Below are 144,179 nucleotides of genomic sequence, written 5' to 3'. Positions count from 1 at the left end.
CCTATAAGGTATCACTTACTCTTATCTTACAAAGCTCTAAATGTAAAGACCTTATCTTTACCATGTAAACCCAGTGAAGGCAGGGAAGAATTAATAAACCTTCACCTCTGACTTATGCTGCTGCTTTTCTATTAGCAAAGGCACAGCTCCAGCTCAGAGCTAATAGCTAGTCTGAATTTTGCAGCCTCAATAGCCTTGAGACTTAAAGTCTACTTGTCTCCTATCTTGTCTCCTATAAGTCCATAAAATATGCAAGTGCAGACAAAGCATTACATAATAAAGGACTGCCCTCATAAAAAAACCTGAAATAACATCTGTCCATATTCAAATGTCATGCAATGGATTCTAATCCCCTTCCACAATACCTGATTTGATTGTCCTTTGATCTAAACCAAAATGCACAGAACCATTTTCAACTACTACAAGCACAGCTGGAGTAGTTGTAACAACTGCTTTTGCTCTGGGGCAGCTCTAGAACAGTGGAAAGGAAGGCTTTGTTCAGCGGTGAAAACAAAACATTACTTAAGCTTGGACAGTTTTTACCAGTCCAAATAACTGTTAGGAGTTCACAAGATAGAACTAGAAGTACTTTTTAAATTCATTTTTCTTAAATCCTAGAAAGCAAAATATTTCAAGAAAAACTGTTAAAAGTAAATATTCTAAATTTTCCAATTTCCCTGAATACGTAATGTGATGAAGCCAAGTTAAATTCAAAACATGTTTCAGAGTCACTGATTGTATTTTCTTCCAAAAAAAAACCCCACAAACAAAGAAAAAAAAAAACAAAAACAAACAAACAAACAAACAAAAACCAACAAAAAAAAATAGTCAATGCTTTGGTCAAAATATTTTATTTCAATTTATTTACAGTCTTCTTTAACTCTGATTAATTACTCTATCACATGATATATGTGTGGAAAACATCTTTTCCAGGATGTAAGCCTCCTACATAGGTTCATAAATTTTATTTGAGAATATTATAAGTGATATCTTTAATGTTTGAGAACATCTGTGACCTTCTACTTAAACCACTAGCTTAGGACTTCAAGTTATTTACAAAAGTACAGAGTATTCCAGCTAAAATTTATTCTAGTATTATTCCCTTTTCCTGGATGGTTTCTAACATCCTCATCAATCTTGCTATGATGTATTCTTTATCCAGACAGCAAATCTATGACTCATTATAGCAATAATAATTTTTTAAGAGTAAACCTAAAATATAATATTAATTTTTTTCAAGTATATTTACTCTAATTATTTTATGAAAAAAAAGATCTTTTATCCTAAAACCCTGTATTTTACTTATAGAACCATTATGCATCATTTAAATAACAAGGAAAATAACCCAAATTTTGAATATTTGTACTTTAAGACATGAAGTAACTCAACTGACACTTCCTTAACTCCTTATTGATCTGACATTTAGGTCCTTTTTTGTTACATATTTTTATTCTGGTTCATTGTCTTTTGTTTATTTGGTAAGGTTTTGATAGCACTGAGGCTGCAAGGGCAGCTCTATGAGAAAATCCCAGTTTTTCCCATGTCTGACAGAACCAGTCCAGTCAGCCCCAAAAGGGACCCACGACCAGCCAAAGCTGGGCCCATCAGACAGGCATAGAGTTGTGAGAACAGGTTTATGAAGGGGTAAAAATACACTGTGCAAAGCAGCATAGGGAGAGGAGTGAATGTAAGAAAGAAACAACTCTGCAGACACCAAGATCAGTGCAAAAGGATGAGGAGAGGATGCTCCAGGTGCCAGAGCAGATGTTTCTCAGCAGCCCATGGAAGAGCCCACACTGCAGAAAGTGACTATGCAGAGAAGGAAGCTGTGACCCTGTAGGAGATCCTGTTCTGGAGTAGGACAGTCCCTGACAGGACCCTGAAGAGAAGTCAGGAGTGAAGCTGAGCCCAAGAAGAAAAGAGGTGATTTTAGACTTGTTGTTATTTCTCATTCTCCTAGTCTGAATATGATTTGCAATAAATTAAATTAATTCCTCAAACAGAGTTTTTTTGGCCCACAAAGGTAATTAGTGAGCCATGTCTCCTTGCTCTTAACTTGACCTATGAGTTTTTCATTGTATTTTTCTCCCCTCTGTTTTTGATAGAGAAGGGAGTGATAGAGTGATTTGGTAGGCACCTGACAACCAGAGGTCAATCCAGCACACTCATTCTCTGCCTTTCTATCTATTGGAACTTCAGAACTCCTTCCTACATGGTCCAAATACACCAAGACAAGAGAAGAGTACAGCCTTCTTTTAGTCAGCATAGATCACTGCTTGAAGGCTTTTTTGATTCCAGTATAAATCCCAACACGGTAAGTAAAAACAAAACTTAATTATTTAATTATTGCGACTTCCTGGCAATAAATACGAAGTTGCAGAAAAAAATGTTATATAAGAAACACAATAATATTGGTGTTTCCTAAATTTTATTTTCACTTGAATTATCTTGGCTATTGTGCTGAATCATGTGAGTGCAAGATATAGTTTAAAATACATGTTTATAAAGTTTAGTCTCACTGACACCACAGAGAATTTATGAGGTATGTTAACCTCTCGATGTCAGTAGAGCTGAGGCAGACACTTTGGCACTAGGGGTATTAAAAAGCTTTGCTCAAAATTAAATTTTAATATGTAGACTATTTGCAGTTATCAGGATTGAGTGCTTCTGGATTATAGCTCTGAACAGAGTACCTAGATTGGACATTGTCCTCTTCAGGCATGTAATTCTTCATTTACATTAGCTCTGAGGTGACTGAAAGTAACTTGTAGCTGTATGTGTCCACAAAGCCCAACTCCACTTACCCACATTAACTAGTAACAACCACAGACACCGACTGGTGCCACTTCTGTGGCTGCCTTCAAAGCCTTCCTGAGAACAATTGAGATTGTCTCATTGTTCTGATACTGTCATATGTGCAAAACTCCTATGTTTCCAGTTCAAGAAAGTTCAAAAGGAACATTCACATCACAAGGAAAAAAACAAACCATGTATGTTTTTCCTTGGCATGTTCACTACTTTGACCTGAACCCATGTCACAGAACCTTCAGAACAGTCGATCTTACACTGAGATATTTGTTAAAATATTGTTTAGGAATAGCATAAAACATTTCTTTAGCTCTCTCACCAATAGTTCAACTCCAGGGTTTACAATTCTAGAACATAGACTAAAACACTGAAGTTCTTAAGCACAGCTGTGCTTTTCCTTTAAGAAGATTGAGTAAAAGAATTGTGTCCCTTTAAGAAGAAACAACCAACACAGGAAGACTTGCCATAATAAATGAGAGCACACATCTTTTTGCTGTTATCTAGTGTTCTGACACTAAAATTGTTCGAATGCATTAGAAGTTTGAAGGGAAGAAAAAATCCTATTGTCCATGAAGGAAAATTACCTATAATTCCTTCTCTCTGTAGACAGTTTTCTTAGATCCTAAAACATCACTACAATTAACATTTGACTATTATTATTTTTGTGATGCTCCAAAAGTATTGGAAAACTGGTAGAAAAATACATAAGCAGATATAAAAAGAACAAATAATTTTTATTAGATTAAATTTTTCATTTCCTTATTCTATAAATCACTTCCTGAGATGAAAAGATGATCCTGCTTGGTTAACCATGCCTGAAGTAGGTTATGGGATTATGGAAGCCATATGGGATTAGAATTAGAATTAGCATATAATTGTTCAAAAAGCATGAAATCCTTTCCATAGTTGTGGTTTAGAAAAGCCTTGTATGACCTATTATTGTCTATGTTCTTTTGTGCATTTTCCTAAAGTGGAATTTGGAATCCAAGAAACAATAGTATTAAGTGTTTTTTTTCATTGCTTTTTCCCATTAACACCATTTTGGGCAACAAATAACAAAGAATTTCAGAAGGGATTAAGAAGTGATCTCTAAAGAATGAACAGCTCAAAGTAAAGAAACATCCTGGAAGGGAGGAAACAGATGATGTTGGTTTCTTAGACAACTTTGACCTTGGTGGCACTGAACACACTCCTTTCCAAAGCCAGAGGATCCTATTGTGTTTGTTCTATTTGATTCTGTTGCATAGGTTGTCCAAAAGAGAGGAAAACAGCTTATAAGATCTATAACATCTGCAAATCTCAGTTGCCTAAGTCTTCATCCTGTTGCCCCAATCCAAACCCTAGCTCAAGAACATAGTGGGATGGTGATGGGTTTTCCTCCTATAGAAATAATGTAATTAGGCCCAGTGAGAAAAAATGACGAGAGTATGTGATGTCAGTTTAATGACCTTTATTGACAAAGGAGAGTGCAATCTGCTCTATAGCATTTCAAATTATTTTCTAACTTTATAAGATTTGTTTATGCCATTATTTGACACACCAAAAGCAAGGTTTCTAACAGTTTTATGGTTGTTGGCATTAGAATTGTTAGGAACACTAATACAAGCTCATTAAAGCCTAAATCAAGGCATGTACATAAGTTAAAATGTGTAATTGTCCTTTCATTAGTTAGCATTCAGAGTCAAAGTGCTAGCTAGTCCCACAGAGATCTTTTTATTTCTGAATGCAAGTATAAGGTGTATGCAGGTATAAGATGAATGCAGAGTCACTCACATTATAAAGTATTTTGAATATCTTCACAGGGATAAACCCATAGTTGCTTTGTGTGCATGACTACTTTTCCTCTAGCCCAGTAGGATACTAATAGAACTAGTACTCTAAAATGCAGAAAAAAAAAAAAGGAACAAAAAATTATTTATTAAATCAGCTGTTTCTAAAGTGAAAAACAGAAGACTACTCTTTTTCTTTCTACTATTTTACACTTAGTATGCTCATTCATTGTTTTAGTTTCCATCACTTTTAGATTTCTGGAGATATTTTTTCCTTTCAGCCAAAAAATTTAATTGCACCACTGTAGCAGCAACAAGCCACTAGCTGTCTGAAATTATTGAATGACTAGATTTGTTTATATAAAAGAAAGCAAAAGAATTTAATCTTGTTAATAATTACACTGCTCTTAATATTTATTGACTTTTTAACTCTAACAAAATTCACAAGCACATCATCTCTCATCCATCATTAAACATTTTAAGAGATGATGGTGCCTACACTACAATATCACACTCAAGCATCTGCAGTGGACAACCACTGCATTCAGCAGAAGTCTACTTTTCAGAATATACACATGCTACTCTAATTGATCTACAGTGGTGACCTACAAAGCAATCTTCAGGTTCTGATTTTGGTTACCAGAAATTTTGTCGTTGTTTTAGATATTGCTAACCATTTTTTAATTTGCATACACTACTTATGTCATATTTTTATTCTCGTTCCCCAGTGTGTGTTTTGCGTACTTTGGGACAGAGAACTACTTTTACTCTTTAGAGTTAGAACAGAGGTCTCCAACGCTGATTGAAGGAGCAGATGAAACATAGTGTAGGTGTCTGCCCTACAGTTAGCCATGCAAAGTGACAGCCTTTGCTAGCACTAGGTCACACACGACACACAGGGCAGGGAAAGCAGCCCCAGGTGTATTTTTGGAGACTAGTGCCTTGCTGTACAGCAGCAACACTGTTAAAAAGCCTGTTTTGTTCTGCTACAAAAGCCCCTGTACCTTACAGGCATGGTTATCATGATGATCAGCTGGAAGTACATCTGAAAAGCTGGAGAGTAGCAGTGACACCAGGCTGACTTAATACGTTTGAGAAATTTTTACTGTGGCTAGCCTAGTATGGGTTCGAACTAAGAGATCCAAGAAAATGCAAGAGAAGAAAAGTAACCCATTTAACAGTACTATGAAATGCCTCTAGTATTTTCCAGCCTCTCAAAACCACATCATTCTACCTAAAAAATGTAGAGCAAAAAATTAATGTCCTCCTATCTCTTCTCAACGGTGTAGTTGATATGTTCAATTCTGTCTGAAAATATTAAATACAACAAACTGCAACTGTATTCTTTATAATTCTCTAAAATTTAGCTTTAGTTCTTTCTGCATAGCCTTTAGTTTTCTTCTAGATCTGAAGAGAAATGACAGTAGTTTCCAGCCAAAAATATAACAGGGGTTATAACTTTTGGGAAATCTTGTTTTTGAAAAACTAAGAGAAAAATATTTAGTCACTAGAAGACATCTTCTCTTTAGAATTTATAATCCATTTTTCTTTTGCCTGACCCAGCTTGTGATTGAGGTACATGATGAGAAAGTATTAGCAGAATTAATACAGTCTACTGTATCAATGCAGTAGACTCTTTTTATTCCCTCAGTTTCCCCACTCCCACACACACTTTCATTGTAAGCAGTGTTTTGCAAACATCTTGATGGCAAAGACTGTCAGCTCAGACACAGCTGGTGGTATTGAGAGGAGGATGCTGAAACTTCATTCTTCTGATAAATTACTATAGCTAAGACAGTTCCTTATAATGTTGTCATTTGCAGCTGACTCCCTCTTCTCCTTTCAAGTTTAGTTGCTCTTACTCCTTTGCTGTCCTGTGACCAATAAAGATTTGAAACACGGAAGTAAGATGCAGGTGGCTCAGATATTACCCCTGTGGGCAAAGTATCAGGTATCTACAAAGGGTTCTGTCCCAGTCTGATATATAAGATATTCCAAGTCTTTCATCTGAAACATGCAATGAGAACACTTGATCCTTGGATGTTGCTTTGCTGTCTACATTAATATTGAAAGCCTGGTTTACTGTGCTTAGTTTGTTGATTGTTGTAGTTGAATGTCTACCTGTATGCAAGGAAAGTAAATTAAAGAAATACATTCATAGCTAAGGAAAGATTATACTGAGACTCAATATAATTTGTAAGTTTATTGTGCTATCCCAAGACTGTTGGTTTGAAATTCTGCCTGATATGGACTTGCACACATAGAGTTGCACATATATCCTGTACATGTAATTCTACTAAAGAATTACATTTTTCTTTCAACTGGAAAGGAGCTAGACAACCTCAACTATTTAATCTTGTTTTATGATAAATGTCACATAAAAAGAAAAGAGTGTGTGTACTCTCTTCTTCATTAATTAACTAAAACTGCTTTATATGTCCAGGGATGCAACCATATTGCAATATATTTACTGAATAGTGAAAAATGGATATCCCTGCAACTATATAAATCAATATTCTAGGTCAAGTTTTTAGCAGTTTAGCAAAAACTAATTCTATATATCATCCTTTTTCTCAGGCATTATGATTAATCTTCATGTGAAAATAAAGCCAGCACAGGTATTGCTTTCTTCTTTTTAAGGGGGAAAAAGTCCTTGATCATATTCTTGATTCTTGCCAGCATTTTCCATATTTTCTGTGGGAGAATAGAAGCCCTTCTCTTCAGATAGACAAAAAGTCTAAGCACCAGCATGCTGTTCTCATGCTGAGGTAAAGGATACAGAGGATCACTTCCATACTATGTGAGAAAACAACTCTACTTCCCTATATTCCTTTCAAAGAAGAAGTATAGCACAGCCATCCCTAAACTAGTTGAAGTCTTTCTTTTGTGGAGGAGACAAACATGCTAAGCACTGCATCCAGTTCCCCCTGCCCAGCTGCATTCTCCAGAGTGAACACTGCCATCTGATTTTTCCTACCCTGACCATCTTCTTTGGCATTCGAGAGATCCACCTGCTCTGTCTGACCCAGTTCTGGACTAGACCTGACCCCCCTGGTCCTTGCTCAGGCACTCCAGTGATCAACAGTGCCTTACCAGGGCATGCCCCCTTGAGAGCCTTTGCTGTTCTCTGTTGGTTTACAGCAGCAGAATGTAAATCACACACAGGTTGGAACAGCTTCTAGTATTTATGTTCACCCAGCCTTGTGTACCAGAGCTTTAGGAGTGCCTTTAAAGTCTGGAGTCAAGTCATTCCATGATATGCAGCTGGTAGGTGGAGGAGCCATAATTAAAAAGTAGGTAGCATGATTTCAGACCAGTTATTGCATGCTTTTACCATGCAACCTGGAATTCCTCTTTCTATCAGATAAGATATCTCCTTGTGGCTCTAGTACACAAGCTGTGGTGTCTGATGTCCCCTAGACATGTGACAGAGACATGTTTTTATTAACCAGTACATATAGCATAGATAAAATTGACTTAAAAGTGGAAAAAAAAAAAAAAAAAAAGAAAAACCCACTGTAGTGTTTGTGTGGATCTGAGAAAAAAAAATTAATATTGTGAAAGACTAATCCTACTTGAGCATTTTCTAATTTTTCAGAGAACATGGATTAAAAAATGCATTATTTAATTAGTATTAATACTAAAAATTCTGAACTGAAATCCATATATAAAAGTATTCCTACAGATTATTAAGACTGTATTTGGATTAAAAAATGAGATTATTTAAAATTTGGGGAAAGAAAAATAAGAGTCTTTCTTGTTTCTGACAAGAGTATTTTTTCTTCACAGGCATTTTGGTGGTTTTTTTTTTTTTCTCTTCAGTCAGTTGCTTCCCTATCATCTTATCAATGCTCTAATCCACACATTTATTTGGATGCATATTACTTTTTCATGCTATTATTGTATTTTGTTTGTCTTTTTATTAAACAGGAATTCTGACTAATATATGAGCATATCTGGTTTGTTACTTTCCCAAGTGTCTGGAAGTTCAGATTCAATCTGAGCTTCAAAAGTTTAAACAGATTTTCAGTATCAAGAAGTTAAATGAATGCACTAGATATCACTTGCAGAATTTGTAAATGTCCAGTAGAATTATTTTTTCCTCATAATTAGCCACATATTTTTCTGATGTGAGTTTCAGAAAGCAAATAGATGTGATGCTAAAAGCATCAACTTTGTGATGCTTACTGATTATTTTTCATAAGTTATGATAAAAAAAGCAATCGTACCAAATGCAAATGACTGCAACTTTTCCAACACTTAGCATAGCTAGAGAGTCTTTGCATAGAACAAGCTTCTTAAGCTCTCAAAATCAATTGATACCTCTAAGATGTTATAATCCACCTGATGAAGACTTAGTTTAATAATATTTATGATACTGAGTTCTGTGAGACATATTAAACAATTTAAGTGAGTCACAAAGTAAATATGTCTTCATTGGTGATATATTTGTAAATATTCTACTCTAGCCATATTTGATAATTCCTTTTCTGACTGCCAGTATTTAACTATTTACTATAACTTTCCACCAAATTCCTGCATTTTCTGTTCAACTTGCAGGTAGATAAAGAGCAAAGCACATACATGAAGAATTTGTAAGAAATTACACAGCAGAACATGCTGGAATTAAAAATGGATATGCTCAGCTATCAACATTTTCTAACAGTGCTTGAGTTTGGCAAAGTTACCATTTCTCACACCTCTAACAGGCAGCAATAAAATTGTGAACTCTGGCTCTAGACAAATATTTATAATATTCCTACTTCCTAATGACTTCCCTGGGATTGCTTCTTTTATGCAAAGAATAATCTATGGAACATAAATTGACAAGAGACAAAGATGACGTGCAACACTGAGATTTTTTGTGAAGAAGAAAATCTCCCTCAGAATAAAGGTTTTGTTCATCTTGTTAGATTGACAATTTGTACAGGCTTTCAAGATATAAATGTTAATATAGCTATGTTAATTCTTACATTACAAGTTTAATGCTAGTGACTTCTGCGGAAGTTTTCTTCAAGCAAAGACAGCCTGAACCTTAGATACAAAAGGATTATCAAGCATTAAACTGGATCTCTCCCAGGAGAGAAATATACTCCAGGCAAATAACATTCTTCCCCAGTTACTTGTTAGATTTGTAGTTCAGATACCAGCTGAGATTGCTGCATGTCATTTAATAAGGACTATGGAATATGACTAGAGAGCAATGCTAATCTGATAGGCTTGGGGTCTGACCCTGCATTTTTTAATCTGTCAGAGCTCTCTCAGAAAGAAGAGCTGTCCATCCTGTGGTAGGTCTGAGCACTTTGCTTTTTAATATTAAATTAGTAATGAAGCTCAAATTACTTTTATATATATATATATATATATATATATACATATATATGTATACATATATATACAGATATATATATATATATATATGTATGTATGTATGTATGTATTACATTTTACTTTTTAATAATCTGATCCTTAAGGTGGTGTTAAAGAACAAAGTTCCAGTTAAAATAATATATTTTGCCTTTAGATTGCAGTATTAAACAGTTTCCTGGAGAGCCTCTTGGCACACAGGCCCTTCCAAACAAATGGGACAGTCTCAGTAAAAGGCATTTTTGCATTCCACATTGCAGGGTTGGTATACCATAATAGTCATTCTCATGATGAGACTTGATGGCTAACCTGCCAGAAAATAGCTGACTTTTTTTGGCTTTCTTCCTCCATTTTTCACCCGCCCCCCTCTGCTCTTTATAATATATTTAAATAGAGAAAAAAATCACACATTTTTGACAAGTAGGAACTGGGGTCAGAACCAACCCCCATCTCCTTCCCAGCTTTCATCTGCCTGAAGCAACATGGCTTGTTTCATCTCTTACCTAGGAAACAAGCCAAATGGAACATGCCCTTTGTAAGAGCTGCCTCTCATATGAAGAGCCTGTCTTTTCTGAAGGACAGGCTGCTCCTCCCCTTCTCCTTAACTCAAAATTACTTCCTATGAGGTTCTCAAAGAAACTAAAAAAAATTTAATACTCCACTAAATATCAGTATTTCAGTCAAAGTACATAAAATTTGGACTCTTGCAGACAAAAAGATGGGGAAACAAAAATCTTTATTTCCTCCAGAACAGAAAGATGCCATAAGTGCAGTGCTAGTATGAAATGAGCAACTTCGTGAAAAGTTTGCCTGTACTATGAACAGAAGCACATAAAACCTCAAAACCACTAAGCGATTCATAAGGAAGTCAAAATGGCAAGTGTAATTTTGGTTTAAAAGTCAAAGAGGTGTGGGTGGGGTTTGGTTTAGGTTCTGGGTTTTTTTCAGGTTGAAATTGTTTCGCTGTCTTCACAAAAGTGCAAAAGATAACATAATTCATACCTTGTGTATACATTTCAGCCAGTCACCTATTGCACTTACCTGTATTTCAGGTGTGCAGTGAAATTAAAGATCTCATTATTCTATGAAGGATCTCAGCATTGCTCACAAATGGTAGATTATAGGTAAAAAAGGGTGGAATGGACTATTTTGACAATGACTTTGGCACCTCTGGACAAAAAAGAGCTGCCTAAGCAAAAACATGTGAACAATATTCTTGTAACAGCAGTGTAGAGCTTCCTGTCTGATCATTTCTTAGCTGTTTAAATTGGTCCTGAGGAATTTAACTGATGTAAGCACACTTCAGCATGCGTGTGCAAAATACTAAGGGAAAAGAAACATATTTTGCATATATTCCAAATATTCCACTGTTTTGGTTAAGATTTGGAGGGTTTTGGTGTTTTGTCCATTTCGTTTTGTTTCTGGAGATATGCTTCTATTGCGTTCCATATGCTACTTTTTATGACAGAGATAATAGATAAATTTCCAGGTAGGAAGGGTTCACAGCAGCCACAAAGAGTGACACAGAGATGTCTCATTTATAGTGTGGCCCATGAGTTTTAGGAGGGAAACTGTTGTTTTCAGATGGTTCCAATTCTAGTAACTGGTCTAACAAAAGACAACTGATGAAGCAGAGTTGCAAGCAAGAAACTGGGTTTACTTAACACAATCAACAAAATAAAATACATGGCAAAAGTAGTAACAAACACTTCTTAAAGTGTGATCGATCTCTTTAGTATTGTATTAACAAGGCTCTTTCACAGGGAACTTCCACTATACAGGCTGACAAAGGGATGACATAAGAAAACTGAAATATGACATCCTACACTACTTCCATACTTCTGTAGGCTATTAGGCTAAAGGTCTAGATGCTGAGAGACCTCTTTCAACTGTTTGCCTATGTCAAAGAATTTACAGTCTACCCTACTTACCATTTTGATTTCTGGAAAACTAATATTAGTAGGATGAAATTGAGAAGAAAGCAAAAGAAACACGTCCTAATTGCTTCAACTAGAATATAGAATAGTTTTTGGAGAAAAGTTGCCTAATCTCTCTTTACTAAGACTCTTAGAAGCAGACCGGAAAAAAAGCAAACAAACTTCAAATATTTTGCTTGAAAAAAATCTTGTTCAATCTGGAAGATGTTTATAGTTTCTTTAGTTCCAGTACTGCTTAGTGAACAATGAAAAATAAAGTGGTTTGAATAATACATTTGAGAGAGGAAAATCATACCATTCATTAAAATTTGTCATCTTCATTGCATCTCAAATTAACAAAGACATCATTATTTAGGAATGCATTTACATTTGTATTTAAATTTATACTTTTGCTGAGACAGAGGAATTACAAACTCTGTGGTTTTGCTTAGCTTCCTGCATTTAGATATAATTCTAACATATTATTACCCAAAGGCCACTGTGAATTACATTTCAAAAGTGGGCAAAATTCTGTCTTCCAATTCCTGTAAGTAGCACTGAAAAGTAATTGGATCATCAGTGTTGATGGAGTGATTAATCAAATTCATTCCTGTAGCAGATGCTCATGAATCCATTACCTAAATCATGGTAAAGTATGGAATGAGAGTCAGGTGATAAACTGGTTTTGAGCTGGCCCTTTCTAGTGGCATCAGAATTTTAATCTATAACACTTTAGTTTAGTGGAGGGTTTTTGCCAAGGTAAGTGGTGATCTTTGGATATTTTCCCTAAGCTATCTGTATAAGAAAAGTCAATACCAGAAATACTCCAAAGAATGAAAATCAGACTTTCCCATTACTTTGTACTCCATTGATTCCGTTAAATAGTATTACCTATATGTTATCTATTCCTTAAAAGAAATTATTTCCGTTTCAAAGACCTCAATAAACACTGACGTTTTTAATCAGTACTAAAACACACTCACCTATTTAGAACACACATGCCCTGTAGTGTGTACAAAGATGATCCAAATATCTGTTGTCACAGAAATACAATAGTGTCTCAAAAACTTCAAAAACATAATTTATTGAACACTGATATTAGAAATGGTCCCCTTCAATAATGTCTTTACACCTTTCTATGTGATTTAATATAACTGAAGGTACCTAACACCTGAAAAGCATCATTTAAAATTATCCCAAATCTATTTTACAGCTCAAGGTGAAATTAGGGAAATAAATGCTGCTCTTCCACAGGTGTAAGGTATGGGAAACAGGTTTACACTGTCTTTACTTTCCTTACTCTTTTAATGTACCCTATTACAAACTGAACTGTCAACTTGTTACTTGAGTTTTCATGTTTTCCCAAATGCTTTTTTTTGCCCTTTTCCACCTTTATCTAGACAAATTAATCAATCACATTGGTGCTGTGCAATAAGTTCTTATTGAGAATCAAAAGTTTCTTCATTTTCAAAAAGACTAGGGGTAAGGGTGGGCTCAACACTAACCTCCACAAGGAAGGAATCAGCAGGAATTCTTCTGTTAGAAAAAAAGAGGATGAAGAGGAAGAACATGGGGGATGAAGTTATTGTTCCTTATTTATTTTGAAGTGGCATATAAAAGTATTGATTTTTGACACCTGTTTGTCCTGTGTCCTGTTCCCATTCAGAGCCACCTTCTGAATTTCTTACTAACAACAAGTTTTGAAGAAAATGTTGTCTCCTTATCCCCTCTGAAAATGTGTTTTGGAAAACTTATTGTGTTTTTGAAACGTGTTTTGTATTAATGATTTAACAAACAGTGTGTTCATGAGATTGCAAAGGTACTCTTTGAGCTCCACTGAAATGAAAAAGACCCTACTGGAAAGAAAAATACATGGAAACTACTGTAAAGAGAGTCGAAAACATGATTTCCTGCAGTCGTGTCAAAACCTGATTTAACATATGCATAATTAATATGTTATGAAAAAAACCCTTAGTCTTCAGAAAACATTGGACTGAGCCAGTTTTGCGGGCAGAAGATGCATCTAGAGGTAATCTAAAAGAGAGACATTACTTATCTGATTCTTTTAATTCAAGCCTTTGCATGGAAATTCTAAGTGTAAATAAAGAAGCAGAAATACAATTTCTGAAATGTCTAGTCCATATATAATGTGTAAGTAGAAGAGGGTGGCTCTCATACTGGACCTATGATATATAGTAACCTTCACAGGCTATACTTGACAAAAAAGGCATATACCAGCTTTTAAGAAAACACTATCTTAGCTAAGGATTGCGAGCTGAAGACAAGAGAATTCTGGTTAGAAATTAAGTACACAATTCTTGGAGAGAAAGTGAAAAAGCACTGGAAGAAATTTGGAGGTAAGCAACTAAAGGAAGCTATGTGATTCTTCAGTTTCAGGCCCAATTTTTTTTCCATCCAGGTTCAAGACTTTTAATCATGGAATCACCATAAAAACCTTCATTCTTCCAGTAGCCAGCTGAGAGGAGAAGGCATCTTGCAAGGGTGATTCTGGATCTCGGTGTCTTTAGGGATGTCACTTACACAAGATACTAAGTTCAGTTCAGGGGAAACTTGGTGAATTTAAGTTTTCATATGGAATATCAGAACAGAGAGTTCACTTGTCTCAGACGGTTTTAAATTTCTCTGTTCTACCTTTTCCATATTGCACTGTAGCATCTCATTTCTGCTTTGAAAGAACTGCTTCTAGGGCTGATAGAGCAGCTCTATCCTCCATTCCAGTCAGGTCTCTGCTCCTACTGCCGCAATGAGCAGATATGCCAAAGGCAGGCTGCCATGTAAGTTATTTTAAGTAGTCCATTCAGTAAAACAAATATAGAATAAGAATTCAGAGACCACAGAAGAGTCATCAGCTAGTGATGATTTACCAGAATAAAGTTCAGTATATACAAACTGTTGACCTAGAAATGATTGTATAAGCCATTACTAATTTTCTGAGTCACCTAGTCAGATCTCCATTGGGTCTTAGATAATATCTTGTAGCTGAACTCAGAACTGCTAACACAAAGCTATAGCAACTTCTCACCTAACAATTACTCATCCTCACTCTGTTGGGTGTAAATTTGATACGAAACATTCCTTGGTAGTTTCTGCCCCCATGCAGCCTACAGAACTTCTGTTCTGAGCGAACACTTAACGTCTTCAACATTTCTGTAGCCTTGAGGGAATAAACTTATTCAGATGGGCAGAACAAAAAGGCTGGTTCATGCCCCAGTTCTTACTTCCCTTGAATTCTAAGCAGTCATCCATACAAATGTTGATTGTGATATGGATGTAAAGCAAACCATCGTTTTAGTGTGCTGCTTCTCACAGTGTAAATGACTACATAACGTGAGTGCTGAAAGGGGCCCCACCAGCTACAAAGAGCAATCTAATATTGAGGTACAAAGTTCATATTTTGCTTCAGATAAGTGAATTATTTTCAGATATATCAAACACTTGACTAGTCAGTGAGAGGTTATTTATGAAATTAAATTGAATCTTTTGTTTAGAATAGAGTAGGCATAGAGATCTAAAAAATCTGAGTCTCAATTCCCTGTTTACTATAGTTGTCTTTCCTATCAAAAATATATCAATTTTTTTTCTCTCTAAGATTTTGAGCATCAGATTTTCTTTGCCTTTCTGGCCTCAAGCACATGTTCAGCTGATTGGGTACAAGAAATTTTTTTTACAGCCTCTGGCTAGGTGCCACCTTCCAGCTTGCTTTTCCACATTCTTGAAATGATCAGTCTGTTCCCCGTTTTGGGGGGGATGAGACCTCGTGGTTCAATCACCTTTTTAACTGAGTTTCCAGGAGCACAGGGAGTTTCCTTTTACCTGCCTACTGTTGCACATACACATGCATAGTACCTTTCTTAAATATGCTTTGTTATTTTTTCACTAACGAAAAAGCAATACTATTTTGGAATTGAAGTTTCTTTTGTTTCTGCTACACTAAGCAATACATGTATATGTATATGTATATGTATATGTATATGTATATGTATATGTATATGTCCTGTAATATTTTTTTTCTTCATATATTAGCATTAGTTCAAGACAAAATAGGTTTGACAGAGTTTGTTATTTTCTGCATTCTTAATGACAAAATTACAGCATGCTGAATGTAGATCCTGTCTCAGCCCATGCCAGTATGCAAGAGTCTGGAATTTCCATTTTCAGTCTTCCTGTTGTAAATTAGCAAATCAATGATTTCTGATCTATTCCATTACCTTTGGCAAAAAGTTTTCCATACATAAGGTGGACAATAAGAAATTACTATTATTAATATATTCTTATTACACATCAAGGTCACTGTTTTGCCATACTTGTCTGGTTTTTTTAACAAATTCTTTTGATTTATCTCCAGGTATTCAAGGAAGCTATCACACACATACCTTGTAAGCTATAGAAAGTTTTACTGAAGTATAAGTATTTTCCATTCTGCAAAGACTTGAGCAATTTTTTCCATAAAAGATTATGAATTCTGAAAACATAATCTGATTCTTTTGTTCCTGTAAGAAGGATCCTACATCCTGCAACTCTATAATGTTTTTTCAGTATATAAGTCATCAGATCAAGACTGTGTCACAGACCTATGCTTTTATTATAACCTTTACATTATTTATCACTACATATGTTTTGACATTCTCTTCACCAAATAGGATTAAAGTTTATTTTCTAATTCAGTGAAAAAAGCGTTTAATAGGTTAGGCTAACATACTCTCAATCAAGGCCAGAAAGATAAATCATCATATCAATTAACATAGCTTTATTATCCCTATGTATATTTACGTCTAAAATATATTATTAGCTATTTTATCATTGTGGCCTTCCAGTTCATCAGTCAAAATGTACCATGAAAATGATTTAAATAACTTACAACACTACTCTTAAAAATGTGCAGTAGACTGAAAGCCACAGTTACATGAGGAGTGTATTACTCAAGATGTAATCTAAAGCCATAAAATGACAAGAGGGAGCTTACAGTTGAGAATGTAGATGAAAGACAACTATATATACAATTTATATTCATATAAACTCACTTACATGGTTATATACATGCTTCACTATATATAATGATGTCTGAATTCATCTTAGATAAATACATTGGTTATGATACTGAAATAGCTTTGTGGATGAGTTTATAATGAAGTCAGTCACAGGACTATATGAATGAATGAAAGAAGGATCACCAATCACCAACCTAGGGTAATAAAACATTCTCTGTCAAAAAAATTGTCACTTAGGCATGTATTTCCAATATTCAGTACTAGGCTTTCTCAAGACTGTCTACAATAAAACTGAAAGTTAGAACTGAAATCACAACAGATAAGAAACTTAAGAAAAATAGTGAGAACAGTAAATTAGAGACTAACTGCAAGCTATTTCCAAGTTGGGCTCAAAAAAAAATCTCCACATTAAATAATATTTTCAATAAGGAAACATAAAACACTAAGATATCATCTGAAATACAAGATTGCAGTCACCAGTTTTCAGAAAGACTAACTAAATGTCTGAGATGATTGAAAGAATGAAAAAAATATAGAAAAATAAAAGAATTTGATAAATACAAAACTAAAAGTGTTTTCAGGAAACTATTTTTGATATATATAAGTAGAGCAAACAAGTTAAATGTTATGCAGGTTTAAGAGTTATTCAAATAAAAAATTTAGCTCGTAGAGAAAGCAGTGGTTTATTAACAGAACTAATTTTTTATGTGACTAAAAGATCACAGAATATTCAGAGTTCAAAGGGACCCACCAGGACCATTGAGTCCAACTCTTAAGTGAATTCCCTGTACAGGGATAAAACCCAGAACCTGGGTATTATTAGCACTATACTGTAACCACCTGAGCTGATCTCAGGGACAAAAAACCCTGCATCATGATCTCCCTGTCCAATTAGTCTTCAATAATAGTGCCTCTTTAGTTGATAAAAAAAAAAAAAAAAAAGGAATTTCATTTGTTTAAAAAATAAATATTAAAACACAAATTATCTACAGAAATATGAGATTGGGGTAATGAGCCAGGAGGTCCTAAGATGCAGGGTCTAAAAAACCTCACCAGTTGTTACCCCTGTCCACTCACTGGGAATGTATTTAATTGAAAGGCAGCAATTAATGTCCTGCAAAGTAGTTACATAATTACCACTGCATGATATGATGGCCAGTTACAAAGGACATAGACTGAATTTCATCCAGCAATTTTCAAGCAAAACATCCCCCATTCTGTTAAGAATTCCATCAGCTTTTTTACAGCCCAGTGTCAGCCGTTGTTCCCATTGTGGTTAAAGTCCTAAAACTTCCCAAGAGCTGCACATTGCCATGTTAGTGGAGCAATTAGCAACTCATCATTGTGTTTTCCTTGTTAATTTGTGTTTGAATTCTTTTTAACCTCAGAGCTTTAGATATCTTTAAAATAATTGTGGCTTAACATTTGCTGTGTCTATTGCAGTTCCAGTTTTCTAATATTTGAGCTAGAACTGTTTCACAATTCCAGAGCTACAGGGATTTACTTGTGCTTCCCACCATTTTAGATTCTTTAATTCAATCAAGCATATGCTAACTAAAACTTAGGGCTGTGAATAATAGACAGATATTTTATGATTTTGATTCTATCTCACTTTTTGAGAGCCAAGACCTGTTTGGTTTTTTTGATTGCTCATACAGAATGCAAAATAAAATGAAGTTCAGGAAAGCCCAGCTGGAAAGCAAATGTTAGTTGTTTTATTTCCTCCTCAAGAAAAATTCTACCATTGCCTGGGTGATAGACCTTTTTTCCATAAGTCCAAACAACTTTGAACAATATGGAGCATGCCCACCAAGATCATGACAAGGTGAAAATCAAACCTATTTTAAAGAGAGTTCAGGAGACTCAGCCTTTTATGGAACCACATCCCTGACACTTTTGTGCTTATTACTCAATCTGTTAAATTAGTTTTAATCCAATGACTCAAACTTGTAAGATAATACCAATGTTTCATGCATTTTGAATTTCTTAACTAAAGTTTAAATATTGACTTATTTAGAAATATCTGTAAATTTCTGTAATGCTTGTCAGAAATACATTAGGCCATATACATCTATGGAACTATTCAGGCTTGAGAATCCATAAAATCCATAATCTTTCTGTGACATCCTTCAGACATATTTTAGAACACAAAAATCTTTTTTGGGCCTTAGCATCTCTGTATATAACACACATGATCACAGAAAAGGCTTATTAATTGTATAAAAACAAAATTCAAATATTTGAATCATTAGTCTTCTAGAAAGCTGGAATAAAAATGTTCATGCTAATTTCATCAGGAAATATAATTTTCACCTAGACTACATTGGTGTCAAATATCACAGAATTTGTTGAGACAAAGGACAAAAGTCAAATATGATGCCCAATTTTAACTGATATAGGAAATCAGTTACAAAAAAATACAAAAAAATTCCCACCTTCTTTTTGGACTATTTCACTCTGTATTTTTAAGGATCATCATGGTATTATAAAGTCTTCAACTTTGACACATCAGTGAAAAGAACACTTTTTAAAAAAATTCTCTACAAGATGTATTTTGCCTCTAAATCCTACTGCACAGGGGAGTTTATAACACTAATGAAAATGTAAATGCAATAATAGCCTACAGCTATGATTACTACATGTAGGATTTTGTGACTAAGCAACACCTACTAGCTAGTCAGTCTGGGTTTTTAACGTCTTTGAAGGACACAGACAGCTACCTGAATCACAAACATTTTTATATGTCTCCCAAAATACTTTTAGCTCCAGAAATTTTCTGTAATATAGTTTGTAATTTTCAACTGCTTAATAATGATGAAAAGGGTTTTTCTAACTTCTTGCTTGTGTCAAAAGTCCAGTGAACAAAAAAACACCTAAGAAAGCAGATTATAACTTCAATACGTGGTACCTGGTTGGGATTGGAAACAAAGGCAGAATGGCTGTTTAAAGAAATAAAGCTTGACAATTTTTAAAAATGTATTAAAAAGACCTTTAAGAGACACAGAAAGGGCTCATTAAGTGGAAAATTACCAAACAAAAGCTTGTTACTTTTTTTGCAAGGTTGCAGATTTTGGAAGACTTACTAAGCATTATTTTTATTACAGCAACATTCATAAACACAGTCCTAATCTTTTCCAGCTCTGTACATGACTCAATTTCTTATGGTATGATTCTTCTGCTTTCCACACAGCTGTCTAGACAAGTAAATGATGTAGATACATGTCTCAAATCATCATACTGCTACTAAAAGATGCAAAGAAATCCTGGAAAATGAAAGTAGAACAGTCAAAGGAAGTTAGACTGAACATTTTTCCCCCAGTAATGGAATTAGTGAGGCTGATTTTAAACTACAATAAGATCTACTATTTAAACAAGACTTTGAGAAAGAAGAGGCTAAAAAAATGCAATAAGGGGATGCATAGAGAAGTTCATCTCTTTTCCTTATCAAAAAGAATGTGTCTTATATGTGTTTAAGGACTTTGAGATAAAAATACTAAATTACTAATCACTGACAAGCAAAAGCAAATTACTAACTGAAACTTGAAGATACACACTGAAAGTAGTAATAAGATACAGGGTTTTTTTGAGTTTTTTTTGTTTGGAACGGGTGCTGCAGTGAGCTACCTTTATTTTTTTTTTAGATATGTTCTAATTAAATACAAGTTAGTATGATCACTGTTGATTATAGTTTCATGACTAAAAGGCAGCTATTAACTTTAAGTATCTATTAATTTATTATAGTACTTCACCATAGGACTGAGATTCTTATAACAATTAAAGAAAAATATCAACAAGAGCAGCAAATAAAAAATCAGTCCTTCAAAGGGACTGAAAGAAAAGATGCTTTTATATTTAGAAGATGTTCAGGAAGGATGATCTGAAAAGGATGACAGTGTTATGGTGTAATGAATGTAGTCTCCACTGAAGGGAGTTATTGAGATAACAACAACAACTTTACAATTCAGGACCTAAATTATCTATTTTTATCTTACATGGTTGGAGAATAGTATAGCCCTTTGCTAGTAATTGGTTCAGAGCCATATAATAGGCCAGAAAAAATAGAGCCAGGGAAAATCTATTTTTGCAATCAGTGGGGAAGACATGATCAGACCTCGACGCACTGAAATTGCCTTGTTTCTGATATAGGGAAGATTTTCTGATTGTTGGTGAAACTTGAGTCAGGCACTCCCAATTCCTCCTACTATGCACACAAGGCATATACAAAACAAACATTGGTTGTATGATTTGCACCTTTGTTGCATCAACAGTAGCAAGCGATTGTTTCCCATCTACATGTGTCTGGGCAAAAACATGGTGCTCACTGAAAGAGGAGGTGGGGAGACCCCATTTATGTGTACCAGCTGAGACTGGCTTATTTGGCGAGTCTATAAAGACTGGGGGGGGAATTTCCTGAGCAATGAAACAGAGGTCTAGTCAAACTACTCCTCCCGGAAGCATTGAAATGTGAAGTCCAAATTTGTACAACTAAATACAGCCACATATCTGAGGAAGAAGTCCCAGCTCACTTGCACTACTGTAAGGAATAGGATTGCTCTACAGTAAAATTTGTCAATGGACATCAGGAGTGTCATCCAATGACAAAAACCTACCTATTGATAGGAATTAACCAGCCTGAACAATTCCCTTGCCAAACAAGCTCAGCTGCAGCATCAGAGTCATATGAGGCCATCAGAGCTGCTCTGGATAAGCATCTGTGCAAGACTATTTTTAAATAAGATAGAGATAACAACAGCTAGAGAAAATAATCTAAATAGGATTTCTAACGTGATTAGGAGACAGCCATTTCTGCAATATTATGAAGATAGATCTGTCTTCCTCTAAGCTTCAAAATTTCTCTTCAGTACTCAGTCGTATGAGAGGATCTTTCAGGCATGGTACAAGCCTTAAGAGAAATCTCTTCTTCGTTTCAACTCTAAGAAGCAGAATATATTGAAATTGAACTGAGACAAGGTGTTAAGGCTGGTGCTGCAACTTTTTGTAATTGCTTCTGGTCTCTCCCACTTTATTTTTTTCTCTTGTGTCACAAAAGGTATTTGTTTCATAAAGTCATTCCTGAGAAAATTTAAAGCAGCAAAAACATAATGAAACCTCTACAATAGATGCCAGCATGAGTACAATATATAATTAAACTGTTGAATTCACAGTACCAAAACATTACTAGGGTGCATTCTTGAAATGGACTATGTATTTGTTAATATAAAAACCAACTTCTACAGATATTTATAGGAATGAACCTACAGGGCTTGTCAGTAAATAATTCAGTATTACAGGATCTTTCATAGACTTGACAATTTAGTGCTAATTTTATACAAAAAGAAATTAAATACTACATAAAAAGGTAAGTTTCATAATCAAAATTATAGTCATCATAAAAAGAATGATATAAATCTAAAACATACTCTTACTGACAAATGGTATATCCTAGACTGACAATTTAACCATTTGTGATTTTCTCACATACAGCTCCTCAGTCTATAGCCTGTATGTCATCCTGCTGCTCTTACTTAGGAATTCCAAATAGGAAGCACCTCGCTGTAAATATTAATTGTGTATTTCTTAAGGTTCTGAAGTGGGGTTTCTTTTATCAAAAACAATACATTTTTTAGTGTATTTATTTGCCCTGTGAAATTAACTGAATGTATTTCAACTGGAAATAACACTGTTAGACTTCCTACTTTAATTCCATAGATTTCCTTATCACTTTAAGAACCTCCCAAAAAACACTGATAGTCCTGTCTGTCCATGTCTAAGACTGCCACTGACGAGTCAGTCATCTGCTGAGGGTTGTAGTCTTTTATATTGAATAAAGTTTACAAACACAGGCTTTTTAATCCATTATTCTACTGAATGAAGTTTACCAGATAGATGACGTCGAAAGACACTTGTAAAATGCTTTCCAGGAAGCTAGGCTACAATGACTGTTTTGTGATAAAAAGTGATCAAGCAATATCTTGAAGTATGGGATTTGATTATTCTCAAACACAGAAGTAAACCAATATAACATATCTAATAAAATTTATGCAGTACACTACATTGTCTATGCTTTGATTTATACATAACCCTGATGCAGAAAGAGAACAAAGGAACAAAAAATTTAATCTAGGATCAGTCTGATCACTGGCACATTGTAAAAATAAAGATTCAGAACTTGACCTTGGGAGACATTTGGAACATTAACTGCATTGTGAATCAGGCCTTTCTTTGAACAGAAGTCGAGTATGTTTTTCCTATATTTATTATATGCAATTTATGTTATTTTCCTCATTTAAAAGAAGCATCTTTTTTTTTCCAAGTATCTTAGTGACCAAAAATTCATATCAAGTGTCTCAAGCACATGACATTTATGTGTAGCAAGAGTCTCCAGATACCATTTCCAAACCTTCCCTTGAACAAAAAATACTGAGTACACTCAGTAGTTCTGTGCTATACCTATTTAATAATGACATGCCAGAAAAAAACACAAATGAAACACAGGCCCAGAAATGTTTTGCTGTGGGAAATTTCTTCTTGTTCTAATTCAGGACTAAATTACTGGATGTTTTAATAATAAAAATATACTCCTTATTGAGCAGAATATTTGTAAATAAAGACTATCTTGTACATTTTATTATTTACTATAAATTAAGAAATATTGTATCAAAGTACCAAGGTACCAAAGTATTGTAGATTTCTCTTCTTAAATGAAGGAGAGAATTTTTCCTGCGAACATAACATAGAAAACCAACAATAGCTTCATCACTTCTCAAAGTCTCTGAGCTGGATCTCGACTTAGAAGCCTTCATCCTCTTCCTGTGAGGTCATCACTGAACAGTCCTGAAATTCTGCTTCTCTGAATCTATTTGAGTCCTCTGATTTCTCCCACAAATATATTAACCTCTCTTCTCAAAATATTGTCTTTCAAAGCTCCCAGACCACATAGTTTCAATACCCCAGGAGGTTTTCTTGTTGCCATTTTAGTGGTCCTGTGCTATGTTTGGATGGGTTGTTTGTTGTTGGGGTTTTGAGGTACTTTTTTGTTGTTTTGGGTTTTGTTTGTGTTATTTGTTTGTTTGTTTTAATTAGCCCCCTTGTTTTCTCAAATTTATCTAACAGAAGATTTGCATTTGCATTTTATATAGCTTAGAGTATTTTTAGTACTATATCATCATGGACAAAAGGGGCTAACAGAGACCTGAGGAGGAATTTCTTTGTGCAGTTCAAATGCATTACTTCTTGCTTCACCCACCATGTAAACAAATAACAGATTACACCCTCCTTCTTATTCCAGTTTTGTAGGTTATGTCCTGAACTGTTTCCTTGGCTCTCTTCCGTTGGGCTAGCAATCACTCCAGCAATGAGCTCATAGGCACTAATGGCTGAAAGCCTAATCCTTGCAGTTTACCCTTGCAGCTACCAAACTACAGCTTTGTTCATATGTTGGATTGGATGCTTGTTTTTTAATAACAGCATGCCTGCTTTTTACTCAGTTTGTGATCTCTATTAATTACTTTTTCCACTGACCTTGCACATGCCCAAAGGTTTTCAATCATATTTAGCAGCTGATTGTTTTCACCTAGATTTTTCCATGTAAAACAGTTAAAAAAAAAAAAAAAAAGTTTCAGACATTGTCAGAGAAAGCCTACTTTCTAAACCCAAGTATTTTTCAGAAGAAAACTGAAAATTGCTGTTTTTCATACAATTCCTAAAATTAAATCCATCACTTATAAGTAAGCATAAATTAGTTGATTTATTGGGAAAAAAAATAAGAAGAAAGTATTAAGGAATCCATGATATATATGGCTGGTCCAACCAGACTGAACGGACAAAATGCTAATCTGAGTCCCAGTTTCTTATTAGGGACCCGGTCTTGGTCACTACAGATATCATATTAGACACCCAAAGTGTCCACTCCTTGGTCAGAGCAAGTACCATGTGACAGTGACATCCACCTTGCCCTTACATTAAGCCACTTTCAGCAGTAATAAACAGTGTCAGTTGTTGCAGAATTTTTTATTGCCCAGGCAGTTATTCTCTACCTTCCCTGTCATAAAAGCACAGCTCAGATGAAGCATCCCTTGTGTCTATTCTGGCTTAGAGACTGCCTTTAGGACTAAATTGTGTTGATGAACTAGATTTTAATCTTAATTGCAGCCCTCAAACTCAAAACAACCTCATGAGATTTCAGGGATGTCAGCATTCACAGCAGCAACAACATAGAAACCAAATCACTCCTCCCCTCCCCCAGGTGCAATCTGGTTATGGCACTCTCAATTCTATTATCACTTCTGTTCTTGCCAAAAAAATGCCAAAAATCTTTTAAAAAAATCACAGACATTAATTCTCAGACACTTCCAGATGGAGTTTTGGCTCAACATCTGAAATATTTATTAACTGACCAAAAATATTCTCCTTTAAGACAAACATTTTTATTTTTCTATTATAAAATCAAGTATTGAGGAATTCAGGTTTTAATGCTATATGCTGTCACATGTTAATGGAGCAGACAACGTTTGAAATCAATCAACCTTAATGTGAAAATATATTCATTAGTACAGCTAAAGAAAGCACATCATCTTTAATTCAGAAGTCAATTTAAGATTAAATTGGCATAATAGTTAGATAAAATATTTTAGGCCTTAGAGGACACTTCTTAGTGGTAAGGGTAGTAAAGAAGGAATTTTTATAGCAATGGAACATTCCCTATAGTTTCTGGATTTGCGGCATGGAAAAAGTTAAAATGATGCAATCAGTTTTGACAGGGTGCTTGCTGCACATGCTCAAACTCCACTTTACTAATCCTGATCTTCAGGTTGACCCAATATCAGCCACCCTGGGAACTGGAGAAGGCAATTCTGTTGACTTTTTTCTCAGGAAACAGACTACCTGCTGAAAGGTCCGGAGATAGCCTATTCTATTATCAAACAAGTTCAACTTTGCTTGCAATGAATGAAATTAGAGTAAGAAAAGGCACAGAAAGTATCAAGGCCAAACTGGAGAAACAGGCAGTTACTCCAGGATCCCAAAGAACCCACAACCACATTAGCTGGGTTTATGTTTTTAGTGCAGAAAGGTCATAATCAGCTTTGTAGTTCTTTTTTGTAGAAAGATGGTGTGTAAGGAAAGGAACTGTTCAGCAAAACCTGTTAGAAAGAATGCTCACATGGCCCTGCCAGGTTCACTTTGATTCACAATCACATCACTCTCATTTCTTGGGAAGGAGGAATTATTGCCCAGTGAAATGCAACACAAAATGAGGCTTCTTACTGGTTACAAACTATTAAACCATAACAATTTATAAACTATAAGACTCTAACAAGTCCTTTTGGCAAAGCATCCTATCTACTTCACAGGTGACAACTCATGTGAAGAGGAAATCCAGGAGAAATCTATCAACCCATAGATTAATCTCTGTGACCCTGTAGCACATTCCCAATAATTCTTCTAAAAACTGATCCTTCTTATCCCTGATTAACCACATTTCTCATAAATAGAGATAAAATAAGGGTGAAAGCTTGCATTTCTGTTGACTTTGAGGGAATTCCAGGAAGTCAGAATAGATTTCTTTTAGGATGTGAAAACACTGATAAAATACATACTTTTTTCAAGAAACATTTTTTAAAGAATATTAAACCAGCAAGCCACACTTTGATCCTTTAAAAGACAATAAATAGCCCAATTGAGTAAAAGGAGAAAAAATCCCCAATTTTAATTACTCAGACAAGACATGATAAACATGACTAGAAATGAAAACAATCTTTAATTGAAACCTTTTTCCAAAGTAACTCCAGTGGCGGATTTTTTTAAAGAACAAGCACTACTTGAACATCTCTTAAATAGATGTCAGGAAAATCATTCTGGGAAAGAATTTTAAATTCTGCAAGTGATTCTGTAATGACATTAGATTATCCTTCTATTTATGCTTAATAACCTGTAAGACGGTGGATAATTTATGCCAGTGAAACCTCAACTTGCCATAATTTCACTTGTAGTCCTTAGTGAGCCAATTTCACAAATTCATTCTTACTTTTTTTTAAACTGACAGTCTTTAATGCATATTGATCTAATGGTATACAGTCTATAAATCTGTCTCTCTTCTGTGGGGAGAGAATGAAACAAAGTTTACAATTGACAAGACAAACTTCAGTAGTTTAACCTAATCAATCTATGTAATCAAATGCCACTCACACTTACTGTAACTGTTGAAGTATCTCCTGCATTTAATTAATGAGCAATATTAACAGTCACCCCAAAATGTCTGAGGATGAAAGGTAGGCCTCAGGTTCAGACTAAAAATCCAAAGGACATAAAACAACATAAATGTAAGTGTAGAATCAAAGAAAAATTATCACTCTGTTTCTTATGAGGAAAAACCTTTCAGATAATACAAATTAAAATGAACAAGTATTATACGAGTTTGTGCATAACAGAGCTATGGGATTAATACAATTAATGCTTCTTTCCTGATCCAAGCTGATTAAGACTAAAGATAATTATTCTCTCATGAATAGTTGACAACTTGCAGGAGTACACTATATTTTGCTTAGATTTCATCCTATTCACCTACCTACAATAGGCTGCAATTTACTGTCAGTGTCAGACTTGTGATCAAGGAATCAATGGGCAGGGAAAGTCAATTCCATTTTGTCAAACTATTAAGTCTGGGATAAAAAACTGTGAAGATACATGTGCTACTTAATATGATTGTCCTGTTCTTTTTAAAACATTTCTTAGAAACCAACATTTTTCATATGCATTTAGGAAACCTATTTGAAAGGAAATGTTCTCTACATTTTCTTTATGTCTCTGCTAGGATGGATCACAAGTAGAAAGAGTGTATTCAGTAAGTATTTGAATCAATTGTGAACTAAATTACTCAATTCTTGACATTATTCAAGTAGTGTTAAGTCTGAGTAATGACAGAGACCGGAAAGGACCTTGTTTTTAGTTGTCATGACCCATTACTACAGAATGTGTCTTTCCAAGATGTTTAAGATTATGAACATCTTCTCTACAGCAGCTGCACTGGGCTTGGTTTGAGCCATTAGATATTTCCTGGATGTGTGTTAACACAGCCAAAAGCCATTTCAGGCTCTCTCCAAAAAGTTCTAGGAAATAATCTGAAAATATTTGAGCTGTTTGAATAAAAGAGGGGATTAGATTAGCTTTCAGGGAAAGTCAACAGCCTCAAAGCAAAAGTTAACTAAAATACCTTAAAAAGCAGATCCACATATAGCAAAACAATCAATAATTTAGGACTCTTTAATTTCATTTGAGATTACATTTTCTCCAGCATGTTCAGAGTTTCAGGAGAAATTCCTAACACACAAGTGTTTTTATTAGTAGCTTTTGTCCCAAGGCATCTCTGAACTTGTGGTCTCTTCTTACTGTTCATACATTCCTCTTAGTGCCTTAATTTTCCCAATCTCTTTCACTATAGATAAAAAGTAGCTTATTAAAAAGCATTGTACCTCCATAAACATGGGCCATGATCTCCGGCAGCCTCAATAGGTACTGCTTTATTTATAGGGGTCATGACTCCCCATCAGACAAGACAGGTCAAATCAAAGGACCCAGTTCTGTCTTCAAATTTGTAATCTGTCACTGAAGTCAGCTTCAAGCATTTTGCTGAGAGGAATTCAAAGCATTACACACCTTGTAATAATTACAGAATGACTCTACCAAATAATGAAATAGCAAAATCTCAAAATAAACAACTAAACCACCATAAGGAATAATATCAGCTCAGCTGCAGATATTTTTTCTGCCCCATCCGGAGCTAGAGGAAGTAGGTTTCCTTTTCATGCTGAGTATATAGAGTTTTGACTCATATTACCAGGAAGGCTGAAAGGAGAGGCCTCCCCCAAGCTTCTGAACTCATCTGGTATCTACTCGCACAAAGGCATCAATGTTCTGAGAGAAATTAGCCCCTGGAATGTTTTTGTTTTCAAAACTGTGTTCTGAAAAGGCAGCATTTGCCACACATCTGGAAAAAGTGCTCATAGGTTAAGGATGAAAATGGGAAAGTCTTGAGAAAATAAAACATGAAAAGGGGCAGACTGGGTGGGAAAACTGCTGCAGACTAAGTGAGAGGATGAAAGGGAGCTATCCTATCAGGAGGATGTCTTGCAGAGAAGCTTACAAAGATAGCATTTTCTTCTGGGGCTTAGAAATGCTTCACTTGACACACTTCACTCCCCAGCAGAGTGGGAGGACAGCTAACTTGAGATTTTATAGGAAAGTGAAGTCTTTGAGATATAAATACATAGAAAGGATCACAGAAATTTTGCACAGGGTTGGTTGGGTGTTTTGGGGTTTTTTTAAGACATCCTATTTTGCTGGAGAAATGCCTTACTACATTCTGATTGTAGGGTATAATGGGTGGGAGAAAAGAAAGAAGATACAGAGACCTTAAGTGCCATTTTCTTCTGGCCTGCTTTTTTGTCTGTGGTCTTCCTAACTACACTTAGTAGTAAAAGGTACATATAAACAATATTTGAGGTGTACTGTAGTACATAATATTCCCATAATAAGCAATGCACTGCCCGCTGCAGCCTTTTCTCCTGCCTATCACCAGACCTCAGGTCTGTACCTGAAGTTCAGCTGATAGTTATGAATGCCTTTACAGTTCTTGCAGCCCTTCCAAACAGTCAAATACACTTTACTAAGGGTGAAGTTGAAGTTCATTTCTAATAAGCAAAATATTGCCATTGCTAGAAGAATCATCTGACTTAGATTTCCAATATGGTCTTCACAATTGATTTCATATGATCTGACCATTCCCATCTGTAAAGACCTACGCAGATCTTTCTGTTATTTCTGCACATACAGAAAAATAAGACTAGGCAGCCAACCAGCATTTGTATAAATATAATCTGTAATGAAGTGGAAGGAAAGGAACATGCTAATACTATATAAATACAAAAACAATAAGCTGTCTGGTAAGGCATTAGTTAATAACCAGTAAGCTCAAGGATATTTTCTAGCTTGCAGATATTACTGTGATGCAGGAAGAAAAAATTATCCATGAACAGGACTGAAAAGAAAGAAAAGGTCAGAAAAACAATCTCCTTCCATCACAATTATGCCAAACAAGTTATCAATATATGAAAAGGATTCCAAGTGAAATGGTAAGTCTCAAGAACAGTTCTATCCATTCTTTGAAATAATAAATTTCACAAAGAGGAAAATAATTTAAAGCATGTATCAATTTAATGTGTACAGAGAGAGAACAAAACCCAATGAAAGTGAAATCAAATGAATAAAGATTAGCAGTTGACCTACAAGTCAAAGACTCTTGACAACAGATTTTAAGGCCAGAGGCCAGTATCTCCATGCTATAATCTAAGGATTTTAATTACTTATCATTGACAAAGAGCCTATGTCAATTATATTATTTCAGTAAAGCATGCACTTGATCTGAAAGCACAAGATACAATCTACAACTTTTCTAAACAATTTGTTCTCTTAGTAGGTTGGAAAGTGCTGATCGGGATATCCATAGACTGACAAAAACTTGGATTTCAGTCTACCATTTCAGAGTGTCAGTCAGACTATCTCTCCATAATGATCAATAAATATAAAGAAGTTCATTTCTGTCCCACACCCAAAGCACCATTTGAAAGGAAAAGATTGAAAAAAACATGGAAAAGTCTCAAGACCTCAGCCTAGAAGTGAAAAGAAAAAGGCAGAGGGGCAGAATCAAACAAAAACCTTCTCTCTGTTTTTCTTATGTGCTAAATAAGGTACCTAATCAATTTTTTCTATCCTGTGCCTACCCAAATTAGAGTCTTGACTGTTGAGAAGCCTGGTCCTGCTGTCTATCTCTCCAGGACACTGCACAAGAAATTAGTTTGTTTAATGTTTCAAAACTCAAGACATTTGCCATACAAAGAAGAGGCACAGCAATATTACACTCTTAGAGTTTTCACTTTCAGCATTTTGTGTTCAATTTTTGCCTTTGCAGAGTACAGAAAAGTGTCTGTTGGTATGGATGCCATAATGCCTGGTGTCCCTTTTAATCTTGTCATTTATAAATATATACTAACACCTGATAAGCCCCTGTTAGTGATCATGACCATGGTAACAGTCCATGACAGATATTTCCAGATAATTTTGTTGTATGCACATTTTTAGCTTATCAAATCAAGTACATGTTCTTCTATATACTTCTTGAAACTTAGAAAAGAACACACCAGAAGTGTAAATTTTCTGGAAACTGATCAACACTTACATGTTCTCTTTACATTACATTTCACATCGTGTTTTCTACCAGTTATGTGCTTACCTAATAGTTTTTAATCCAAAATTTCTCATGTAATGCAGTGTTCAAAATAAGTGGTAATATCAGTTTATTTAACCTTGTTTTGGAAACAACATTTTTAAAAGAGGGGAGAAAAAATCTAAGCACAGATGAATGAAGGATAGGGTGATGCACAATATACATGGGGAGGTGAGGGATGAATGAGAATCAAAGGTGATATTAACTAATATTGTATTCAGCCATATGTGCACTTTAAAAATCAAGGAGCTGTGAAAAATGCTTGAACTGCATTGCATATATGTCACATGTATGTGTTCATGTTAAGGCTCCTTCAAACACAAATCTCTTACTTTACCTAAGGGAAATGTAACTGAGCCATTTTACAGAGAGGAATTCTGTTTTGAGCTGTTTCCCCCTGATAATTTTATTTGTTTTACAGACTTAGTCAAAACCCAGATGGCAGATAAGGACAATGTACAAAAAATCTTTCCTTGTAAACATTGCTAGCAGAGATTGAACAGCTGATAATCCAGAGAAAAAGACCATTTCCTTTGCTCTAATTCCAGTCTGAACAAGTGGTTCACTGTGAACTATGAAAACCTGAGATATTCCTTCTTTCACATGCAGAATAACTTTTGCAAAATGAAAACTAGCATCTGTTAGTGGTTTTAAACCTGCACTAATAAGTAAACCTCAAATATTTTCCTCATCTGTGTTGGACTAGTATAGCATATTTCACTTCAACCAAGTGTATTAAGTGGACAAATTAATCTCTTTTTCAAGCTACCACAGAAAAATGTCAAGGACTTAAATCTATCCCTAGCTTTATCTGCACTAAGATGCAATGTATTCTGGTGATTGACTCAAATGCTCATTCAGTATTAGGAGAGATTTAGACACAACAGGACTGACACAAACAAGGTTAGCCTGTTCTGAGGCATACATATTCATTCCACCCCCTTTTCACTGTTGTGGAGGCAGAAATTGGATTAAAGTCAATCCATCCTGCACCTCCAGCAAAAATATTTGTCCCCTGGCTGGCATAAATGGAACATAACTCTTAATCATCTGTTTCTTGTCTCTGTTATAGGAACTGGTTAAGAGCACAACCCAAAGCTTTAATTACCTCCTAAATGTACAAATCATTTTAGAGAGCAACAGAAAAAACTGGAATTATTGAAACTTTTCCATGTGGTAGGCCAGGGCCTTAACATATATGGGGTTGAGTTGCAGAAGAGCTGAACCCCATCTGCCCCTGAAACTGGTAGAAACAGCTTTTGGTGTCTTGAGAATTAGGTTACGGCACTGTAAGTTATCATGTAATCCTTGATTATTTAAGAAAAATGATTCTTCCTTTCCTGCTCAAGACTAAAGTGATGCACTAAACAGTGGTCTGAAGGAAAACATTTCCCAGAACATATCCCTGTCTTCCAGAGCACTGCATGGGGATCAAATGACATATATGCACTGCATCTCAGGGAACAGCAAGGACCACTGTCCTCTTAGCAGCTGAGTGCAAAGGGGAGCAGGAGCTCAACACAACAGACAGAACCAGTGCTGGCAACAGGAACCACCAGTATGACAAGGAGAAAACCCAGCCAGTGACAAAAAACACTTGGGACAGAGGGAGTGCTAGAGACAACACAACACACTTAAACAAGGGGTCGAACAGGACTGACATGTTCACATCAAAAAAAGACTAAATTCACAAACCTGAGCTTAAATGAGACCATTTCAGGGGTGAATGCCTCAGGGGGCCATTAAAACCTATTAACATGTTCTGGGCTCTAAGATATTGTTGCTGCCTTTTGCTGCAATGAGAAGGGAAGGATTTTGGAAAAAAAAAATCAACAACAAATAAATCAAAAAACCTCATTTCTGTGTCTGTTTCCTCTTAAGCTTAAAGCTCTGTATTGTTCATCTTCTCTCTGCTGAGGACACAAGGTCTACAGCTCTTAGAGAAATTAAAATAAAAACATAGACTTAGTCATTTAAAAAAGCAAAACTCAAATGAAAATAGTCCTGCAGGTCATCTCCCTAATGCCTAAATTATTTGAAGAGCTGTATATCAAAGCTAACAGAATTGTCTCCTTTAGTTAGCTGTGAATTGTTTTAGGCAGAAGTCTGAAAATGTCAAAACATCTTATATTTAGTCAATACAAGTGTAGATTCAATGGTATGTATGGGGAAAATATTTCTTAATTTCTCTCTACAGCAACTGCATGCACAGCAGTTTTTCCTCTACTTGGATTTTTTGACAATTAATTCCCAGTGGGAATAGTTTAACTGGTGATAACATCAATGAGAATGGCATTGTTGTCAAGGGTTCAGGAGCTTACAGTCTCATATTTTATGTCTGACTGGGTATGAGTAGTCTCAGGTTACAGTTTAACTGTAGTTATGGACTGTATAGCTTCAGCTTTAAGCATGAGTTCAGGCCATCACTAATTTTTCCAGCACCATCATTGCTACATGGGATTCTTGGAAGAACATATAGAACATGAGACAGTTCACCATACTGTAAAGATGACAAATATTATCAAAGGTGCTAAGATTTAAAAGACGTTTCAGGTGTGTTTTGGTTTTGATGTGTTTTCCTCTTCTAACATTCCATTTATAGCCCAGATCAAATTAGAAATACTGGCCACAACCCTTGCTTGAAATCAAAGAAACAAATACGATGATTATGCCTTTTAAAGGAGGGATCTTGGTGTAGTACTGTGTTCTCCTTTCATGAAAAACAGCCAAATGATGCCAGCTCCCCAGTAATGGATCTGTAAGAGAGATTGATTGCCAGGGAGAGATGATAAAAGTGTCTGCCACTTTCCATGAGGTGGCAGGCACCTCTGCCACCTCTTCATAACTAGTTTATTGGGTAGTACTGAAGCAGAAAAAAGCAAAATTATATTTGCCATCTTTACTTTGAAGATTTTGACATACCCAAAGAAAGAACTCACATCTGTTGTAGCCATTCTTTGAATAACAAGAAAATTTCTGCCATTTTCTCACCTCCATGGTTCAAACCAGTTACACTCTGGCATTAAAGAATCACAGAACCACTGAATATTCTGAGCTGCGAAGGGACTCACAAGGATCAGTGAAGTCCAACTCCTGCATGAGACAATCCAAAGAATCACACCATGTGACTGAGAGCATTGTCCAAATGCTTTTTAAACTTTGTCAGTCTTGGTGCTGTGACCACTTCCCTGGGGAACCCGCTCCAGTGCCCAGCTACCATCTGGGTGAAGATATCTTTTGGGTATCTTCTGGGTGAAGATACCTTTTCTTGATATCCAAACTAAATCTCCCCCAACACGAGTACAGCCCGTTCCCTCACATCCTGTCACTGGTCACCAAAGAGAGGAGATCAGTGTCTGCCTCTCTTTTCCCCTCACCAGGAAGTTGTAACTGCAGTGAGGTTTCCTCTTCTCCAGGGTGAACAGACCAAGTGACCTCAGCTACTCTTCATGAGGCTTCCCCTCCAAAGCCTCCTCATCATTCTCCTCTAACAGTTCAATGCCTTTCTTATATTGTGGTGCCCAAAACTGCACACAGGACTCAAGGTGAGGCTGCCCCAGCGCAGAGCAGAGGGGGACAATCCCCTCCCTTGCCTGGCTGGCAATGCTGTGTCTGGTGCCCCCCAGGACACTCTTGTCCCTCCTGGCTGCCAGGACACTGCAGACTCACGTTCAACTTTCCATTGACCAGATCCTCCCTGTCCCTTTCTGCAGTGCTGCTCTCCAGCCTCTCCCTCCCCAGCCTGTCATACATCCAGGGTGCACCATTTCAGATGCAGAATCTGTCACTTGTCTTTGTTAAGCTTCATACAGTTGGCAATTGCCCAGACCTCTGATTTGTTGAAATCTCTTTGCAGGGCCTCTCTTTAAGAAAGTCAGCAGCTCTTCCTAATTTTACATTTATAACAAACTTGCTTAGGATCCCTTTGAGTCCTGCATTCAGTTTGTTAATGAAGATATTGAAGAGAGCTGGGCCTAAGATGGAGGCCTGCAGAACCCCACTAGTGCCTGGATGGCAGCAGCACCTATTCAGTGTAACCCTTTGCACTCAACCCATGAGCCACTTGTTCACCCATCACATGATGTTTTTGTGCAGCTGAAGGCTGGACATTTTGTCCAGGAGGATATCATGAGAAACAATATCAAAAGCTTTGCTGAAATTCAAGAGTGCATCAACTGGCTTCCCTTGATCAGCTAGGTGGGTTACCTTGTCATAAAAGGAAATCAGGTTTGATAAGGAGGACTTTCCCCTCATGAAGCTGTGCTGACTGGTGACAGTGTTGTCCTTCAGGCATTTTTCAATACCCCCCAGAATAATCTTCTCCATAACTTTACCAGGCACTGAGATGAGACTAACAGGCCTGTAAAAATAAAACCCATCTGATTTTTTCCTCTGCTGTGCACTATGACTCAGAAGTCAACCCCCAAAATATTTCATAGAATCAGAGAGAAAGATATAGGCTGCAATTTGAAGGAAATGTAAATATAATTCTTCATTATCTTTATTCACACAAAATGATCTGTTCATAATGAGATAACAAAAATAAGGACAGAGCAATGAAGAAAAATGTAGCAAGATAGAAATATCCTTTCAATTTCTAAGGAACTCCTTCCCTTCCCTTCCCTTCCCTTCCCTTCCCTTCCCTTCCCTTCCCTTCCCTTCCCTTCCCTTCCCTTCCCTTCCCTTCCCTTCCCTTCCCTTCCCTTCCCTTCCCTTCCCTTCCCTTCCCTTCCCTTCCCTTCCCTTCCCTTCCCTTCCCTTCCCTTCCCTTCCCTTCCCTTCCCTTCCCTTCCCTTCCCTTCCCTTCCCTTCCCTTCCCTTCCCTTCCCTTCCCTTCTGTTTTAGGACAGGACAGAATTCTCAGACTTCTCCTGTATATGCTTTTCCCTCCTAAAAATGCTGCAATTCATAAAATTCGGTATGCCTCCAGAAATTGTTAGGACAACTAGCAGATGTCATAAAGTCTTAAGAGTATGTGTCAGTGGATTCATGAGAATCCAAGTAGCTTATAGGGAAAGATTTTCCTGCCTAAGTAGAAGATGGTATAGGGAGTTGTGTGACATGAGGTCTAGCATGTTGGTGGGCAGTTCCACTTCAAAGGAAGGAGGCTTGAATCAAATAAGGCAAAGACCCACTTGATTCTTAAATGAACTGACAAAAATTTGTCTTGCCTTGAAGATCATCTTAACAGTTTTCCAAAATTTTTTATATACTGCATTCATACCACTTTCATGTTACTTTTATGAAACACAAGTGATAAACTTGTTTTTTTGCTCTTCAGAAGTACTTTTGTGTCCAATTAATTTGGTACCACACTTTGTTCTAATTAGCCTGGAAATCCGCATCATAGTTAATTGAACTGTGCACCATTCGAGAGCCTGGAAATAATTAAATATGTTTTCATTACTCAACTGGCCTGGATAAAGTATACACATTTCAAGCACTAGTCCTGAAATGCGCTTACAGATGCTGGCAGTCAGTTACAACAAAACTTTCAAAAAAGCATGAATATGTTGTCAGAAATACACAGCAACAGTGAGCCATATGAAGTAATGTAAAATTTATTCTTTCCTTAAAGGAATCATATATCCTTGTGGAACATCAAACAAAGAAAAAAACCCAAGAGACTGTGTGAAAAATATAAATTTAATAGCTGTGAAGTATACTTAACATAAATAATAGTATATAAGTGGTGAAGTTAATTGAAACAATAAATACAGAAAACTTTGAAAATCAAACCAGCAATTTTTTTTTTTCAGAATTGTCAAGTAATTAAAATTCAACAGTTTTACTACAAAATAGTGCACTGTGATATCTGAACAGGAGATTATCTTTGCTAAACAATTTCATTTTTGATAGTCCTGTCCTAAATGTCCTCTGACTCAGTTGGAATTTTATTTTTACCACAGGCCTGTGTCTACAAAGGATTTAGGTGAGTAAAAAATGGGTGCACAGGTTCCTTTGCAGGGAGCATTCAGACAGCCAGAGCCCCCACAGCAGCACACTAAAAGGCAATCATGGGGCCTGGAACCCCTCAGTGTTCCCCAGCTCAGCAATCACTGGATAATAATTAGCCAAGAGGGAGACTCTGTGGTCAGGAGCATGCCAGAAATGTCACTCACACCTATGTCCCAGTGGCATGTACCTGCCATATCTCACCTCCAGCCCTGAGCATCCTCCTGGAGGGAAAATCAGTTTGCTGCTTTCTCTGAATCACAGAAAGGGCAAGGCTGGGAGGGACCATGGGGGGGGGGGGGGGGGGGGGGGTCATGTAGTCCAACCACACTTTCTTTACACTGAGGTGGACAGATTTCATGTTTTACTTTAAAAACAACCCACAGAGCCAGGTCACCACTATGGATATGTAAGCATTTCAGATTGGAGAGCCAGTTCTGTCCTAAATTTCCTGAGATGTATACCTACAACCTCCTCAGTTGGTCTGTTCACCTCTACTGCAGGGGCACCAAGCATTGGACACTTTGAGAGAGCCTCTTGTAGAATTATCACTCTTTTACATGAAATCTGAATCAACCAATAAAGAGCTTTTAGTAAATCAACGCTTAGAGCTGTGGAGGGGCTGGAAGTTCCATTTTGGGAAAAAAAATTCAATGTATAACAAATCTTACAGACTCCAAACCCTCCAGGAAGGTAAGTTTTCATAGGGTTGACATAAGGGAAGGAAAATTCCTATGGTTGGTTAAACTTTTAAAGTGTTGTAATTTACAGAGTGTGGGAAACCCCCAAAATAGAAATCAAAAATGTAAGTAGTAAAATGAGCAGCAAAATTTAATTGTTAAGAAAATGGTATCATGAGATTTTTTTAGCATTGTGGTGATATTTTTCCTCCTCAAAATGAAATTTTGCAAATTGCATCCCATATACAAGAAATGTACTCTTGGAAGAATCATTAATTTCACCCAAATATGATTCCCTCAGGATTTTTTTGATCTGGACTATTTCTTAGCTCTTTCAAGAGAATCATTCTGTAAAGACACAAAATTTACATTTAGGCCTGATTTTTTTCAGAGCATTTAGAAAGGTTATCAGGGGAAACAGAGAACTAGAAAAAAAGCTCTTTCTTCATCATGGACTTCAAACTAGCTTTTAAAACCTATGCTCTGCAATGGTTTGGGAAACCAGGAGATACTGTTACTGTGAGCATCAGCAGGGAATAGTTTGTTTCAGCTTGCCTTTACAAATGGAGCAAATCAGATACAAAATTTGTTGCTCATGGATTTGCAAATTTGAACTAATCCATTCCTTTTTTGAAGCTATGACAAATGAAATTTGACCATCTTATAAAATATTTTTCTCTTTAAAAACATTATTTGTATGATCTGACTTTTTCTCATGACTTGACAGCTGTATTAAACAAAGAGAAATTTAAACCTGAAGCAAATATGCCTTCATTGTTGTAATTTAAACTTCAACCAGTAACAAATTCAAATGTCAACAAAGAAATGTATTCAACCTAAAACAATAACAAGATTAGAAGAGGCATTTTTTTCTGTTCATTATGTTAATTTTAATTTCTAAACATGATTGTTTCAAATTATTGACTTACACAAATTAAACATATTTTTACTTAATTGAAGCCATTCGTGAGCCACCAAACTCTTTTTTGAAATTATGCAGGGAGGAAAAAAGTTTTAAGTAAATTTTTGTTTCTATTTTATTGCAATGAGAGTGAAGCTGTGTAAAAGCCTCCTCAACCAAACCAAGCAAGTTTTGGTTAGTACATGAAAGCAACGTTGTCATGCCTTAAGGATGGTACCTTTAGCTGTAAATACTTTTGTTTATTTCTGCAGTTGAAATACACATCTGTGGTGAATAGCTACATAATACCCAGAATCTAACTGAAAAGCCCACTGAACTTGTTAACATTCTTTTCTTTGACCCCAAAGGGTCAATGCAGTCTGATGGCCTAACCTGTTGATATGCAACTGTGTTTGCTTTCACATGCCCATTTATAGCTATGGGAACACACAACAGATTGTACAGAAGCTGCTTTACTTTTAAATGGAATAAGTAGCAGCTCATTTATGTGTACTGGATATATATCAACTGTTATTTCTCTGCCCATTGATATATTGCAGAATTAATAGAAAAAATAGAGATGATAGTATCATTATTGTAGATTTTCTATCTCAATAATGATGGTGTGATTTACAATAGCAAAACCATAAACATGCTATTTGGTGATTTCCTCTTAAAACTATAACTTAACTTGACAGCAATGCTAGATGATCTAGATATAATGAAAATCAGCCCACTGCATTGGTTTCTGTCATATTATATTTAAAAAAGCCTCCATGTGACAAGAAAAATAAAAGGCTATCATGTTCTAATTGCTCCCGCACTGAAGGCACTTGAAAAAACTTGCGACTTCCTGACCCAGTCCAATAGTGTCAAGCACAGCTGATTGGCACTTTACTGAATGTCCACATTTCCCTTAATGAAAAAAAGATGAGGGTAAACTGAACATCATATTAATACATTCTAGTCCAGCATCTCTATGCAAAGATGAAAACTTCAGGAAGGAGAGGTTCATACTTTGACCTTAGGCTGCAGGTCAGAAATTTTTTACCACCTTGGAGTCTGCAGAAACAAAGGAAATTTCTGACATAAAGTCCTAGGTAAACAACAAAACTTTAACAATTCAGCCTTAAAAGAGTATTTTTCAACCCTTATTTTACTCTTAAATGTAAATAACAGTCACATAAAATTTCATCTCTTTTTTTCTCTATGTGAGGTTTAGGCTAACAGACTTCTCTCTGCTGGGAGACTGAATAGAGTGTTATTGATTTCAAGCAGTTTGGAGTGTGAGAGGCTGCTGAACTGCGGCCTTTGCAACAGCAGAAGGTGGTGTTGGTGTTGTGACAAGTAATACAGTAGCAGAAATTTAATGGAGCATTTCCTTCTGTACATTAGTTAAAAATTAATTTAGAACCTGGGAGCCTGATTCTAATTTCAAGAAAATCAATGTTTAAACACCCACTGAATTGTACAAGTGAGAGATAAACTTCCAAATTATTGACTGGTGCTGCTTATGTCATCTGTTTGCAGTTCAGGTGTCTGGTTTCTTAAGGGATTTTAGCAAGATTCAAAGTCTTTCCTTATCTCAAACACTGAACAAACTCAGACAGACTCAGACATAATCTGTACCACAGAAGGACCAGTCTGACAAGCCAATGCGATGCATCACTCCCATGACATTCTGGATTTTAGAACACACGGAATTACACTAAATAGCTGACGCTTCACCTTTGCTCTCCCAGCTGTTCAGAGCAAGCAGATCCAGTTCCAACTGTGCTAGATAATCACAGCTTCTCCAAACTATTAACAGAAGGATATCTTACCTAGACAAATAGCCATGGCTCCAGCTTCTCAGTCCTCTCTCAGTTTGCTGGTCTTTCAGGACCTCCTTATTTCAGTAACATGATCACAGACATGATTGCTTAAGGCTAGGAAAAATCAAGATTTTGTAGGAAGAGGAAATATTTGTCATTGAAATGAATGATAGTCCAGGTTTCTGAGACAGAAAGGAAAAGGTTTCTTTTTAAAGTAAAAAAGAAAAAGTCCCAGTTTCTGTGTAACACTTGTATGCTTTTTCCAACTGCAGCTGGTTTAGATTCAGATAGTTTAACAAAATTGCTTCTCCTTAAGGGTGGATGGTCACATCTAGGTAAAATCCAGATTTTTCAAAACAAATGTGGTAATATTAGCATAAATACGAACTATTGTAGCTAGGACTTTCTAGATGTCATGTGAAATCAAATTTGCAGAATTAGAGCACCATCTTTAAAGGCAATAAAGTCAGTTTTGTTTCTCACAGTCTGAAGATTTGTGCTTTTATGTTTTTTTCTTATTTATTTCCTTTTGGTGTGATATTAGGATTAGATGTGCCCCTGTTTAATAGATCAGGATAGTTCTGTATCAATCACCAGAAAAGACAGGCTTTTGCTTACTAAGACTTTGAAGGAGATTAGGCAATTAACTGCAAAGCATGAGCAGAAGAGATAATTTCTTTTCAGAGCTGACCATAATAAAAATTAACCCACTTTGTTTTATTAAAATATACAACTTCTAAATTGTTTTTTTAGATGACTGGATGGTGAAAGATAGGTAAACTGACTGAGGCAAGGAGAATAACAAAATAATCCCAAAATAAAATGTCACAAAAACAATAGGAAGGGATTCTCTAATTTTTTCAGTGGAGTTGGTCCAAAATCATAATAAAATTTTAAACAGAGTCCAATATAAAACAAGCCAAACTTTTGTATTATCTTATTCTGCCTATTTTACTACTTTAGCTGCTATATTTTTGTGTAATTATATGCTTAAGTATCCTCACCAGCAGTATGTTCTTACCTGTAATGACTGCAAATAGATATGAGTAGATGTGGGAGGAAAATGAGATTTTCTGTTTTGTAAATAGGTAGTTTGCTTTTTTACTGTTTCTTTTTAACCTAAATTCACTGAAACCTGGCCAACATTTTTCTGACAATCAAAATATTTAGTTTTGCCAAATTTTGGATGTTTGTTCAGGTTTTTTGAACTCCAGAAGAAATGTAATTTTTTGGAGTAGAACAAAACTTACATGTAGTTTTTTGCTTTCAGGATTGATCAAGGGAAATGCAAGAAGAGTAGTTCCTGTACTGAACAGTATAGAAAAGCAGCAAAACTTATTAAAGACCTACCTTCCTAGTACAATCTATCAGCTTCCTCTGATCTGAAGTTCAAGGTCTTCCTGAATAGCAGGTTTTAACTTATATTTATTCGCCTTTCAAAGATTATTCTTCTTTGATTCTGCTTAATGAGTTTTTAAATTTATTTAAATTTTTGGCATTGGCAAATACTGTAGCAACAAGTTACACAGATTAATACTTTTTTAATGTAGGAAAAAACCAAAGCATGTTGTTTGGTTTGAGCCTACTATATGAAAACATAATTTGATTTCCATTGTTTCCTGTATTTAGAGAAGCAGTGAATAGTCATTGCATATAAACATGTCTTCCCCAGGCAAATAATGCTGCTTCAGATCTCTGTAATTTCCCCCTTGTTTGTGTTTTTCTGTCTTGTATAATCTTCATATATTTGTATGTACTTAATATAGAAACAATTTGTTTCCTTAATCAGCCTTCTCTCCTTTCAATTCACTTTGTCTTTTTTACTATATCCCATTTTAGGTTAAAATTATCAGAAATTACTTAAATGTTTAATCTATGGTCACTTAAACAACATGCTAATATGGTAATACAATTATATTTTCCTTTTCATATTCAGTCCCTTTCCTAATACTTCCTAGCACTCAAATTATTTACATTTTTTGGTTTTATTTAATATCAGAACTTAACAAGATTAAATATGTCAAGACTTATAAAAGATCTTCTTTGCTTTCTAGGGAAGAGACGAGGGAAAAAGTTTAATATAAAATATTTAAAATTTAAATCTACTAGTTCTCAAAGTAAAAAAAAAAACACCCCAATTTTGTCAAATTAGAATCTTGCTATAAACTGAGTGATCTAAATAAATGCAAAAAAATAAATAAGTATTATATTTAGTTAAATTATTGAAAAGAGTTGGAAAACACTGTCTAAAATGCCCTGTGCAGAAACCCTTCCTCACACTGGCATTTTCAGGCTGACTTTTCCTATCAATATTGGATTGGATAGATTTTTTCAGTTCTCATAGGAAGTTACTGTAAACAATAAACAAGAAAAAAAGCCTTTTGTGGATTCCAATCCCCCATTTTGGAGAATGGAGCTAGATTAATTAGCTCGTGCCAGCATTCCCATGTCTTTGCTGGGAAAAAACTATCTATCTCACTACCTGGCTCTCTGGAGTGCCTCCTTGGCTCCTGTTCTGCCCTTCCCCACTGTGGAATTTGCACCACCAGCCTGTGCACAGGGGAGCATCACCCAGGATATCAAAGGTGCTCACATCACCCCCACACACAGCCCAACCCTGCCTTCCCGGCCATTTGCCTCTCCACACCCAAAAGCAAGAAGGAAGCATTGGCCCTTTTGACTAATCATAAATGTGACTCCTTTTTTTGAAATAACTGATGCTTTTAAAAGGATTTTTTTTTCCTTCAAAGTTTCACTCTGAACACTCTGACTTTGTGAATCTTATTTGCATGAGCGATATTTAAAAAGAACTGCAAATTGTCTTTCCATTCTTATTTGGACCACACATTTAGATGAAAATAATAAGAAGATTTTTCAATTAAAAATAGAGTGAAATTAGTTAGGTGACACTCAAGAGTTTTATCAGGTCTTCAGTGATCTGTAAAAAGTTAAATATTTATTTTCCAAAGTAAATTCCACAGCACATTCATCACCAGTGTTCAGCTCTATGAGATAAAATTCAGCTGTGGGAGCACAAGGCAGAAGTCAGGGCTCTGGCATAACGTTGAAAAATACAGGTGCTGAATCTCTTTCTGACCTAGAAAATGTCACTCTAAGTCCTTCACCTACCAGATTTAAATAGACAACAATTATTGTTACCTCTATCAAAAGGAGCTTGTGGAAATCATGTTTTACCTGGCTAATATGAGGGTGTGCAAAGGAAATGCAGATGTACTATTGTTTTCCCCCAGCCTCAGGATGTTTACTCATATGACAGGGAGAGCAAATATGGTAAATGCTCATCTGCAATAGTTATTATGATTATTATCTCTGCAGCAAGAGCACATTTTAATGCAAACTGGAATGGGACTGACTGCATTTTTGTTTTAACATAGTAGCACAAACTGAAATTGCTGGTAGAGGTACTGACTTTGGGCTTGACAGCTGTTTCCCTGTCCCTTCCACCATATCACAGCCAGCATGCACATGCCTTTTTCCAAAGAAAGGGCCAGATACACCTACTTTGCTATCGTCCCCTTGGAGAGGGTCTCTGCTGTTGCTGGCCACCTAAAGGAAGGATATAGTTGTACATACACACCCACACCCACACAGAGCTGCTGAAGACAGGGTGTGTTTGAGTTCTGGGGAGACTGAAGTAGAAATTTCCCTTGCACAGTCAGGGTTACCCAGTAAAGGTAAAAGATGTTTTACCTCCATGATCTTTCTGAGAGGGAAATCTCTAAAATCGGTGAACCAAGTTCTTAATGGAACAAGCTGGCTTTAGTTTGTGTTCATCCTAAAGCCTCAGCATGCTGTTCCAGCAGCATAAAAGACTATAAAATTCAAATAGGTTATATTTACAGCCACTATAAGGCCTCTTTACAGTGTGCAAGTGATAAAAACAAGAAGCAGGTATGCCTGCAAAGTACTTTGAAGGGAGCCTTCTTTTATAAATTGGAAAGTATCATAATCTTTCAACACACTGTCTCAAGAAGGTTTTTTTCAGCCTTTTCTCCTTTTGTTGTGAGGAAAGGTTTGGCTGCAATCACTTTACACTTATGGTTGACAAGAATATATGGCACTGCCATCCATGACAGTATCCTTACTAACCTGCTGAGCATGCTGGGGAGGCTTGCTCTCGCCAGATCTTTCACCACCCCAAGGGCTGTCAAGTCTGTTGTCACTCACGTGTTTTGGAATGTAGCAGATCCAGCATGGGGGTTGTGTATGTGGGAAGCTGAAAAGTTACAAGAAAAGGGCATAAATTAGGAAAAGAAAGGGAAAAAATAGGATATAAGGAGGTATTTCTTAATGGTGGTATACAGTAAACTATAAACAATGATCCACAGTGTGCTAAAACTCTCTGATAAAGATATTACAAATGCTGTTTCAATGAACAGTTATGCTTCAAGCATATCTCTAACTTCCTTAGGCCAGATTTTAAATTCTTTATTCAGTCATTAGTGCAGGTCTTGAAACTGAAATTATTTTTTTTCTTTACTCCAGATAAAGAATTGTAAATTTGGCCTTTTGTGTCTGTATGATTCATTCCAGCAATGTCAAACTGAAATCTTTAATATTTGGGTTTGATAACCTATTGTATACAAGCAATTTATCAAAAGTGTTATTAAATTAAAGGCTAGCTGATTACAAAAGATTTTTCTCTTTGATTTACCTAAAGTGACACAGTAACCAAACACACATACTCTGTTGTGTGCAATTCATCTATATGACAATTTTATCTCAAAAAAAGGAACAGAAAAGGGATAAATAGGTCAGACACTGAGCTCTACTTTCCCATCAAAAGTTAAACTGAAGTGTTGCATATGGAATGAAGAAGTGCTCATGCAAATCTCTGGCATGACAGACTTTAATCTCTTCTCACCAAAATCACTACAAATTAGAGGGCAGCTCAGGAAAACCAGTACTCCAGTATCAAAGACTACAGAAGAAAGCCACTCCCCGAGTCCTAGTTATGTAAAAAGCAGGGTGCTATTTAGATGCCTCACCCATAGAGGAAATCTGATATGTATAAATTAACTTTCTTAAGAGAAAAGAACCTTGATAACTCTGTCAAGGAGAGCTGTAGATCTAGATGTTGGAAATAGGAAGCAAGGGTGGCTGAAACACCACAGTACAGTGGTTCACACTTCATGTTTAACCAAACCTATTTTAAGTTTCTTAAACAAGGATATGTAGCATCCAGAAGATTATATGCCCACAAATTGTTAAAAAGGCTACAGAAAAAGCCTATAAAGAGGAAGCTGAAGTCTCTTAATTTACCAAGTCACTAAGGTACTAAGATTCTACTTATAGCCACGATATTCAAACTAAAAATCAGTCATGCATTCTCAGTCATTACCACTGGAACTTGTTGTTGTTTCATGGGCCCAGAGCACCACAGCATTGAATGTTCCCTACCAGTGGTACACCTATTTAACATTTTGCATGAATTCTGCTCCTCCAGTTTTCATTTAAAAGATCCTGATACATATTTTACTCAAGCCTTGCAAGAGAAATCAACGGAAAAACAGCAAAATGAAAATAAATGAGATATGCAAACCTAGATTTTCTAAAATTATATAAAGATTATATATACTAAGATAATTTTCCTTCAGAAGATATGAAAGCATGATCTTGCCCTTGCTGCCGTTAAACTGCATGGTCCACTGGACTAAAAATATACCATAAAGTGCCTGTAACCTTGTGGGTATTCTCAACTCAGTCAGAGAGAAAGGTTTTCTAACCAGGCGAGAGCCTGGGAAGCAGCTGGGAAAGAATGTAAATAATTCTCTAATCTATCTTGTTTTTCACATTGTTTATAGATATGCTCTGCCACTGTGCATCATTCACTGCACACCAATGGTGTGACATGTTTTTACTCTAAGACCAATGAAATTAGTCTGCTCGATGTTCTCTATAAATAGAGTGGTGCATTTGAAATAAAGAGAGTTCATTTTCTTAGCCTTCTGATGTGGAGTTCTCTGTTCCTGTCTTGCTCAACGGCGTCATAACCTTATCGTTCTGTACCCCTGGTTTTGTGCTGCTGTTGATTTCAGAAAAGTTTGTCCTTATTTCTGACCATATTGAGATGGCAAAACCTAACAGCTTTTGTCCAGAATTTCACTAATAAGCTATTCCAAGGGAGAGAACCTGAAGGGAAGTTAAAGAGAACACAGACTTGAGATAACTACATACAACCAGCTGTCCAGTGAAGCAAAAGTCCTGAGGTATAAATTGATTAAACTTTCTTGGCTTGGAGGAGAAAGGATATTTGCAGTATGGGATCACACGACCCTCTCTCTGACCAACAGGTATCTTCCTAGGAAATCTGTGACTATGCAAAGATAGAACAGCAGCAAAAAAGCAGGTAACTTTCAGAGGACATACCTTTTAATAACTATAAAATCTTTCCCTACTGTACTTTTTGTGAGCCACAGCTCATTACTTTTTTTCAAGCCCAGTTACAAAATTATAGTGTTAGTAGTTACTAAATGTTGAGCTAACGTTGAATGCACGCTAGCACAGTTTAGGAGGGTGATTCCTAGAAGACCCTCTCTGGGAGATAAGAGTAACCAGAGCTATTTAATAGCAAAATGAAGCAAGCAGGTGAAATAATTTATATAAATATCTTTTATATAATTGTCTCACTATGCTGAGGTGCTTGATAAGTTGATATTTTCTGCCTGTCTCTCTTTATCTATGCCACTGTGCCAAAAGGAGCAACATTAATATCTAATAGTTATATCCTCAAAGGTACTAAAGCAATTTTCTTCTCTTTTGTACTTCAGAATATAGTCAGAGATATGTAGAGAGGCAGAGTGGTTTATTCCTAAGCTTTGTTTAAACGTAGTATTCAGATCCTATTTTTTTACTCATGGGCACAAAATAGAAAATTTTCTCTAGAGAAAAGATAGTGCAGAATGGATATTACTTATAGCTTAGGAGTTCAGCAGTGCTAGGAAGAACATTATCTCTATGGGATCAGAAGTTCAGAGCAAAGTTCAAGAGACAGCTTTTGCTGGACAGAAATTTGGAGCTTATTTCATTCTTTCAGTACTTACTCACTGTCACGAGAACGTGACATGAGAGCAAAGCCATTGTCTGGGTAAGGAATAGTGACTAGAATCCCTATTTCCATCTATCTGTGGTGTCCCTTACAACTGATACCCTTTTAAATTATCCCTAGACCCAGAAACTGATGTTGCTGTGCCCATAATTAACATGTGTAGACATGCTAAGCATTGCTCAAAGACACAACAGCAAAATAAAACATTCATAGCCATAGTTTGTTTAGGAAGAATACAAAGATACTGTACTAAGAAGGCAGAAATAAAAATATGAGAAATACACAGGGCACAGAGATTATTAACCTTTCAGGAGTTTTATAAATGTGTCAGGTCTTCAAAATGGAGTTATGAGTTCTCTTTGGAAAAATTCTAATGAACAAATTTATAAATGTATTTCTAACTTCTTCCTGGAACTTATGAATTATTTCTCCATTTTTCACAGATGCGAACACTGATGAAATGGCTAATGTAGTTTGGTCTATAAAACACAACTGGAAAAATCATTGTTGCAACAGTGTAATATCTCTTTAATTTTTCTTTCCTCCTTCTCCAAGTTAATTCTTATTAACTTCACCCCAAAGAGAGAGAGTTTCAATGCTCCTGAAACTGCTGTGGCTGTTCCTGTCACAGCATATGCCTTGTGCTAGCTGTTGTCTGCTTGCATCCTTGGTAAGGGAATTTTACACTTATCCTGTCATCTTTCTGAGGCAGCTGAAAACATACTAAGAGGCAAAAATCAGAGTTCAAATCCAAGTCAAGCCAAACTCCGAACTAATGATTATCCAAAGTGGATAAACAAGGAAAGATGATACTCACATCATCCCATTTAATCTTATCCAAATAGTCAAGAAGGGAAACAGAAAAGAAAATAAGGACCTCCTTATATTCTATTCTTTCCTCCCCTTTATCTGGATGACCAGGTTACACCCTGAAGACAGTGACAGCATTCCGAATGGATGGCTTCCATGAGTGCTGTCAGGGTGGGATACCAGGCTACATCAACAGTCAGGCTGTACTCTGTGGTTTCCGAGGTTCTCAACCACAGCTTGAGATCTGATTTACTTGACTAGCCCACCAAATGTCTTTACATGGAATTCTGAGGATTAGAATGTGAGTTTTAATGGTGAAATGTAATGCATTTTATTTTATGTTTTGCAGATTGATGTCACCTAGTCTTTTAATTTACTAATGCACTTATTCTTGAGCATGCAAGTTACTAGATTCATTTAACGAAATTATTCTTAAGGCTGTATTTTTTTTTCCTGTGGTAACAGAGAGGTCCAAACTTCAGTCTTAAGCACCATAATCTGGATTAAATAAAACCAAAGTATGGTCTCAGAATCATGCCACAATTTGGGATAGAAAGAACATCCAGAGTCCACTAGTCTAGTCTTGCTGTCAAATCAGTGTTCCTGTAGGGAGTCAGTCACTGACATAAGGGGGGATTTGTCTGTGGTTCCATACATGTGAGATCTTTTGTTGAAAGTGCTTTGATCGACTTTGCTTGTTCCTTTTAATTTTGTTTAGTAAAACAATACAGATGGAGCTCTACAAACAATGAAAAATTGCTCTTCTCTGTGCCTAAGTGAAAAATACTCTATGGAGTTTTTAATGGGATTAGCTAATGCATGTAGAAAATAGATCTTTACTGAGAACCATGTCATATATTTCAAGCACATATTACAGGCACAAGGAAAAGGGAGCTGGAGAAACTGATGTTCTTCTCAGTAGTGTATAGTTGTCCTTTGTTGCTTGAGATATCAGATAAGAGAAGAGAAGTTCAGCAAGATCATAAGTGGAATGGGCCCAAACCCAAAACGCAGCCATCACAGACACGGAAAAAGATGGAGAGTAGGGAACTCAGGATATGACAGACTCATAGACTATTTCATTTCCTTTGAAACACAGACTTTTTCTGCTTTTCATTAAAGATCTCAATGAGTATTTCTACTCTGAGCAATGTTCATGAGCTCTCCCTTTGTGTGGGACAATTGATAACTTTCAATCTATTAGACTAGACCTTAGAAAAGCTCCTCTCTTCCTGGCTTGCTGTGACTATGGTCTAGGCATTTCCTAAGTAAATACGCTTCAATACACTTCTATTCTAATAGTACCAATAATGACCTTTAGAGCTGAAGCCAAAAACAGTTGGTGAGATATAACATTAATACTCCTACAGTGGATTACCTTATCTCATTCTATAGTATCAAATATGAATTTATGTGATGAACAAAATAGCAAAAACTTGACCCAAAAGAGACTTGTCAATGATCAGGGAATATGCTGTTTTCAATACAGGTAACGTCATAAAATCAGGAATAACTCTGCTTAATATAAAGATTGAGAGAACATAAACTATTCATGAACCAATCAAAAAGGTTGTAGTGTGAATTGTTCACTGATTCATATGCCATTTTTGATTTTGCTCTGCATTAGATACCTCTATCTGCTATTTTTAATTCTTGGTTGAGAAAACTGCTCACTCAAATTTCATGTGCTTCCAAAGCCAAATACAGATACGAATTTCTATGGATTTTAGACATATGTATGGTGTTAAAATTCACAGTGATGCATGTTAAGGAAGGATCCTATTCTCATTTCACACTTATGACAATCTGGAGCACCTCTTTTTACTTCAGTGAAGATACAGTAGTTCAGTCATAAGAGAATTTGGGTCCTAGATTTCAGTATAGCTTTGTACCTTTGAAGGTGTATTTTTCTTCACCCTAAAAATATGCATCCCCTGAACAAAAGCTTTATACACCAATCTGCCCTTTAAAACCAAACAAGAACAAAAAATTGGGATTATGTCAATGTATAAACATCAGGCATCAGACTTAATAAAATATTTCAAATCCTAAAAGTGAAGAACTACCTTAGAAAGATGAGGTATCTTTGAAAATACTGTAGCAATTAATCTGCTCTTTAAAAACAGTTCTCAAGTAATTCAGAATCACAGTCAATAAGCAACTATGTGATAACCATCTACAAATAGCTATGCACTCTCTTTATAAAAAAAGAATCCTAGCTGAAACAAGTAGATGGATTTGGCTAGTGTTGCATGTTTTTTGCATATCTAGGAACTTCTTAAATATAAGGGTAATGTTTGAAGAAAATGCCTAATTTACCCATGCTATTAAGAGCTATTAAGGCTTCTACAAAGCAGAAAATTAGTTAATGCACGCAAAGCCTTGTTGTTCTTAAATTACGTAGCATTGTTAACAGTTTAAAGGCAGTTATTCAGGTTTACAATTCTTCCCATGCCTGATACCAGTGCAGATGAATTTAGTGAAAAACTGTTGAAGATGATTGCTAAAACTGTGGGGAGATGAAGGTGTTCAAATAGCTTTTCATTTTGTTTGGTGAATTCTTGTATCTTCAAATTTAATTAGTCAAAGTCTGTCAAATGGAAATGAATGAAAACCTCACCTGACAATTCAGATAGAATTTTAGTCAAAATTTCCCTAGATAATTGGTTAAATGAAGCAGAAGAATTACTAAAAATTACTAAAACTAGGTAATGAATTCTTTACAAAGTATTCTTAGGGCATCATCTTACAAAAGTTCATAGCCTAAATCTACTTCCTGAGCTCCTATGTTAATATGTGTCTGGGTGGATCTATATCTCCAATGACTGTATGAAATAAATTCTATCATTCTGATTTATTTTCTGTCTTTTCTCATGTTAATTGTGAATCTTAGGGACACAATGTGGTATCCCCAGGTATCCAGTAAATAGCAAAAGTGCAGGAAGGCAAAGAAATGTAAAATGTCTCCTTCTGTACTCAGAAGAACCATGGCAAGAGAAGCATCTCCTTGGGCCACTGCCATTATCCCAGTTCTACAGCTGGCATCAAAATAGCACAGTAACTGGAGATACATAAATATCATAGATAATTATATTCCTTTAAGTTAATTCCAAAACCACAGCCAGACTTTTCAAATGTCACAGTGGTGCTGGCAAATCAACACTTCCACGCATTTCACTGTGCTATGACGAGTTCTCAGGTCAGCCAGGGCTACCCTGCGCCTGGCCCCAGTCTCACCCTGCCCCAAGTGATCCTGCTGATCACAGCCACTGAAAGAGCCCCTGTGGGGGCAGACTGCTGGCTCCTTTAACTTCATTTACACACACAAACTCCTTCTGATGCCTTGCTGGTTCACAGAAAATTGTCTCACTGACATTTGCTGTAGCTATCTGCTTTGCTGAGTCAGTTTCCCTTATAATAAAGATTTGTTCACATGAACATCAGCAGTAAGTCCAAGTGGCCTCATATTCATTATCCTCTTTGGGGATATACTATGTAAGTAAGCTAGGAGATTTTCTCTTTCTTCTAAATTTATTCCTTGTACTTCATATTTCTTTTTTAACAAAAATAATAAACCCTTATTTCCTATTTAGTTACAGGATCTCCCAAACTTCATTTTATTTTTAAACTCAGTGCCATATTTAGCCTCAATTCTATTTTTTTCTTTTAAAACACTTGTTTTAAGATATAATGTTAACTATTTTGAAACAGAAACAGGCAGTATATTCCTTTAATTATTAATATTTGGGGGTTTTGGGGGGTACAGTTTAACAATGAGCTGAAAATGGATCATAACTGTAGCCATCAATTAGGCAAATTTTTTTATGACTTCATGACTTTATTATTGAAAGAAGGACTTAAAAGATGAGTTAGGTGACATTAATGTTCATCATTTTAGAATGAATATTACTATCTGGGAGACGTGCATGCATTAATTCAAGGTTGCTTGCAAGACTTAATTTAGAAACAAGTGAAAAAAAGGATGAAAATTATAATTCCAATCAAGAGGAAGCTAATTGTACAGAAAGTGAGTTGAATTTATCCTAGAACACATGATCATTATAGTATGTAATAAAAATTATTTTCTTAGTCTTGACTCCAGTTTGAGAAAGCATGAGCTGGATTTAGTCCTGCACCAAAAAAGCTTTTGGCTGTACTGCAAAATCTTCTTAGTATAAATCGAGAATTTAATGCAAACTGAAATAGCAATTTAATCCTAGAGTAGGTTTACTTTTTGTGGTTAGCTACCTATTTACAGTTTAGTTGTAAGAAAAACAAAACGGAATTAAAAACACATACCATAGGTAAAAATTGTTGCTCTCTATAAAATTTAACTTTACCAGTATCTAATACTAATATACTCTGCAAAAAGCTTACATATAGATCATACCCATATGAATATCTTTATCCTCTTGTGGAATTAAATATATAGCTACAATAATGATTTGATGAAGGCTATCAAAATGTGGAATTAAAGAAAAAAAAACAAAAGAAATGAAGAAAAAAAAATTAAAAAGCCAGTGTTAGATTTTTGAGCAAAATTAACAAAATTTGCTGAAGTATTTTTTGACCAGAACAATTGCATTTGGTTTTGTCAGCAAAGCAAAAGCTGGATACATTTCTTTGTTTTGGTTTTTTTTCACACTTTATCTATATATGCTCCAAAACTTTCAGAGAAGCCCAGGCTAAAGTCTTCCCAAAGTCTTTATTAAGATAGCTTATATCTCCATTACTTCTCTTCCTTTGTTCTTTATGCTTTATCCCATTATTTTCTTTATACTTCAGATTAACTTGAAACTTGAGTCTCACTTATGTTATAACCATGATCTAAGGCTAAATATTTTGGTCAGGTTTTGGGTTTTTTTTTAATTATTAAATTGGTGTACAATCAGGAGAGGTTTTAAGGCAGTAGAAACTGAGATTAATAGGCTTATGGTTCTTTATCCTGCAGGAATTGCCTCTGTACTGGTAATGTTTCAACAGACATGTTTCAAGTGGTACAATTCTGGGAGCTGACAAGATTTTACATAGCTCACTTGGCAAAAGAGCAACTTACCTCAGGGCATGAGTGTGAAATTACAGCAACCTGGTAACTGCCAGGTGCATGTTCTTATCCCACAGAAAATATGGTGGAGCTTTCCTCTTACCTGCCAGCTTGTCAAACAAGGCATCAGGGCAAAACATGCAGCGTGCACTGGAGGTAAAAATCTCTCTGATAGAAAGCAGAGCAAGAGCCATAGATGAGAACAATCATTACAAGTAACTACAGAACTGCTGGGTTTACAGCTTACTACAAAGAGGGATGGGAAGTGTAGCCTTTATTACTTATTTAGAAACCCCACACTCACTCCTCAGCACATAGCTTTTATCACGCTTCTTCCATTTCATCAGTGCCTTTGGCCCAGCAAGTCTCAAAGAATGCACAGGATTAAGCAGTCACACACAGACATCTTTACTCAGAGGTACAGAGGAGTAGCAAGAAAACCAGCTGAACACTAGAAAGTGCTCATACAAAGCCTATTCCCTCCTATAGGTAATACCTTCTCACTCTGCCAGTTCGTCCACATGTAAATCACATCAATTTACACTATATTTCACTGACTTATACTCTAGTAAGTGAGTGTAAGTAGGTCTTAAGGTGTCTAACTGAGCATAGAGGACTCTAAATTACACATTTTATGCATCACCTCTGAACTTAGCCCATAGGTTTTAAACAAAAGGAGAGTAATAAATCGACAGTTCGGAGGAGGGAGGACATGAAATGTGTGTCCATTTTGTCTTCTTGAGGTTATCACTGTATTTCATCAAAACTAATAAAAAGGTCCTGCCTTTTTACTTGAAGCACTATTAAATTCAAATTTAGATATGCACCAAATTCTTTAAGCAATTATTTAAGCGGGTAAAAATAAAATAGAAAAACATGAGGACATTAAATAAATCAGGATTTAGCTTGGTTCTTTGTTGGTGGTTTGTTTTCTGGTTTGTTTTTTTTTTTTTTTTTCATATCTCACTTTTCAGCGGTCCCTAAAAACTCAGAGAAATGCATGTTATTTTCTGTTTTGCACCATGCTCTGAAATCTCTATTGTTAAACTTCGTTCTACAATGTTCTGTAGAACAAAATGGAATATGCATTTAAAGTAAATTGCTAATGAGATTTGTGGCAAAGCTATGAGGCTATGAATAGCATCTCAGAGTCAGTAAAAGAGTATTTAGAAACAGTGGAATCTATTTATTACCAAATTACTTACTCCTGAGGTCAATTATTGCTACAAACGTTTAATTAAATGGTGATCTAAATTTGATGAGCCTACTCAATACAAGCAAAGCCTGTTCTGCATTTTGAAAAGGTGAATAACAGATCTGTCCTTCCATCATTCCAGTTAAAATTAATTGGTCCCCTGGAAGTCTAGTTATAGAAAATATCAAACTCTCTAGTTCATCTTCCCCAGAATCTCATCTCCATTAACTTAAAAAAGTACTAAGATGAGGTTTCTCAAAGCAGAATAAAAGAACAATGTACGTTGAAAATATAAAAAATCCTGAGGGTTATCTCTTGCTATGGAGGGGTTTTTTGGTATTTGTTTTTTGTTTCCTTTTTTCCTCCTGCGGTAGGGGGAGGATTTCTTTAAGGTACAGTGTAGAGCTGGAAGGGAAAGAGTAAAGCTAAGAAAGCTTTTATTATTAGTGCTCTGCCTCCACAGTTTTAAAACAGATCCTGGCACTTACGAAAATGGGGAATGGCATTGCTCTGTGACTTCCTCCCTGATAACAAGTTAATTAGATGCCAAGTGCTAAATACTGGATTCTATGCATTCAAAGAGACACTTAGGAAAAGAAAAGAATTTGGCATCTAAATCGCCTGTGTTTGCTTCTGGAAACATTTATTTATTTTAAGACTACAAAATAATGACAATCCATAGAATATAGCACTCACATTTTAGAGTACATATTTCATCACAAAGATCTTTTATTTCAGTTTGTTCTTAGAAATGATAATTATACACCAAGGTTACCCTCAAAGTACTGTACAGCTATGAAAGTCAAAAGACTCTCTTTTATGCATTTGCTGAACCAGAGATTTTCTTGAAATCCCTTTGTTGAAAGAATGCCCAGTATGATGAATGACACAATCTTTTGGTCTTCATTCAGACAACATTTTCATTGAAATAAAAGACATTTTCTGGTGTAGAGCCCATCAATTTGCCCTTGTTTCAGCTGGTCAGAGTTAAGAACAGTTAGGAGGGAGACTTGTGAGTGTCAGAACCAGAAAGACAGAGTGAACTACTTGAATTCTTGAAACACTAATGTTGCATTACATATGTGTCTTGTTTAGTGTTTCTAACAATAAACTGAAGGAGATGATGAAGTGCCCTTTCTCAAGTCTGCAGGTGACAACCAGGAGGGGAGGAACAGTCAATACAATTGAGGGTGGAGGGACCCAGACTTGCTGAAGGAATGGGGTGAACAGGAGCTTTATCAAATTCAGCAAAGACAAAGGTAAAGACATGGGAAGCAGAGCCTTTTGCAGTGTTACAGGCTGGGATGGATTGGTTCCAGGCAGTTCTGCTGGAAAATTCCTGAAGTTTGCAGTGGCTAGCAAGCTGAGCATGAGCCATCAGTGTGTACCTGCAACAGAAACGGCTAACTGCGTTCTGAGCTGTAGGAACAAGAGGAGAGCACATTCAAGAAGCCAAGACAACTGTTTATTCCCATTTACATGCCACTCTTTAGAATGCCATAAAGCAATTTTGTCCAGTTTTAGCCAATTGCATCTTGTAAAGACATTGAGAAAGAGCATCATAGAATCATTGAATCATAGAATGCTTTGGTTTGCAAGAGACCATGAATATCATCTAGTTCCAAGCCCTGCTGTGAGCAGGGATGTCACCCACTATATCAGGTTGTGCATTCAATCTGGCCTTGAACACTGCCAGGTATGGGGCATCTACAACTTCTCAACACAACCTTCTCCTGTACCTCACCACTCTCGCAGTAAAGAATTTCTTCTAAACATCTAACTAAGATCTCTCCTCATTTTGTTTAAAACCATTTCCACTTGTCCTATCACTATGCCTTCTATTTTATAAGCACCCTTTAAGTACCTAAAGGCTACATCATGATCTCCCCCCAGACTTCTTTTCTCCAGGAAAATCTACTCCAGCTGTCTCATCCAGTCTCCATAGGAGGGATGCTCGACCCCTCTGATCAGCTTAATGGAACTCCTCTGGACCCGCTCCAACAGGTCCATGTCTTTTCTGTGCTGAGGACCCCAAAGATGGATGCAGCACTGCAGGTGGGGTCTCATGAGAGCAGAGTAGAGGAGAAGAATCACCTCCTTCAACCTGCTAGCCACTCCTCTTTTGATGTAGCTTGGGATATGGTTGCCTTTCAGGGCTGTAAGCACACACTTCAGGCTCATGTCCACCAGAAACTCTAAGTTTTTCTCCTCAAGCTGTTCTCCAGAACTTTGTCTCCCAGTCTGTGCTCATGTCTGGCATTGCCCCAGCCTAGGTGCAGCACCCTGCACATGAACTTGTTGAACACCAATATGTTCTTCTGAGTCCACTTCTCAAGTTTTTTCCAAGTCCCTGTGGATGACTTTCCATCTTTTTGTTTTGTCACCCCCACCACTCAGCTTCTTGTCATCTGCAAACTTGCTGAGTGTGCTCTCAATCTCACAGTCTGTGTCATTCACTAAGATATTAGAGTACTGGTCCCAAGATGAGCTCTGAAGGACACAACTCACCACCAGCCTCCCAGGCACAGAGGTGAGGCTCACCATTTTGTAGTTCCCAGGGTCTTCCTTTTTACATTTTTTTTAAAAACTATAGTGGTGTTTTTTTTCCAGTCACCATAGGCTCTACCTGAACACCTTGACTTCTCATAATATAGGGAAAAACTTCTTCCCAGTGAAAGAAGTCAAGACTAAATAGATTGCCAAGAGTACAATCTGCATCCTTGGAATTTTTAAAGCTCTGAGAGGATAAGGTTCATCTGAAAATGAGTTGAACCTAATTTCAGCAATGTATTGAACCAGGTTAAACAGTACTGTAGTAACAGTGAGAAGAAAACCCCTGGAAAAGAAAAGATATTCTGCATATCGAGTTGTCTTGTTGAGGATTTTGTTCTGAATGACCATCTCTCTCTCTAGCACCTGTACAAGATACTACTAGAATTGATACACAACATTCTGAGTAAAATCTTCTTTTTCATACTTATATGCCAAGAAGGAAAATAAACTACTCCAGTCACATCACATTTCGGAGTGACCATGTCACAGGCATTTGTGCCAGTCAATCTGTAAATATTGACCATGCACTTCTTAATATGTCTGTCCATCAGAAACATATTTCACAAATACTTGTGATCTCTGGTCTCAAGAGATATGGTTCAGTGAATCCACATTAAATATACCTCTTTCTCTCTGGTTTTATTGCATTTTAAGTGAGAGTTATCTTAAAATTTTATTTATCTTTAGATAAGTAAGCAAATTAAATTAAAGCGTTACTTATGACTCTTCATCCCGTTTCCATTAGAATCAAAGGGGACACTATTAAAGAGGTTAGCTAGTAATTGCTGAAAATTCCTATCTAGCAGCATGAGTCTCACGCATAAATATACACAAGAGACTCATTTAAATGTCCTTAATTGTAATTATCCCATTTACCCCTTAATACTATGAAAGTATCTTTGGAATGCTTTAAGAAATACATTTTATTCACCCAGTAGGCTCTGGAACCATTATTCTACATTGTGTAAATAGATATCCAGTCACATAATGATATTCTTCTATCATTATATATTTAACAGTTTTTTGAGATCTGTTTACTTTTCAGCTACAAGTCCAGCATACCTATGAAAAGCAATGGTAAAAAAAACTGGATATGTGCACAAACGTCCAGTAGGCACACAACCACTGGATCTGCAGAGATCACTGCAGCAACTTGCTCATAATTCAACTTTCTCTTAGCAGTACCAAAACTCATCTGCATGTTTTCATGCAAGTTTTTAAAACTAATACAGTTGCTATCAATGTAAACCCTTTACTGAGATGTGGAGGATGCAGAAAATCTGCCATCTACCTTGCAACAGGTATAACCGAAACCAAGGATTACATCAGTGAGAACAACTGCTTTCTTAACAGAAATCCAGAATGAAAGGGTGAAGGACCATTCCTGAGAAAACATCAAACCTTTTGCAATATCATTTGTAAGGCTTTTTCAACTTTTAAAAGATGTTATCATCACCTGCTCTGAAAATAACTACTGCTCTTAAGTTAGAAGCAAAACATGGCAAAAGCAAGCCGACAGTCAGACTTTTATGACTTAAGAGTTCAGACCTTGTAAGAAAACAAATTTTTTGAGGTTACAACGCAGTAAGACACCTACTGCCAGCCATAATGACTTGTGATTTGTATGGATCCTTTTGAAAAACTGGAGTCCATGAGGATTTACCTTTAGCTAATTATATTCTTCTGAGAAGAGAGAAGAATTTCTGTCCTGATAATACCAAAGGACTCCTTCTACACCCAGCATTCAGTGATTAGCCACCAAACAAGACATCCAGAGTAGGTGCTCTATGATTTACACTGGCTTAAAAAGGGCATTGCTCTTTTATTACTGCCCCACTAGATTTGGGGTTTGTAAAAGACTGACACACAATTTGAAAACTTCCACTAATATGAGTGGGAAACAGACCTGTGGTGACAGAATCCAGTCTCAGAGCACTAACACCAGGTAAGCAATCAAAAAGAGCATGTTGACATGTTCATCTGGAGTAGAACACATGCCAGGAAGTGATGTTTTGTCTTCTTCACACTTCCAAAATCATCTCCCAGATGTACGGTCTGTGCAGGGTTGGAATGAAGAGTCAGATCTTTTATTAGTGTGCCAGTTTTGCTTAGTTGGCAGCTGGGGTTAAACCATGACAATTAGAAAGCTGCAGACGTGTTTAATCCAAACACACTAGAATTATATGGAGAGACAAGTTGTATAAATGTTGAATTTGGCTTAAAGATTGTATCAGTAAAGACAGATCCCTAGCTATGTAAATATATTTATTTGTGTATACATTGCACTTGTGCACTATACACTGTATATATTTCTGTGTTAGAAAGAACTAAGGAAAATTATTTTCTCAAAATACTATGTTGGAAAAGGTAATAAAGCAAAAACCTTAATTTGCATTTAACACTGAAAAGTGATTGGTTTGCCATGGATTTTCATGGTTTGAGAAATACATCCAAGTGAAAAAAAAAAAAAAAAAAAAGCAGCAGGCTGCGTTCAATATATTAACATATTGAATCTAAATTATAGGAAACAGCATTCAGATACCCACTGCTTCTAAACTTGTCTCCATCCCTACCTCACATATTCAGTTTTCATAACTTTTATTTTCTTTTCAGCCTCCTCACTTTCACTGAAGTGTACAAATAGTGTAAATTATCGAGTTCCCTGCATCTTTTTCTTTAAGGAGCTCTTTTTGCAAATATCTTTCAAATCACGTATGATGCTATGAGCCATCTTGTCACTCTTTCACTCTGGATAGAGGAGCTGATGAGAAGTGAGAGGTCACAGACATATAGAAAATACAACATAAGGCAGATATATTATTTGGAAGTGGGAGGTGATTAATTTTAGAGGGTCATCATAATCCTTCCTCAAAACATACCCAAAATATTGCCACTGCATTCCCAAAATGTAAAACAAGTCACAAACTTCTTTTTTTTCCAAAATGCTTTTGTGCTCTGGCGGATGACCAGAAGGTATCTACTGAGTTTCAGAGACAACAGAAACCAATTGTTTACCGAAAAATAGGGAAGGACTTGGGATATGTGGCCTAAAACACTGCTGGAACCAGTTAAAAATTCTATCATCTCAATTTGACTCATGAAGAACACTTTCAGTGACAACTACGTAGAACAGTAGACCCTCTTCTTGATCAGGAATTGTGCCACAAGGTCCCAAATATAGCTAGTCACCCTCTGGTTCTATACCTCTTCAACTTACAGCTCTCTCCGGCCTGTTATTCTCATGAACTTCCCTGGCAGTTGTGTGGCAGGAGTAGGAAAGCCAGAAACTGCTGAATTTGAGCAGTTATGGTCAGGTGGAAAGCCTGAGCAATAACTAGTTGAGCAGACAGTAGCTCTAAATTATGCTGTCAGATATTCAAGAGAAGAGAGTTTTTTCTTTCACCTGCCATTACTAAGCAGACCTGAGAATGTGGACTGCAGTTTTTCCTTGTATACCATGTGCTGTGTTTAGATGCAAAAAACATTGGTGGTAATACATGAGGGAAAAAATTTAAAAGCTATAGCCTGTGGGGAGGAGAAAAAAAAACCAAAACCATGTATATATCATTTCTAGATGATGTCTATGTGGTAGGGTCATTTCATCTTCCACTTCATATTGTCTCTGCCTATAAGCAGGTTGGGATGGAGTTGAAAGTTGGCATCTTTTGCTATCTGTCCTACAGGGGCAGAAACAGCTGTATAAAATGCAAGAGCAGAGATTAATGGGGGCATTTTCCCTGACCCTTTTTCATTTTCTTTTGTAAGTTATAACAGCATAGCCACTTGTGCTTATTACATTGCACTTTGTGATTTAGGGCTTGAGATTCTGTGCTAAGATAAAAGGAGGTTAAGAAATGAAACTGTAGGGGAACGAAGGAGGGAAGAGGAGTACAAGAAGAGAAAATCAGGCAAGAGGAGAAGAGTTATGTCCTTTGAAGCAATAAATAACTCCAAGTTAGGAATTAATAGAAATAGTTAATCCACAGCATACTTCAGCTGTTTTATTCAGATTAATAAAACAACAGCCTCAATGACACAAGTGGCAGCAGTAGCACAGCCAATCTATTGGCAGAAAGGAGGTGTAAGGTAGCAAAGGGGATTAAATAGCAATGAAGAAGAGACAATAGGCCTGACTATAGCATTTAACCACTCAAATTATATAGCAGGAAAAAGCAAGCTGAACAAAACAGTTAAAGAATTTTCCACAGAACACCAGAGAACCAGAGAACATGGGAAGTCAGATATAAAGTCTCGTGTGTGGCCCTGAAGAAGAGAAAAATGGAGTTCCTTCTAACTGGTTAAGCTGGAATTTGGTTTTTCACCAGTTGCTCATGAAAAAACTATGAACTTGTTTCTATTCACATTGTGTTACTAGCTGTTTCTAGTTGAAGTTCAGAAGTTTTTCCAGAGCCATGTTATATTCTATGTTGATGAAGATCACAAAATAGACTAGAAATAGAATTCCTCAATGTTTCAAACACAGGTGGCTGCCAGGAGCCTTGGATAAGTACCTATTTCTTGATTGTTTCTTGAGAATGAATGGCAGCATTGATAACAGGTGATGTATTCTGGTGTTTTGGAAGGAAAATGAGAGAGTAGCAGCTGGGATGTGTGGGTGGGTGATGCTGTAGTTGACAAGGAACCGGTAACCAACAAAAGAGTGGAGAAGAGGAAAAAAGATTTTGTTACTAAAGGAAGTTAACGCAATTATTCCATTTCGTTTGTGATGAGAAGGTTCATATGTCATAATCTGTAGTAAGGTACAATAGCTGAAAATTCAACGTAGACAAACTCAAATGTACAATTGGCATTGAAGATAAATATCATCATGATGGATTATATCATGTTTCCAAGCTATATGTTCTTCAGTTAAAATTTACTAGCTTAATAAAAACATTTAAAATTAAAATTAGGCATACTCTAGGAATGCTTCATAGACCCCTTAGATTATTCCATTGCTAATTTAAAAATATAGCACCTGTTAAAGATTAGCTTAATTTCATAGTACAGTGCATGTAAAGTATTTCTAGTATTTATAAAATCAATTGAAATTAAAATAACATATGAAAAGTTAAGAAGGCTGGTGAAGTATTTGTCCCTTTTGATCTCGCTTCTGCTCTTTTTATTAAAATTATTTAATAGTTTGAACACACTATCAGAAATTTCACTTTTGGTAAAAGTAGAAAAATTAATTACAGAGAGATATTAATGTAAACTGAGTTTCAGCAGATTTCTTGTGACCTGTTATTATTTCTAGTCTAAAGAATTACCAAACACAAAATAGTGTTTTGTTCAGCTGAGCTCAAGTAAATAAAGTTCCTAGGGCTCTGAAACCTGTCTACATGAGGTAATGATACCACTGTTAATCTATCTGACTCTGCTAAATGCAAAAACAAATGAACAAACCCACACACATTTTTTTCATTTTATATAAACTGCCATAGTTTCATTGATTCCATTATACCAATGTGCCTCAGTTAAGAATCTGAAATATAAAGTATATACTATTTTATCCTTCTACAGTAGCCTTCACCTACTCATAAAAAGGAATTCCTTGTGAAGGAAAGGATGCTTATTTGTCCCATTTTACAGATAAGGAACGCAGTATCTGTACAGCTCAAAATTAATGTTTCCACATTTATTTCTTTCAAAGCAGCCCACTGAAATTTGAGTTCTTTGTCTAATTTTTAAAACACCTTCTGTAACCCAGTTTTGTCAGGTCTTTTAAAATAAGATATAGTAAAGATGATGAGACAGGTGCCTAAGAGGAAAAGGACAAGCATAAGCAGTTGTATGATAGGAAAAATAAAAGAGGGAATATTTTAATTAACTAAATAAAATATGATGCATGATAAAACCAAGAAGAAATGAAAATCATCAGTAACAGTCCTTATCTCCTTTTGGCCACCTATCTAATATTTATCAGCTGACGATTTCATAGAAATTACTTACAATAACTGCTTTTGAGTTTTAGGCTAGGATAATGTCCAGAGTATAAAAGATAGATTAAGAAAAGGTGTGGAGGTTGTTGTGGTGTATAACATATCCTCAATACTGAGATTTATCCTGCTTTGCTGGAGCACCTTAGTCTTTTAGATAAATAGTAGTGTTGACTACAAATTCTTGCTAAATGCAAAAAAAAAAAAAAAAAAAAAGCATTACCAATATTTCTGGGTTGAAACTGCTAGAAAATTGCAAAAACACCTGGTAATTGAAACAAGTAAAAGCAGAAATCAGCTAGCAAGAAGTAATGGATGGTCCAGGTGAAGTAAATGAGGAAGAATGCAGACAAGTGCAGAAAGATGTATAGAGCGTTCAAAATGCTAACGGATGACAGACAGTTCAGTGCAGATAAATGAAGTGCAATTATGACTTTGATGAGCCTTCGTGATACAAGACTACTCTTTGTTCGAGATAAAATATGAGGAATATAGATGAAAACAGATAAAAAAATGAGAGACAAGTCATTGTGCATCATTAATAAGAGATAAGAAACAGAAAAAAAAAGTCAAATCAGTGCATTTAATGAATTTTAATAATCCAATTGTCTATGTCTCTGGATTAGTACGTGCATGCTTCATAAAATATGATCATTTAGAAAAAACTGAGAAACAAAAGGGAGCTTCTTCATGTTCTGTTAAATACAAGGTGTCTAAATAAGCACTCAACTAGAAAAAGATCATCAGTTTCCCTGACTTCTGCTTCTTCATCCATAACTTTTTTAATCAAGATATGTAACTTGAACAATTGGCCAGGTGGTTTATGAATTTTTTTCACGTTTCTTTGAAGTGTCAAATAACGGCATGGCCAGAAGTAGCAGGGTGTTGGCACAGCTATACCAATTCTCTGATTCATTGCATCAAAAGTTGTGCAGTCAGTGTGATCTGACACAGTTGACTCAATAGAGTTTGCCCTGCAACAGCAGGAGACACTTTTTGTCCATTTATCTCCAAGTATAGAATTCCAGATTTGTGATAGTAACCAAATGGGTAGAAAGCAATTTAATGATCTGTCTCTTAGTACAACTACAGAAAAGATGTTCCCAAAGGATCTACTTCACATGTCTCCAAGAACAGATTTCCTAGAAATGATAAATTTAATATCATCCCCTGCAAACCTGAAATAAACCTAGCCAAGCCAAATAATTATATCAGAGAATATGGAAGGTGACAGTAGACAACAGCCTGAGGCTACAGGCAATGAAGAGTTCACAGGTACTCACTGCAACTGACTGCTCCTTAGCTCAGGTATCACATGGCACAAACATTATTCAACATTTCTGCGCAGTTTAAAATATAGAATAAAAAGGGAGGAGAAATCAAAACAAACAATCCAATAAATGCAACTTTAGCAGTAACAAAAAGTGAAATAAAACTAGAACTGCTAACTCCAATATTTTCATAGTCACAAAATTGAAAATCATGATATTTAAAACCTGCATTTGTAATAGAAATCATGACAGCAATCTATGACATGATGTAGAATTCTAACCCACTATTCACTAGGAATTCCTTTCTTCCAATAATTATCTCATTCACTTACTTTGTCTTGGTTTGTTAATTGGTTTGGGGTTTTTTTGACTTTTTTCTAGTTTGAGGATTTGCGTGCTTGAAAGATAGAGATTTTTTTTTTTAAATCTTTAAATTAGAGCTGTGACTATTACTCATTTGCAGTGGGGAATCAACACTGATTAAAGTTATTACCTCCCCCAGTTGTCCACCCATCCCTTTCCTCATTTTCCCTCAACAGGAAGAACTTTTTTAGACTGGCATCATCCCTTGATAGTTATCAGTTTACAGCCTAGCAAAAAAAAAAAAAAAAAAGGAAGCTGGAAATTGACCCTGGTCAGTGCTAGTACCCATTTTGCTGTCATCTGCAGAGGTTCAAGAATACATCTGAGTAATAACTGCTGTAAAAAAATGTACTTGCAGGAGCACAGCAGAAAGTTTTGATCAACAATTGCTTAAATCTCCTCAGATCAGATGACTGTAAAAGTCTGTGTGTCTCATGCATTAGCCTTACCCTATTATTGGGGTATTATTGGAAATTATCTCCATCACATTATCATCAATTATAAGAAAAAATATAAGACAACTATTCAAAATTACAACAGTGTATCTCCTCTCTGACTGTCCAATCTTATGCACAAAAATGAAAAGACTAAGAAAAGAGAAGCACTGATAGCATCTGAAAAGTAAGCTCTTTCTTACATGTAGATTAAATATTCTATCTTTCAAATACATAGCACAATAGACTATTCAGTATGGATTGCTAAAACTAACTGTTGTCAGAGGAAAGAGCTTGATCTTTTTTGTGACTTTATGAAATGGCCCTTCAGAGAACTGATGTTATGTATTCATCAAGTATTACATGTTTTCAGTCAGTCAGGTGTGCAGTTACTGGTGGCTTGTGTCATAAATCCAGAGTCCTGGGGGAACACTTGGGCCCTGACTAAATCCATCCTTCCCTGGGAACCCCCTCCTCACTCCTTCTCTCCAAGTCTGCTCTGGTGCTGGGGCTTTGTGCCACCTTGGGGGTGACCAGATGCAGTCACTACTGGGTGTGTGCAGCCTCCAGTCCTCTCGTCTGGATGACATTGGACAGGCATGATAGTCTTCTTTCCAGTCTTGTCTCCAGCCCTCGGTGAACACTGAACCTGAATCTCCATCCTGGCATGCCTGGGGATATTTATGAACCCTGCACCAAGCCCCATTATTTGTCCACCCCTGTCTCCCTTCTGCGGGACTGGCTGAGGGCACTGAATTTTTCTGGGATCACCCTTGACTTCCAGCTCATCCTCCCTTTTTCTTGCTGTTGCCTACACCAAGTCCAGCAATAAGCTGAAAATTATGAGAATTCTAAGACTGGCCATAACAGTGTTCAATAGCCACAGAGAAATCCAAGGACAATGAGAATAGAAGTATATAGTTAGCCTATTTTTTTCAATAGTTGCTAAGACTATTTGTGTTTGACAAATGCAAGAAACAAACACCAAAGATGTTCCTACATCTGCAAGCTGCTCTGAGCTTGCAGAAATCCGTCTTTCTGATGAACAAATGCTGACAAATATGCATATGCTTCAAAAATAAAAAAGAAAGAGCCAAAACCTGAAAAGTCTTCTTTCCCTAACTCATTGTTTGGACTTACTAAAGTTCACCAATAAATGATTGCACACTCAAGCTGTTTCATTTTCTCCAGGGAGGATTTCACTGTCTTGTCTAACCCTACCAAAAAGAATATTTTAACTTCTTAGCATTCTTTTTTCCTGAGGCACAGAAAGGAGGATCATTTTATGATGCAAGTAAAAAGTTCAGTTTATCCTGGGGGTATATTCCTAGCTCTTCTTCATAACCTAGGACACTTTAATTGTGGTATATTTAACTAAATAATCTCATGGTAGATTTCAAGTGCATTTTGTCGCCACCAAGTAAGCAGAATTAACTGAATAGAAAATTCACCATGGACTGAGGAAGGGTTTGTTTGAGTTCAAAGTGAAGAAGAAGCAGACCTCAATTACTTAGTTATAAATTTTGCAAGACAATTCAATATATATGTATACACATGATCCAGAAAAAGAATTTTCCATGTGCTGTTATCTTTGCAAATAGCTGGGGTTTTATATCTAATTGTCAGTACTCTCTCAGAGGTTGAATGTATATCATATATATAAAAGTCAAAATTGGTCTTTCTTCATGGATTGTTCAAGGTCTTGAGAATTGTAAAGACTGCTGAATGGAAAACACAATTCCACAACAAGAATGGAATTGCCTAACAATGACTCCTAGCTGAATTAAGTTCACCCTAAATTTGCAGCCCTGGTGCAATTCTACAGATGGGTTTTCTCACCAGAAGGTTCCTTCAGCATCCCATCAGTGAAGCAAATTTAGACTTTCCCAGTTCTGCTATACTATGGGAAAGAAATTTAAAAATCCACTGGCACTATGCATCATATTCTTCATAACATCCTTTAGTAAGCAGCCTCATAACTTTTAGCACTGCATTTCTACTTCAACGTTACGTGTCACTCATCGGTGTACATCCCTTCTCTTTCTTTCAGTAGGCCATGGTTACTTGGATGGGTACCTTTCACTGGTTCAGTAGATCTAATCAGAGATCCCTGTTCCTCCTAACAACATTTCCCTTAAGTCTAAAAGGCAGTGCCTTCCTGCTCATAAAGAGATTACTGAAGTGACACAGAATCTCTTTTACCAAATCCTAAGAAAATTTTTTGGTCTGAACAAAATTAATCTGGTGCCCTATGTTTTAAATAGTTGAAGTCGTTGACTGCTGTGACAACCTTCCTATCCCCCTCAGTCCACAAATCTGTGATGTGGGTGCTTTGCACTGCTAAAGAGCAAGACAAATGGTTTCACAAGATATTTTCACTGCCTCAAAATCCTCTTGAAGACCTGAAAGCTTACTGCCAATATATCAGGATTCAAAACAGATACCATCTGCCTAGTCTTTTTTTTTTTTTTTTTCCAGGTAATCGGTCTGTACCATGGTGACATATTTTTCTGCCCTCTAGGTCCCCTGGAAAGGGGACCTCTTGGTGCACCAGCATGCCAAGATTATTGCTCATTTATTTCTGAGTTGGAGGTGTAATCATGTAGCCTCTGCTTCTTGACCCTCATGGTCAGGGTAATATTTTTATAGCTTTTTCTTTAGGTAATTGAAACCAATTTTCCTTTTCACCTATCCTTTTTAAAACAATATGTTCTAAAATAAATAAACAGAAAAGACCAGAAAAAGCTTTACCAAATGATGCTACCAGTTTATCAGAATCTAGTGACTAATCCAGAAAAGGAAAAAATCAATACATTTCAATAGAAAATTTGCATTCTCCATTGTATCCTATTACACATAATTTGCTGACACTGGAATTGAAGGAGAGTTAACAGTTGTCAGATAGAGCTTGAAATATTTTGAAATACTGTAGATCAAAGTTTGCTAACCTTGTGTAAAGTGACGCATGGAAATCAAGCAAATATAAAGCTAAAGTTATGCCATGAGCCTTGGGGGTCTATATTATAAACTGTAGCATTTTAATGTTCTCTCTTTAAATAATATTGAGACATTTTGATCAGGCTAATCTTTTAAAAATAATGTTCTCCTGTCCAACATCTATACATTCTCATAATTCTAATGTTCATCCATGTTTATTGGGCTGAAAGAAAACTGGCTCCTTGTCCTGGTTTAGGGCAAATCCGGGAGGAAACTTCCAAAGAGGTTCCTCTAGAAGGCAGATTCAAGTGACCCTTCCCCCTGCTGGTTCAGAAAAGGATTTCTTTGGTGAAAAGTGGAAAAAAACAGTTTCTTTAACAAGCAAAGTATTATGGAAGTTCACTTTCTGAAAACAAACTCCACTCTTCTTCTCCTCCCATCACTCTTGGAACCAGTCTTAAAGGTGCAGAACTTAATATCCAGCATAAACAGAACAGACAAATGGGGACACAAGCATCATAAAGTCACCCTAGGACACTCTTCTTTGATCATTTAGAGGCACTCTGTCATAATTATAATTACATGTATATGGAAACTGTTATGCTGTACTTCACAAAAAATAAAGCCATGTATTCATTCTACACAAGAAGAACATCTCAGGGTGTTAGCATTTTGGCAGTAGTCACAGCTTACTTCTGTGTAAGAAACATTAGTTAATGTAGTGCTTAAACTGAACCATGGCTATTCAGTTTATAACATAGCTGTGGTGATCCACATGCTATTCTACCTGATCCATGGGCACTCTGCTAGGTCTCTGCTACATCCTCTAGAAAATACAAAATTTACAGAAATTGACTTGACAGAAATAAAAGTGAAAGAATGATCTGAGCTTCCCAAACCTGTGGATAAGAAAGTACAAATAAATTTGATTTTTTTAATCAGTAGGAAATTAGAATGAGTGAGCTCTTGAACTCCCATGGGAGACTGGAAGGATAGCCTTGCGATCAGAAAAAGATGTTTTCCCTGCAGTAGATTGATAGTCTGCCTTCTAGGTTTCTCCACTTAGAATAAAAGAAGAGCACTGAATGCAGAAGGGGCAACTTAATGAATGCTGTGTGACTTTCACTGAGGTGTTTCGGCTTCATATAGTGAAGCAAGAGTTTGTCTGATGGAAGGGTGTGGATTATTTTTTCCAGAAACATAAAGGCACAGTGACAGAACCAGAGATGGAAGATATTCCTTTATTTTAAAAGCTGACTATGACAATGAAAAGGACCTCAATGATCATACTTAGAAAATGTGAAAGAAAAAACTTATGTTGGCTATTTGTATGTTATTCAGATGGTTTTATTTATGCCTTCCACTCACTGTGGTAGGTAGTTAGGTCAATCATAAATTAATTATTTTTTTCATATAGGTGTTGATTTCAGTTTTTCTCATTATTCTGTTTTCCCTTGACTTGCTTACATATCAAAAAAAACAAATAACATCACAAAGAAACAACACATAACAATGTTTAATGATTGCTGGATTCTTATATCATGATTTAGCCACTTTAATTACATTAATTTTATCAAATTCAACTAAATGTTTGTTGGATTGATCTATATTTGTGCAACTGTTGTCAGCATGAAAACTTCAGTAAGAAACATCAATATTCTACAACTATGTCTACCTGGTTCCCTTCCCCTTCCCCTTCCTTTCTGCCCCTTTCCTTTTTTTTCCATCCCTTTCCTTTCTCTTTCCTTTCCCATCCCCTTTCCTTTCCCTTTCTTTCCTCAAAACCTTTTTTAATAAGCTGATTTTCCAAAATTTGATGAAGAATATATTTAGTGATTTTTTTCCCTTCTGTCAGCTGCGTGAATTTAAGGCATGAAGTAAAATTCTACATTACTGACAAAACTGAGATTATTCAGTATGATTTAGACCAACCTCTCAGTTACAAAATTATTTCCATTTCCTTTTACCCTCTTTCTTGCAAGCTGCAGAAATCAATCTAACAATATAGCTGGAAGAAAAAAATACTAAAAAATACACTTTCATTTTTATAACATTTCTTAATGTTATCCCATCTTACATTTTCTATAAAATAAGTGAGGTTGTATTATGGATCAGTGGACCATCACTCCAGGCTCCCTCTTGTATGATCACAGATAATTTAAAGAGAATACACTTCCTTTTAGTTTCCTTTCCTTTTAGTTTACAGCTTTTCAACCATGCAAAGCAGTTTGCTAGCAAATAAATAAATAAATACATCCTTGACACATTTATAGTCTGGTGATGGTGAGGGGAAAATTGTTTAAAGTCCAAGTAATCAGACTATTACAAGATTACGTGGAGAGGGGGAGAGAGGGGGAAGGGGTGTGCAGCAGTTTAAACAGAGCGTGTTGGAAGGAGTGAAGGGGGGGAAGTGTCCATGCTACCGCTGTGCTCTGCTGCCACCTTGGCCGCGCCGCGGGACGTGCAGGCGGCCCCGCTCCGCGCCCGCGGAGCTCCCGCTGCGCACCTGCGGCCGCGCTTCCGCTCCTGCCTGCGAAACCTCCCTCGGCCAGGGCTATTCACGGCCCCACTCGCGTCACCTGCTGTTACAAACTGGACAGGATATATGTGATGTCTAAAGGGTCAGTTTTGGGGGAGTTTGGGGTGGGGGGGGTGGTTGGTTGAGTGTGGCTGGGGGTTGTTCTTCAAATGAGGTTTATTTGCCTGCCGTGCTTAAAATCGGAAATTAGAAATGTGGATGGGAGGAGAATATTTTTTTTTCTTGTCCTTTTACTTACTGTAGGATTCATCTCCTCCCTTGTCCAGCCTTATCTTACACATTTAATGAAGAAAGCACTGAAATTCCTATTCATACACATCTACCTGCCCCTCCATCCTTCCTACAGCATGACCACAGGGGCTCTGAAAGGACCTCCCGGAATACCAGCTGCAGTCAGAGGTCCTGTGTCTCCCTCTCCTTTTTTTTTTTTTTTTTTTCTTTGGGCAGGGGGAGGTAGGGTCAGACAAGGGTGACAGAAATATCATAATGCACTGAAAATATATATAAATGAATACTAGGCAACCAATAGAGTTTGTTAACCTTGTTTCCCTGTTGTCTTGATGTTGTCTTGACATCGGGCTCTGGGCTGGTGGCACACACTTTGGAAAGCTTTCAAGCACTTCATTTCATCTTTGAATTGCACATGCTTTTCTCTCAGTTTTAAGGTTTCTTGTGCTTAGGAGAAAACGTGCTCTGACATGCTGGAGTTTGGTGATGGTAAATATTTCCTTTGAGTACAAAGTGCATGTGTGAAAAAGGCTTTTTTTCCTTTCTTTCCTGAAAATATGTTTCTTTCTCACTTGCTCCTTTCTCTGTTGTAGTTAATAACCTGTAAAAGAGCTGATTCTGGAGATCTGAGTGAAATGGCACTTTTGGAATTGTACTTTTAACCACACCACGCTGGGGAAAGTGCAGAAGCTCTGTATATGTGCATATGAGAGGAATTTGTGCCATGCAGATGAGTTTGCAGACACGGTGACAGAGAGGGACCACAGGTGAGTCCCCAGCGATCTGCTTTGCCAAGAGGATTTTTCCAGCCCCTAATCACAGAAAAGCCCTCCAATCTGCTCCCCAGAGTTGGCGGTTCTCATCTGTTTCAAGTGAAAATAACCAAGAATATAAAATGGCAGGTAAAAAAGAATTCCCAGCCAAGTAGCCGTGTTGTCCTGCATTCCCCCCAACCAGTATTCCCCGGTGCTGGCTTTCCGGTCCCTGGGAGAGTGAAAGAGCTGCAAAGGGTTAAGCCACTGACTTTCTTGCTAGGCAAAGTTTGAGGAAGAATATGTCTGAGGCTGGATACGCTGCAGCCCCGCGTTTGAAATCTGTCACCCTCACTTAGGAGCGCTGCATCTCTGCTTGTCACCGGTGAATAATGATCGCACGGCGATAAGATCGCTCGGCGGCGGTGCGCCGGGGCCGCCTGGGGGAAGAGAAGACAGGAAATTGCGAGGCGTTTAGCCGCTTCAGCGGGGTGTTCTTCAGTGTCATCGGTGGGTGTCAGGGTCAAATGACCGGCTGGAGAGCAGTTTGAGAAGATAATTTCTTTCCTCCTTTCCTTGAGAGCAACCTTGGGTGTTGGTGACCATTGGCATCTATGGAAAACAGAGACCTCGGTGGTGATCCTTAAAACAGTACCATGCTGGAGCCCAGCTGTGCGGCCACTTTCTCCCCTTTCAACCTGCCGGACCCGGTGGGCTTTGGGTGACCTACCGAGAAGGAACCCACTTCCGCAGGAGCAGGTAACGCCTGATTAAGTCACTTTCTGGATTGACACAATTGACCAAAACTTGTCCTGAGTATCATTCACTGATTTGAAGTATAGGCTGGTTGAGGGTCCAGGGACAGGGAGAGGGACAGGAATAATTTTGCCTAATCCCTCTGAGACTGCAGAGCAGGGCAACTGCCTGAAGCCTTGCAGAAGTTTTTAACATTCCCACTTTCCTCCCTGATTTGGGGCACAGAGGGCAGAAATACCTGTGATCGACAATGGCCAGCTCTGCCTTCTGTGCTGACGACAGGTTGCTAGTATCGGGGACGTGGAAAACAGAGGGACAGGTGGATTACACATGAGAAAGAAAGGGGTTTTTTTCACCAGAAAATGCGCTGGCTGTCCATCAGCTTCATGAAGGAGATATAAATCATGCTCAAATAAGAACTCAGAAAAGTATGCAGAGGCTAAGAAAGAAAGAAAGATCTTAAAAAGAAAAAAAAATACCTAGAATATTAGCCTTTGTACTCTACAGGGCTCCTGATCTTTTCATCCCTCGGGACCAGCTGGCAGCTGCGAGCAGACTCGACTACAGAGCAGCCCCTGCTCCGAGAAGGGGATGCAGACTCTGACCGCAGGACTGTTCGGTGTCACACCCTCTTCTTCCCGGCCGGCTGGGACCCGCGGAGGGCCCCAGGCTGCCTCCCCTCCATCCTGGGGCGTAAAGCAGGGAAAGAAGCGGGGTCTCGTCCTTAACTCCCTTCCTCTTGCTGAGTCCCCTGAGAAATACTGGCTACCTGCGCTCCCCGGTCCGTGCTCGCTCCCCATCCCCATCACTCCGCGTAGGTGAGGGCACAAGTCCTTCTCCGAGCGAGCGAGCAGGCGGCGCGGCTCGGCTCGGCTCGGCTCGGCTCCATACGCGGGGGACTCTCCGAAGCCCCCTTGGAGGGCAGGAGGTGGAGGGCAGGGCGAGTGCGGGGGCAGGAGCTGCACCGAGCGCACGGCGGCTGGGCTGACCCTCGCCGGGGCTCCTCGGTGTGGTTTTATTGAGCCTTTGAAGTCGTGAGTGGTTTAGCCCCCCCAAGCGAAGGGCGAAGGAGGCGCGCAGCTAATAGCGAGTGATTCAGCTTTTGAGGTACGGCCGAGCAAATAGAAGCCACTGAGCAGCCAGGGGTGAGGGGGAAGCCAACCCCGAGGCATTTCGCTTCTCTTTTCTGTTTCCTCGACACATGGCATTGATCAGCTCCCTCTCCTCCATCCTTCCTCAGCCCGTTTCTTAAAGTAACTCACAGCAAAAACTGTGCTGTGCGTTTTCTTTACTAATGTAGGAGTTTGAGGCAAATTCTCTTCGCACACCCCGCGTCCTACCCTAAAGGCTCTATCCTATCGCTCAAGTGCTTCTCGGTATTAAATAGCTTTGTCATTAAGTGGACTTTCCAGGACAAGGCAGTAGCCTACTAGGGAGCTGGACGGCGGGGGAAGGGTTACTCCGAAACAAGCGCAGCCAGCCCGGCATGCACACACACACACACACACACACACACACACACACTTCTATGTACACGCACTGAATGTGTACAGGAGAAATAGGGCGATGGGGGGGGGGGGGGGGAGTGGGTGTTGTTACCGCTTTAGGGCAAAAGGCGGTTTCTCCAGAGGTTTTTAAGTCTTTATGACTGATGATGAAAATCAGACATAATACTAGAGGAGGTCCTTCTCTTCCCTGAGGGTTGGAGATTCTTTTATTCTGTGTTATATTTGTTGAATACTGGTGCTGTGTATCTAAAAGTTCGCAAGGGAGGAAGGAGAGGAAAAGAAGGGGGTGGGGGAGGCGGGCTTGTCGGCGGCTGCACATGAAATATCGCCATGTTGGTGGAGAGCACGGCTGTAATTATTGCTAGCGAGGGCATCTCCCAGAACCGCCGCTCGGGGAGTTTTTCAGCTCGCCTCCCGGCTTCCCTTCCGATACGCTCCGATACACTCCGAGAGTCCCGGGAGCAGCGGTGCGGGGAAGTCCCGCCGGGAAGGACGGCCAAACGCGCACCTTCCTCTCCCGCAGCGCCGGCCCGGCGGGCTCGGCGGTGAGGCAGGGCGGGGACCGGGGTCTCTGCAGCCCGTACATCCCCCGGCAGCGCCGCCCGCTTGGTTCCCTTCGCTGAAAGCGGGGGAGAGGGGGAGTCCAAACAGATGAAACTCGCTAAATTGTCCTCAGCAACCCGGGAGTTAAAAGCAGCCAGGGGGGACGGGGGACGGGGAGGGAAATAAGGAAAGAAGAAAAAATCTAGCCTGACTTTGCCTCTTGGAAAGCTTTAGGTTGCAGCCCTGCCTTCCAAGCATTCTTTAAACCAGAAATGTGGGAGGGACTCCAGGAGAGAGAGAGAGAGATGGCTATCAACTGAATTCATTACTGTAAACATCTCCCTGGGGTGTCAGGCAGGGAGGGAAAAAAGGCACGACTTACATTAGCAGGGAATAGTGAGATGTGAGGCATCACTACTGCTAAGATCATCCTGCAATCCCGGCTGGAGGCAGGCGCAGGACTTGGAGAGAGCCAGACATACGCTCACACATATACTCACATACATGTGTCCGATGCCTTCTCCGACTTACGAGGGTCCTGGGTCGCTGTGCCTGCTCCTCATGTGATCTTTTCATCATTTCCAGAGGACAAAAAGAGGAAAAAAAAACCAAAGCAAACAACCAAAAAAAAAAAAAAAAGAAAAAAAAGAAACAGAAAGAAACCCCAAGACCAAGCGTAGCCGCGGTCCCCTCTCGTTTATTTTTTTACCGGAGAAGGAGGAACGGCGAGGGAAAGAGAGAGCGAATCGAGGAGAGAAAGTGCGTTGGGAATGCCAGAGCCGTGGGCTGCGCGCCGGAGGAGGAGGTGGCGGAGCAGGGGGTAGGACGATGCCGCCGCCTCGTAAGGGCGGAGGAAGGCGCGGGAGGCGCGGGGGTCGCTCGGAGCGGCGGCGGCCGGCGGGGAACGGGCCCGCGGGGCCGGCCGGGAGCGGCGCCGGGCGGAGGGCGGCGGCGGCTACTACCGAGGAGCGGCGGCGGCAAAGTTTTGGTGTGGGGGGCCAGACGCGCTGAGGGGGATTACGATCGGTGCCGGCGAGGGATTCCCAGACACCGCCAGGTACAGTTGGGATTCATTTCTTACTCTTTTCCTTTCTGGTAATTCTAGCCCCGGGCGATCTAAAGCCGCGGTGCCCTTTGCCCGCTCCCAGATGGCAAAGTTGAGGAGCCGTGATCAGGCTGTGTCAGAAATACCGCCTTCGCCACGTTAGAGCCCCGTGTCCGCGGCGCCGGGCACGCACAAGTAGGATTTATGAATGGCCGGCGGCAAGTGCTAGCAGGCTCCCCGGGCTGTTTTACGGCAGCGTGTGGCTCTAGGAGCGGGACTCGGTACTGGCAGCTGCAGCGAGGTCCCGGGTCCCCGGTCGCGTTTCACCGCCGAGCAGGAGGGTGCCGAGCCTGGCCCCCACCCCGAGGGGAGGGGAGAGCCGAGGACTACCCCTGCGACAGGGGCACCGGCAGAGCGCCCGTGTCAGCACCACCAGCGGCTCTGTTTGGGAGGTGGTTCGGAGAAACGGGACCTTTAGAGGTGAGCCTTGCTTGGCAGAGGTAGTCGGCTTAATTTGGCGCTGCCGAGTGTTGAGGAATCCACGGGGAGAGTCGGGAGCTGCGCCCGGCAGGAGGATCCATCCGATCCCCATCAGCAGCCTCCGGAGCGGGGCTGGCGGTGAGTGGGTGGGGGAGAGGTTAAGAGAATCGGATCAAGACTTGGGAATACAAAGGAGCCGCTCAGGGACCTGACGAGTTAGACGGGGATCTGACAAAATAAGAATAAATACTGCGGGGGGCCGGGTGCGTGGGGATGGTGTGTGAACAAAAAATAGGAGATGGCAAAAGGAAGTCAAACAGCTGAAAAGACCTCTCTTGAATATGGTATAAAACCCCATAAAAGATAAACAAACAATCATTAAAGTTAAGACAATAAGATTATCCACCTTCTTTTCGGAGTGGGAAGCACTCAACAGGAGCTTTTAATTAATTTTAATGGAGGAAATCTGTTTTAAGGCTTACAATAAGCTAATAAATCCAAGGCACAAATCCGTGGAAATTCCTGCACTGTGTGTGGAAGGTACTGATTATATTTCTTCAGATACTGCCTTTTGTAATGCAGCGTTAAGCCAAATAGAAAGGGAGAGGTTCCTTACACGAGGAGCAGGAAAAGATATTAAAAGCAAGTCAGACCTCTCCCTCTCTACCTCCCTCTTCCCTCTCTCATTCCTTCCCTCTCCCTCTCCCTCTCCCCCCCGACCTCTCTCTGTGAAAGTCAGGGTGTGTGTTAGAGAGAGGTTTATTTACTGTAACTAACTTTATAGTGCTTGCAGGGAAATTAAGCCAGTTTAGAGGTTAAGATTGATTAGTTCTTGGGTTTAATAAACCCAACTAACCATACAAAAGCCCCCACAAATTTCCATGGACTAAATTCCTTGTTTCATTCACTGACATGGTCTTTCTCCAATGAAAGGCCTTTATATATTTGTAGTTTAAGACAAAGCTAATGAATTGATTTTTGATATATGTATTTTTGGAAGGAGAAAAGTTCATCCTGGTATTTTTTTCAAAACTCTTAAAAGGTACTGAACCTATATCTCTATTCACCTTTCTTTCCTGTCTTCTTTGAAAGAGTCAGTATATGCAATGCTATCACTGAGACATAAACTTAGCATAAGTTAGAAGAGCTAAACATTGCATAATAAAAAAAGACATAACAGAGGTGATTCTAAAGTCATTATTTCTATGTGACAAAAGTGATGTCAGAATGTTAGTGTTGATCTTGTTTCTGAAAATGATGTGAGGAGAGATTTCAAGAAGCTATTTCAATGGTTGTTCTGTGTGTTGATATGGTAGCGAGGCAGTTAAGAGAGTTCAGGCCTGGAGTACTGTAGGTAAAACAAGTCAGAGCACTGTGCAAATGCAGTGTCTATAAAACTACCTGTGACTAGAACAGTCATCAGTGTTTTCCAAAGTCCAAGGCTTTAGCAAGAAGTGGAGCTGGAATGCACCCAGCATTCCTAAGAGCTGCTCCTCACACACACGTTCACCCTATATTTTGTATAAGGTGATGTTATCTGTGTTTGGCTTGGGGAAGTCTGGATCTAATTTGAGCCACTGTTAAAGTTACATTTATATCCTCCTGGCCTGCTGGATAGCTTGATTTAGGATGTAGGCATATCTCCTTTGCGCAACCCTACACCCTTCCAGTTGGAATCTGCATTACATAGGCCATGCTTTCCTTCAAGAATCAAGAATGCGCTTGCGTTCAACTGCTTAAAATAGCAGTATCTAAAACGTGGGATGTCATTAGGGCTGGTTTCCCTACCCTTCCCGCAGCAAAGGAGGAGAGACATAGTTTTCCCAAGTGAAGAAAACAAAAAAACAGTTAAAACAAGTACAACAATCAGGCTTTTCCTGCACTGAACTTTCTATTTAAAGGACTAGAAAGAAGACACACTTAAGATAATACTGTTTCCAGGAAGGTGAGAGCTTTATTTCTTAATCATTTCTGTTACCTCTTTAATCTCAAAATGAGTTCATTTTTGTCTAGGATACTTTCATGTAACTTTCAGGTTTTCACTAGGCAGATTCAAATCCAGTCCATTAGTGACCTCTATCTGCGAGAAGGGTGTAGTCAATGATGAATTTTTCCCTTCTCCATAGTGGATAGGAAGCACAGACTATAAATTGTTTTAGTCCTGCAAATCACCTATTTTTTTTAGGTTATCAATCTTATATTCGTTGCAAACAATGTGTTTTTCAATTGTTTTAAGCAGGAAAACAAAACCAAACCCCAGTTCCAAGCATGAAAGCGCTTTTAATCTGTTTCAGCTATTCCAGTGATAGTATGATAAATATTTGCAAAAATCAGAAAAACAACAAGTAACCAGTGCTGTTGAACATCAGTGCTAAAGGAATTGCATCTATATTTGTCTGATGTTATAATACTTACTCTAAAGCAGGCTGAACCTGTGTGAAATTTTATTGCCCTCAGTGCTTACATAATTTAAACTTGAGGGAAACACTCAGATGATATATACTATGAGTAGAGTTTATAGTAGCAGGGTGTTTAAAAAATGTAAGAAAAAAAATCCAGTGCTGTCTATATTAGGAATACATGTCAGAGATCAAGGAAAAAGGGGTCTTTATAAAACAGATGGACTCTTTTAGATGATTATTAAACCCAGCTTCCCAATACTAATTTGCCGCTTGTTTATATCCACAACTATATTCCATATTTTAGTTAGTGATTGTAAATGGCAGTTAAGAACTTGACCAGCAAAATCTTTGAGTAGATGAATACCACTGTTTGACATTTCTCAGATTGAAGCTGATTACCTCAGCGCTTGGTAATGTGATGTTTTAAGGTGTTTCCTTTCCTCCCCTTTGGGCAATTTTTTAGGAGTCTTTCTGCAAAGCTTTTAATTTATTTCCTCAAGAAACCAAAAGAGTTGGAACTTGCCCCAGAGGTATAAAAATTGGTTTTTCTTTTCTAATTTTTTGTTTTCTATTTTTTAAACAAATATTTTAATTTTTTCTCTTATTAAAAAAAGTAGAAAAGAATAATATATAGTTGTTATTTTTTTAAAAGAAGACTAATTTGACATACACTGAAGATATGAGCCTCAGTTTCCCTACAGCTATGTGTAACCCACGCGTTTCAAGTAATTGGCTTATTTTAAAGAAAAACAACCACAAAAAGATCATAATTAAAATGATGACATGCTTTATTCATTTATTTTAAACATACCGAAACATTAATCCATAGATGATACTCAGGAAAGAAGTGTTTGAAATAAAAGCTCTGCTCTGTTTAACAAATTATATTCTAATCACATCAAATAATATGCCCCAGGAAAACTACAATTTAATCTGATATTTTCAGCCCCTGGTGAAAGGTGTTGGGACCTTCTTATACCTTTTCTTTTTTTTTAATTGATGGTTTTCCCAGTTAACAGTTTGGTTGTTTGGGTTTTTTTTCTGTCTTTGATTCCTTCTTCTGATGTGGCCCCTTGAACTGTATCAAAATTAAATACTAGCAGCAACTTAAATCCATCATGCTCTATTCAGCATTCCTGAAAACTTAATGATGCAGAACAAGGTCTGTAAAGTTTCCCTTTTTAAAAGAAGTCTTGTGTTTCAATTCTACCTAGAAACAGTCTTCTGTATATTTTACTTCAAGCTATGACTGCTTTATTTGGTTTGGGTTTCTTTTTTATAAACCTTTTCTAGCCTAGTTTAATGCAAGGATGTATTTTAAAAAGCATATGACACAGAAAATTGTTTATCCTTCAGAGGTCTTGTCTTTGAAACTGCTTAAGTCCTTTCAGGAAAAAAAAAAACAGATTTGGTCCTGCAAAGTGATGGCTTTACTTTGGCCCCAGGTGAGAGATGACTTGCTTCCAACAGGCCCCAGTCAGTAGATTACTGTGATGGTTTGCAATGTGTTTTTGCAAATCCTGACCCAGGCAGAGACATACTTTGAGCCACAGAATTCAGTACTTACTTTCTTTTATCATTTATTTTTGAATATATCACAGTGAAAATGTTTGGATGAAGTGACACAAGTTCTGCTCTTTGGCCAAAGTTCTTTATTGTGTCCATGTTGTCATTGGTAATCTAATTATCTTAAAAATATCATATAGATATCAAGCTAGTTCCTTCTCAATGACTAAATTAATTTAAAGCAATTCCAAAAATTCTCTTCAGACAAAATTTTCAAGATTTTTTTAATGACTGAGATCTTGTGGGAGCATTACAAACAAAGGATTTTGAAATTCCATGTCTGATTTATTAGACATTCATTGTCATGTACATCTGGGTTCAGGAAAACCAGGGCAGGCTGAAGCTACACACTTTTCTTGTAGTAAATGCTGTAAACAATATGGAAGTACTACATGACCTTTTGAGAATAGAGAAGGTGAGAGCTCTGAATGAAAAGCCTCATCAGCACCTCCCAAAAACAGAAATCAGTGTGCTGCAGTGTTACTCTCAGTTCTCACTGGCAGCTTCTGCCATTCCTTCACAAAACCAACAGGTCAAATTAAACTAAAGAGTAGAGTTTTTCTTCCAGTGCTGCACCGCATATCTGCACTAGCAGCTCATAACCTGGCCAAGCTGTTCCATAAGAGCTTGCCAAGAGACATCATCTTTAAAGGGTTGTCTGTGTGGGAAAGTGCTCCAGCAGCATATCCTTGGAGTGCTGAGGGGCTTTAGTGATGCTCACACACAGTCTTCAATCTTCACACAGGTTGCAGAGGATAAAACATGGTCAAACTGGAGTCATAGGGTCATCAGCTGCAGACCTGTAGGTTCAGAGTACAAATATTTCTTTCTCTTAAGATGTCCTGTATGTTTTTCCTGTAGAGAATAAGACAATCTTTATAATGTCATTGGAAACTACTGCCAAAAAATATTTTATATCAATATCATACTGACAGAACAAGAGATGCAGTTTTGAAAAAGAAATGTAGGTTATATATATGTACGTGCACATATATAGTTTTTGTATGTGATACATATATAGGTGACTGTGACTGTCTAGTCATAGAGGACTTCCTCAGAACTTTCAAAGCATATATAATTAATATGAATTAAAAATTAAGTTTGTTGGTGAACTGTAAATCAAATTAAACAATAAGAAAAAAGGTATATTTTTCATCCAGTGTGTTGGAAATTTCTATACTGGGTAAAAAAGCTGAGGTGTGCCCAAGAGGTATTGCTCCCGAAATCAACAGAAAGAGTCCGCCGTAAACCTACCTGTGCTTATGAAATGCAACTTCACAGCTGAAGAACTGCATTTTAGAATATTGTACTTGATTCCAGACTCAATCCTTCTCTCTTTCATTGGCAAGTTAATTTCACAGACACTCTTCTCATTATTATGTAATTCTCATGTGAGTAATGATTTAAATACCCCAACGTGATGTCATTTAGCTGTAATTGAAGATGATACAACCCCAACAGCATGTCTCTGATTATACTAATATATATATGCTTTCAGTAGGAGTTCCTTCACATATGTATAGGAAAATAAGCTATGTAGGTAAAAGTAATTTAAGTTACTAGAATTATGTCTTTATTAGGACTGAAGCTGTATTTTTGTTTGTCACAGGCACAGAATACATAGGCATACTTCTGTAAAAACTATCTGCAGACCAGACATCATGTGTGCATATCATTTAATGAATTAGGGTTTTGGTAAGTGAAGGAGTTTTAGTGAGCCTGTTTCATGCCTTAAATGCTAACTGAAACCATGTCAGGTGTCTCTAAATGAAGGAGTATGTGTTAGCCAAACCTTATAATTTCATTTGTGATCTAGGAAGTTTTTCCTAGGTGGTGCTTCTTGTGTCACTGAGAGATTTGCATCCAACTAAATGCACCCTATTTAAGAGTCTTGTTTGGCTGGTTTCACAGGCCATCTCATTGGCTCTTCTAGGTTTAACCTTATTCTTATCTTTAACCACTTAGCTTTGGAGTTAATCACAAATGCTCCAAAACTACACATTATTTCTTGAGCCATATTGGTTGATAACTTGCTCTTCAGTTTCATCATTTGTTATGAAAAAAAAACAAACAAACAAACAAAAAAAAAAAAACACCCAAGCAAAACAAAAAATAAAAAATCCAAATAATTTTGATACCTGAATTGGTGTTATCTTAGATCCGGTGATTGTAGGACTCCCATTAAATATATTACTGTTCTATGTGCATATTGCATCATTTTATACAGATCCATTACTGTAAGCCCCCACATTATTAATTGGAGAAGAGAAAGTGGAGGCAGAAAAGACAGGAAGGGCTAACCAACAGCTCACACTTCTGTCTCTAGTATGCTCATAACATTTTCTTTATTAATTTAAACTTTTTCAATACTTCATAATTTTATGCTTTCAACTGCCCATTGAAAATTTATTTCCAAATCAAAATAAGTAAACTAAGCAGATAAAATGTGCTCTTATCCAGCCTGATAAAATTCTCCTCCTTTAAAACAGATTTAGTTGTCTAAGAATAAATTTTCTCACGTTGAAGATGAGTATACAGTAAGGGACTGTTAAAATTTAACAGAACATGGTCACATACAGACAGTCATTCTCATCTGTATTGCTAAATCCTGTGTATCAAATTGGTATGTGTCTAACAGTGATTTTTGAAATAGCTCATTCTGGCCCTCTGCCATGCTGCTCAGTGAAGAGCTGCTTCTTGAACAGTTCAACAGTAAATTGTAAAATGCATTTTGCCAGAAGTCTTTTTTTTATATTTGAGAAATTACTTTCACTGTTCAACAAAACTAATTTCAAAACCTTATTATTTAACAGTGGTGCAGCAGAATTACAATCTTTACTCACGGAGAGAAGTTCCTACCACTATAGCTTTGAAAATACTTAGGAAAAAAAGAAGCATAATGGACACCTCTCATTCTTTTAAGAATGTGCACTTTGAATGCCACAGACAGAGCCAAGTCCCTTATAATTACCCAGAGATGCCTAAGCATCTGTGGCAAAGCATCTGACAGTAATGTTACTTTAGTTCCTTTATCCATGTTGAGACCCATAAAGATATTCTTTTAATTTTTTTTTTATTCATGAGGTATTATGTATTTAAAATTATAAAAATGTAAATACGTGCATGTGGGGACACACACACATAGTATAGAAAAGAAAACAAACAAAAAAGATTTTCAAGATAATTAGAGTAGCAAAAGATCATTTAACAAAATCTATTTCCTTCTGGAGCTTAGTTAGCATCTTCCTTTTTTGTTATTTAACTAGGTAGTGGGGCAAACAGTGATACTGAAGAACTTTGAAATGGAAACTGTTACATGAGTTTTTCTAGTTTGTTTGGTTTTCTACTGTAGTGCTTTCCCTCTACAGTTAATTCTGAACAGTTTTCACAAGTACTACTCCATTCAATACAGTCTTAAGAAAAATGTTGAAATTTGATTTAATTTTAAATTCTGGGTACGGGGTTCTGTATCCCTTCTTGTGTGATAACCTAGAACCTTAGTTTTTAGTTATGTATAGTTCCAGTAAAATGCTGTCACTGAAAGCTAAAGAGCAAATAAACAACCAAAACCCATTGGAACAAATCCAAAAGCAAAACCAAAGGACATCCAAGACCACAATTCAGGAGCTGTGGAAATCTCAGTACTAACAAGATGGCTGTTTTCTGTTCCACACTGGATAATCTTATCAGTATCTATTTAACTTTATATTTCGTACCACCTACAGGTTTGTCTATTATCACAGAATTCAAACACTCAGCTCTATTCTGAGATCAGCACAGTGGATCTTTATAAATCTGGAATAAATGAGATGTTAGAGTTGCTGCCAGCAGCTCTGGCAACAGAACTGTTGATCTACCCAGATTCTCTTTCCTGCAAAATGTCTTATCAGCAGATCCACACATCCTACGTGGTGTGACTGTGAATTTACAGATAAGAGGACAGAATGACTGAAAGTGGATGGATGACATGATCATAAATAGGTCATGAGTTGCCAACTGTGGAGCTTGATCCTGAGCACCAGGAGGGGCAATTATAAATTTTAGAGCCCTTCAAAGAATAAGGAGATCTCTAGGTAAAAGAGTTTAACTCTTCACCCTTCATTTGTCCAAAATTGAAAGTACATAAATCAGTCCATACGAGCAGAGATGACTCTGAAATTTATAACCACTCATCTCTGTGACATTGATGGAAACTCTGTTGAATCAAATGCATAGATATTCTAATTATGAACCTCTGATATTCAGAACTTCCCTTAGGCCATCAATATCTCATGTGCAATCATATTTTACAAGCTGCCGAATGATTGTCTGGTTGTGCATGTGCTGACCCAGAGAAGGCATCCTCTAGTTTAGCCAACCAGCTGCAGAAAGATGATCCTTTTTGAGCTCTAGGAGAATAAACACTTTTAAATTTCGGATAACATCAGTGTCAGTTCACAGGCTGCTTAAGTCTTGTGAAGAAATACTTGGCAATCTTGGGAAGGGGTATTTAAATATAGTGCTGTATATTGTTTTGTATTGATTGATAGCCAATGCTTGCCGAAATACATTCTTTTTAACTCACTGCAAAGCTAAAATATTATCTCCTATTTAATACAATAGGAAATAAAAAAAGACCTGGAGCCTTGCTATGAAATTTGCCTTCCCACAATCTGGGGTACTGTTATTGACATGGGTTTGTATTTTGGTAGCAGCATACTACTCTCCTATTTGTCTCTTTCACAGTCTTTTTTTTTAATACATGTAGCAGCATAGGCTGAATCAGAATTTTTAGTTGGCTCTTCAGATAAGAAGGATCTTTCTTTTAAGCTGGAGTTCATCCTCTTATGCCTGTCATGTCAGGTGCATTGAGGACAAGTATCCTAAAGATACGATCACAACTAATAATAATGATCACGGAAGTTTTTATTTTCATTTAAATACTTCTCATATCATTTTTGAAAGTCAAGTATTGAAGCATTGTGACAAGGGAAGATAAAAGCTGGAGGGGGAAAGTAACTAGAAAATAACTGAAAAACAGGATGGAAGTGAGTAATCAAAATTGTCCGGACTAAATGAAGTCCAGAGAAAAACAAGTTTATGTGCAACAGAAAATCAGAATGTCCTAGTTCTCACAGTTTTAACCACCTAAGCTGTTATTCATCTGCAAAGAAAATGACTGCTATGAAAGGCAGAAGTAGGACAGTGCACCTTCTAGGACAAGCTAAGACAGGACAAAAGGATCTGTTGCATTCCCCTAATTGTTTCTGTGGTGGGCATGGCACATTTGAATTGTCACACAGTTAATGTTCTCTCAGAGTGTGTTACCTCTAGAACAGAACCCTTGCTGTTTTTGTGAGTCTGTTGTTCTTTAGCCTATTAATATTATTCTATGTTCTCATTTTTGTGTCTTTAAAAACTATGCAATTTAATCATAAGAAAAAACAGATACAGAGTAAAGATGGGATGGATAAAGCAATTAGTGGGAAACTAGTCCTAAATTTTCCTCTCAGGAATGGTTTATTCACAGGAAGTGTGTTTACGTGGATAAATCAAAGGGGAATAATTAATATTATATGTTATTTAAAGTATATAATATAAATCCTGACAGCTTTTATTGTTAGACATCCCATCTGAAAGAGATTAGAGATCCCTTATATGACAAAAAAAAAGACTGAATTAGGGGAGCAATGGGGACAGTACCAAGAGAGCAAATGACACCAAAGTAGGTCTTTATTACTGTTGTTTATGAGAAACCTGCTGAAGGAAATGTTCACTGTGCACTATAACATTCAGAATTGTGATGCTATCTCTGCATCATCAGTGCATTCATGCTGTCCTGTTGATTAAATCACTGGTCAAACACTGTACTATGGTCTGCAGTATGCTTTTGCCTCTTGCAGCTGAACATAGGGCAGAATTCAGCGTGGATTCTGCAGTCAGGGGACAATGAGTGGTACAGACTGAGGACTAAACCAGCAATGGCTGCAGAAACTCCTTGTGCATGTACATATAGGAGGGTTGGCATTTCTCTTCCCCCGGGCACCCCAAATGCCCACAATCAGCATCAGCACCAAGTCTGAGCCCTTAATATGAAGGAAGGAGATAATTCATGGTGAAGGCTATACTAAAGATATATGTCCTTGCTTTGTTAGTTAGGCTGTGCAATTTTTTTTAATGTGTCAGCCTTCTCCATGAGTGTTGTCGTAGCAATAATATTTGGAACTACATGCAATTCTAGTTATTTGCTTACTTATTATCTTGAAAAAAGTCCAGTAAAGAATCTGACTAGAATCCAGTTACTGTAACTGTAAAAGAGAAAAAAAAAAGCTCAGTGGAAAAATGGCACGGTATGAGTTAACATGTTAGTCCTTCATTCTTTCAGATCAAGCTTCCTGTGAGTAATAAAACACAAGGCAGATGAATTTGGCTGGTCTCAGTCAAGCCTCTCATGGATAGTTGCCCACACGGGAATAACTACTGCATAGATTAGCTCTGTGAATAGTTCCAGGACAGGTGTGGGACTGAACTGCTTTGGCAGAACTGTGCCAGGGAACTTGTGTGTGATGATTCGCTCAGTGGTATCTGCCTTCCCTTTTCATGAGCACTAAAATTTAGCCAAACATGTTTTTAAGTAATTGATTTTAGGAAATTGGAGAAAACTTAAATTTTGTCAGATTAGCAAATACTTTATTGGACAATACAGACAAATTAAGTACAAGTGGAAATTAGAATATCCTTACTATGGTAAGAAATCGTCAACATGCCATTCCTGAAAACAGAAACAGTGTTATGGTTTCTGATTAATCTTTCCTAACAGACTAAAAGAAATAACAAAAAAGTCAAATATTTAAAAGCTTACAAGGGGAGTAAATGACACAGGGTTATTCTTGTTGAATACAAAATCTTTTTATTACTATTTGAAATCCAGGCATAGTCTTTGGTGATCTATATGAAATGAAAGGGGGACTCAGGTAAACCCACTGCTATTTACAGCCTTGTTTTCCAGTCCCTGTCAGAAGTGAAAAGATTTGTTAGGTAAGGAAGAAAAACTGTGCTTTGACTTCCATATGCTCTTCTTCCTCTCTTCTTACAAAGCAGATGTGAGCCTCAGTCACACTGTACAAGTCCTCATAAAAAGCACATTATCAGAAACAAACTCTACATTATTTTTCCTGACATAAAAAGAGGGAATGTAAACATAAGATAGGAGGAAGAGTAAAGAACAGCATTTGATCAATGAATTCTGATGCACAAACAGATTCAGAAAACGGCTTGATATTAGATGTGTAGTAGCACTTGCGTAAATCAGGGCTCGACCAGTTTACAGCTGAATTTTCCTCAACATAAAACCGAAAACTTCTCTATTGAGCTCCTTGTTAGAGCCATGACTGTAGGCAAGCCTTCCTTCTTAAATAATAAGGGGAAAGGATTGCAGTCTGGTAGCTGACACTGCTGTTTGTGCCCTGGCTTCCTCAGAATCAATAGAGGACCCTGCTCTTCAAATCTCTCACACAAAGTAAATATTTTTTTTCTTGATTTAACTGGAAATGCTTGGGCATGCAATTGCCTAAGCTCAGGTTTACAGCACTGCTCTAGTTATTTGCCACACAGTTTGGAGTTTCAGAGTCATCTGTGGAGTAATTTATAGAGGCATCTATTTTATATTGCAGTTATGATCCTTATATCCGTCTCATAGCAATTGCTCTTCCCATTGTGACTGACATGTTTTCCATGACATTTTTCGTGCATTCCACCATTGCTATAACTAATGTAGCTTGATTTTCACAGGCATGTGACCATTTTGGTCATGTAATATGGCTCTAAAAAATTTATCGGTCTAATTGTCATCTCCTTGTGCTAGAGGATTAGAGCATAATGGCTTTATCAATGCAACAGTGGACTTTTGCCACTTGCAGTAAATTTCAGATTTACCAGTTTTAATTAATTAAATAATTTCTCCTGCTGCAGGAGCTCTAATGCAGGAGTAGGGAGAACAATGACAGAGGTCCTCTATCAATTTGCCATTTTTAAGTTTCAGTTAGCCTTATAGTTGTGCATATTCTGATGGTGGTGTTGTCTAAGAAAGATAGGAACAGCATGAGGCAACTGCTGTAATGTTACTGGAGAAAATTCAGTATTGCTGCGTTGCAGTGAATATTTATCTCCAGATTTTACAGTAAGACTTTGCTATCTGGTAACCACTGATGTTTATTCATTCAGGATTTAGTGGCCTTTTTCCAGTACAAATTTCAGTAGTACCCCAAAGGCTGTTAATGGCTAATAATAAATGTGTCCTTTCGTTAGTCATTGTTTCCTTTATAGAAACTAGTACAATATTTTGCAACTAGATATAAAACAAAGTGAATAATAATGAGCCACATTGCATTCTGTTGTATGTGATCTTATTCTGCTCATCCCTGTATTAACCTATTGCCAATATGTAAAGCTTTAATGAAATCTGCCATTATAAAAGTGTTCTGCAATGTTCAATAATATTACATGTCTTTATATAATGCAGAGAGTTATAAATACGCAACATGAGACCTGGTCAGTCAGAATTGAAAATCTTTAAATTCCCTTCTGATCATGAAATTCAGGGCAGTGGTTTGTACACACAATAATTTATGGGTGCATTGATCATGTTTATAACTCCACTGACTTGATACACATGCACAATCTAGATAAGTAATTAGCAAAATGACGTCAATGGTGCTGCATATTCCAACTGCAAATAACAATGTGGCAAAAATTACTCCCAATGCACTGTTCTTCTAGAAATGTTATACACAGCATTTCTCTCTCAATCCCTGCTCTCTTGCTCTCTCCCTCTCCCTCACTTTGTCCTTCTATTGTAACCTCTAATGCTTAAAGCTCTAGATGTGCTGAAACCTAGGTCTTCCCAGCAAGATTAAAGGGTTGTGTTTTCATGGTACTATGATTCCATCTATTTTAACATCTCCTATCAGAGAGGACGGAGTCCACAGGTTCACTAATAGATATCAGTACAAAGCTGTCATTTTAGGTTGTGGAAAAATGAGATTAGAGTTGATCTGACAAGAAACAAATCTCCTCTTCCTTTCTCTCAGGTAATTACACAGGTTGAATTCATGATCCCAGTGTATTTCTTGCTTTTCAGGCAATTTTCAGGAGGAAGATTCTCCTTGTTATAAATAAGTACCCATAATCTATAATTGCTGACAGTCATTTGGGGAAGTTTTCCCTTCTATTCATTGCTATGCTGCAAATAAAAAAAAAATAGTGAAATAAATATCATATCTCATATTACTGCTCTTAAATAGAGAGGGATCTTACTGATAATTTTTCACTCTGTAAGTCTTCTCATGATGTATCATTACCAATAAGGGAAAAGGAATTGTAAAACCTGAAATAGCAAAAAACTAAAGTGTAACTGGTCACACTTTCACTACAGATATTTCTCTAGTATAAATATAGGTTCATTCCTCTAAAATCTGGAATTACCTTGCATCTACATAAATGTAATTGAAGAGACTTACTCCTTGTTTCAAGTCTTTACCTGTAGGATAAAGCAGAAAGAAGATGAACATCCTTGTATCAGACATATTGACAGTGTCACAGCAAAACATATTTGGAGCTGTAAATAATCAGAAGAACAGTGCATGTACAAACCTGAAATGCCTGAAGTAAAGTAGAGAGTGCTCGTGGTTTATGAATCAATGTATAGATGTCAGTACATTGACAAATCAAATAGGCAACTACAGTCATCTGCCTGTTGTGCATGCTACCTATATCCATAGTGGTTTAAAAAGCAATTGCAAAAATCCACAACACTTTTGAAAGCAGAAAACAGAATGAAAAGCACTATGTTTAGTCCAAAAGGGCATGTTCAAAAATTCATTTGTAAAAGTGTGTTAGATTTTCATTAAAAACACTAAGTAATAGGGAAATGTAAAAGAATCCTCTGGTTTTTAATACAAACTTTAAATGACATTCCACAAACAGCAAAATTTTCACACAGTTTGAACAGAGCTTCTTGATTTATTTTGATGATTAGTATGCTATCCGGTAGAGAAACTCATGCATGTGCTTAGTATATATTGCCATTTTGTTATGTGAAGGGTCTGGGAGAATAATAAAAATAAACCCAGCAAAACAATTGTCTGCTTCCAGCCCAAGTACAAGCATTAAAAATGTTACTATAATCACATGATTCCTAATGAAGCTGCAGCTTCAAAATGTCTGATTTTTCTATATAAAGAAGTGAATTTGGAGTAAATAGGTGAAGGAGATTGTAAGGTTCTCTGTAAAGTATAGCAAAAATCTGAAGAATACAGTAACAAAGAGACCATAACTGCAATATATGCATATATATCACTTTTTACAGATATCTCTAGGCAGAAATGGCTGACTGCTAGGGGCTTTGCTCCTGGGACAATTAACTCCACATTACTTGTTTAAAAATTATTTACTTAAAAACATTACTTACTCAGCAGTATCTTTGATTGTTTTTTTTCCCCCATAGCTTAAGAATAATGCAGCTGTACTGCAGTCATTTCATGCTAAAACAATAGAAAATTTTTAGATTTCTCCTCTACCTTCCCACTCTCTTCTAAAAGTGACGAAGATATTATTCCCGTGAAATGCAGGCCTCTATTTCATGCTGGCTCCTTCTGTTTCCAGTTAGATCAAAAATAAATTTGAGAAGCAGTATCCTTTTCACAGCTGAGGTCAAGTCCTTCAGAATTCTGCATACTTTCAATCCCAGTAAAAGTCAATAAGTTTTGAACATGATAACCATTTTGCAAGGTCTCCACACATACTTAAACACATCTATTTTGGTGGAAATTTCTTTCAACTTATCTCCATTGGAAGGACCAAGAAGAACCATCTTTATATTTTTATGTTTTTGAGTGAAAAAGATTTCATTTCAAAATGTAGTATGGCCTAAAATATGAATCTGAGACAGTTTGAAATGAAAGCTCTTTATGAAGATCCAAGTTTTCTCATGGTGACTTTTTTTTTTTTTTTTAATTGTAACAGTATTGCCTGCAAAGTCCACAAAACAACAGCAATAAGTAATAAAAGTAATAAGAATAGGCAGCAGGTTGTCTGGCATGCAATGAGAATTTGAGCAAAGACCAATCTCCCTTGGTACATGCTGATGTGAATAATTAAATGAAACAGAGGCAAAATACAGTCTGTCAAAACCAGTTTTCTTCTAGAGACCTAGGTGGAATTATGATTTATTTCAAGGGAAAGCTTTTATGCATGTCTCCAAAACCTTGGTTTGCACAACGTGTCTCTGTGCTAAAACTTCCCAAACTAATTTCCTTAATAAAGAATGTTGGAATAATTTTTTGCAATATGCAGTATATCCTAGCAATTTCTCATATTTATGTGGAATTTTCATTGCCAATTGTTTCATGAAGAGAAAATACTGCAATATCATACTGGGCGAGCTTCAGTGGGCTGAAATGTGGCATCCAGTTACTGATTCAATATTCAGTGTATCTGATGATGCTAGAACATATACTCTGTTTTCTGAACATGCAGCTCTGCTCATCAGTTGGTCTATACTGACATAATTTTCTTAGATTAGTTATGCTAGTTCAGGATTTGAACAGAAGAATGAACCATCAACTATATGATCTGATCTGATTAGCTTTCCAGAATAAAACAGAATATTATTCCAGAATAACAAAAAATTAAAGAGAATGTAACATATTAATGAGGGATCCATTCCTCCTAAATTTAATACAGTCATAAGTTTTCTTGCCCGTATTATGTCCAGAATTGACTGAAAATTTTAGAAATATTTAAATAAATTTCAAATAAAACATTTGGTGGAACAATGTATCTAAAGTGATGCAGAATTAGTTACTTGGTGTCCCAAACACAAATTTGAGCTCATAAACTCCTGAAATGTAATACCAGCCCATTGTGACAGGTAATTGATTAATTTGGATGTAGTCTATTTTTAGGTATTTGTGTGGCATAATAGCACTGTTATAGCTATATCTCTGTTTTAATATAAGTAACTGAAGTTCCTGGAGTAACAGACGTAGGTGATGATTTGTCCTTCAGCAAAATCAATAGAAATAGCTCCCACTGACATAAAAGAAGCAGGGTAACTTCTGATTACCCTCTCCATGTCCCTTATGGTTAATTAAAACTTCATTCAAGCACTTCATTGAGTAGTTGCTAAAACTCTTAATATGTTTTTTGAGGTCTTTATGCTTTCCCTGTCATGTAGAGGACCATCCATTCAATAAATGGCCCCATGTAAAAGCTTAAGTTGTGATTCGATTACTAGATTTATCTCTACTGTCAAGTCCTACAAGCCACCTGGAAAAAGATGTATTCCTTTTCTTCTTGTCTCAGTTGAAAATGAGCACTGAGACAAGAATGCACCACAAAGGGAGATAAAAATTTATTATATGAGCACCTAGAATGTAAGCTAATACACAGGAATTCTGAGTATGATTCAGGCTCAGTACTGCATCTTAGCATTTTTCATCAAAACCGTGTAAAAATTAGATTGAACCTAAATGATCTAAAGAAACTTTGTAAAAACAGGATCCGATACATCTATATGTATTTTCCATATATGCTTGCAGCATTCAGGCTTGAATTCTTCACAGACCTAATAGGCTGCCTTTCTGAAATGTGTTTGTTTCCAGATATCATCCAAAAAAAGAGTGAGACATGCTGAGCATTTTTTGAGAAACTGAAAATCATTATACTTGTCTCACTGGCTGGAATGACATCTTTATTCTTTTAGCCTTTTTCTCAAATAAACAGAACATCAGGATATTTTTCTAAAAGCAAAAATTAGTACATAGTCTCCAATAAATTATGTAAGCCTCATTTCTAGGCACACGTGGAATTAGCTTTGACAAAGCACTGATGTATTAGTGTTGAAAATATGTCTGCAGTGACAGAGCAGGCACTGCTGGCATAAGGAAACCTTCTCAGTACTTAAGATAAATTAATTAACCATGTTTGGTCATTTGGAATAGCAAAATTGATTGATCAGAGTTGAGCCATACCATAGGATTCATATCTTCCCCTTTGACAGAGAGACTGCACTGACTACATCGTCTTCAATTGGAGCCTTGGGTAATTAAGAACTCGAGTCACTGAAATAATAGTACGAATCAATTGAACACTGGAAGAGTTTTTGTCCAGGCACTTATTCATAAGATCTGTTACATATATCTTCCAGATATTATGTCATTAGGCCTTAATTGCTAAACCCCTAAAAATGTGTAAGTTTCCATTCACATCAGGAAACCACATTCATGCAGGAGAAGGACCTACAGTGCAGCCAGTAGCCGAAATCACACTCTGTGAGAATCTGTAGCAAGATACTTTGTAACTTACGTTATTAACACTGAGTGCATTTGGGTCTCCTTTCTTTTCCCGGTCCTCCCTTACTCCCCTTGTGCTTCTCCTCAATCTCGTTTCCCTTTCTGACGGAAATCAGTGCAATATATCAGTTTAAAATAAAACATTGCAATAGGAGCAATGCCTTGCTGACATAAACTGCTACATGCACATTGCACACATGACAGGCAGGTATATTTCTATTTGGATACTTTCAGTGGATACTTTCGGTGGCATTAATAACAACAATATTTATATTACCATTAGGTCAGCTTGCACTAGAGTGTCATTTATATAGTGTTATGTTTCCTGCAAGGGTTCTTCCTGTCACAATAATTTCTGGCTTTTTGAAGGTAAACATGCAGGACAACTAAGCCAAGTGTATGGAATTACCAGTATTTTTAATGTTATAACTATTAAAATAATGACCTTTATGCAGCCATCTGTGGCTCTACACAACCTCTTCAAACTCAGAGGTTCTTAGAGATTATTAATAGCAATAACCTTATCTCAGCAATGTGAGAACTGTAGCTGTCCAGATTGAATGTCATTGGTAAAATTGCATCGGAAAATATTTCCATCTGAATTGGTTAAAAATATAAGTACTAAATCAAAGAATCACTACTTTGATTTCAGATGTTTCTGAAGCATATTGAGCAAAATTCTGGACAGTCACTATCATCAGCAAATTAGAATTTTCAAGAAAGTATTGAAGGTGTCAAAGCTAAGCTTCCACTAATTTTTGAGTGTTGCTGCAAAAAGACTAAAGCAATTTGGCATTTACAAATTTTTGTGATAAGTTTATCAAGTATAGTAATGATAAAAAAAAAAAGTTACTTTAAGGAAATATCTGAATTGCTATTTTTCTGTTGAAAGAAGAAAAAATTATTCTGATGGGCTATTCAAAGTTCTCCAGACTGCTCGAACATACAATAGTGTTGGTTTATTTTATTTTCTTTTTTTCACAGTTTCCATATATTTATGACAGAAAATGTTACCATTACCATAGTTCTGTACATATAAACAAAAGTAGCTAAAGTGTATCTATATCAAGTTCACAAATATGGTACATTGCCATCATGTTCTTTGGTGCAAATAGCCTGACTGACATGAGATCTATCTTTCTTCAGAAGTTTTATTTATAGTTTATTTTATTCAATTTTTGCATTATGCTGTCATTCTCAATAATAAGTTAATGTTATGCTGGAACTATTTAAAGGGATTATAGTGTCAGTAAATTTTAAATCAAGATACTTCCCTAACTTATATTACTGGAATAATGATTGATGAGCACTTTAGTAAAATCATGTGAAATCAAGTACATGAGAGGGCAAAAAATATCACCAGCAACGCCATCAAAACAGCCTTTAAAAGTTTAGTAACTGAAGAGCCACTTAAAGCCATTGTGCTTTAGTGATTAGAGGAGGCAGAAACATATTATAGAAACTGAAGTGAAATCCTGGCTAAGCAGAAAATGTTTCGAAAATTATACTGACCTCAAAAAAGATCAAATTTCACTCCTGGGGCTTATTCCTTCTGACTCTGCTGCTGAGTCACTGAGCTTATTTGGTCAAGTAATTTAACCTTTGGTCCTAGCTGGTTAAAAATTATGATCAGTCCCAGAAATTTTGTTTAGAGCTGTGTCGTCTTTTGTCTCTAAAACACTTAAAGATGATGTAGTGAAGGATTATCTTAGTATGAAATGTCCCATAAAAATCTAAATATCTCAAATTCTTCAGAATTGAAGTCAACAGTAAGAGAGAGATTTTTCTTGTTTTATTGCTTTTATTTTTTTTTCATGCATTTTTCACAATATAATCTGTTGCAATTGTAAGGAGACATTCACAAAATAGAAGTATTTAGCTCAGAAGGGAGATGATATTACAAAAGCTACTAGGTAGATAAAGAGAATATTCTTAAGGGTTTTTTTCCTTAGATCAAGGGTCTGGAAGTCACTTCTTAAAGTGATTGTATTCTCTATAGTTAGGAGCTATCCTGCTGAAGTAAGTGCTGCAGAATTTATGATCAGAATAAGTACAAGCTGTTGATATGGATTACAAGACATTCTTGTAATGTTAGGGAAAAAAAAGTGATTCTATGTGTTCTTGTATGGGAGTGAATACAACAGCAATTAATCATTCAGGAACTAGGCAGAAGCTCAGAAACTTGTTTACAAATGTGAGCAATTAAGAGTTTAGGATCTATGTCACTTTAATCTTCAGGACCTTCTGAAGCCTTTGGTGATGGCCACTGCTTTTGACTAGTCTGTCTTGCCCTTTTTCTCACTTATGTGATGTATAGCATATGTTTTCCATATCAAACAATTATTTCTCTACTCAGAATTGTGCCATTTACCATATGGTTAAAGAAGTTATACTATCTTCTTTTTCATGTATTTTTTAACACTTATCTTCCATTCTGTCTACTACTGTGTGCCTTTCAAACATTTACTTGCCAGGTTAGTTCTGATTAATCTGCATATATCTAAGATGCCAGCCTATGTTACTAAGCTATGTTTTATAAAGATGTTTTACACATAATACTTTCTATGCAACTTGTATTTCTGATTATAATTTTCAACCTATGCAGCAACTTCTTATTCTCATTTACTTTAATGAATTATGAAGTTATTATAATAAAACAGTAGTAATTTTTGACAATGTAGGATTAGTCTGTAACAATAGTAATATTATAATAACTTACTATCACAGCACAACAGTGAATATATGGACTGCGATGATTTAATCTAGATGGACTCCTAGAAAATACCTAATGTGAGAGTTTTTCATTCAGAGCAACTTGCAAGGATCCCAAAAGAGTACATTTGGACACTTAGAAAAGGAGATTGTCATTCACTGTAGATACAATTGTGGATTTAAATACTAGGGTTTATTTCTAAAGCAACATATAAATACATGCAAAACAAGTGTGCTCTGAGTGAAAAATTTCATTATCCCTATTTCAGGGAAACAGATGAGATATTTTTTTATAACTCATTCCAAAGAAGTTAAAATAAGTCTTAGGCTCAGGGTTAGAACTCTGTCACTGAATTTTTAGTGGGGATGACACTAAAAAATGCGAAGGCAGAGAGAAAAGCTATCAGAGCATGTATTTAAAAACTAATATTTCTTCATCTGAGAATGCAGCAAGTATTACGGATGTGTAAATTTCACCTTGGAGATTTGAAACAGTAAGTCCTGTGGCATTCTTCACTAATTGGAGAAGATATGAAAAGGAAGAAGGAAGAGATCATCTTTGTTAGTGTGGCTAGAGGTTCTTTTCTCTTTTCATATGCAAAGATTTAAAAACATTTTAAGACAAATGTTTAAAAATATAAATGTCAGTGTAAAATGGGATGGAGTACAATTTGCATCAACCAGAGATATAGGGGGAGTGATGCTATGCTAGCCTGGTAGCTATGTAACTGATTTTCTTGAAGAAAACGATAATGAACTTTTTCTATCTAGACTTCAAAAGAACATCTGATCTGGTGAAATTCTTTAGCATGAGGAGGAAAGTTAGAGACTTAGAGACTAGAAACAATTTTTTAAGTGTAAAAGAACTAAAAGGAAGAGAACTAAAAAATGCAGTAACTTGTCTCAATAGATATTATTATTATTATTATTATTATTATTATTATTGTTATTATTATTATTGCTATTATTATTATTGCTATGACTATCACTATTATTGTTATTAATATTATTATTATTACCATAGATAATAGATAATATCCATAGATATTATTATTAGAATTCCTCTAATCTTATCTCTGACAATTGTCAGCATTTGCATCTAGAAATTTAGCTTACTAGAATAAAATTAATCAATGGCACATATATAAAATGAACTCTCATGAGAGTACTGCCATAATATCTGAAAACGCTTTCACTGTTCTAAAATAGAATTATGTTGAAATTATTAAAATACTGAAACATTTTAAGTATTGGTGCATTTATATTGTTACGTAACAAAAGTTTTAGCTTGTAGGCTGGGACAACAACAGCTGGGAAGGGAGACTTGAATGTGTGAGTCAATCACAAAACACTTGAGTGCCTTTGCCAAGACGGAGGGAGGGAGGGAGGGAGGGAGGGAGGGAGGGAGGAAGGAAGGAAGGAAGGAAGGAAGGAAGGAAGGAAGGAAGGAAGGAGGAAGGAAGGAAGGAAGGAAGGAAGGAAGGAAGGAAGGAAGGAAGGAAGGAAGGAAGGAAGGAAGGAAGGAAGGAAGGAAGGAAGGAAGGAAGGAAGGAAGGAAGGAAGGAAGGAAGGAAGGAAGGAAGGAAGGAAGGAAGGAAGGAAGGAAGGAAGGAAGGAAGGAAGGAAGGAAGGAAGGAAGGAAGGAAGGAAGGAAGGAAGGAAGGAAGGAAGGACAGATTAGTATGCTTGAAGTATCTCCAGTAGGTAATGAAATTTTGATCATTAGTATAAGAAGGGTTAAAACTATTTAGAGCATTGAAGAGAGTATTAAAAAACACCATGTTTGAACTGGAGCAGGTACATAGGCCAGCTGCTATGATAACTAGAGGAATGAAGAAGCTGCTTTACATGAGAGGACTGAAAGAGCTGGATTTAGCCTAGCAAAATAATAGCTGAGAAAAAGTATGATTGCCTTCTATAAATAAATGGGGGCAGGAGGAAGATGAGTTATTTTTGCTAAAGGACAAGGTTACACAAGAACAAATGAATATAAACCAGCTATGAATGCGTTTATTCCACAAATTCATAAAAAGGGTTTTAAGATGGAGCTCAAATGAGATGAATGGGATTATATGACATGATTATTTATGATAGCAGGGAATTGGATTCATTGACCCAGGATGCCTCCTCTAGTTCTACAGCATGTGCTTGTACAAATCACAGTTCTGTTCTCTGACTAGTAGATCACCTATTTCTGTGATTAGCTACTTCCTTTGCTGACATATTGTAAAACTTTGATTTTTGTTTCCAGCAGTGATGCAGTCAGGCAGTTGGGTTTAGACCCACCCCCCAACCCCCCCCCCCCCCCCGGCCCCCCACTTTTTTTTCCCTCTTTTTTTTAAATATATAAGAGAAATAATGTTATGCTTCTGCATTTTCCAGTATTTTTGGCAAAAAATCAGATCAGGGTAAGTGGAGGCAAGAAATTATATGAAATGTAGGTGGTAAACTTTCTGAGCAGGAATTATGTATGAGTAGGTATGAACAGGTAAAACAACTAGTTTTACGCCACTCTTTTTCAAATACGAGCATTTCAAATATAAACATGCATGTTACATATTAATGTTGGTATAAAAGGTATTAACAGTTACTTTTATTTAACATTAAAGAAGTGTTTTATTTTTACAGACATGTAGGAAATTCAAATACAGACATGTATTTCTCTGTAGTTTTTTTTTTTAAGTTCCACTGGCTCCACAGAAATTTCTTGCTCTGTCAGATCATCAAGCTGATTTTGTGAGTGACCTGATGCCTTGAAGGGCCACATTTGCTTAGGGTGACATAATTGGCTCAGGTGACTGAGGTGCATCTGCTTATCTTGGTTACTCACATTCCTTTCTTGATAAGTTGGATAGACAGAATTATCTTTTCAAGAACATGCATTGTTGGTAATTTGCCTAGAAGGCCATGTCTGTAAGTACCTCTATAGTCATTGGCTATGATGTTGCAAGAATTTGTTAGCCAAAGAAATTGGTAAGCAACTGGTAAAGTGGTATATAAAATAAAAATCTTTAGTAGACAGAAAGTTTCTCTTTGTCTTTTATTTTTGTTTTGAAAAATAAGTACATATATTATTGCAGTACAGCTGAGTGATTTGGGGAAGTGGTAACAGAAAGAAAGAAAATTTTGGGAAGACTTAAATGCTAAATTTTTTATTCATCCACTGTGAGTTGTGAGGGCTGTTAGTCAGACAAAATGGCTCATCAGTCATAATGTTCAGAATTTTTCTCTGGTACTGAGCATGTGCCGGATCTGACTGTGATATTATCAGGCATGCTAAGCAAATATTAAGGAGTGTGAGAGCAGCAATGCAGAAAAATTCAAACTAGTGTTGCATTATGCCCTGTCAGTCACAGTGAATGTGGCCTGACACAGCATGGTATTTGTGCCCAGATGGTCTCAAGGGCTTAAAATTCTTAAAAGGAAAGTTTCTTGTGAGCTAGGTTATTAAGAGTTTCATCTGAATAAGGAATGAAGGTTGTGGTCCTTTAGAAACACTGTGTCCCAAGAGATTTCTATGTCTTTGTCAATTTAAAATGATGGCAAGCAGTGGCATCATATTTTTTGTATAGCAATATTTATATTAATAGCCATCACATAACAGCTGAAAAACATTCCTTTTCTATCTGGGCATGTCGCCTCAGTACATTAGCAAGGGTTCAAGAACAGAAGATGACAGGCTTTCATAGAGAATCATGCTGTTAAAATAACATTCTCTCCTGTGCCATAGCTTCTGGCACTGGAACCCACCATCCTGCTGTAAATTGCTGACATCAGTGTAGTACAGCATTAATATTATAACTTTAACCCTTTTGAAACTGTTTCTCTGGTAAGTCTCTATCATATTTAGAACGAAGAGTAGAAACTTTTGTAGGAAAACATACACATACACCTATACAGTGTATTTCCTATTGACAGATTTCAGAAAACAGACTTCAGATTTTCTTTAGAACTCTCACTGTTTTTTCAAAATGATGGCATTAATGATGATGGCTCTTTAATTTATAAGTGAAAGAAAAACAAGATTCTGTATATTTAAAATGTTGTCTTTCAGAAATTCCTGATAAACTCTGCCAGCATCAATGTATTAATTTCAATAACTGAAGAGTGAGAAAGAGGGAAGAGGGGGAGAGGGAGAAGCACTGAGCTGTTTCAATGGTGTTCTCGTTTTGTTTTGGTGACTTTAACTCCTTTCAATATATCAATCATAAATCACAGTTCTTCTCCATTTAATGCTATGCAACTTTTAGATTACATCTGTTACTGTGAAACATGGCCTTTGTGATTTTTTGTACACATTTTGCTCTGATGATTCTTTATTCATAAAGAAATAATCTAACTATAGATATGGCTGAATGCAAAATCAGAAGGCAAAATGGACATCCAGTTAACGAAGGCTTCTTGATCTGCAAGAGGGAAAAAGCATTTGCAGCATCAATTTACAAGTTGTAGATAAATTTCTGAACTTCATTACAGAGAAACTGAAGTAGAAACAAAGTGTGATTAGTGATTTGAATAAGTGCAGAAGGGTTTTGTACATTTTTGGAAACAGGCATCACACAAATGCTGACCAAATAACACAAATACTAACCAAATCTGAGCTTCTTAACAGAATCACAGTGTGAATTACAATTTGGAGAAGTCTCTTATATTTTAAATTAATACCTAAATTTAATTCTTTCTGTTAACTCCTTAAGAAATTGGCCTTTTCCTAGGACACATGGTAGATGAAATCTTTACTCATTTTGCCTACCCTGCATAAGTACTCTGTTCTGCAGCAAAACTCTTCCAGGTGTAAGAAATACTTTCTCACCCCACATACTAGAGATTCCCAGCTACACTGGGTCAGACTGCTTTAAATTCAACTTCTTTTCTGCCTTTCAAATAGCTATCTAATTTAATATATATATATATCTTTGCAGCCCCTCATGGCATGAAAATGAAACCTTCTGTCATTTGTTTGTCTGCAGTCAAATAAAAGGTGATAACAAAGTGAAAAAGTTTATTAGATTTTCTGCTCCTGTGATGACCTTCATTGGCAGAAATTCTGTTGTATAGAGTTTGACCCAAAAGTATTCTTGGTATAATTCCTTTAAATCTAGTTTTCTGTTTCCATCAAATTCTACTAGTTTGTAGGGGGTCTGATTTCATGTGGAATTTAACTTACAAGATGTGGGATAAGAGAACAGAAGTTGATAAAAGGTACAACAGCTTAGATTGCCAAAATTGACATATTCATCCCTGAATGTGTCTCTTTTTTTTCAATGCCCTTACAGTGTGTAAAGACAGAGGAAAACTGAAAGAATGAACTTTTATGCTGCAAAATTGTGTTTAATATACAGACAGCTATAACAAGAGCTCATCTGGTTTAAAGTATTATTTTGAGGTTTTTTGCTTGGAAAAGCACTGAGTTGGTCATATATATCTTCTTCCTTGTTGCCTTTGCTGAAGCAAGGACAGACACACTTCTTCCCATGAAGCTAATTACCCACTAACAAAACAATGCACAAACAGAAAGTATCACTTTGATTCATCCCTGGAAAATACCTTATCTTCCAACCTGCATCATCATAGAGGCATATCCCACTATTTGTGGAGGTGATGATAGGCTAGTGAGGTTCCTAAGCCTCTTGGACTTCTGTCACTCCTCTTCACACCAGCTCTATTTTTACCTCTTCATGACCCTAAATCCAGCAACCCCATTCCTCTGCAAACTATGAATTTCTGCAGTGGTTTTGCTGTCCCACGTTGCAAATCCTGTTACTGTTTGAGTTCAGCTGATTTTTTTTTTAATTTTTTTTTTTTTTTGTTATTTCTTATGTCTTATTCCACCATCTTTTTAGTTCTTGACTAAATTATTAAGTGTAGGTGTCTGCTGCAGGGCTTAGGGATTTAGCTAAAAGCTCTCATTAATGTTAATGGAGGTCATACATAAATCTATGTTCAACATAGAGAATTTTTTTCCTTTCTTTTTTTGGTGAAGGGTGATATGAGTGTGATCAATTTTTCTTTGATACTATATGAAGAAGGTTGAGAATAAAGGCATTTAAATGACTTCTCATTTTGATGCAGAGTGGAAAATACACTAACATGCCTATAGATTGTACTGTATTTTCCCATCTTGTCATTTCAGTGAGTAGAAAAAATTTAGTTTCAACTTTTTCAATTATTAATTGTTGTAGTGCCGGTTTATCAGACTGAAAGTCTCAAACAATGAATGTCTCTATTCAAAGAAGAAATACAGCAGAGGTGCAATGAAAGTATGAGCCATGCTTTCATCCTCCTTTCACACATACACATAATCTGATTCTGTCCCTCATCTTATCTCAGAGGGACATTTCTAGGGAATAACTGGGTAGTTTCATCTCCCTTACTGTTTGGGGATTTTTGGCGTCACAAGGGCACAGTTACTGCAAATGGGAATTGTGGTTTTGGCTGTAGCCAGTGGTCGCTGCACTGGAATCTGATTCCTTATGTCACACTGCCTTATTTCAGAACTACCATCAGCTGGTGACAGTTGTTGGGTCCAGTTGAGATTAATTTGAAATATCATGCCAAAGTTTGAGGGATTTTGTAGTCTATTTTCAAAGTTTTCAACCAAATATTTCCTCATATATTAATTTAATACCATGTCTACAATCTGTGCTATTTTCTGGACACTCTTTCCAATCTAAACCTTTATAGGCTGAAGCTAGGAGCAAGTCATGCAGAAACTCATATAGATCTGTCTGACTTTGATGTGGAAGCTAGGGCTAATTGCATTTGACCCTTACTGCTTTGGGGTGAATCTAAACTATCCCAGCTCTAAATCCTGATTATTTTTTATTTGTACCTCAAAAACCCATGTGAAAAGGAGAACTATGTTGGATTTTATAATATTAAAATATTTTTTTTTCTCTAATAGTAATAACAAATAGAACTCTTGATATTTTCCAAAGCATCTTACCTCAGCTTTAATATTTTTTTTCCAGATTTACCAGATACTTAATGCTATTGGTAACTATGAGACCTGAACTAGGCAATGTGAGTATGACCATGGCACTTTTTTTTTCTTTTTCAGAATATATGCCCAGAATATATATTAATCCACATCTATGTAAATCCAAATCCACCTTTACTACCTTCCTGACTCCAAGGAGCCAGGGCAGTTGGTGGGAACTTGGCCAAGCAAAGGTGCAGTGGTTGATTATCTGTTCTCTCTGTGAAAAACTGTGAGACTGATTGAAATCAACCCTCAGAGTTCAGTGGTCCCACTTCAGTAGTAGGAGGATACTGGTTTGCATGAGCACTGAAAATATCAGCAATGTCTAAATAGTACTCAAACCCAAATTGCAATTAAAAATTTAATTATAGCAATGCAGTACAAAGCTTTTTAATGTCATTGATTCAGAACTTTTCACCAGAAAATATGCACTGATGAAAAGTACATACCAATCGAGTGCTAGACATCTAAAATCCTATTAGAAATCTCGTGGTTGCTTAAAATCTTCCAAATACAGCTATTCATTTTTCTGCTTCAGCTAGTTGTTCTATAGCATTTATCTAGCCTACAGAAATGTTTGGTGAATTGTTCATGTTTACGACATGTAAATCAAGTGTCCCTGTTACGCATGCACTGCTAGCAGCTCTTAGTCTGAAAAACTTCCTGATCTCACTCAGAGCTTGCCTGCCATACCTCTAAGTTTCATTAATTTTTGACAGTTCTTCATGGGTTAAGATCTTACTTTCTTTGTGTAATCATGGTGTCTAAATGGTAGGTATAATAATTTGCCATTTAGAAAGCACTCACATGTGAACATTATTAGGATTATATTCTTGAAAATGGGGAACATTAGTAAAATATTCAAACAAATATTCAAATGTAGTCCTAGCATTAGTTATATCTGTATTTTTAATCAATATAACTACAAAATTTGATTTCTTATGTCTGGTATTCCCATCTGGGTTTTGACTCAATAATTATAGTAGTAGCTAATTGCAAATTCTATATTTAAGATGGCTAGGAATTTCTTTACAAATGATTACAGTGAGCTCTTCTTTCAGAAAGTTCCATATCTGTCTTTTTTACAGCAGAAATCTGATATTAGTTAAGAGATAACCCTGTGATTTTTTTCCCAAACAATTCAATTTCTGATTTGGTTTTAGTACAAAGTGTTAAACATTGCAATTTCTGTTCTCTTTTTTATATCACCAGTAAGTACACACCTTTTCTAATCTATCTGAAGCTGCTGGTAAGGTTTTGAGGACATTCTTCACTTTTGACAGCGTTTAGAGTAGTTGCAGTGGGGATGAAGGCCAGAGCCTCCCCATGGACACGTGCTTTCCTCCCCATTAATCCAAGAAGAGCCAGGTGTGCTGAGCACCCGTCACTGAGACTGGGGACACACTGGACATATGTCCCCATCCTGTTCTGCTCCCACTGTCAGTGAAGCAAGTGAGGTAGGAGCTCCTGCATGGCTCTAGCAATGCCTCGATGATTTTTCATGAACATATTGTTTCCCCTGTAGAGGTATGTTCTGAACTTGTCTCCCAGTCCAGCTTTTCTCTGGCAGAGAAAAATCAAGTGCCTCTAAATTTTGCAAGTACCAGAGTTACCTTAAAGTAACAGGTCAGGCATTATAGTAGAGCAGAGATATCAGAGCCTAGGTCACGTGAGGTCCAGGGATTTACAAAGCCTTTGTGGCAGCATTATGTTCAGTAGAGGTGTGAGGAGAGTATTGATTCTGCATTGGTATTGTTAGCATTGATAGAAAAATACCAGAAGGAGCTTTGCAACCATTCACACTGGTTGTTTTGCCTACTATTATAAGCTGCAGGCTAGGAAATTTGTTTTAAAGCCCAGTTTAAGATGAAAAGTCAAAACAATTCTGGCAACACAAGTAATATGGGGTTCACAAGCAAGAGCAGCTTCTTACTTGTGAATTTATTAAAGGAAACTCCCCACGTGGTGTCCCGTGTGAGCATAGGGAATAGAATACACACTAAGGAGGAAAACAATGCCTTCTCTCCAAATATAAGTGGAGTGAGAAAATGGGTTAAAACCCAAGCCCGACAATAGATTTAACTGAAAGCATTTTTTTCATCCTTGCTGAGTGTGTACTTGAGACTGTGTTGCTCCAAGGAACACAGAAGAGTGCTAAGTAAAAGAGAAGATGCATCCATTCCTTTTCCCCTTCACAACTGTTGTCCAGCAGTTAATAGTAGAAAATGTCCTAAACCCAGAATTTTTCACCTTAACCGAAGGGCAAATATATACAATAGGAGACCATCAAAGACTTTGAAACAAATTTAATGCAATCAAGAAATGTAATGTTTTCAAACCCGTGTAGGTAGTAATATACTAGATAATCAGGATTCTTATCACAAGTTTATCCTAGTTTTCTGTAGAATTTGACTATTCTTTTTTGAGACCTTATTGATGTACAATTTATCTTCTCTGTTTTGTGCATTTTTGCATTGGTCCTAATTACAGAAGGGAAGTCTACCTGAAGATATTTCCCTTGTAACCATAAAAGATGTCTCATGATATGCTGCTCTTTCTATACTTTTTGAGTCCTTCATTACTTTTTAATTCCCGATTCCTGGACTCATCATCTGCAGTACTTTTTCAGTAAATTATCACTTAACAATATTTAATTGTCAATTTAGTGATGTTTTTGCTCAACTCATTGCAAGCCAATATATTTATGTGGTGTTTACTTCCAGGTATTCGTACTCCTTTGACACCTAGCCTCCCCAAACTTCAACTTTTAACTTTAAAGAAACATTGAAACACATGTTTTATTAAAATCAATAGGTCAAGAGAACCTTTGCACATGTGGCCTTCAGCAGGGAAGTGTCTGCTAGATACTATTGTACTTACAGATGAAATTTAGTCAGACGAAATATAGTGAACTGTCCTAGCTGCATGTCAGTGATTTTATAGGTTTTCTAATATTCATTTCTTCTTGATTATGCATTTGCTGGTCTTCATTTGGAATGGAGCATCATTACCTAATGTTTCTACTATATTTGAGAGGTGAAAAGTAATTTAGCACAGAAGTACATTTACTGTAAGTGTTAAATGCTCTTGCTGTTTCCTATGGATAGAGCCTGGACATCCTTAAATCCATTTATTTAGCAGAGACCTCTTTCAAGAAAGATGTATTTATTTCCATGTTTCTTTCATTAATGTTGTTTTGGAAAGATATCCGCACACTAAAGGAAACAAAATGTTCAGCTCACAAATCTAAGGGGAGCTTGGAGCTGCTGAGAAAAAAATTACTTTGATATTTAAGAGGGATAAAAAAAACCCTTAGAAATTCTGTTTTGAAAAATTAAGAATAAAAGAAGTATTCACTTTCCAACCAAATACAGTTCTTTCAGAAATCCAAATGCCATTTAGTTTATGTAAGTCATGAGAGGGAGAGAATATCAGTCAGAAGCCCGTCCACGCTTGCTGAAATCCACAGAAACCTCCTGGAGTGGATTGTGCTTCATGTTGGGGAGTGCAGAGATGAGGGAGGAAGAATGTTGAACAAATGTGCAGCAGAGAAAAAGGGAATGAAAAGGTGGAAATACAGACGTGTGTGTGTGTGTGAACTTAGGTCATTGTCACACAACAGGGGAAAGAACATCCAGTACAGGGTTCCAGTTGGGTTCTTCCTTGGCATCATGCTGATACCAATGAGAGCTTCAGGGTGGAGGAGGTGGAGAGGGCATTGATTTTTTTAGAAGGATGTGTGTAAAAGTAAAATACAACAATGCCTGGAATGAGTTAAAGTTTTGGCTGGCATTAATTAGTGAGACTGCTGTTAATACACAGTGGTGTTTTTATCTCTGCTTCCAATTAAATCAAACCATGGCAGTGATATTTTACACGGTGCAGGATGGTGCACTGCATCACCAGATGAAACTTTAGGATAAATTTTCATTTTAAAAAGTGAATTACACCCTTAAATATCCCATGAAACTGATAGAGCCCATTATCTTGTTTATTATTCAGGTCTTTAAAAAATCCCTTGATGCAGCAATAATTGCTTTCCCGAATCAACTGAATTTATGTAAAACAAAGTTTCAGCTACTTTCTTGAAAATATTTCTTTCAAGCCTATTACACTAAATGTTGTTCAGAATAGTCCCAAGAAACTTGGAGAAAATTGCCTTTTTGCTATTTTTCCCTAACACACTGAAACTACTCTCTTGCAGTTTTATGTCCTTGTCATTCTGCAAAGTATTAGCTGTGTTTTCCTACTGAGCCGCCACTGTTAGCAGTATAACTATTGCATAAGCTGCACAGCTACATATCTCGAATTATAAAGTGGGGTGGAGAAGTCAAGTCAAGATATTGGCATTCTATGCAGTTAACAGAATATAGCACTATAAGTGATGATATTTAGACCAGCCCTCCAGGCTCATTTACTTCAGTAATTCTTTCTGTTCATGGGCATAAAAATTCTCTCAAGGTCACACCCAAGGTTAAATCATGGGAACTTCAAAATGGGAAACCTTAAAAAATACTTCTGAAAATAAAACAAAGGGCCTACTGAAACTAATGGGAAATTTTCCATTGACTTCAAAGGCATTAGAATAGAATCAGAGCCATGAAGCTTCATACATGGGAAAGGAATCCATGACTATGATTTTGTAGTAGTTTCTCAAAATTATACATTTCCTATGGACCACCTTCTTTTACCAATTTTAATAATTTCTGGCCTCTCTTGAATTAAATAACATAGTCTTGCAACCTAATGCAAATAAACCTACTTCAAAAATAGAAAATATGAGAAATAGAGCATTATAGAACTTGAATATTCAAAATTAAGCAATAAAATAACTCCCAGTAAAGTCTTTTTAACACCCTATTAAAAACACCAATATTAATTTTGTTGAGAAAACATGCAGATGACAGATGTTATGATGACATATTAGCACATGACATTGGGAAGAAAGTTACAATGGAGAGTGTTTTCTGTTGTTTTTTGGTTTGGTTTGGTTTGAGTTTTTTTAGGGTTTTTTTAAGAGAGAAAGAACATTCACATTCTCAAACTTCATTATCACATTATGGCATCTGTTTTAAAAAAATAAATATTTATACACAACTCTTAGATAAGTTTAGAAATAAACCTGAAAACAAAAGAAAAAAAAACCCAAAAATACTTTTACAACTTCTTTTTACTGTTTTCTTCAAATATATGTGCCATACCTTAGTCAGACTTCAGTTTGAAGTGTCAAAATATTATGCAGTATGTTCTCAGCCAGACAAGCACAATAAAATGGCCATTTTCTTCACAGGAGAATTTGGCCCTGGAAGCAGAAATTCCTGAAAATAGGAGTGATATATTTGCATTCATTTTTCCTTGCTTTTTGGGCACATTTACATGAGTCTTGAGAAGAACCTTAGCAGTGAATTGTAAGCTGTTGTGTTGAGTTTGTCTTACGCCACTTTCTATGGGCATTTCCACCAGAAAAATCAATCCTAGAAATTCTGAGCATTGAACATGAACCCAAAAACTCTTCACATGACTAATACGACCAACCGCAATTAATGACACTTCCAATAATAAGCCGTCTCATAGCTGTAATTTGCAGAAGACTTTATCGTACAATTCAAAATCATCCATATATTTTAGAAAATCATTATATTTGAATCAAGAGCACTCCAGGAACAGAATAAAAGGTGATTCTTTTTTTGCTATTGCAATTTTTTGTCTCCGTCTGAGGTCTAAAATTGCTCATCCAATGAATAGTAAAAAGAGTTGCAAGAAGTGGTGAAAGACAGAAAGATTATTTAACTTTGTCACAAAGTTGTCCACATAGTAGAGTTGAATCAAGGATTTGGGGTAATCTGCAGCATTAGCAACATGAGGTTAATTTTTTTTCCTAATGTAGTAAAATAATTGCCATGAATTCTACCATGTCTTATTCAGGCCACATTAAAACCTGCATGCTGTATAATCCAGGCACTTTAATCCATATAAGTCTCAATATGCCAGGTTTATATTTCTTTTTCTTTCTTCCGTTCATATTTGATATGTGCAAATATTCCTTCCGGCTTTCACTCTGCATAGTTACTCAAAAGCCAAGACAAATTCCTTCTGCAATTCAGAAAAGGCAGACTTGCAACTTTTCAGCATTTAAAAAGCCTTTTGTCACATACTGTCAGAAAGAACAAGGTAAAACCAGCATGGTCACTTTAATAGTTGGTGCTTAAAACAAAGATGGATTTGAATAGTTGCCTTGCTTTTCTGCAGTGTATGTTTGTGCTGTTCTCTGCACAGCACTATAGTTTCCAAGCTGTCTTAACCACAACATCAGGGGAAGTTGTGTGCTTGTTTCCCTGTATCCTTGTAAATCATACTGTCTATTTACATGCTTTCAAGAAACAAAAAAAATTTCTGAGTGCTTGTATTAAATTGAGTTCCCCACTGTGACACTGGTCTTCTTCCCTCTACTTGCTTTGATTGACTCTGTCTGAGGTTGGTAGTAAAGGCTAAAAGGAAAAAAACAAACCAAAACAACAAAGCTGAAACAGTCAAACCTCAGGCCATTAAGGGCCATGTCTTCAAAGTCATATGTCTAAGCAGAGAGGACATGTGGTTTCATCGATTGAATGTAGACTGAGAGACAGGAACTTGTAACTTTTAATTTTACTTGTGCTCCCGTCTCACTTTGCAACCCTTAAGCAAGTTTATTCAACTCTGCCGAAGATCTAGCATTGTCTTTTGTGGAGTCACAACACCAGTCCCAAAGGCCAAGGCAGATTTAGGCCACACTTTGAGTTGTACTCATTCTGGTCTACTCCAAGGGGGCAAGAAGCCATCCTGAAGGTAGGTCAGAATAACCGCCCAAGCTAGTACAATTATGTGCACTAAATCACAAGCTTTCATGTTATCCTCAAGCTCTTGGCCTTAGTCTGCTATATGATACTGGGTCTTATTCTGTATTTCTTGGGAAAGTCTGAGCTGCTTTTGATACCAGCTGTGCAATTGAGCAATTTCTGTATGCAGTTCACAGCTGAACCCAGAACACACCTGTGTCTCAATTTCTCAATCTAAACTAAAAAATAAAAATGCTTTTTGAATTCCAGGAGGAGGCTAATGATGCCTGTCATGCCATGACTTTGTGAGGGATCTTTAGCTAACCCTGGGAACAAAAGCAGCTGAAGCACATACTCTTACCTCCTTGGAGAAAACAGGGTGGGATTCACAGCAGGAAGAGTAAACCATACATCAGGCCAAGGTGTTGCTTTCAGTGGCAGGGCTGCCTGCGAGAGCAGGAGTCTGGGCTCTGGCCCAGGAGGTCAGCTCCAGGACCCCATTGCCATTGCCTATGGATGAACCAGGGAATTAGCTCCACTCCTGCTGACAGCCATCTGGTCCGAAGCAAGGCCAGTGCTGCTGCTCCAGGACAGAGCTTGCAAACCCCAAACTGACATGAATAAATGAGCACTAGGGTGAATATAACTGACTGTAGCTGCTATTAGCAATAAAAATAGTTCACAAAGCCAGCACATAACCATATGAGGCCAGATCTTTTGATTCCTTACTTTGAGGAGGGAAATCCAAAACCTTAAAGTTTTCAAAAAAAGTAACAGGGGAGGAAAATGTCCTCTGTTTCTACCATGATACTGGCTAAATTAAGTCTGTGGTACTGCTCCAGACGCTGTTTCTTTGCCTGTTGAACACAAGCAGCAGAGAACACTTCATCTTGTGAATTTTTGTTACTTTTTTAGTGAGATATCTGGGACATTCTACCCACACAACTTGACAGAGAATGCTGCTTTCAGGTGCTTAGCTTCATTTACCTTTTATTATGCTCGGGAGAGATAGAGTTGTCATAAATATTTAAGTGGGAAGCTACGTAGGATAATTGAATTAATCAGTCATTTTTTTACTTAATGCTCATACTGAGTTTAAGAAACACATCCACTGGTGTTATGTCTGATTATAGGTTCTGACTTGCAACCTGATTTTACTGTGAATCTTAATATGCTTGTCATGTCTTTTATGGCATCTTCTCCTTGAACCAGTGGGTCCAGAAGTACTTAACCTTGTCTTCCCTGAGATGCAAGACTTTGTGATTATAGGTATGAGAATAAGGATTGCAAATGTAAATTATAAGGGATGTCCAGACCACCATAGCATTTCTTAGAAAAATTAATTACTTCATTGATTAAACAGCACCATTTAGAGGTGCAGGGGTATTCTACTTGCCAAACATTAGAAGGATGGTGTCATTTTCCATCCTGTCTTTATCTACTGCTTCTAACTGTAAGGTCGTTTTCATCCAAAGAGCTTGTCATAAAAGAAATCAGTGTCTACCAACAAGAGAAACTGAAGACTGGAGATTTTTTCTGTCAGTGGAAAAAAAAAAAAAAAAAAGTGGAGTCCAAGCTCCCCTTTTAGAGACTTGCCTGTCTGCTTCTGGCTCAGTATTTAATCAAAGGTTTGCCATCAGGAAAAAGAAACCATCGCACAAGCATTGCCTCCTCTTCACTCCACTTTGGACTCCACTTCTCCTAAGGAATAGCCTTAAGCTGCCACCTCATTTTTCACCATACTGATGGTGACTGATGGCTGGACACTACTGTCCTAGTCTGGATTAGAAAGGATGATGAGAAAGGTGAATAATGTTGTATACAATGACAGGTATGACTGTGCCCAACAGATCCTGGGATATAATTATGGTTTAGGAATAAAGCAGTGTTTGAACTCTCACAGCTGTGTTAACATTCTGGGATGATATTTACTATGTCCTGCAGTAATTGATGCAAAAGCTGACCTGACTCCCTGAGAGAGAGGTTGCAAATATAAAATGGAAAGAAAATCATCTTCTGGATTACAAATTTTGACTTTATTTTTTAGAGAAGAAAATAGACAATCTTTGTTGGCTGTTACCAAGCATTTACTAAGTGCCAGTACCACAACTGCCAAGAAAGAATGTCTGGATTTTATTTATTTATTTTTAGGACATTCAAACAGGAGGAAAATAGTGATTGTTTAGAAAATAGACTTTAAATGTTATGATTGTTATTGCTTAGGTTAACAATGGCAGAGAGTAGTGGAAGTTTTTGAAGTGTTCATCCACAAAAAGGGGAAAGTCATTGATCAGGATGGATGTTGGTGTGTTATGGGTGGTGATAGAATGGAATCGACTGCAGTATCAGAAGAAAAGATGTGGTTATTCTCTGCTTTTGTTTCTTTTTATCACTATATTTATTCTGAAATTTTATTTGTGATAAGTGTCTCATTTAGAAAGGGAGACATTTTTTCTAAACTGTCCTTACACTGAAACACAAGTAAAGTTACAGATTCTGTATGTTAGTGGAAGATGAGGATATTTCTAAATATCTACCTCAAAGGAGGTGAAGTGAGATGGTGAGCAAGTCTTCCTTCAAAGGATTGTGTTTGACAACCTTCCCAGCAGTCAAAAAGGAAACGACATAACCTAGAAAGTTCACAGACTTCATATAGAGTTTATATAGCAGCTGATTGGATGACCTCTTTCACCAAAGTTTCACTGAGAAGAAAGATCCCATTTATATAATACAAAGAATACAAAGGGAATGGAAAAATAAAAAAGACATTTATACAAAAATTAGCTAAATGAAAATTACAGGTGTGTTCTAACTGAACCACTCGATTCAAAACAGTCTGAATTTCAAGTCAATGCAATTCTATATACAGATATTTGGCTTGGCTGGGTTTTTCTATATAGGAAAGGTGCAGAGGTCATTGAAGGAAATTGTATAAAACATGATGATATGTTTCAGTTCCTTCTGTGGTCACTACTTCACTCCTTACAGTTTCCAGTCCTCTAAAGCTAAAGCAGAACATTTCTATTTAGGGAACCAGAACTTAGCCCTGGAAGCACATTTTCCCATCATCATTTTACCATTTTATTTTCTTACATGCCTTAAAAACTCATGGTCTTAAAAGCAAAATAGACCAGTAAAGTCACCTTCCTTGTTGCTTTTGAAATGCTCCTGAGAATACATTATTTGGTCAGTTTAGGTTTAACATTATATTTATGGTCATTAGCAACTATCCAGAATTTCAAAATGCAGAATTTGAGCTGTTTCAATGACTTTTAAGCTATCAGATACATTATGGGATAGCACCATATCTAATTTCTGTCTCAAATACTCTGGGAATGTAATGGACAGGTCCATGCATGCTGCATTTCTGTTATTGTGCTCAGTCCCTAGTTCAGACCATAAGATATGATTGACCAAAACAAAAAATTCTCAGCTGAGACAGACCAACAGTCCATCTATCTCAGTACTTTGTCTCCAACGAAGACAGGATATTATTGGAGTTGCTTTTTGCCATCCAGTTTCCCCCTGTACACATCCAGAAGTGCCTAAAATACTGGAACTAGACATATTAGAGGGTGCATCCCTTTCTTGTCTTTTTAAGGGAACCTATTAAAGACCAATAAATTGTGGAACCATTTCCACAGAAATTTTCACTTCACTATCTATTGTGTAAAGAAATATTTTTGTTACCTGTTTTACAGATACCTTACTAATTTTAATGAATCACAGTTTCTCTTGGTATTCAAAATAGAATTTTTATACAATAATTTTCCTAATTCCATGCTTCTTGTGAGGCAGTGTGAGTCAGAAGCTTCCCAGGTGGAGAGTGGTATTTGCAGTTCATATGCTGCAGGTACCTATTCAAATCACCTCATATTTTCTTTTGTTCCAGTGCAGCTCAGTGATTTGTGGGAAGTGAACTCAGAAAGTGACCAGAACAGCCACAGTGAATGTGTTTAAACGTTGACATGTGCTTAGTCAGTCCTTATCTGTGCTTTAAAAGTAGTTTGTTATTAATAATAATAATGAACACTATTGCTTTGACAAGATTTCTTCCTTCATATAAGCCCTAAGCAGAAGATTTGAATATTTTTTTTTAAAGGGGGCTAATACTTGAAATATTTTCAGAATATTTCAAGATTTTTTTTCCTCTTGAATAGAGGATGGTTTTCTGTTTCACTGGAGCAGAGGAGGGCAATATCTCCCAAGAGACTTAAAGGCCTTGAAGGTAGTTGCTGCCAGGGTGGGTTTGTTTGAGCATGTGTTTGGATAGAGCATGTAGCAGCATCTCTCACGATGTGTGGTATTAGGAAATGCAGTTTATTTTAATCCAAATAGGAAGGAAAGAATTTTTAAAATAATACTTTACAGTAAACAAACTCAGATGTTTTGGGCTGAACTCTTATGAGTCAATAAGTCTTATCCATTGGAATAACTGTTACTGTTTTATTTTTTGTCCTTTACTACTTCACACTACTTCTTGAATTACGGTCAGCTATTTGCTGTAATGGGTCAGACATGTCTAGATAGACTTGAAGTGAAATGTCTGAGAAATTCTTGCCAAATCCAAACTGAAGGCATATGGGGTGGTGGTGGTGGTGATGGGTGAAGCCTCAGATGACTTCCCCCCTTCATATTTATTCTAATCACCAGTGCCCCTTTGTTGTCTAAGCTGTGTATTCTACATAACACAACACAGATGCAGTAGCCCAGAGAAAGAGGTGGAATAAAAAGGGATTTGCACTAAAAGAAAATTTCCTTTGAGTAATCAAAGCAACATCTGCAGTTAGACAAGTTCTCAAAATCCTTTTTCCAGGCTGCTTATAGGCTCTTCTGCCATTCATGTCTTCATAAAGCAGATTTTGATATTTTTCCTCATCTGCTCTTCTTCCACGTACACATGTATGTATCCAGTGTATGCAATGAAACAGGAAGGTGCAAGCCATGCCTGCTCTTTTGCATATAGCAACAGCAATATTTCCATGGCTGTCAAAGTTGATTTGCATTTAAATTCTCTTAATTTATAACCTCCTATAAAAAAGAGCATGTAGATGTCAGAGCAGATGAGCAGAGGTAATATTGCTGAAAATACCATGGATTGCATGTACTGTCTTTGTACCCTACATCAATGGGTTATGCCAGCTATGTGCCTTATTAGCAGAAGTGTGAAGAAGAACCTGTGCATTTGGTATGTAAAATTTTGGTGTAGACATAAATCAAAATCCAAGATTTCCCATACTTACAAAGATACTTGCATTAGAGACCCACCTCAGTTTTTAATACAAAAAAAACCCCATCAGCAAATTCCCAAATCCTGTAGCAGATCTTTATATGTAGTTCATTTAAAGTACCCAGAGGTCTGCACAGAAAACATGAGTGTCTTCTTATTTGATTCATGCAGTGACCTGAAAAAATAGAGTCCTTACAAACAAAAGAAAACAATAATTGCATTTTTGAGCAGGCATATTTTGCTGCCTGCAGAATAGCTTGTAACTCTATCTCACTTTTTCTTTATATATTTCTCCCTCTGGCTCTCTCTCAGGTTTTATTGTTGTGCACTGCCTCTCTGCCTTTCTGAACTCATTTGAGAGGTCCAGTTTTGTATAATCACAAAATGCTGATAATATTTGTGATTCCTTGCAATAACAACTCTGCTGAAAAGTAGCACAAGGACACATATTGATAAGGACTCTGCTGCCTGGAATAATTTGGCACATGTCAGATGGAATTTGCATTTGAGCTGAAGGCCAACTCCAGGCTTCTGCACCTCTTAGGACCCACTTAAAAGCTACTAAGAGAGTTTAAGTGGTTTGCAAGTCTCTTGTTGGCTGTATGCACGTGGCTAAAAATCACCTACCATGAAGCATTAATAGCAGAGGACTATGGTCTTTGCTTTACTGTTGGTATGTGTCATTTTTGAGCGTCCTGGCGATTTTGATCAACTGATGCAGCCACACACAGACCTCAAAGATAAAGGGGAGAAGTGGAAAAACAAAGCAGAATTGCTTTCTGTGTTCTTTTCCATCTTTGTCAGGATTGTTCAACATAAAGGCTTTGAACTTTACAGTTGAAATAAGCTTAGACAAGCTCTTTTAAAAATGTTTTAGAGAACTTACTTAGAAAATATAATGATAGAAGCTTCAGGAGAGAATAGCAGAGCTTTATTCTGTTCTGAGCTGCTTCTTCATAAATGCACAAAGATGGCAGACTCTTTGCTGTGTATGCACTCTGTACATTGTGGACAAAATTAGATCTATTGCCATTACTGGGTCCTCCTTTCTTGGTTCATGGTCGGAAGACTTGTGATTTGGTATATCAGGTGAAACTATTCATACAGAATATTCAGTTCTACAGTCATCAGCATGGGGCAAAAAAAAAATTGGCTGGAGCAACACATCCAGATTCTGGAAATTATGTCCGTTTGGCTCTGCTTTGTCTTTGAGCACCTTCTGTGTTGGCAGCATCTCTGCTCCTTCAAGGAAATAGTATACCGGAAGGAAGACTGAAAAGTGACTTAAATCACAACTGCAGATGTAAACACCATTTCTTCTTCTGCTCTGTCTCTTCTTCCCCAGGGAACTGAGCTGCTGCCAGAAATTAAAGGCAGATAGTAGTTTCTTGGTTGATGTGAACTGTTGCAGTCAGTGTTTAAACATATAATCGGCACTCCTTCATCCTGCAGGAACAGTGCTCTTGCTGGCTAACACTGCCTGTATGTATTATTTTGTTATCCCTTAAGAGTTCTCAGGAGATTCTTGTGGTTTTAATTCCACAAGCTGAGAATCATTGGGTTAGAAATGTCTATTTACTATTTCTAGCTTGCTCTTATTTCTACTTGGAGCTAAAACTGAAGCTGCCCCATGTTAAATTCTGTCCCATGCAGCCTTCTTTCCTCAAAGAACTTTCAAGGTTAAATGGGAGGTCTGAATGGCTCTTGGGGAAAGGGAGTAGTGTAGCCTTTCACTAAATGAGAACCAAATCAGAGCAAAGTGACAAAAATTTTGCTATCTGTCAGAATCAAGACCCAGGGAGGACTCACATCCCCATTGCTACAAAGAAATTCTTTAATATTATCATCTTTTCTTCAATCCTTTTAATCCTCAGATGTATTCTTAGGATATGTGCTTGAACAGCAATACTAAAAAGAGACAACAGGACTCTCTCATTGAAAATAGTTATTATTTTCTGGAATCTTGAATGACAATTCAAGATTGGAATCTTGGATGACAATTAGCAAAAAAAAAATAGCAGAACCAAACAAAAGTAAGTGAGGTAAAAAGATCTGTTAATGGTCTGTACCCTTGGTAAACTCTTCTCTCCTACTGCCTCTGGTGTTTCTTTCCTCTCTGTACTCAGAAAATCAGTGGGTTTACTGGTGTCTAGATAACCAGCGTCTGGATGTTTTTGTTTTGCTATAAGGCAGTTACAGTTGCAGCTATACCTTCAGTGTTTAATATTACTGATTTTTTTTTTCTGATGAAATGTAGGAGCACAAGTTGTTTCCTGTATGAATTGTTGTGTCGTATCTGGTGCAGTGAGATCATTGCACGTTCTCCACCTGTGCATACAGAAAAGTGCAATTGGATCACTGGGAAATGATAACAAATCCAGATCCCCAGGCTCTTGTCAGGCACTGTTGATGCTGAGATATTGTACAGTTGATAAATAATTCAGCTATTTAGCTGAACGGGATTTCAGAGGCTTAGCTGTACATTTTTCATCCATCATCTTAATATCTTTCCCCTTTACTGATAACTGACCATCTGATGGCAATGATTTAAGAATTTTGTTTGATAACCTTCTATTTGCCTGTTACAGGGAGTGTCATATAAGCAAGATTTTTTTCTATATCTGGGGAACATTTTTTGTTCACTGGCCCTATAAGTGACTATACCATACAGGACAGATTCTTTGAAGCAGAAGTTAAGACTGCAAACAACTTTAATAATCCTTCTTTATAGCTCCTAAGTGTTTATGGAGTAGTTCTTAGAGTTGTGAAGGAGCAGCATGCTAAGTAATATTAAAATAGGAAGGAGAGACCTCCATCTGCCTTTGTTGGAAAGATGAACATATGATGACACTTTCAACTTTATTTATATTGAGGTGTCTAAGAAGTTGAGGGGCAGCTCCTTCCACATTTTTTTTCCAGGCCATATGCTACAAATATAAAATACAAGAATATGACAGCCCACACCCATTTGCCTGAGATCCTAAACAAAAAATACCCCACAAGGTGAAGTGACGCCGTACAGGATCTCATCAATGATGTAGCACCATGCAACACATTAAAAATGTGTCAAAATGTTGTCTCCAAAGCAGCAATGCTTAGCCACTTAGGTCACTAAAAGCAGCTTTCTCAAATTCTCCACAGATGTTTTGCCAGGCTGGCCACATATCTCTAGATAAAAGCAAACTGTTTGCTTCACAGTGTAGAATAATTTATAGGTACGGACCAATTTGTTTGCAAAGAAACAGCAGGTTGCCATCAGTTTTTCTTAGTACAAAATGCATTATGCTAACCACAGTACAGAATGTATCTGTTCCAAAAAGGGAATTATTTGAAATTAGTTTAGTATTAATAGTTTTTCTCAAACACTCGTGTCCAGTTTTATCAAGGAAAGCTGTAAGCCCTCTGAAAAATGGTCAAGAAGGCAAAGAAAGATTATCTTTCTATTTCTTTCACTTAAGTGCAGCTGTCCAGAGGCAGATAATTCCACAACAATTTTCATGGGTTTAAATTGTGGAATGTAAACACTATTTTACAAATGCTTTTATGAGGTAGAATTGTGTCCAAATTTATGTTTTTGGGTAAAAAAGTATTTTTTTTTATTCTTCCCCTATTGTTTTTTCTCTCTCTGTCTCTGGTCACAATGGATCAGAAAACATTAGACCTCAGGTGCATTTCCCATTGAAAACATTATCAAACCTGACAAATCTACATGCAGGTTTTTTGCTTCGGTAAAATAATATATTTTAATGAAAATGTATTTTGTTGAAACATTCGGGGTAGCTCCTCATGTGAGATTCATCTGCCATTTCCAGCTTTCTCAAACCAACTTCACATCATCACAGGGTACATTCATTGGTGAGTTTATGGAGTTCTAGATGAGATCCATCAAAATTATTTCACCTAAGATATGAGAACAGCTTTTGGGGATGAAAGACTAGGGTTTTAATATACTGCCATACTAAATAGATCATTCTCACAGTTTGACAAATTTGTTAAGTTTGGAAACACTGCGGCATTAGACTGGTGAAAAATTAAAGTAGGCCTTGGGGCAAGGTTAATAAAGACACCAATAACCTTTTTGCTATTAGGTGCAATACTCCATTTAATATGAGTCCTGAAGGTGATCATCTGTTCCTCTTTGCCCACTGGAGTGAAAATATCATGATGGTCACCATCTGGAGTAGTTTTTCAGCAATCAGCAATTTTATAATGAAGGCAGGGATATTTCCCTATAAAAATATGCTTGGGCTATCAATGACTTTTGGCTGCCTTGAAGTCCTACACAACTCAGAAGCTCACCTTAGTTAAAAACCTGGAATTCTGCACCTTTTCTTCTTCCTTGTGTTCTGCGAGGGAGTCCTGTCTGCTCATGTATAGGCAATTAAAGATTTTGCTTTTTAATTTGCCATGTGTGTCCTTATTAACTTTTATTCTAACAGCTACAATTAGTTGTAATACTAGGCTTGGATGTTTCCTACATTAGAATTCAGGACTCAACAGGCAGGATATTCTTGGTGGCAGTTTTCTTTTTCTAGCACTCCTAAAATGAAATTATCAATACAAATAGGTCCATGTAAGATTAATTCATGCAGACAGTCATTCAGATAAGACTGGGTGGTATGACAAACCAAAACATGAATTTGGATGGATATGTCTTCCAGTAGACCTTCTACAGTATTTCATTTATGGGTTTTATTACTAAAAAAGTCTTATTTTTAAAACTATTTAATAACTAAATTTGTATTTACCTCTGTGTGTGCAAGCAAGGATTTTTTTTTTTTTTTTTTTTGCCACAGGTTGCAAACGCAGTTGTTTCTGGGCTCAGAAGTTCGTTTGTTTTCACAGATGAGGTAGTCTTGATGAAGTTGTGCAGTGTCAAATTTTCAGAATAACTTCCTTCTATTACAATTCAGTAACTGGTAAACACAGGAATGAAGATAACATTAGTCTAGGCAGTCTCCACACCTGAACTTTGGCACTTCAACACCCATTTATGGAGAAGTGTGAGGAGCTGAGCAGGGTGTGTCGTACAGCACAGTGCCTGGCAGGGTGACTGGCAGCCTTGAATTCATGGCCCCACCACTAATGCTATTGATCTTGTAGCTATTTCAGCTCTGCTTCCTGGAGTACTGCAGTCACTCTAGTGATTATGTCTTGTAGTAGGATCTCTCTCTTGACCTATTACTGGATCCTGTTACTGCAAGGAAAAAATCTGTTCTACCTGAGCTTTTTCCCCCCAAAACCTATCTATTTTCCATTATTTGTTCTCTTTTCTCTCCCTCCCTCTTACATGACTCCTCATGCCTATGAAGTAATTTCACTCTGTAGTAACTCACAAGTAAAAAAGTCTTGAACAATGAAGCTGGGAATAGTGCTTTTATAAGAATACATGAACATTAATTTTCCCAGTAACAAAGTCCTGTACAACTCAGTTTGTCAGGTATGTAACAAAGATGCCATCAAACAAGTCAGTAGTCACAGACAACTTTGAGGAAGAAGTGTGTGCATGTGTGTGAGGACAGACAAAGTGGGAAGAAAACAAGTCCTACATTTATTTATTTATTTGTTTATTCAGGGGAGAGAAAGTTTCCTGCTGGCTTAGCTCCCTCTCCTGGCAGTCAGGAATTGGGCTGCATCAGAATCCTGTTGAACCTGTACACTACCCAAATTTCCAAAGACAAAGCTCTTGTTCACTATAATAGCATGACTTTTAAAAAGGGATTTCCTGAAGCCTGCATCCTTCTGGGCAATGTGTCCACATAATAATTTGCAGGAATGTAGCTAGAAAGAGAAAAAAAGCTTGGATGATCAGAAGATTACAGAAGAACCAGAAGGAGAAGGACAGCAAATGATATCTTTATACCCATTGTTGCAAGATGTACCACTCTAAATTTTCTCCTGTCTCCACCAAGGCAGATCCAAATAAATTTCACTGCATCCTCAGGCTGCCTGATCTGAGGTTTTGAGAATAATTATAAATGCAAATTGAGAAGTAAAACCAGAAACATCCTGATCAGAATAGAAAAAAGCACAAGAGTTCAGATGTGTACATTTGCTGAATCATTTTGCTAACAATATTGCAAAGACAGTAATGCCCTTCTCTGCCAAAATCGGTTCATATAGACTTCACGTGTCTGTAACAGTGTACAGAGACACTCTAAGGGTTCCTTCTTATACTAGCTACTCATCATTATCCTGTTATCAATACTCATTCTAGAAGAGGGCACCATGGATGTTTTTTCCTCTCTCTTTTTCTTCAGCTCTTTTTCTTCCTCCTTACCTCTTCTTACATAATACACACTCATAGCTATGAAGCAGACAGAACAGCAGGCATGCAAAAGAGCTTCCTATGAAAGCATTTTGATTCCTTTGGGTCATTTTCCCTATGCCTTTGATGCAGAGATTATAGACTCTTATTAAAATATGAGCACAAAGTTCAAACCCAAGTATCTCATAGAGAAATATATACAGCAAACTATCACCCAAGGCTCCTAATCACTTAAAAAAAAAAAAACAAAACAAAAAATCCCCCAAAAAACCAAAACACCAGGAAATTCATTAGTGTATGCACTCACAGATGTGAACATTACTTGCATGGAAAAAAGGCACATGTCAGGTGTTATTCTGTAATTTTTCTTGTTACCAGTTGATACACAGGGATATTTTTCTTAAGAACAAGGAACTCTGTACTAGATTTCATATGAAAAGAATTAGATTTGTTTTCTGTTTGTCATTCAATTCCAGACATAATAGCCTTGTACTTACTGTGTATTATAATTATGTAGAGTAAGATTATATGACTTGATTATAACCCTGGTCTGCAGTACAGCCAATAAAATTTATGCCAAATGGTTTAGTGCTAAATAAGAGTCACTGACTAGTAATAGTGAAAAGAGTAAGTATGACTGTTTGGTTTTGGTCTTGCTTGCCTTTCAATTTATATTGCATGGCATTCAGGTCCAGATAAACAGATGAACTGCTGGGAAAAGTGATGCTAACTGGTTAGACTATCAGAGAAAAAAAGGCCTTGGATTCCTTTGACCTATTTTTTATTATTTTCATTATTCCTTGAAGGAAAGAATAGTCAAGTATTCTTAATTTTATTATCTCTGAAAAATTTATAGCCTCAATGTAAACCAGGACTAGGCTAATGAAGACAGACAGCCTGGCTTTAGGAACACTTCAAAATTCTGTGCTTATAACATAGGGTTGCAAGTGTTCCAATGCAGGCTTGGTTCCATATGTTATTGTCCTAGGGTGGCTGTATGATGCCTTTATCCCCAATCGTCTGCCCTGTTTATGTTAAGGTCTTGTTCCAAGAGTGAAAGGAGGAGGGAAGAAGCTCAGGGTTTGTTTTCAAAAAACTCACTCCCTCCTCCACATTCCAGCTCCAGGACGGTGTTGTCTGCAGACGGACGGACAGCGAGACAGAGCTCTCCTTTGCTTTTTCTAGTTAGTTTTAGCTAGCTGAGGCAGAGAAGTTCCCTGGACTGTGGTTTTTTTCCCTTTCTCTGGACCTGCTCTGGACTGAACACCAGAAGAGCATCAGCAGCTCACATCTGTGGCCCAGCGGGCCGGGCCTGGGCCGCGGCATTGCCAGCGCCGGAAGGACTGATCAGAGACTGAGTGAGCTGAGCTGCAGCCCGGGAAGATTTGCTCTGAATTTGTCTCTCTTAGAGTAGCAAGAAGTCTTATTGTTTAATATTGTCTAAGTTCTCTTGTGTAATAAACAGGTTTTTTCCACTTTTTTCCTCCAGAAGTATTTTCTCCCGAACCGGCTGGGGGGAGGGGCCAATTGACTCTGCTTTCCTAAAGGAACCCTTTTGTGGGGGGGGAGGGGAATTCTTTCCCCAGACTTGCCCTGAACCAGGACAGTTATCTTCTCTATTCTCTGTTATCTTTCCTGAATATCACTAGGTTCTCAGGTAGCCACAGGGACCTTGACTGCATGTTTGGAAGACTGCAGAATGAAAAATGGGAAAGATGACTGCAGAATGAAAAATGGGAAAGATGATTCTAAGAGCAGCTTTGGAGATTCTTTAGACAATGTAGGCAGAGGCACTGAGGCAGTATATTAGTCAGTGAGGTAGGAAGAAGTTCCACAAGCAGACTACTAGTGAGTTGATTTTTTTTTTTCCCCTAGATGTCACAAATTTATAATTGAATATCACTTTCAGTAATATATTAATTATTTCATGGCTATGCACAGCAGTGTGACAAAGGCTGGAAGTTGTATGGAGGATTCTGGCCAGTAAAGGTACGACTAATAAAAAACTTTCACCTTTCCAACTTGTAGCCAGATGTTTCAACCTTTAAAATATCTTTAATCAAAACACCTTATATTTTATCCAGTACATAAAGCCAGAATTTTTCTTTTCCAGCTATCATCAGTTATGCCAAAAGGGAATTTAAGCAAGGCAGGTTTGAAAAAAGACAGTGGGATAAAAATGTTGATCAGAAATGCATTGTAAGTTATGAAAACAAACATTTCCATTGATTGCAGGAACTACTAAGGCAAATTTTCAGGCTTGACCACCTAAAACGTGATATTTTCTCATCTATTTCAATGCAGTTTTCTTAACTTCGTTGTATCATTCCTTAAATTCTAATGGGGTTTAATATCCTGGCTGCAGTAAGGCAGGAAATGTCTTAAACACATGGAAGATACAACTTGTGTCTAAGGAGGACATAGTGAGAAATAATAGAAATCAAGTGAACAGGGGAAGAAATAGAAACAAAAATTACCAAATTGTTGATGGACAGATGTGTTATTATTGAGACATTTGCTTGATGATTTCTTAAATTTTAAGTTAATTGTGACACTTGCCTTTTTTTCTACCTAGACTGGTTTATAGAACTTTCTGACTTCAAAAGTTACTGCCACCTGCAGCTTCTCAGTCAACTCCCAAGATTTACTATCACAATAGCTAAGGAATGCTTTTAATTCCTCCACTTCCAAATTTCTACTTCTGAAAAAATCTGTAAATTTGCAGAGACACTCAATTTAGTATTTGCAGTCATATTAGAGACAGAGCTTGCTTTAGGAAGCCAGAATGCCAGGAATGGTGGGGAGAGGGGAATGGAGGGGAAGCTGAGTGACTCTACCTGCCTTCAATTTCGGCAGTTTACTGAAGAAAAAACTGTTTACACTTTTCTAGCCTTTTGGAGTTTACACACAATTGTTTTCCTTCAAAAAGTTTCTCTTTTTATTAATCAAGCAGGTTTTCAACTCATCAATCTTTTTAGTGTCTTTGGCCCAGAGATTTCTGACATGGAGACAGAACTCACTTTTGCATTAGGGTCCCTGAGATATGCTGAAAAGTACAACAACTATGAGCCCTATTTTAAGTTAGTATTAAGCAGTTGTAAAAGACTACTAAAGTAAAACCCTTCCCAAAAAAGTTATTTAAATACATTCAGTTTTATTCTTGCTTCCTCATTCTTTACCTCTGCCACACCACAGTCAACTGTGAAGTCATAAATATCTAGTTAGATATGTCCTTGTGCTCTTGCTTAGTACAATCAAGAGTAGTCCCAAGTACATATAATCTGTACTGATTTTTATTGTATCAGTTTATTATGGACTGATATCTAGAGTTTAGGATACTGGCATTAATAAGAGGACTACCTTTCTTTCCATCACGAGTTAAGAAAACATTAGGAAAGTTTTAAGAGATTTCTAATAACAAAATCCATGTAACAAAAAAAGGAGAGAAACTCCACAATCTGATTAAGTAACTGTCTAATCAAAGCTCTTTTTCTTGTAATATCTAATGAGAAATGCTGTGTGCTTGACCTAATTTGTTTGAATCATTACTGAAATCTTTAATTCAGGTGCCACATCTACTTAGGTGAGAGGTACACTGGGCAGAGTACTCAAATGAGGTGAATGCATAAATAATTTTTAATATGACAGTCCCTTTTTAGGAGATTCCCAACAAACCAGGAACTGCAGCTGCCTGTGGCTGCATGTTCTCAGCTGGGCTTTCTATTATACCTGGGAGTGAAATAAAGCTTAATCAGTGACTGGACTTAGAATCGGAAGCGGGCTGAGTGCAGGGTATTGGATCTGTTAGGAGGGACAGGCTGTCTCTCCCTGATGATGACGGGAAAGTGAGAGAACAACTATTATTACTCTCTGTGGTCCCAAGCAACTCAGAGGATGTTCTGCATATCCATTCTCATTTTAAAAGAAAGTGTCATGACGGATCAGAGCACTGTGATCTAGATGGGAGCCAGGCCATATTAAAGGCGGATAAACTGTCATACTCAGGCTCATGTTAGAATGTAATCCTGTTAAGAGTTTCTCTACAGCATCACGTCATCTGGCATAATTGAAAAGAAATCAGTCTTGACTGAAATATGCATGTGAAATAGAAAACCATGAACAGTGGGATACTTTACTGTTTTTATAAAAGGACAGTACATTATAGGCTGTAATACATTATTACATTTACATATCTTTAAAATTTGAATTCATACTGATAAACAGGATTTTTCAAGGTCTCACTTTTTTATCTCCAGCTGTTTGAACCTTGAGGCTGATACCTGATGATGCTCTAGATAAATACAGTACTCTGCAAGTGCAATGTTGAAGGATTATATCAGTTTGACTCCTAAGGATGCTTTCTAAACTACGAGTCCATAGGATTCCTAAAAGTAGCATCAGGGACATGTTATAAACTGCACAGCTGTATCAGACGAACAAGGTTTTATGTACCACAAAGTAATTTTTTTTTTTTCTGAATGACCTGGATGTTCTTAATTTGTTTAAATAAATATAAATATCATAATAAAAAAATTAAAAAGCAACCACCATTAAGAAACAGGATTTTTGTTCGCTAAAATTCTATTTTCTTGAAATCCTAGCCTGAGCTTTGATCTGGATAAAAAAAATCTGGAAAATTACTGTGCTTATGTCACTGCAATTGAAGACCCTGAGATCTGCACATGCTTTGTACTTGCCAAGGTTGATATTATTAGGTCCAACTGTGCATATGGGGTGTGGGGGGGTGACAATCATTGGAAACAACATATAATAAGACAACATCAAACAACACAGTACCTTTCATTGCATGCTTTAGAGAGTGGGAATGTTTGGTTATAGATCTGAATAATAAATAGTAGCTGGGAACATAAAAAGTATGCTTACAAGCTGAAAATACACATTAAAGAACTCAGCTACACTAAAGTTAACACACTTCTTTATGTAGCCATTCACAGATAACTGTGTAGCAAAATTAAAAGCCATATCTAACCTTTACGGTTTCAAAGGAAGTGTTCCGCAAAACTGCCATAGTTTGAGCTGATCTCTTAAAACAATAACTTAGCAGATGTGAGCTTGTTTCATTTAGTGGAAAGCAAGTTGTGAAATCTACTGACAGCACAGTTCGCATCAGAACCAATATCAGGATGATAGTTTTAGCAAGTACATATCTTACAGCAGGGTATCTTACTTTCATGGACTACCATACTTGTTTAAAAGACTCTCCTCATAAGTCTCTAATTCACTAGAGCGAGGCAAAATAATCAGGCAGTGTGTATTAATTTGGACAATATATGTAATGGTATTACAGAAATAGAATCAGAATATTCCAGACTCTGGTAGAAAATGAAGAAAACATAGACTGTGATTAAAGAATACAGCCCAGAGTCTACTCTGTCAGGCATCAGTGAATAGTAGTCATTGAAGTCAGTGGTTCTGCAAAAGAAAAATATTTACCTGAGCAAAAATTTCCCGTTAAATGGTTCAGTTTTTTGGGTTGTTTTTTGTTCTAAAATTTTAAACAGACTGTGAGAGGACAAAGACTGGAAGTATAGTATGCAAATGAAAGTAATAGATCTAGCCTTCACTGAAGTCACTGAAAGTCCTTCAGTCATTGCAATGACTTTGCATCTAATCTATTTCAAGACTATTTAGCAGTAATATTAAGCTAATGTTTAATATTAATGCCTTTTTTTTCTCTTTTTTTTTTCCCTGAAATCCATAAAGAGCTCAGACTTAGAATAGTCTTCTAATGGGCTCGATCTTCCCTATTAAACATTTCATGATATTCAGCTTTTTCTTTTCTCTTTCCTTTTACAGGCAGACCAGATCTGGCAGATAGTGAATATGAGGACTTTGCTGACTTCAGAAAGCTGACAGAAGCCAGCAGACTTCAGTGAAATACTCCTCCAAGCACAGAGACTTTTGGTAGCTTTAAAGTAACCTGTTCTTCATTTGCAAAGACATGGCTACTGGCTCTTTCAGCGCACATGGAGGAAAGCAACAAACATTGTAATCCTGGCTAATAAGACTGTGTTTTCCTTATCAGAAGTAGGAGGTAGGCTTATTATAAAAGGATTATTTTATGCTTAGCCTCCAGGACTTTAACTCTGGCCTGAACACTGGACATAAATAGAAGCCAATTTTAACAACCTGAGATTTCATTACCTGTGCATTATTATTGTTACCAGTTCTTAAACACTTTGTTACTTTATTTCTTTAAATTAGAAATGGGTTTGTGGACTAAAATGTGGCCCACAGATTGGGCTGTTCTCATGAAATCATGGCTTATCTTTTCCCTGGGGCTCTACATACAGGTCTCCAAAACTTTGGCTTGCCCAAAAGTTTGCCGCTGTGACCGAAACTTTGTCTACTGTAATGAACGAAGCTTGACCTCAGTGCCTCTTGGGATACCGGAGGGTGTAACCGTCCTCTACCTCCATAATAACCAAATTAATAATGCTGGATTTCCTGCAGAGCTGCACAATGTCCAGTCTGTGCACACAGTCTACCTGTATGGCAATCAATTGGATGAATTCCCCATGAACCTGCCCAAGAATGTCAGGGTTCTCCACCTGCAGGAAAACAACATTCAGACCATTTCACGTGCTGCTCTTGCTCAGCTTTTGAAGCTGGAAGAACTGCACCTGGATGACAACTCCATCTCCACTGTTGGCGTTGAGGATGGGGCATTCCAGGAAGCCATCAGCCTCAAGCTTCTGTTCTTGTCCAAGAATCACTTAAGCAGCGTGCCAGTAGGCCTTCCGCTGGACTTACAAGAACTTCGTGTAGATGAAAATCGAATTGCCGTCATTTCAGACCTAGCCTTCCAGAATCTTACAAGTCTGGAGCGTCTGATTGTGGATGGCAATCTCCTCACTAATAAAGGCATAGCTGAAGGCACTTTTAGCCACCTCTCCAAGCTCAAGGAATTCTCAATAGTTCGGAATTCACTGACTTACCCTCCTCCCGATCTTCCAGGTACACATCTGCTAAGACTTTACTTGCAGGACAACCAGATAACCCATATACCACTTACAGCCTTTTCAAACCTCCGCAAACTGGAACGTCTTGATATTTCCAACAATCAACTTCGGATGTTGGCAAAGGGAGTATTTGATAATCTCCATAACCTGAGACAACTCACTGTAAGGAATAATCCCTGGTTATGTGACTGCAGCATTAAGTGGGTCACTGAATGGCTCAAATTTATTCCTGCTTCCATCAATGTACGTGGTTTTATGTGCCAGGGACCAGAGCAGGTCCGAGGTATGGCAGTCAGGGAGCTCAATATGAATATGTTATCATGCCCCACCACCACCCCTGGTCTACCACTTATCATCACTCCAGTCCCAGCTACAACCATGCCGACTACATTAGTTCCCAGCCCATCATTTCCTCCCTCAAGTAGTAAATATAATCCTCTCACTCCCATCATAGCCACACTCCCCACTGTGCCTGACAGGGAGGACAGAGAAAGGGTGACACCTCCTTTGTCTGAATGGATTCAGCTCTCCATCCATTTTGTGAATGACACTTGCATCCAAGTCAACTGGATGTCACTTTTTACCGTGATGGCATATAAACTCACATGGGTTAAAATGGGCCATAGTCTGGTAGGAGGAATTGTTCATGAACGAATAATTAGTGGTGAGAAGCAGCAATCAAGCTTGGTAAATCTGGAGCCCAAATCCACTTACCGGATTTGTTTGGTTCCACTGGATACTTATAACAACTACCGAACTGGAGAAGATACTGTCTGTTCAGAAGCCACAACCAAGGCTTCCTTTTTCAATGGCAGCAACATCCCTTCCAGCCATGAACAGACAACTTCTCAGAACCTAGGCTCCCCATTTCTGCTGGCAGGGTTGATTGGGGGTGCAGTGATACTTGTCCTCGTGGTCTTGCTCAGCATTTTTTGCTGGCACATGCACAAAAAAGGTCGTTACACCTCCCAGAAGTGGAAATATAACCGGGGCCGTCGGAAAGATGACTACTGTGAGGCAGGGACCAAGAAGGACAACTCCATCCTGGAGATGACGGAAACCAGCTTCCAGATTGTCTCCTTAAATAATGATCAGCTCCTTAAAGGAGATTTCAGACTGCAGCCCATTTATACCCCAAACGGGGGCATTAACTACACAGACTGCCACATCCCCAACAACATGCGATACTGCAACAGCAACGTCTCAGACCTGGAGCACTGTCATACGTGATAGTGAGGGACCATGGGGGTCTCTAGGACAAGGAGAAAAAACTCTAGAAAAAATAAGCCCCCCAACAATAATGAAAAAAATTACATTTGATAAATGTTACACAGATGCATTTATGCATTTGAATACTCTGTAATTTATACGGTGTACTATATAATGGGATTTAAAAAAAAGTGCTATCTTTTCTATTTCAAGTTAATTGCAAATGGTTTTGTAACTCTTTGCTTTTTAAATCTTTAAAAAAATATTGCTGAGTACTGTACAGGGTTGTACAATAAGAACCCAATGTCATGGCAAAGGAAAGAATGACTCATTGTTCAAACATTAACCACTTTGCTGTCGAAGCAGTCTGAGGGATGTTAAGTTTCTGGGTGTCCTGGAATACAGGAAAATAAGTGCATATTAAAACAGGGTCATTAGGAACAGACAAAAGCAATTCAGATAAAATGGGCACAACCCTTCTGACTTGAACCCAGCAATTGCTGTTGAGCTTCAAACAATTGGAAATACATCCCTTCCTCTTTGTCAGGTCTGCACTTCTCACCTCCAGCTGAAAGCTGGAGTTCTGAGCGCTGCCAAAAAAGCTACTCTCTTGTTTGATTAGTTTTCTTTCAATCTACTTGGAATAGGAAACATGGAAAGAACTCAGTGTCAAACTCAAAGTGACCTTGATTCCTATTTGCAAAAGTTGCTCTGAAAATGTCCCCAATACTATATACTTTATCTCAGAAACTGTTTGTGCTTTTCATCAGGATTAAGAAGCTTTAGGCATTCTCTGACCCTTCTTAGTGGGAGGTGAAGGTTATGTAACAGTATGTAACAGAGTTACTTTTGTCATTAAGTTGCACCTGTTAATAGAGCAGCATTTGTTGACAAAGCATGTTCAGGTAAAGCCAGAATGAGGGAAATCCTGAGTGCTTCCAGCTCTGCAGTATTCCTGTATGTGTTCATGTAATTTGAAATCTAAAAGTGCATATTGCTGAAAACATGGTGCAAAATATAATGGCAATGGAAAGGTTCTGCTAATAATTTGTATGGTTCAAGCCTTGTTTAAGGGCCTGAGTTATGTTCAGTATGGAAAAATAGGGGGAAAATGACAAAAAGACATAACAAACAAGAAATATATTGTGAAAAATTATTTAGTACTGGGAAGACCTCGAGGGCTATTATAAACTGAAATGGGGAAAATCGTGTACAAATCTTTGTGGGTTTTGTTTGTTTGTTTTGCTTTTTTTCCTTCCCAATTAAAGTATACAGAGACTGACCTTAGCTAAGCATTTGATTGACTGGGGAATTTTGAGAACACAGGTACACAGTGTCCCTCTGAATTACCCTTCTTTTACCTTAAGCATTTTTGAGTTTTCCATAATGATTTCTGCTTCATAAGCTGGGTTTAGAATTTGCTTTTTTTATACCCTTAGATTCTTCTCAGTCCTTTAGCTTTACATGCACTATGCAAAGTATCATGCTTGTATTAAAACCATAATGCAGCTCTCAAAATTATGTAATATTTCAGCCACTCTATTAACTCAGTGACTGCCAAGTACTGTGGTGGAATCTAATTATTTGGGTTTTTTTTCAGTTTGCTTTTTTATATTTAGGGTTTTTTTAGTTTGCTTTTTTAATGTAGCTAATTTTCTCCTGTGTTTGGGGACAAGCTAAACTACATCACATTGGAAAAAAAAAAAAAAAACAAAAAACAAAAACCCAAAAGAAAAAAGATAGAGACAAAACTTCCCTGAGGTAGTAGGGAACTAAAGAGAGAAAGTTTCACAGTGATCACCGAGGGGTAGACAGAAAATTGCTGCATGTGGTTTGGAAGTAAAAGCTGAAGCACTTTCACAGTGGAATGCTTAGACTTTTCACTTTATGAAACTCCTTATGCTGGAAGAGAGGATTTTAATCCTATCCTTTGCTCATTTCACTCTACCCATTCTTGAAACTCAGTGGTCTATGAGCATGTATTTTCTGTAATTCAGGTCACATGATAACACTAATTTTCTGCAATGACAAAATAAACCCAGTTATGATTGATGGCAAAGTATGACCATTTTGTAAGGAACCACATCCTCCCACCAACACCTTTTAAAATCACATTTTGAAATTCCAGTCTATATTCTATATATTAGCTATTCTCCAGCTGTTGCAGGTATTCTAAGCAACTTGTCTGGCTACTGTAATAGTTAAGTCACTAAAGTTTTGCTGATTAAAAGTTTACCATATGATTTCAAATATCATCATTCTAGGTAGAAATGTCTATGCAAAGTGGATGGGTTTTTTTCTGTCATCTATTTACTAATGATAAGGTTTATACTTTTGGACTTTGGTTTTTGGTTTTGGTGGTTTTGGGGTTTTTTGTTTGTTTTGTTTTGTTTAACATATTTTAGATGCCACAGCTCAAAAGACAAGCAGCAAACAGTTGTGCTTCTGCATACTTCTGTTGAATGCTGGAGTTTGCTTGAAGTTAAGCAGAGCCAGTGATTCCCATTGGGTGTGGACACCGTATTTAATTTCAATGAAATAACTGGTTGTACATTTGGTTTCAAAAGGTCTCCTTTGAAAGTACTAGCTTACTAGTATTTACTGATGCAGGAGGAATCTTCTGTTCTAGACCTCACTATACCATAGGCACCTTATTTGTAGCAATTGACTTATTCAGGGAGTTTGGCCTGTACTGCAGGTGAATCATCCGCAAGCCCAACCTGATGACAACAAATCTGGTTACTTATAGAATAGGGTGAAAACAGAAGGCATTTACAAACTATTCATTTTGATCTTGAATGATGAAACATATATATGTATGTGTATATATATATGTAGACTATGACTCACGTAGATCAGAAATCATAATGATATTAAAGATAGCATACTTTATGCTTCTCTTCAGTATGAAAAAAATTATATCAAATTATAAGTGATACTGACAAAAGTTTCTTTACTACAAAAGCTCTTCTGAAAAAACATAGCTAGCATCTTATACCAAAATTTGTGGATAGAGCTGGGAATATTATCTAAAAAAATTCAGAGTTGTAGTCAACTGAAGGGTCATATCTGTAATTTGAAAAATGTTTCTCCCTATTTAATTGTTCCATAGCTTCAAAAGAGTTAATGTATTTTAACCTACAACAGAATTTGGGACTTCTCAAAGTGTCAGCCACATAAACATCTGAGATTTCATTTCAGTTCCCACCTAGATAAGCACTTACCGAGCAAATTTCACTAGGTAAAGTATGTAGAAAAAGTCAGAGTTAAAAATGGACAATAATCTTTTCGCAACATAAAGTTTAAGACTAGTAGCTTTTTCCTTGGGCTTTGTAAAACTTGGGTGATTTTCACTTAGGACAAATATCCAACCACATATAATAACTAAAGGCTATAGAGCAGAAGTGCCAAATATGTGCATGTACAACTCACTCAAAATGTTCACTTTTAAGTCCTGATTTGATCAAGTTCATTAGATCTGGGGACATTTTTTTTTCAGACAAACTCTCACCCATCTTCCATTGTATACTGCTAATAGTTGATATAGATGCGCAGAAAGATTGGTGAGTAGAATAAAATGAGCATTTAAGTGAAGCTGTGTTAAAGAAGTATCACGACACTGCTGTTCCCACTACTTGGCTTCCTTCTGAAGAACGCATATATTTACGAACAGGTCCCTATTTTCATGGATTCTGTCACTTTAATAAGTGCTACTTGCATGTGGCTTGCTGGCAGAAACAAACACCTGATTAAGGCATGTACTTTGTGTTAACAGGTTCTTATTGGAATATTATTACTGAATTTCTTTATATTTAGGAAATAAGCTACTTTGAACTGAAAAGATACTAGCAGTTTTCCATGTAATGCAATAAAGGACTACAGTGAATATAATGCAAAAATGAAATAAATTGAAAAATGAAGTAGCATATGATATTTGCTACTAGAGTAGTTCAAATATATTTTTCTCTGAATAATTTTCTTTTTTTTCATTTAATTCATTTAATTCCAGTTATCTGGAATTTTTCATACATAAATTTTCACTCTGAAAAATTTATTAATTTCAATTTTGCAAACAGAAAACATTATGCATATTGATATTATTGTTTTAAGGATCTACATAAGGCACTTTATTAATGGCATTGAAGTGAAAGTTCAGTCTCAGCTTTTGACAGTAAAGTGGTTAATTCCCATTGAATTCTACATTTATAGTACTTCTTCACCTTAAATTTAACATGGAGATATTAAAGTTTTTTTCTTTTGAACATGAGAATAATTGTTTTACACATGACTTATCCTTACAGCTCAGTGGAAAAACAAAACAGAAGTGAGTGCCAAAACCAAAAGTTACTGGCTCTGAGCCTCATCAAATCCTGCCTGATGCTCTCTTCTAAACACAGAGATAATCCTAGGAAGCTGATGATCACTCCTTCCCTGAACTCTATTGAACAGGGCACTCTGTATCCCAGATGATACTACAGGCAATATTGAAGCATTGGGCATTAAACTTTTGTACAGCAGAGAATGTTTTGCTCTTTAAAAGGACGCTGGCTAGTAGTCCATATGGAAAACTAGCACAGAAGAGATTTGGTAACCTTTTATTACACTGGGGCTCTGTGGAAATGTGCCTCATGAGAGCTGAATTCTCATCCTCTCAGAAACAGAAAAGCTACTAAACAAATTGTTATCATGAGTTGATCCCAAATATATGAAGATGATCTTTCATAAAATTGATTTAAACTGAGATATGCACACTTGATTCTGTTCTGTGTTTGGTATACTTTCTATCTTTAACATGGAAAAATAGATGGTTTGAAGTCTGCGTTACCTGTTTTCTGCAATCTGCCATGTTGCACGCATTGTTAACTTCAAAACCTCACTATACACTATATATTATCTTGTTGACATATTCAGTAAAGAGTTATTTAAAAAATACAACAACTTTGCTGTATTTATATTAGCAAGTTAATTAAAATAAGGATGTGGGTATCTGAAAGGGACAAAAAATATCCATCTTTTGTAGTTTCATTCATGGAGATATTTTCAGATGTTCTACTGAAACTTCTGTTCAATCCTCTCTTCAGTTTCTAAAAGACAAATATTATTTGTCTCTCAAAGAGTTAAATAATTTTTTTTACCTCAGTTTCTCAGATTTTATCTTTTCTTTTAAAAGTTATCTCTTTCTAATATGCATATAGAAAAGCAATGTACAACGAGAACAAACTGTACTCCAGAGTTTGCAATTAATAGGTACACTTAAGGATCTACACATGTCAATAACAAATATATATATGTGGGCGCTGTGACTCATTATATGCATAGCCATTTGATAAATGCATTTGACATTTATGACATGACAATCATGAATCTGTTTTTTAACTATTGTTATCTATTTAATCTGTTTCCTTGACATGAAATATGACTTATTTTCCAATTCTCCCTTCAAAATTGTTCTTGAATTTTCAGAATGCACAACATTCATACATAAGCCTTAATAAATTTTTGTATAAAGCAAATCTTATACATAACATATATGGTAATATATACTATCTATAAAGAGATGGTTTAGCTACTTAGAAATGGAAATTACCCCTCTTCTACTACTTCCATGTACAAAAGCTAATTTTTTGCTTTACCAGAAAGTGAGATGCTGAGTGCTTTGTTATTTCAAAGCTTAGAAATTTAATATTGCTGAGTGTCACAGTTCCTCAACAAATTATCTTACTTTCTTTCTTAACCCCAAGTATCATGTAAGACTACCGAGGGCTGGTGTGCAATATATCCACACCTAGCCCTGCCTCTTTTCCCCTGTAAAATGCCTCCCCTCATTTGATGTTTCTACTGAAGTACATTAGCCCCTGGTAATTAAACTTACTTGCCTTACCACAGAAGGGTGAAAAATAGAGATAATGAGAATGACAAAAGCCTGCATCAGTTATGCATTTCTGACAATGAGGGAATCATTATTTTCAATTGATAATATTTTCTGTCAAAAAAAAAGGAGTTTACAACCACTGATTCATCAGGTAATCTTTTAATAACAAAAAAATTATTTATTGTAGCAAAGATAAAACTTTAATACCTCTAAGCTCAGTTATCTGGAATTTTTCATACATGTGCAATTGTGTATAAATTTTTTGTGTGTAGAGGATTTATCTACAAAGATGTCTCAAAGAAAGCACATGGAGGAGTATTTTTCATTATTGTTCAGTCAAAATTTTTAATATTCCACTTTAAAAAGAGTTCTTCCATTGAAGAAGAGTTATGGTACCACATGGAGAAACTGCATTCCACCATTAAAGTAGGTAACAAATATTTTAATTCTCTTTGAAATGCCACTGTCAATAAAGGCTGAAACTAAAAATTACTAAAATACTTCCATTATACAGAGAGAGACTTGGTGAATTTTTGACCAATAATTGCCATTCCTGAAACAAATTAACACATTTTATGGTGAAATCCTGACCCCACTGCCTTCAACTATAAATCATAATAATATATAACAGAAGGATTATTAAAAACATGCAATATGACACATTGTATAACATATCACACTATGCATCTGCAAATGAAATACATCACCTGAATAAGGCAGTAGGCCTATGCCTCTCTTATGAAAAGCTGGGCAATCTGTGAAAAAGACTGCGCAGAAAAGGAGGGGGGAGCTAAGTATGTTCTGAGCAACACTGGCCAATAGAAAGCCATGGAAGACAAGGACATTTAAAGCCACAAATGGGCCTGTGAGCATAGCAAGAGCTTTCTTTTTTCACATAAACACATACTTTTTTTGATTACAACCTCATATTACGGCTTAATTGTGACTGAAAAAATGCATGTATGAATACTGAGAAAGAAAAAAGAAAAGAAGAAAGAAAGGAAAAGAGAATGTTGGTTTAACTAGAAAGTCAAACAATTCAAATGATGGTTTTATAATCCTGACCTCATATATCTTCACAAATTCCTTTGGGCATTCACAGGTCAGGAACCAATACATAATTCATTGATCTGACTTACAATGCAAATGTTAGGAACTTCTCCCCATTTAGGAAACATGTTAAGAAAATTTGAGAGTTGATGTGAAGTTCTGAAGTATATGCTGATGTGAACAATGCAGGGCATTAGCATGGGTTTGTAAGTGAGGACTGCAGAAGCAAGGCATGCACATTATTTCATTTTCAAGGAAACACTATAACTGACAAAAAGCACATGTGGGTTATCAAGAATAGACGACTAAGAAAAATGAAGTAGAAACCTGAGTAAGGGGAGATATTCCACATTATTGCAGTTCTTTTAATAATATACAGTAAAGTACTTTTGGCAATTAAAAAAAGGGTTTATAAAAGTATTGAAGCTTTTCATATCTCCCATCCCTAGGAGGATACATTCCATTTCCAGTTCACAAGAAATTTGATTAGACAGCTTTTTACTTACAACTTTGTTGGAGGTTAGTTTTGAAGCCAGTGTTTTTTTTTTTAATTGATCATGATGTTTATTTGAGGTTTTTGCATGCACTAATTTATTTTATCAGCTATGAAGAGTTTGAGGAATAGATTGTGTGCAATACTTGCTTTCATGAGAAGCAAGTAGCAAGTATATGTCTAGAGCTTTCTGATTTTGTTTTGGCTTTCTTTTTTGTAATTTAACTTTACAAAAGTCGAGCAAATTTGAAGAACAAATTTCAACTATTTTCTGGTGTAATTACAGCAGTAGGACTGTGTATTCTTTCTAAAAGAAGACAAAATTTAAGAATACTGAGTTAACAAAAATTATCTTAAATAATTTTGATAACAACTTTCAGTCGAATTAATAATTTTTCAACATTTAGTTACAATAGTCTTGCTGAGAATTTAAGCTAGAAGCACTGACTAACACTGAATAAACTCAGGTTTGTGGTCACAGGAGCTTTGGGTTCATAGGTTCAGTTTTACAGATTATTATTAGCAGCTGCACAAAGAGAAGGGAACAAAGGCTTCTTCTTCCTTAAAGTATCAGATTCCTTTCTGTAGAGATTGAGGAGGAAATACAGCTACTTCACAGAGATCTCCTTCAAGAAATAAGGTGGCCAGAGCAGAAGGAAAGTAAATGCAGCCATGGCATTTCTCTTTGATGACAACAGAAGCTGGCAAAAAATAGAGCTGAATCATATTATGAGGGATGCAGCAAATTACAGGTGTTCTGCATTGTTATATTGGACATCTGGTTTGTCCAGAGCCCTACTAAGGTGCCTTCACTGAGGTTCATGCTCTTGGAGTGCTTGTGTCAAAAGGTAAAACCCATGCCCATAAAATCAGCGAAGGATCTGGATTTTACTTTGGTTTGTGTATCTTTATTTCCTCTTTCCTGTAAGTTCTGGAGTGCCAGCTACACCACAATGCTCAAGAAGGAGTGTGCAACAAGGCAGGTTGGAAAGGTCACTTTTTTGGTGACTCTCCTTTTATCAATGCAAATATTAGTAAGGTCCTTGCAGGCAAGATTCCAATCCACAGTAGATGTGATCATTGTGTTAGCCATCAGATCAGACACTACTTTCAGTTTAGATGTCTATTACTTTTCGCCCTTATTTCTCATCACATTATTTCTTTTCTTAATACTCAAAACTAAGCAGTTTGTACTCTTGCTTATATGTCACAACACAAGGAAAAGGTTTCTGCAAAACCAGTATACTTGCAAACTGTGATGATTACCCAGCAAAGTTAAGCTACAGAAATGCTGCCAATACAGTGAACCATTTATCATGAAGTCAATATCAATTCAGTTTATATCCAGACTATGAAAAATCCAGAGACACCAATCTCTTTCTGTTGCTTTTGCCTCATTTCCTTTATGTTGCTTTAACCTTCTCTAGCATGATTAGTTTAGAGGACAGATTGCTGCTTGATACCTTATATGGTAATCTGATTTATTAGTGTTTACATTTAAGATTAAATCAAGAAAAACTAAGCTCTTTTCTGATTGTCTGCATCTTTGGGCTGCTCCAGTAGTAATTTACATTGTAGCTGCCCCTGCACTATTGGTTTCTCACCATTTTACACACACATAAAACACACACACACATAAACATATGTACAGTCACACTATATTTACACATTTTTTATGTTTATGTATATTCAAATACTCAAATATACAAATATATAGCCATATGGAATGCACATCTGTAGTATAATTATGGATTGAGCTATGTTGAGTCCATTATTGACCTTGTGCTCTGGATTTTTGCATCAATTCAGTTCCACTTTAGCTTATTCAAGAGTAAAGAGGTAGAGTAGCATGAATTTTTTGAAGAACTGTAGTGTCAGTATTAGCAAGAGCATGTTTTTCAACAATTTATGTGCTTTGACAGTGTTTGCACAAAAACTTGAAAATTACAGAGAAGATTATCACAGCTCCTGGAATCAGAGAGTGTACACCTTTTGGAATACACTTTGGAATGCAAAAAGCACATCTGAGGAATCAGTTTCTAGCAGGACTGTTCTGTGTGGTCACTAAGTAAAGAGCAGACAGAGGAGAATGTGAGAGAAGGCAGTATGAAACTGAAACCCAGTATGAACAAGAAGGGAAAAAATCAGATATTTCTACATCATTAACATTACTGTTGACTTTCTATGTACTTTTTTTCTCTGTGGTCTGTATTTCTTTCCCTGAATTTGACAGTTTTTCCTTATGATAGGAGCTGTCTTTTAATTCACTCTTCTGCTTCATGAAGAACCTGATTTTTCTACAGGATTTTTGTGGAATGCCCCAAATGAGCACTTCTGTTATACATGAGCAAATGCATTTGTGTGTAGCAGCCCAAAGAGAGTTTTCATTGCCACTCATCCTCCTCAAGCCATTAATCTAACTGTTTGAAAAAGATCTTTCTGAGATGAGCCATGCAGCCAGTGTGCTATTACAGGAAAATTAGAAATTTGGTGGGTAATATTGTTTTAGTGCTTTACTTTGGAGTAATAGTAAATGAGCTGATATAAGTAGAGCAGTTCCTTCTAGTTTATGAAGTTCCACTAACAGACTACTCTGAACATCAAAGCTGTTTTAGTATTTGGAGCAGGGGTGGAGACAGAGAGATAGATTCGAAAGAAAAAAAAATTACTTTTAAATAAATATGGGCCAAAATATAAGAGTTCTGTTCAGACCTAGGGTACCAAACAATTGTGGTAAATATAAAGATGCAAAAATTTCTTCTATTTTTTCTTTATTTGTGGGATTCAATTCGGGTTGCTGCTTATTTTAAGTGACTAAATTAGCACACCATTAGAAAATCTTTGCCTGGGTTGAGAAAAATTCTTTGTTTCATACATTTTCCATTAAAAATCTGAATTTTCTTTTTCCATTTTCTTTCCCAAAGAAACTAGTGTCTGCTATGTGGCAGTGAATTTGGAAAGCTGCATGCTTGTCAGTTAAAACAAAATATCACAGTAGACATTCCTCCACCTTGCTATAAAAGACAAATTGTTCAGAGAAACGTTTCTTCAAGCCTTAATCCAGCAAACAGTTGGATCGGGGGAAAAAATTTAACAATGTTTGAAAGACTGATGTTAATTTGAAGTAGTAAAGAAATTTACTGTCCAATGAATCCTTTCTTTGCATTAATTCTAAAAAATGACATGAACTCATTTGAATTTAGATTTAGAAAGCTGATGAAGGGTAAGTGAAATAACCATAGCAAATAACAAAATTATGAGTAAAACACTAACAGCATTAGTTTAGGGCAGAGTTTGATATGACTGAAAGAACATGAATTTCCTCAAGTTAGAATTTTCTGCTTGCTGTAAAATGCAGCTGTATTTTTCAGTGAACACTATGACCTTCAAAACTTTTTGATCAGGATATTTCCCATAATTATTCAAAAATTGTGTTTCAGAAGCCATCCTGCAGAAAGATCTTTTAGTCATGCTAAATAATCTGGTGTTTTAACTGCTCCCAGCCCTGACAGGTCTTTGGTAATGCTCTGTTGGATTTGCTTGCAGGTTTTTCCCTTTTGGTTTTCCTGCTTGACTACCCTGGCTGGAGCCAATCTCGTAAAGTATATGCCATTTTTCCACATGTAGGTTTTTCTCAGGGCAGCTGGACAAGAGGGAAGAGGCAAATCAGGACAGATCCTTTCAGTCCTCTGATGGTGACCCACAAGGAGTTTGCCACGCAGTGTCCCCTGCCCAGCTGGCACAGAGCCCTCAGCAGGTGCTGTGAAGAGGGAGGTGACAGCGGTGTGATGGACGATCACCGTGCCTGTCACCTCTCCTCAGCATCACACTACCTGCCATGTGCCTCTGCAGCATTCAATCTAACACACGTGCACCAGCAAATGGATCCCTGCTGAATGACCTCTGGTGTGTTTATGAGCCTGTTGAACAACGTGAATGGCACAGAGGGGACTGGGATCTGCCCTCTGAGTGTGAGATCCACATTTTCCAGCTTCTTTTCAGCAGCTACATGCACTACATTCCTGAAAAAGTGTTAGAAACATAAATTAAACTGACAAAAGCAAAAGCTTTTGTAACTTATGGCAAATTTAAAGTTTATGCTAAAAGCTCTGGTTTTGCATATTATATAAGAATTAATATTAATATTTTTAATAGGGTATCAACATCCTTAAAGAGTACTTGGATCCATCTTTTTTAAAAAAGATTAACAAAATGTCAATTGCATGGGAATTTAAAAGGACTGGAATAATCTGTGGATCCTGTTACAGTCTTCTTCAAAGGGACTTATTCTAAGAGTTTCACATTTTGAAATGAATCCTGAAGTATATCTTTTTAGCCTTTTTAGCCCAAAAAACTTATAAAACCACTGTCAGATTAGAATAATTTATGTAGAAGGCCATCGACGTCAGTTATGATTTCTTCTGTAGATCCTCAGATAAATATCTAATCTTCAGTGTCATCTAGTGCACTGGAAAGACAAATTCTGACACTGAAATGCTAATGATCCTGAGTCTGCATACTTGTTGATTCCTATTTATAATGGGAAAAATGATACATCCTGTACTAACCTGGAGATAAGCACTGGGTAAAAGTTAGGCATTTTTCTTATTTCACAGTAAATTTACCTAGAGCCATTTTAGTAGAACATAAGAAGCTGCTTTATCGTTTTGAGAGTTTTCCTTAGTATATGGACTCCACAGGAGCTCAATAACAACATACAAAATCTAATAAATTATATCATCAAGATATCCATAGTTCTGCTTAAAAACATGATAGGTAAAAAAGTAAACAATGATTTTACATAAAGCCAGGACTTAATTATTAATACAACTTAAAAGTTTAATCAGAAAGCCAGCCAACATCTAATTATAACAGAAAATTAAGAAAATAAAGAGCATAAAGAAAGGATACCACCATTACTAAAAAAGCCCCAAACCAAAGTAATAAAAGCAAAACAACCCTCAATAACAGTACAGTTAGAAGTTTATCACACATTTCCTACCTGCTAATGGTTTTGTTGAACCTTTCACTCTCCTTTGGGATCCTTCCACCTGTTATGGTACCATGTAGAAATCACCAGCACCCAAACTATTTCACAGGGAAGACTATAATGAAATTGTTGTTTTCTTCTTCACTTTAGAATTTGCTGGGATAATATTTGTTTCTTTTTTTAATGGTCCTTCACACATTGTTTCTCTTCATTGCTGTGCAAGTCCACAGTACATTCAAATTTACTACATATGATGCACTTGTCATACCCCCATACCCCAGTTTTGTTCAGGTCTGCATTTCTTTAACTGACTGTTGATGAGCTGTTCATAGCCATGGGATCTCTGGTGCCAGGCTGTGACTCTGCTCTTATTCCACACCACTATTCCTCTGTCCTGTTTGCTTTGCTTCCTCTTCTCAAGGACTCCACCAACACACCAGCCTTGTAATTCTCTACCTTGCTTCATTGCATTAGGCTCACAAGTATCTTATTTTATATAGAACAACTACTTTTTACAATTATATGTGAAACTGGTTATACCACGGAAAGACAAGCCATATTAAAACAAATTAAACATGTTTATCCAGTTATGAGAGAAAAATACTGTTACAGTTCAACTAGGTCAAAGATAAGTTGCAGGCAGATCAAGAAAAAATCATACAAAGTAAGCTTGACAAGCCATAGTGCTGAGGCCTCATAAACTCAGTACAGATCCTGTGGCCCATTTCTAGCAATGAAAATACTGAACTACAGCCTAGGACACATAGTGCACATGTTAAAAATGCTGTAATAAAGCCACTGTACATCCTCTGTACCCTAGTTTAGAGACTAGTACCTGTAAGATTGTAAGAAAATCTACTAAATATTAGAAAGCATTATCTTAGCTGTAGAAGTACCTACAAATTTGCTTAAAGAGTTTAAAAACATAAAAGGGGATACAAAATTTGGCTTGTTTTTTTTATTTTCTACTACTATTGCTCTACTATTTGAGTTTTATGGTTTAGCCTAAACAAAACCTTCTGAAAGAGAATGTATTGTGGAAACCCATGACAAAGTAATAGTTTCTGCAGTGACTCTGCAACCCTAATTTAGATAGCAAAAATTCGTTTCTGAGAAGTCTTTACAAGCTGTCAATTCCACTTTAGAAAACACTATCCTTCTCAGTGTGATGGTTGACTTCTCTGATGAGATTATTTTTCTTATAAGACTTTTCTAAAGTCTTATTCTCATACTCTGGCTTATTTTTCTTTTCTGAACAGATTCTGAATCTTTAACCTTACCAATATTTAAAGTAATTGATTAATTAATTCTCATATTGAGATATTGCTCTCTAAGTTAAACATGTAGGGAATTGTTGCTTAATCTGAAGTGGATATATATTCCATATCCCTCAATACTTCTCTAAGAAGCATACATTTATGCAGTTATATGTTACATGGTGATTGCTTGTTCATCTAAAGAGATATGGATCAGAAATCTGGCTTAAAGTTAAATGCATTACTAGATAGATATTAAAGGGATATCATATTCAAATGAGATGTTTTGGTCTATTCAATAGGGCACTTTCCATACTTTTATTACTTAAATAGAATCCTTAGTAGGCTTCCCAAAATGTCCTGATTTCTTATTTTCTTGTTTTTTGAAAGGCAGTCTTTCTGTAACCTCTTTCTTGTTTGGTGAACATCTAATTATATCTTGTCTGTCTTACAGAATAATGTGTCTACTTGATGCATTTGTAATTTTGTAATAGGATGATAGACTTTGTTTTAATTTAATTAAAGGTTATCAGATGGTTAAATCAACTTGCTTTTACAAAAATAAAATCTTCCTCTCTTAGAGGAGGAAAACCCAGTCTCAAAAGAAAACATTACGATTTCATTATTGCTATGCATTCTCACGCTTTCTGTTGTTAAATAAAACATCACTGAATAGATAGTGCTGAAATGAATAAACCTCCATAACAACTGTTTTGTTAGAGCTAATATAAATGAAGGCATATCTGTACTTCAGCTGTAAATATCTGTATATTGAATTTTGAAAAAAAATGCTAGAGAGAAAAAAAGCCAATATAAATTGATTGGAAAACCTGCTGCTGTTACTTACATTCCTCAAATGATCAAATGAAACAATTTGACGTTGTTTTCAAAACAAGCTTTTAATATAGCAAAACCAAACTCCCAAATATGCTTCTTTGCCTCTGATCATTGCTCAGCTGGATGTCCTACGTATGTCTTTTCTCTTTTATTCTTGGATGTCACTTCTTTTTCCATCCCAGATATGATACAAAAATAGTTTATTCTAGCTGGCACAAAT

At 36.8% G+C, this 144,179-nt stretch overlaps 1 protein-coding gene across 3 annotated transcripts; it reads left to right on the top strand.

Annotated features, from left to right (window-relative positions):
* The first annotated feature begins 72,292 nt into the window (after nucleotides 1-72,292).
* FLRT2 (fibronectin leucine rich transmembrane protein 2) lies at nucleotides 72,293-135,773 on the top strand. 3 transcript variants are annotated; one of them, XM_053946342.1, is made up of 3 exons: nucleotides 75,184-75,197; nucleotides 102,946-102,997; nucleotides 127,087-135,773. In XM_053946342.1, the coding sequence occupies exon 3, from the start codon at nucleotides 127,497-127,499 to the stop codon at nucleotides 129,480-129,482; it is 1,986 nt and encodes a 661-aa protein (XP_053802317.1). In that variant the 5' UTR covers nucleotides 75,184-75,197; nucleotides 102,946-102,997; nucleotides 127,087-127,496; the 3' UTR covers nucleotides 129,483-135,773. The 3 variants fall into 3 exon arrangements, with proteins under 3 accessions (XP_053802319.1, XP_053802317.1, XP_053802318.1); XM_053946344.1 differs by lacking the exons at nucleotides 75,184-75,197; nucleotides 102,946-102,997 and adding an exon at nucleotides 72,293-72,390; XM_053946343.1 differs by lacking the exons at nucleotides 75,184-75,197; nucleotides 102,946-102,997 and adding an exon at nucleotides 75,442-75,495.
* Nucleotides 135,774-144,179: the final 8,406 nt, after the last annotated feature.

Source organism: Vidua chalybeata, chromosome 6 (assembly GCF_026979565.1).
Source record: "Vidua chalybeata isolate OUT-0048 chromosome 6, bVidCha1 merged haplotype, whole genome shotgun sequence".
NCBI classification, from domain to species: domain Eukaryota; kingdom Metazoa; phylum Chordata; class Aves; order Passeriformes; family Viduidae; genus Vidua; species Vidua chalybeata.
Note: the sequence above shows the minus strand (reverse complement) of the source record. Positions and strands in the feature narration are given on the sequence as shown.

What these genes read in the sequence shown, in the direction of transcription:
- FLRT2 (XM_053946344.1), top strand. Translation starts at nt 127,497, where the DNA reads ATGGGTTTGTGGACTAAAATGTGGCCCACAGATTGGGCTGTTCTCATG.